Raw genomic sequence first — 121442 nt, 5'->3', positions numbered from 1 at the left:
GCTTGTAAACACACTCATTGTTAAACTGTTTAAAGTGATTTTATTTTAGTATTAATTAAATCAGCATCACATCTTATCTACTCTGTGAAGCTGGGCTATTCATCTCTTAACACACAGATCAGATCAGTATCAGCTGATACTCAGCATTAAGAGACTTAGATCAGATTGGAGGGGAGAAGAATAACCGGACTGAATTAAGGATGTATAGCTTTTTAATATTTCATACCTTCAATTTCACTACACTCTTCCCCCACACGTCCTCCCGTGACCTCTCTCACTCCTCTCTCGCTCCTCTCTTTCGCTCTTACAGTGCTCGTCTGTCAAACTCAATGAGGGAGGTGGCGGCTTGAGCTTGTAATCTCCTCCCTGCTGTACTGCGGCTGCACAGAGACACCACTGGATCTTATATATATGTGTGTGTGTGTGTGTGTGTGTGTGTGTGTGTGGTGATTTGTAGTGTCTGGCTAGTAGTGTCTAAAATCAGCCCTAGCAACACACACACTCACACATACACACACAACCCAGTGTGACAGTTCCAGTAGATATTAATAGGGGTCAAGAGACAAGGGAGAGAGACTTAGAGACAGAGAGAGAGGGAGAGAGAGAGAGAGAGAGAGAGAGAGAGAGAGAGAGAGAGAGAGGGAGAGAGAGAGAGAGAGAGAGAGAGAGAGTGTAAAACCATAATAGGATTTTTTACAGGGTAATTAGAACCAGTGTATGGGGAATACTATCTCTCTCTATCTATATCCTCTCTCTATATCATCTGCCTCTATCTATCTATCTATCTATCTATCTATCTATCTATCTATCTATCTATCTATCTATCTATCTATCTATCTAGAGATTGATAGAGATAGAGATTGATAGTATTCCCCATACGCTGGTTCTAATTACCCTGTAAAAAGTCCTATTATGGTTTTACACACAAACTCTCTCTATTTCTCTCTCTTTATCTTTCTCTTTCTTTCTCTCCTTCTCTCTGTCTGCCTCTTAAAGGGAATCTATCTATCTATCTATCTATCTATCTATCTATCTATCTATCTATCTATCTATCTATCAAATGCTTCTTGCGTGGCTCAAAATATGCAAAAGGCATGTAGTAATTGCCTTAATTAATCATTGTTGTGTTTTGGGCATAATGTAAAATAAATCAGTCAGTGTCAGCCCTTTAAGAGGCAGATCTATCTATCTATCTATCTATCTATCTATCTATCTATCTATCTATCTATCTATCTATCTATCTATCTATCTATCTATCTATCTATCTATCTATCTATCTATCTATCTATCTATCTATCTATCTATCTATCTATCTAGAGATTGATAGAGATACAGATTGATAGTATTCCCCATACACTGGTTCTAATTACCCTGTAAAAAGTCCTATTATGGTTTTACACACAAACTCTCTCTATTTCTCTCTCTTTATCCTTCTCTTTCTCTCTCTCCTTCTCTCTATCTGCCTCTTAAAGGGAATCTATCTATCTATCTATCTATCTATCTATCTATCTATCTATCTATCTATATGTGTGTGTAGTCATGTGACTTTAAACGAGATACTGTATCTAGTTAACAGTAATACTGATTTGAGGTCATATCGCCCAGCACTAATTAACTGTGATTTCTCCAACAATCAACCAATCAAATGTGTGCCTTTTTAGCCATTAGCTATTTGTACATTGCTGCAATGTCCTGCAATGAGACCTTTCTACCCATCTGCCTATATAGTCAGATATCCTTTTCCCTGCTCTTTAGACCTCTCATAAACCTCAGTATTCCATCATCGGACAAATTTGGAATTTTAATTTCGGACAAATTCGAATTTTGTTCAGGTTTTGTCCAAATATTTCATTTTGGTGCATCGCTACACTATACGTCCTGCAACGTATCTATCTACCCAACTGTCCATCGATATGTATAGCTAGCTAGCTATTCCAGGTAGTAGCTAAATGGTTGCTTTTATCTTGATTTGGTGGGTGTAGGTGGTCGCTAGGGTATCTAATAGTAATATTGATTTGAGGTCATATCGCCCACCACTAATTAACTGTGATTTCCCCAGCAATTAACCAATCAACCATTTGTATATTGCTGCAATGTCCTGCAATGAGATCTCCCTACCCATCTTCCCAGCAATTTATATAAATAGATATCTATTTCCTGTTGTTTAGACCTCTCATGAACCTCAGTATTTGGTATTTTAAAATATTTAATTTTGTTCTTGTTTTGTTTCGGCCAAACATTGCATTTTGTGTGTGTAGTCATGTGACTTTAAACAAGCTACTGTGCCCAGTTAACAGTAATACTGATTTGAGATCGCCCAGCACTAATAAACTGTGATTTTTCCAGCAATCAACCAATTAAATACGTGCCTTTTTAGCCATTTGCCATTTCTAAATTGCTGCAATGTCCTGCAGTGAGACCTTCCTACCCATCTGTCTAGTGATATTTATAGCTAGCTAGCTATCCCAGGTAGTTGATAAATGGTTGCTATGATGTTGCTGTGGTGGGTGTAGGTGGTTGCTTGGATATGCCAGGTGGTTGCTACGGTGTTGCTATTCGTAGCTATTTGCTATAAAGTTGCAAGGTGCTTACAATAGTAATGGGTCAATTGCTATGATGCTGTGATGGTCATCGGATAAATTTTTAATTTTGTTTGGGTTTGGTTTACGGCCAAACATTTTAATGTCAGTGCATTGGTGCACGGTACATCTTGCAATGTTGCCATAGCTATCTATCTATCCATCCATCTATCCATCCATCAATCCATCCAACCATCCATCCTGCTTGGTTCTATGCATCCCTACACATGTGCTTTTCTACTATCAACCAATCCATCTTTCTTGTCAGCTAATTATTTTTCCCCTATTGCTTGATTATTTTTTTGCACCTCTGTATTCGGTTGTCAGCCAAATGTTTTATTTTGTTTGGTTTATTTTTCAGCCAGAAACTTTTATTTTGGTGCATAACTACACTGTACATCCTGCAGTGTGATCTATTGCATATGCATGCATTGCAATAATGATGCTTATTTAAATTTGCTTTTAGATGCATGTCCTGTGGTGTGACTATTGCACATGCATGTATTGCGTTGATGATGCTGAAGCGATATATTGATATATATATATATATATATATATATATATATATATATATATATATATATATATATATCTCCTATCTATCTATCTATCTATCTATCTATCTATCTATCTATCTATCTATCTATCTATCTATCTATCTATCTATCTGCTGTGTGGATCTCTCTTGCAATGTCAGTTTACCTACATCTATACACACACACACACACACATGCATGCACCCCAGCCATGCACAGTGCACACACAGATGGCCGCCTCTCATAATGATCACCACAGCATCATCAGCAGCAGCACTGTAGCACAAAGCAATGGTCACTCACAACTGCATAGTGCACACACACCATACACACACTACACACTTCTTAACACACACTATATACACTCCCTCATACACACCATACACACTACCTCACACAACCTATACACACACACACACACACTTCATAGCCTCCCTTACCTTACATATATATCCCACTGCTGCTGTGCAGACGGATTCCTATGCAGTAGCCATGGTGGAGGAGCTCCAGCTCTGCCTTCAGATCCAGCACTGAACCCCACTGTCTCTCCACCGCTCTCTCTCTCTCTCCCTCTCTCTCTATCACCCTCTATCCCTCCCTCTTTCTCTACCACTCTCCTTCCTGCTCTCTCTCTCCCTCCCTCTCTCTCGCTCACACACACACACACACACACTCACTCACTCTCTGTCAGTGTCTCTTGCTCTCTCTCCCAGTCTATATACCTCTCTCTATCACTCTTTCTCTGTTTCTTTTCCTTTCTTTCTCACTCACACCCTCATTAACTCTCTCTATACCACCTCTCTCTATCACTCTTTCTTTACCTTTATTTCCTAATTATCTGTTTCTCTCTATCTATCTACCCTCTTTCACTGTCTCTCTCTCTCTCTGTGCCACCTTTCTCTCTCTCACTCACTATTTATACCTCTCTCTATCACTCTTTCTCTGTTTCTTTACCTCTACATCTCTCTATATCTTTTTACTCTCTCTCTCTCTCTCTCACACGCACATACAAACACTCACTATTTGTACCTCTCTCTATCACTCTTTCTCAGTTTCTATACCTCTCTCTCTCCTTCTCTCTCTCTCTCTCTCTCTCTCTCTCTCTCTCTCTCTCTCTCCCTCTCTCTCTCTCTCCTCCTCCTCCTCTGCTCCGCCCACTCTGTGAGGATGCTCCCTTGACAGAGAGATGCGTCGCACGAGTCCCCGTCCCTCGCTCCACGCAGAGCATCTAGCTACACGCGCAGAGCGTCCGCACGCACGCGCGCTCCCCGCTGCGCGCAGGCTCGTCCCCCGTAATGAGCCTTAGCCTCTCCAGACGGCGGCGGAGGAACTGGGAAAAGTGCCACCTCCAAATGCTGCTGCTGCAGTGTGTGTGTGTGTGTGTGTGTGTGTGAAGCTGAGGGCATGGGCGGACCTTATTTGTATTCAAAGTCAGTCAGTGTGTCTCGCTCTCAGGTAGCTTATTGTGAAAGTTTTGCAACTTTATTAAACAGCGTATGAACTAAAGTGAATATAGAAGTGTGTTTGTTGCTAAGATGTTGCTAGGTCGTTGCTAAAGTGTTGATATGGTTGCTATGGTATAGCTGTTTGTTGATAAGGTGTTGCTTCTATGCTAAATGGTTAGTCTGTAAGGTGTTGCTAGGGGGTTTCTAATGTTTTGGTAATGGTTGCTATGATGTTGCAGTGGTGGGTGTAGGTGGCTACTAGGGTGTTGCTAATTGGTTGCTAATATTTGGCTAGGAAGCTGCAATGTGTTGCTAGCCGGCTGCTACAGTGTTGCTAGATGGTAATAATGGTAATGTGTTGATTGCTATGATGTAGCTAGGTTGTTGCTAAAGTGTTGATATGGTAAATCTGTTGGTTGTTTAGGTGTTGATAGTTTGTGAAGTTAGGAAGGCTAGGAAGTTGCAAGGTGGTTACTAAGGTGTTGCTATCTGGTTGCTAAGATGTTGTTAGATGTCACAATGGTAATGAGTTGATTGCTATGGCATCCTAGATGGTTGATATGGTGTTGCTAGGTGGTTGCAAAGGTGTTACTATGTAATTGCCAGAAGTGGAAAGAGTCTTAAAATATTCTACTTATGTAACAGTATTATTACTCTAAAAATTTAAATCACAGCTTTTAAGAAGTACACACAAAATACTATTAAATTACAATAATGCAAGTAAATGTAATTTAATATTTTCTACTTCAAATGGGTAATTGGGTTGGTAGTGTCATTAGTTGTTTTGAGAGGAGACGCTAATGGTACAGATCATTTTAAACACATCTTAATGATGTTTTTTTTTTTTTTTACCACTTTTCTTTACAACAAACCTTCAAACAAGGAGATACAACTTCAGCTTATCTGAGATTACAGCTCCTCTCAGCAGAGCACTGAGGTGTTAGCTTCTTACTCAATCAGGAATGGCTCTTTTTAACACCCTGTCATCAAAAGCCTAACACACACACACACACACACACAGACAGAAGAAACCACAACCCCCCTGCAGTGAATGTGGGTTAACCATATATCAGTATTGATCTGCTGTTGGTCAGCTTTCAGCGTGCAGGGCAAGGATCAGATCAGATAACACAGAAAATGTGTGTGCGTGTGTGTGTGTGTATAAGAGAGAGAGAGTGTGTGAGGGAAAATATTGCAAATTAGCATCTCAAAACATAGAAAATATATAATTTATTGTTTTTCATTTCATACAAAAATTCCACTCTATCAAACACTTAAATTCACCTAAATACTGACCATAAGAAATTCCTCTAAAAACGGCCAATGCAAAAACCAATGTATATCAATATGCCAATCAATATTAATGGCACATTACAGCCACCCCTAAAGGGCATGTTTAAGGCCCCGCCCACACCCATCCCATTATTTTTAAAGAGATTTCCCTCATCCATTTTTTAAAAGCTTCTGTCCGAGAACTACAAGAACTACTTAAATAAGAAAGCAAGAAAAAAATATTGTAATAATTAAAGCTGCTTCTGTCTGTCCTGCTATCTCAGCAACCTCAGCCTCTGCCCCACTGGACACCTCCCTACCTCTTCTGAGTGCTACACCGGTCTCCCTCCCACAGACTGTCAGCACATCCAGTCTGCCACCCCCCACCTCCACCCTCCACCTCTCTGCAGACCAGGTCACAGGGGCGCTGAGGAGACTCCGCTCAAGGAAAGCAGCTGGACCTGACGAGGTGAGCCCAAGACTTCTCAAGGCTTGCGCCTTTGAACTTGGATTACCCCTGTCGAACATCTTCAACATGAGCCTGCAGTTGGGGAGGGTTCCAACGCTGTGGAAAACCTCATGCCTGGTCCCTGTTCCCAAGAAACCTCGCCCCAGTGAGCTCAATGACTTCAGGCCAGTAGCTTTGACCTCCCACATTATGAAGACCATGGAACGACTGCTTCTCCCACTCCTCAGACCCCAGGTACAGCATGCACTGGACCCTCTCCAGTTTGCATATCGCAAGAAGATTGGTGTTGAGGATGCCATCATCTACCTCCTCCACCGAACCTACTCTCATCTGGACAAGGGCAGTAGTGCTGTGAGAATCATGTTTTTTGATTTCTCCAGTGCTTTTAACTCCATCCAGCCTCCACTTCTCAGAGACAAGCTGGTGAAGATGCATGTGGATCCTCACCTGGTGTTCTGGATCACAGACTACCTCACCTGCAGGACACAGTATGTGAGGCTCACTGACGGCACATCAGAGACTGTGGTCAGTAGCACTGGAGCACCACAGGGGACTGTGCTCTCCCCCTTCCTCTTCACTCTCTACACATCAGACTTCCAGTACAACTCTGAGATGTGCCATCTGCAGAAATTCTCGGATGACACTGCCATCGTTGGGTGTGTGAAGGGTAGTCAGGAGGAGGAGTACAGGAGAAAGGTGGATGACTTTGTTGCTTGGTGCCGACTGAACCAACTGCAGTTAAACATATCCAAGACCAAGGAGATGGTGGTTGACTTTCGTAGGTCTGGACTACCCTTGCAGCCAGTCTCCATCGAGGGGGTTGATGTGGAGACAGTGAAGACCTACAAGTACCTTGGTCTGCAGCTGGACAACAAACTGGACTGGTCAACAAACACAGACACCCTGTACAGGAAGGGACAGAGCCGGCTCTATTTCTTGAGGAGACTGCGGTCCTTTAACATCTGTAAGAAGCTTCTGCAGATGTTCTACCAATCAATCGTGGCCAGCATTCTCTTCTACGCTGTGGTGTGCTGGGGAGGCAACATGAAGAGGAGAGATGCATCACGGCTGGACAAGCTGGTCAGGAGGGCCGGGGCAGTGGTTGGAATGGAGCTGGACTCTCTGGTTACAATAGCTGAGAGAAGGACTTTGGATAAACTGCTTTCTATCATGAACAATGATAGTCACCCACTTCACACCACCATCATGAAGCAGAGGAGTGTGTTCAGTGGCAGACTGCTGTCACAGAGCTGCACAACAGACAGACTCAGAAAATCCTTCATTCCGAGAGCCATCAGACTCTTTAACTCCTCCCATCGGGGACGGGATGCTGCTACTGACTGAGTTTAACTCAGTCACACCACATGGACTTTATTACTCCACCACTTAATTATTTACATTAACACTTCCCCAACCTCACTTACGTTCAAGTACACTTTACTCATGATTGGGTATTCACATATTCACAATCTCCTTTTAGAACTATATTTGTTACAGTTGCATATTTATATTATATTTCTATGTCACATCAGCCACTTTCATAATCAATGTCATTGCCCACTGCACTTTGCTCTGTTAATTATTTAATGAACATCAGCAACAACTGCACTGCTCTGTTTACAGATATGTATCTTACCTTGTATAGTACGTTTTTGTATAGCCTTATATATATATATATATATATTTTTTTTTCTCTCTCTCTTTTCTTCTTCTTTTTCTCTATTCTTCTGTTTTAATTTATGTTTGAATCTGTTTCTTATTGTATTGTGTTGTTGCTGCTGGATGCCTAAATTTCCTTCGGGATAAATAAAGTATCTATCTATCTATCTATCTATCTATCTATCTATCTATCTATCTATCTATCTATCTATCTATCTATCTATCTATCTATCTATCTATCTATCTATCTATCTATCTATCTATCTATCTATCTATCTATCTATCTATCTATCTATCGGTCAGTCAATCTGTCAGTCTTAACCCTGTCATTCTGCCCATTCAGGACAATTGTTTTCCTAAAGACTCCATTTCCCAGCATTCTCAGCCCATGAACTACAATGACTCAGCTGGACACGTGACACTGCAGTGTTCAGCCTCACCCACCTTCTGATTGCTCATTTCCCACACCTGTTTTCTTTTGTATGAATAGCTCTCTTTATTTTTTCCTTTATTTATTCCTCTTTCCTTTGCTCCTTGACCAGTATTATCTAGTTTTCTAGCTCTGTGATAATGATGAAACTGGCCCTCATCAGGACCGCCCCAGGAAAGAAAGGTCAAGAGCTCCCACTGTTGTACAGGATAAGTTCATTAGAGTTACCAACTTCAAAAACCATAGAAAAGATTAACAGATAAGATCACCAAAATGCTGTTCCACAGAGTATTTTTTATTTTTTGCTGAGTGTGTACTTACATCTCCCCTTATCTGCTGACTTGCCATGAACAGTAGGTATAGATCCCTCAGTCAAACAAAGTCTGCTGACTAATCCTACTATATACTGTCTGATGTTCTTACCTAAAACTCAAATTTCTTCAACTGATCTAGTGGGTGGGGCTCTGCTGGGGGTTGAAGGGTGAGGGGTGGAGCCAAGCTGGTTCTATGCAGGTCTCCTTATTGTGACATCAGAATAAGGGAGGGGCCTCCAAACGACTCATATAATAGTATGATTTCTGATACTTTCATATTTCAACTCATTCACACATAAAAAACAGATGGATGGATTTGGATTTTTTTTTCCTGCTGTAGATGATTATTATGTCTAGTATAGAAGAGAATGGACGGGTGCAAATAAATATGTTTTATGTCCCACTATAATTTCAGGTTATGATTTTCAGGAGACCCTGCAGGACGAGATGAATAAAGCAGAGAGGATAATGAAACATGTTTTATATCATCAGCTGAAGACTCTATCTTCTGGGTAACAGTGTGTTAAGGTAGCCCACTGTGGCTCTCATGCCCTCAGGGCTCTACATTGCAGAGGTGTGTGTGCTTGTATGTGTGTGTGTGTGTGTGTTATTGTATAGCTCTGCTGTACAGCAAATTACACTGCAATCCCCAGAGCCGTCCTCAGCTTCCTGTCAGCCGGCTCTCCTGACTGACAGACCATTATAAGGCAGGGTGGGGGTTGGGGTGGTGGTGATGATGGGTGATGGGGGGCATGGGTAAAGGAGCGGGGGGTAGGAAGTGAATTTGTTGAATATGTTACTACAGTAACCTTGAATCCCCTGAGGCTGATGCTTTTGATGCTACAAGGGTCATTATCTCAATACACTTTGACGTCCTCCCCACATCTCCACAGCAAAATCTAACTACACAGGATTCACAATGCGGCCAAATAGTAACAGCCCACAGCCTCTAACAAACAAACCAGCACCCCAAATCATGTGAGAAATGCTCACCGTATTCGCCGGCTTGGAGCGGGAGTCGGCGTGCTGAAGCTGTGACGTCACAAATGGCAGTCACAATCCCATCCTCGTCGCCAAATTTGTCGTTTACCGCTGTCTCTTTGCTGTGAAGATGCTTGAAGATGAGGAAGAAAACACCGCAGACATTGCCTTAAGTGTAATACAATTATTTATTACAAAGACTAAGACAATATCTTCAAGGCTTCCTAGACCAGCCTTGGAGAGAGAGGTTGCCCGATCTGATCTTGTTCTCTGTTCTCTCTCCAGTACGCTGTGTAGGAACTGCTTTTAAAGGTCTGTGGTACACATCTGGAAACACTTAAACCTACACAACCATACATAGCCATAGGCGGAGCCTACAGTACATGCATTAGAGAAAGAGTATAAAGAGAAATAAAGGAGAATATAGAGAAAATACATATGCTGAAAATATACGTCAACTTCCTTTAAAACATCTCATAACTTCAAAAAAAATATATCACTTAAAGGAGAACTCTGGTGTAAAATGGACTTTTGTTGTAGTAAAACATGATAAAAAGTTGTCATCTTTGATGAATAGCACACCTCCGCTCTCCCACAGCGTTCAGAGATCCAGAAATTTTAACAGTTTGTCCAAACACCCTTCAGACTGGGTGACACAGGACATATTTTACCCTGATAAATCGTTTTTTCCACCGTTATCCAGCTCAAAGTAGCTCCACACCTCCTTGCTAGAATCTGGAGAGCCCTGACATTTAAAACGAGACATATAATAATTAATAATAATAACTTAAAAAGTGCACAAGAAGCTTATTAAAAATCACTGTTTACATCCCATAATGCTAGCTGCATCTCTATGCACCGCCATCACTGTACTGATAATGACAGACATACACTGAAACACCTGGTTGTAGACCACAATAATTTATTGTGGTGACGGACAGTTCTGGTGGAAACAGGAGAGTTGAGGTGCACATTGAATTCTGCCGTGATTTGTTCAGCCGTGGTTTTATGTTTTTTGGATACAATCTGGGTTAGCACCCGAACATCCCTTTCAGACAGCTTCCTCTTACAGTGTCCACAGTTAATCCTGTTGGATGTGGTTGGTTCTTCTTGGTGGTATGCTGACATTACCCTGGATACCGTGGCTCTTGATGCATCACAAAGACTTGCTGTCTTGGTCACAGAGGCGCCAGCAAGACGTGCACCAACAATTTGTCCTCTTTTGAACTCTGGTATGTCACCCATAATGTTGCAATATTTTGAGCAAACTGTGCTCTTACCCTGCTAATTGAACCTTCACACTCTGCTCTTACTGGTGCAATGTGCAATTAATGAAGATTGGCCACCAGACTGCTCCAATTTAACCATGAAACCTCCCACACTAAAATGTTAGTGTTCGCTTGTGCTAAATGGCAAAACACAAATAAGTTACTTCATGCGTAAGTACAGATCCCTCCCTCAGAAGAAGTCTGCTGGCTAATCCTGCTGTGTACTGTCTGAGGTCCTCAACCATAATGACCGTCAAGCTGGTGGGGGAGGAGAATCCAAACAGATCATAGAAGCATGTGATTCCTGACACTAAACTCTTTCAGCTGAATCAGATGTTGTATGGAGTGTTTATAGTGTTTATAGAGGCAGCCGAGACCCGAGTGGAAATACAAAAGCATGCAAAAAGTGAGTTTTGCATAATATGTTCCATTTAAATTAATATCGACCCACAAATGAAATACATACTGGAAACTCACATGCAATGATGCAATGATATCAATGAGAACGTTACACACAACCCACACTCACAGACCCCCTTTCCAGCATCATCCATGGCTAATTCTGCATTTCAGTGTAATTTGTGGCAATATATTGCTCATCACAGCTCCATTTGTGTGATTCAGTGACACAGATTCATCAGCAGTAATGGCCTCTGAACACGCGCTCCCACAGTTCACTGGTCTAGACATAATCAGCCTGAAAAGCCTCTCCAGCCACGAATTAGCTGCCGACTGGCACACGGCCTCAGTGCAATTAAAAAAAAGAGTGGGATAGATATATATGTTTTAAAAGCACATTTTCTCTTTTCATTTTCATTTTAGAGACATTTAGAGACACTCTCACAACCACTCCATCTTCCAGTCCTTCATGAGAAACGGTGATCATTCTTCCTTTTTTACCTCTTCATTATCTTTCATTATGAAAATGAGGTGTGTTCAGGTACATTTCTGGCGTATTGCTATCTTGGCAACAGATCTAGACAGTCAGCAACAGTCAGATGTTCATGTAGCTGCGCCTACAAATTAACAATCCGCCAAAGTCAGTTTCTGAGGCTGGTGAACTTATTCAGTGCAACAGAGGTAACTCTAGTTCTTCCTTTCCTGGGGAGGTCCTGATAAGAGCCAGTTTCATCATAATTTTTTTAATGGTCTTTGCGACTGCACTTGAGTTCTTGAAATTTTTTGAAATGACTGAACTTCATTTTTTAAAAGTATTTTTTCCTTTTACTTAGCTGAGTAGTTATTTCTGTAATATGGATTAGAACATTGTTTAAATAGAGCTATTCACTGTATACTAACTCTAACAATGCTCTCAAACACATCAAAAGTGAAAGACATTTAAGATATTAACTCTTGACAAGACACAGCTAGAGGCAAGAGGTGCTAAGTAATTACATAGTTTGGATGACTTTAGTATAATTTACAATGCAGAACATTAAAAAATAACACTTAATTTAAGGTGTTCAAACTGATGTTTGACTGGTACTGGATACAGATGCTAAATGTAAAGGTATTAAATATGACAGCCATTGCTCTGGAACCCAGCACCAGCCAAATGCATTAAATCAGAGCTGCTCTACAGACAGACTCAGGAGATCCTTTGTCCTGAGAGCCATCACTTACCTATCCATCCATCCATCCATCCATCTATCTATGAGTTTCTTTGATTTTACCAAATTGAAAACCTCTGGAATATAATCAAGAGGAAGATGGATGATCACAAGCCATCAAATCAAACTGAACTGCTTGAATTTTTGCACCAGGAGTAAACCAGCATAAAGTTATCCAAAAGCAGTGTGTAAGACTGGTGGAGGAGAACATGATGCCAAGATGCATGAAAACTTTGGTGGTTATTCCACCAAATATTGATTTCTGATCTTTTAAAAATGTATGAATATGAAGCTGTTTTCTTTGCATTATTTGAGGTTTAAAAACTCTGCATCTTTTTTTTATTATTTCAGCCATTTCTTATTTTCTGCAAATAAATGCTTTAAGTGACATTTTTTTATTTGAAATTTGGAAGAAATGTTGTCTGTAGTTTATAGAATAAACTTTTAAAGTTAATTGTAATTGAATCAGAGAAACTGATTCAGAAACTGAAGTGATCTCTTAGTTTTTTCCAGAGCTGTATCTAAATCTAAATGCTTCAAAAATAGGTGTTCATGTGCAAATCTTTAAAAACCTCAGTAAAGAGGAAACTGCTTAGCGAACAGTATAATGCTGCTGACCTATAGCGCTCTTCTCCTAATGCAATGCAAATGGAAATGTCGAGTACACTCTTTTGTGCGCAAAACAATTTAAATTATTCAACCTCGTCTGGTTTGTTTGCGGGATCCAACCTGGCACCATGTGACCACTCCTACTCTCCGGCACGGCCCTGATCAAAGCCGCAGAGGTTGGCACGATGTGGGAGTTTGTAGCAGCAGAATAAGAGCTGGAAGAAGATCGTCTGTGATGTTCGATCAATAGAGAACGCCTCATTTAATTACAGCCCACTTGTTTTGTGTTTTTGTACAACAGGATCTTTAAGAAGCTCGTGTTCCAGTGCGAGCGCTGTGAATATATTTTTTATCTGTTCTTCAGCCCGGGGGAAATGATGCATGTTTTTCTGCACAGAACAGCAGATGGGGAACTGAGGCATAATGCACAGAGAGCTACTATTTTAATAATATGCAAATCTAGGTTTCCTGTAGTTCATTAAAATTCATGACACAGCAAGGTAGCGAGGGTCAGGCAGACAGGAAAACAGTGGGGACAGGTAACACACCTGCACAGGACGATCTACACCAGTGACTTTCTCCATCTGGGGATGTAGAGAACTTGAAGATTCAATTTAATAGGATTTTATTATTGTGATTAAAAGTCATTTTGGATCATTGTATTTGGTCCATTTATTGTATAAAGGCCATAAACGAATGTATAAAAATATTTATATGTATTGGGAATATACTAGTGCATCCAAAAAAAATTAATATTATTAGAAAGTTACTTTATTTCAGTAATTCAGTTCAAAATGTGAAACTCATATATTTTATAAATGTATTAAACACAGAGTGATCTATTTTATGCGTTTATTTCTTTTATTTTTGATGATTATGAATCACAGCCAATAAAAACCCAAAAATCAGTGTCTCAGAAAATATGAATAATAACCTATATAAGACCAATTGGTACTTTTGGCAGTGTGGGCAGTGTGCCAAGTGCTGCTGGAAAATAAAATCCCTTGCACCCACGCAGAATAGTTAGAATAGTGTCAACATTTAGGAATACACAGTGTCTATATCAATAGGTGTGGTCTGGAAGTGAGGTGTGTTCAAGTAAATATCTGGCATATTTCTATATATGCTGCAGGAAATAAAGGTGCGCCACTGATCGATTTAAACCCAAACAACAGTCAACAGTCAGCCCCCCAATCCTATCTTAGCCACATGTAGATTCCGCATAGCCTGCTTCCTGGCGTCGGCAGCTTCACTATGTGCAGTCTATGTATATATATGTTTATGTTATTATCAGTACAGTGATGGCGGCACTCGGAGCTGAGGCTAGTGTTACAGGATGTAAACAGTGTTTTTTAATAAGCTTCTTGTGCACTTTTTTTTTGTTCAAGGCTCCCCGGATTCTAGCAAGGAGGTGTGGAGCTACTTTGAGCTTGTTGGATAACAGTGGAAAAAGAGATTATCAGGGTAAATTATGCCCTGTGTCACCAAATCTGAAGGATTTTTGGACAAACTGTTAAAATTTCTGGATCTCTGAACGCTGTAGGAGAACAGAGGTGTGCTATTCAACAAAGATAAGAACTTTTTATCATGTTTTACTACAACAAAAGTCCATTTTACACCAGAGTTCTCCTATAAAGGGAGTGATAACTGGCATACTGATTGGTTAATTTAATTTCAAACCCAAAACACTCCTATGATTAATTAATTAAGACAATTAGAAAATGCATTTGTGTTTTTTGTGTTTTAAGCTGTGCAAGGCGTATTTTTTGCGGCCTCAAGATACTAAAGACACTACGATGCCCTAAGTCCAGCGGCGCAATTCCCCATTTGATTGGTGCAATATAGATCAATAAAATAGGGCCCAATGCATTTCATTCAGCATAGCTGCCATTGAAGAAAAGCTCCTGAAATGCTGTATTTATGCATGTACTTATTTTTTTTATTCTTGAATCTCATCCATTTGTCCATGTATTTTATTTTTCCCGCAATGAATTCTTTTTTTTCTTCCTAAGGAATTATCTTTAACTGGAATGTGGGACACTCCAGGATTTTGGTACATTTCAGGGGTGGTCACTTCTGAAAATTTGATCTTCAATTTGATCATTTTTAGTCATATATTTATTAAATACAGGTAATAGCCTATCAAAAAGTTTGATTCGTCAAGCTCAGGTATCAAAGCAGTTTTTTTAATTAGATTATGCAATATATTTGGTAACTTACAGTAACTTACAAATCTAGGCTAAGTTGTGGTTTACCCCAGGAACAGATGCTAACTCTAAAATTTAGCTATGTATACAAGCTCAAGGACAAACATGGTTATATAAGTATATAAAGTAAAATTTGACTCTACTCATTATTAGTCTTACAATATGAGTAACAGGGTTGTGTTCACTGAGTGACACACACAACTTGGACAAACATATTTGGAAAAATAACTTGAAAATTGTTAGAGCACTTACTCTTGGTTTTGCCATGTGGACAGAAAATGTCCTTGTGATGTCACTTCCTTTGTGCCAGTAGACAAATATTTTTAACTCTTTCTCTGCAGGTAAAATTCCTTATGGTAACAGGGTTGAGCGCATGTTGTGGGACACAACTTAATAGCATAAAAACTGTAACATGCAAAACAATGTAGACCAAAGAAGTTGTTTTCATAAGTAAAGGAGATGCAGATCAACAATATACAAGAGGAAGTCATTTATTTAGAGCTTATTTTAATTGTTAAATTTGCCAAAGGAGTTGTTCACCCAATGTGTGGGACAAGAGAAAACAGCCATTTTTTGAGGTGGTTCAAAGGTATTCAGTCTTTTGAATAATATCTAAGGAGCTTATTTTTCCACCGTATTTTACAGTTTGTCTTATAACAAGTACATTTTTCTCTAAAAATAGTCATTTTTTGGATATGTACATTTGAAATTTAAGTGGTGGGACAGGAAATGTACCAAAATCCTGGAATGTCCCATGTGTGACTGCTCAGGAGTAGAGTGACCGGGGCTTTCAACTCTGGACACTCCCCTAAATGATCCACTCCTCCCTAATCGTCCATCCCTCCCTCTGCTCCTGTGTGTGTGTGTTTTACCTAGTTTCAGTTCTGGACTGTGAGGAAAGAGGAACTTACTCTGACTGGTCACCTGAGCGGAGAGTTGAACTGGAACTGCAGGTAAGAGCGAGGTCTGAACTGAAGTCTGTGCTTTATACAGTAGTTTATTCCAGTAGCTTATCTGATTTAAACATTATAAATAAACTGTGGGTTAGTACAGTAGTTAGAATAGACTAGTTTTACTGGTGTGAGAGAAGCTTGTTGCCTGTTGCTAAATGCTGTTATTGTCCTTTTATATGTAAGACTTTTAGTTTACTTGAAAGTTTACCTAATTTGTACCCTCCTATACAGCAAAAAGTTGAATTAACTCCCACAGATTTGATTTCAGCTCTTTCCCAGGGTTTAAATAGCTCCAAACTCTTTGGAGTTAAATCAATACTTTTAAAATAGTTAAACATTTAACACCTTAGAGCCAAAGTTCCTTTATAACTTATAGCATTTGTTTAACTTCGTAAATCAGGGGTTATTCGGGTTAGCTTTGTGTGTTTTTAGCTCCCAATACAAGATAAAAAATCCTTGCTTACACTCGGCCAGTGTATTTTTTACAACACGTTGCCTAGGCAAACAACCATTGAGTAAAATGTAATGGAATACCCAATAGAAGGTAGCCCTGGTGTGCAAGACTACACACTGATGGTTAGTTAGGATTTAGGGGGGGAGCACGCCCATTATGCAAATAATGAGTTTAACTGGGCGGAGTTTAATTAAATGTCTTTGTGGAGTTGGGAAGTATTTATTGGGTTTATTTTAGTATGGGTTAACACTGAAATAGTCAACTAACTAGTTAAATAACTCCAACACTGAACACCATTTAAATCTGAAAGAGTTAAAAATACACTTTTAACTCTGTTTAACCCTTTAGTTTTGGCTGTGGAGCTTATTAATTTGTACTGTATTTAAGCTTTTTTCAGTTGGTTGCATTGAATGAGCTCATGTTACCTTTGGTGTTAAATACAGCTGCATGGTTTCAAATGGTCTAAGCAGGTCTTTGATGGTAAATGTGTGTAAAAAGCTGTTTATCCAGGCTAAAATATATTCTTTATATATTTTATAAAAAAAAAAAAAAAAATATATATATATATATATATATATATATATATATATATATATATATATATATATATATATATATATATATATATATATCATGTGTATTGCATTTGAGTTTGGTCTTGCTGGACTTCTAGATCATATTAAAAAGTAATCAGATTAATCACAATAATACTCACACCACAAGCGAACCACTCCAAAAAAATAAGACAAAAGCTGGGGTCAAACTTGGCAGCCCAAATATTAACAACCAGCCATGGGCTGATAAACGATATCATCGCAATACGATTACGATAATTTTATCTACAGACGATATTAAGTGCATTGTCGTCCATGCCATAACCGTGTGACTTCTACTGCCGTTCTGTTATTTCAGGGTCAAGAAAATGTTCTGTGAGGTAGGCGTCTATTTTTGAATGCTATTTTTTATTTTATTTAAAGCTATGGCGTGATAATCACAGTATACTAAAGTAACAAATAAAGTGTTTTACATTCCTAAACATAGTTCATTTATATTAGAGTAGAAGAAAGTCATTATAAATTATGTTTTTTTATTGGTCTAGTTGGGTTTAATGACTGTGCAGTGCATAGTCACATTTCTGGTTTTTTTTGTGTTTTTGCACTTAAACTATAAGCTCAATATAAAAAAGTTTGTTTGTTGAGAATTTATTTTGTATTCTTCAACCATATTAAATTATATTAGATTAGAGGAAAATCATTCAGACATCATTCTTGTAGCCTAATTTACCGATGTTTAAGCCTGTGAGGTCTATACTTCTTCAGTGTTGCAATGGTAATTAAGATTATTCAGATTTCGCTCATTCAAACAGCCCGAAAATGTTTTTAGCTCCGTTTTAACGCTCTACTTGCCAAAATAATGTGGGGTTTAAATTGAGCTCGGGCTCACAATGACAATTTATTTTCTGCATTATCGCGCAATTATTGTCTATTAAAAACTGCATTACACCAACATTAAGAATTATTCAAGAGAATTCAATTGCATAAAGAAAGCAGAGAGTTCTGCTGACGCTTGTAGTGCTCTGCACAGCTCCTGTTTGGCTTGGTTAAATATATCCAGCCTCAGTGATAATGAATAACAGCGCTGGTTTCGGCCGGAACGAACCCTCCAAACAAACAACCTGCTACTGAAGGCCAAAGCCCAGCATCTGAAGAACACAAGGATCATTATTAGATCCCTCTTTAATGCGCAGGTCTAGACCAAATTGCCTAATTGGACAATTTAGCATCAGATTCAGTGCCAGGCCACAAGAATTTTATTTGCTCTCTTGGCGTTGGGTTTACTGCTTCATTCCAGCACCCGCACTAAAACCCATCCCCACCCTGACTCTGTGCAGAGAGGGCACAGCTGAGTTCATCAAAACTGTCATAATATTAAACTGAGCTGTGGCCAAACAGAGCCTGAGGACTGTGCTCTCCATACAGGGCTGCCAGGCAGGTGAAATGGGGTTATTATGATGCTGCTAGGGAATTTCTGGGTGGTTCATAGGGTATGTTAACTAGTAGATTAAAGAAGGACATTTGCGAACCAACCAGCCAACCAGCTAATTAATGCTTAAACAATGCCTGAAATAATCAAAATGTTTATAGATATTGGGGTCATAATTTAATAACTGGTTGCAGTTAAAGCAGCACTAGGTAGGATTTCCTTGATTTTTGATCTTTTTAGAGAAGTAAAATTACAGCTTGAAACTCACTGCAGCGCTGCATTGAGGTGTAATAGGAGGAATAGCGGTGCTCTCGTGTCTGTGCCGGAGCTCCTCTGAGCTCAAACCAGACTCTGTAAGTTTTCCGAGGCGGCCGCGACCAACGCTCGCGAGAACTGCGACCTGCTTTCCAACCTTTAGTTCTAACAGTTCTACAAGGACAACTGGTTCATTCTTTACAAACTAACATACAGACACTCTGGCAGAAGCTGGAAAGAGATCGAATATGTCTGTGAAAGCCAGAAAACAAGAAAGAGAAACTAATCCGCTTGTAGGGGGAGCCCACAAGCACAAAATCTCAATCCTGCCTAGTGGAGCTTTAAGTAAGTTATTTTTTGTTTGGTGGTACCTGTCCTGTGGTATCTCCGCTGGTTGCAAGAGTGTCGCCATCCAAACCAAGTGGCTCCTTAAATCGAGTCCTTTTCTGTATAGAAGTGTAGAATATTGTAGAATATTGTTATTAGAATTAGTAGCATCATGTCCCATGACTTTTGCCACGTTCCATAAAAGCTAAAGCATGTTGCATTGAGCTGTGGGATATACAGGTGCATCTCCAAAAATTAGAATATCATTGAAAAGTTACTTTATTTCATTAAATCAACTCAAAATGTAGTACTGTAAAAATGTAGTGTGGGAAGTGTGCCAAGTCCTGCTGGAAAATGAAATCTGCAGGGGTGCACACTTTGGCTTTGTGACACAGCTACTGTATGACATACTATTATCAATATAGACAATGTTTTTCGTATGGTTTAAAAAAATCTATTAAAGCTAATGTCTGTAAGTTTTGAGATTTGGGGGATTTGGGGCCCTCTCTGGTGAAAATGGGTAATTACACCGAGCATGAGGAAGAATCATTTTAAACTGGGAGGGTGTGATGCTGTCTCCTTACAGAGCGATGAATCCGATTCCAGTTTATGTTCAGTCAGAGAGAGAGAAAGAGAGAGAGAGAGCGCTCAGTCAGAAACGTTACTCCTTCGTTTCTTTGGTTTTACTATGAGTGAATGGAGGAGCTACTGAGCTCTGAGTTTTCTCTTCTGAAGTCCCCATTGCTCCACCAGCCGCTCGCGTTCAGTAAAACGGAGCTGGATCCTCTTTTAGAGGCTGTACGTGTGACGTAAGTACGTAAAGACGTGTGACGTGACCAGAAGAAGAACTCCTGCGTAAAGAGACCCGACACCCCAGTTTTTAGAATGTATTAATTTTAGGCTTATATTTTATCCATATTCTTCTCCACTCAGAAATGTTTGTGCTTTCAGTTTAGAAACTGAATAATACGGACTGACACTTTTAACAAATTAACAGAAAAAATAACATTCCTCAATCCAGAGTGTCATATGTGTACCAGGAATACAATATAGAAGGTTCATATTACCACATAAAGCAGAAAACATTGCAGTATTGTAATGTATTGTAGTGACTGTGACCGGTGGTGTCTGGCTAAAATTGTCCATGCATCTAGACGAGCGATTCTTGCAAAAATCACACAGAAGAATCGCCTCAGATGCATATCCCACACACGGGACATAGCATACTAGTTCTTGTCTCATAACTTTTGGCATACTTTTAGCATGTCAGTGTATGTATGTGTGTGTGTGTGTGTGTGTGTGTAATGTGTAGGTGTCCCAGTAGTATTATGAAAGCTGGATCTGAAGCTGAATCTGATTAAATGTGCTCATTTCATGCAATCCCATCAGTTCCATTAGTGCATACAGAGCTCAACACACACACACACACACACACTACACACACACACACTACCCACACACACACACGCTACCCACGCATGCAGTGAATGTAAGGAGTCGTGCTGGCGCAGGGACAGATGTTCTCCACACTCTCTATCCGTCTTCATATCACACTCCAGTGCCCACAGCAGCGAGGGCAGCTTAGAGCTGCTAGATTGCTCTCATGAGGCTCTGAAGATTCCCTTAAAAGTCTTAAAAGACACCCCCTCGTCTGAGGTAAGCGGAGGAGTGTGAGGGAAGACGAGTGCACATTAAGGCCCGGGCGCTGAGGGTGGCCCATATGGACCAGAATCTGCTCAGATTCAGTTGAGTCATCAGAGTGCCATTTTTAAAGCTAGCAATATATATATATATATATATATATATATATATATATATATATATATATATATATATATATATATATATATATATATATATATATATATATATATATATATGTTTATATACAGGGGTTGGACAATGAAACTGAAACACCTGTCATTTTAGTGTGGGAGGTTTCATGGCTAAATTGGAGCAGCCTGGTGGCCAATCTTCATTAATTGCACATTATTGCACCAGTAAGAGCAGAGTGTGAAGGTTCAATTATCAGGGTAAGAGCACAGTTTTGCTCAAAAAAATATTGCAATGCACACAACATTATGGGAGACATACCAGAGTTCAAAAGAGGACAAATTGTTGGTGCACGTCTTTCTGGAGCATCTGTGACCAAGACAGCAAGTCTTTGTGATGCATCAAGAGCCACGGTATCCAGGGTAATGTCAGCATACCACCAAGAAGGACCAACCACATCCAACAGGATTAACTGTGGACGCTGTAAGAGGAAGCTATCTGAAAGGGATGTTCGGGTGCTAACCCGGATTGTATCCAAAAAAACATAAAACCACGGCTGATCAAATCACGGCAGAATTCAATGTGCACCTCAACTCTCCTGTTTCCACCAGAACTGTCCGTCACCACAATAAATTATTGTGGTTTAAAACCAGGTGTTTCAGTTTCATTGTCCATATATATATATATATATATATATATATATATATATATATATATATATATATATATATACCAGAGCTACAATACAAAATGTGCAGCTAAGAGAGAGAGGGCTAAAGTGGCTATAGCGAGCTCCACTAATGTTAGATGTGTTTTAGCCCTACTGCCCTACTTTTCTCAAGGCTTCCCTGTTCAGCAGCTCAAAACACCCTGGAATAACTTCACTAACCATTTACTGTGCTTCAGGATGATCCAAAGTTTCTGCATTCATTTGTTTTAATATGTGTAATGCTGAGGTGCCAGCATTAATAAGTGTTAATATTAGGTCGATGTCAGCAGAAATATCAGGCCGATATCAGTAGAAATATCAGGCCGATGTCAGTAGAAATATCAGGCTGATATCAGTAGAAATATCAGGCCGATATCAGTAGAAATATCAGGCCGATGTCAGTAGAAATATCAGGCCGATATCGAACAAGAGAGCACTTAAAAATGATGAGTTTTGATTTTACCAAATTGAAAACCTCTGGAATATAATCAAGAGAAAAATGGATAAACACAAGCTATCAAACCAACCGCTTAAATTTTTCCACCAGGAGTAAAGGCATACAGTTATCCAAAAGCAGTGTGTAAGACTGGTGGAGGAGAACATGTCGAGATGCATGAAAACTGTGATTAAAAAACAGGGTTATTCCATCAAATATTGATTTCTGAACTCTTAAAACTTTATGAATATGAACTTGTTTTCTTTACATTATTTGAGGTCTGAAAGCTCTGCATCTTTTCTGTCATATTAGCCATTTCTCATTTTCTGCAAATAAATGCTCTTAATGACAATATTTCTACTTAAAATTTGGGAGAAATGTTTTCTGTAGTTTAAAAAATAAAACAACAATGTTCATTTTACTCAAACATAAACCTATAAATAACAAAATCAGAGAAACTGATTCAGAAACTGGAGAGATCCTAGTATTTTTTTCCAGAGCTGTATATATATATTCTGTATGGTTTTAAACAGTGCTGCAGGTGGCTCAATTTCCATGAAATTACTGAACTCTTTTTCTATTAAACATAAGAGAAGTCACAGAGTTCAAGAGGTTAAGCTTTCTAAAGGTGCACACCTGCGCTCTTCTGCAAAAATCCTTTTTTTAAAAAGATAAAAAGCCACATAAAAGCTTCTTTAGAAGACCAGCATCTGCTCAGAAACCGTTTCACCACCTTTCTGTTTAAAAGCATGTGAAATAAAAGGAGAGGAGAATTAGTTCTGATTAATTCTCCAGCGTATTCTCCTGTGTGATGAGTGTGTGTGATGAGTGTGTGTGTTGGGTTGTGTGTTCTGCTGCTGCTGCTGTCAGGGAGGGCAGATCTGAGGAGATTATGTGGAAGGAGACGGTGCAGTAGAGACCCCGGGGCAGTAAGGGCTGTTATGTATACAGCATGATAGAAATCACAGGAGTCACTCGTGAGTCATCACGCCCTCGCTGGATAAACATTACATGACAGCAGCCCTGAAGTTCAGTCACAGTATGAATTAAAGCTCAAATTGGGGTCTTAAGCTGTTTTTGCTTATATTTGTGGCCAATTGCTGCACATCCTTGGACATACAGTAGAAATTAATAATCATTTTTAACCCCCATTATGCAAAAACCCATGTTTACCTGGCTCTTAAAGGGAATGGTAACAGAGATGTTGATTAATATGTTACACACAAAACACACCCATTATTAATTAACATAATTAGTACATGCGTTTTGTGTGTTTTGAGCGACACACTGTATACTTTTCCCGTCGTTACAGAAGCAAAGACTCACTGACATGCCCTAATTCAGGCTGCAGAGTTGATCGCTCATCTAAGGATCACTAATGTAGGAGTATAGGCAGAGCCTTTGTGTGTAACGTTGAGCTGGCTTGGTTTGAATGCTTTGGTTTGGTTTGGTTTGGTTGGATTGGATTGGGTTGGTTTGGCTTGGATCGTTTGGTTTGGTTTGGGTTGGAGTGGTTTGGTTTGGATTGGAGTGGTTTGGTTGGACTGGTTTGGATGGTTTGCTTTTGTTTAGTTTGGTTTGGATAGTTTAGTTTGGTTTGGTTTGGTTTGGTTGGTTTGGTTTGGATGGTTTAGTTAGGTTTGAATGGTTTGGTTTGATTTTGGTTTAGTTTGGTTTGGTTGAATCGGTTTGGTTCAGTTGGATTGGATTGGTATGGTTTGGATGATTTGGTTTGGTTTGGTTTGGTTTGATTTGGTTTGGTTAGATTGTATTGGCTTGGATTGTATTGGTTTGGTTGGTTGGTTGGATCATTTTGGTTTGGTTTGATTTGGTTTGGTTTGGTTTTAATAGTTTGGTTAAATCGGATGACTTAGTTTGGTTTGGTTGAATCAGGTTTGGTTTGCATGGATTGGTTTGGTCTGGTTTGGTTTGGTTCAGTTGGATTGGTTTGGTATTGTTTGGATGATTTGGTTTGGTTTGGTTTGGTTTTAATAGTTTGGTTAAATCGGATGACTTGGATGGTTTAGTTTGGTTTGGTCTGCTCTGTTTTGTGATCATGTTTTGTGATCCCTTTCTGTCTGACTTATAGGACCACCAAGGTTCCAAATCCTCATCATAAATATTTTAGAGATGTCTTACTGTAGATTTAGGATATGTGATTTGATACGTGTTGTATTTATTTATATACATTTATAAAATTCCATCACTGTGTCTGTATCTATTATACATAAAAAATATATCAAAGCCATCAACATAAAAAGACTGATTTAAAAGGCTAAAATCTGTAAATGACTCACTGAAAGTAGCGAGCTGATAATGTGTCGAGTCATTCATCAATCTGACAGCGTGACTCACAGTCATGTTCCTGTGAAGGGTCAGCGCGAGTGTGATTATAAACTAAACGAAATGGCCGGCACTGCCGACGTCTGAGCTGTGCTTTCAGCTGTTTGATTATTTATAGGTCTCAGCTGTAATGCACAGACCCATTACTTTCAGATGAGGGGAGTCGCTGCGAAAACAGATCACAGACTGATAGAAGATGCCCTCAATATCTTTAAATACTGTTCTGTGGAGAAAAACACTGAGGTAACTGAGCTATTTGAGTATCTCATGAAAACTAAAGGACCCTATAAGGTTAAATCAGAACCTTATCAGAACGTTCTCGCAAGGTTTGTTGGGACGCATTTTAAAGGACTTGAAATTTGTCCACTGTGAATACAGACCAAACTGAACGCAAACCTAAACCAAACCAAACTCAAACCAAGCCAAACAAATGCAATTCACACCAAACCAAACCCAAAGCCAATCCAATCAATTCAATCCAACCAAACTAAACCCAACCAAAACCAAACCAATCCAACATAATCCAAACCAAAACAGACCAAACCAAACTGAAACCAACTGAAACCAAACCAACACAATCCAAAACAAACTCAAACCAAGCCCAAACCAATTATAACCAAACCAATTCAATTCAACCAAACCAAACCCATAACAATCAAAACCAAACCAACACAATCCAAGCCAAACCAAACCAATAACAAACCAAACTCATACCAAACTAAACCTATCAAAACCAAACCAACCTAAACCAAATTGAACAAAACCCAAACCAATCAAAATCAAACCAATCAAAACCAAACCAAACTAAACCCGAACCAATACAATCCAAACCGACCTAAACCAACCAATCCAAACTAAACAAGACTGAACTAGAACAGACCAGACCAATCCAACTATACCAAACCAATCCAAACCAAACCCAATCGAAACTAAACCAACACAATCCAATCTAAACCAAACCAAATCGAAAACTAAACTAACACAATCCAAACCAATTTCAACCAAAACCAAACCAAACCAAACTGAAACCAATCAAAACAAAACCAACACAATACAAACCAAACTCAAACCAAACTAAACTAAAACCAAACCAACCCATACAAACCCCTTCCAAACCAACTCAACACAGACCAGACCAGATCAGACCAACACAAACCGGACCAAACTGATCCAAACCATGCCATGCCAAAATCAAAATACAAATACAAACCAACCCAAAGCGAACCATACAAAACCAATCCAGTCAAATCCAATCTTACCAATCGAAACCAAGCAATCCTAAATAAACCCAAACCAAACATTAACTGATTCAGACCAGAGCAAAGCAACTATAGGTGTGAAAATGACCTTAAACAACAGACTTAAAATAGTGCCAACTTTACCAAGAATCTGCTCCCCAAGGCTCACACTGAATTAGTGCCACATTCAAGAACACAAAGCTGTTGAAGGACAAAGTCCAGCTTCACATGGCCTTCAGCTGTGCTGCAGAAAGTGACCCTCTGCAGACTGACAACAGCGAGAGTGCACATTTTCACTGTCAACACTGACTAAACCTCTTTATAACAGAAACACAGAGTGATAAAAGCAGCGAGTTTCTACTGAAAACAGAAGATTAGGAGGCCTGAATTAAGGGGAGAAGAATAAGAAGGACAGAGGAAGGTTAGCGGCTAGGCTAATAACACATTAACTCATTCCCAGACGCTTGTGAAACTTCCTGGACCTTCGCTAATGTTCCTTCTCTATTGAATGTCCTGCTATGATCCAATTCAAAGGTTTTGCTTTAAGGAATTTGAAATGCGAATTTTGAATTTGAGATGCGGTTTTCATTTTCCAGCAGGACTTGGCACACTGCCCACACTGCAAAAAGTATCAATTGGTCTTATATAATATTCTAATTTTCTGAGACACTGATTTTTGGGTTTTAATTGACTGTAAGCCATAATCATCAGCAAAAAATAAAAGAAAAAAAACCTGGCTAAAATAGATAATTCAGTGTTTAAAACATAAAATATGAGTTTAACATTTTAAACTGAATTACTGAAATAAAGCATTTTTCTTAAAAGATGTTCAATTTTTTTGAGATGCACCTTGTCTATTTATTGTCACTGTGTGAAGATGTGTGATGATCTGAGGTTGTTGGTGTTAGAGTGCTGAGAGTATTTTCCTTACACTTGGCAACCCACAGCAGGCAGCATTATCAGGCTGTTATATGTTGATGATCTGTGAGCAGATAGTGGAAAAGTAAAGCAGCAGCACAATGCAAATTAATTCCTGATATAGTCAAATTACATTATCTAAAATACACAGTAATACACTGTAGAGAGAGTAGTAGCAACCTGACAGTCAGAGAATATACACAAATAAAGAGAAAAGTGTTTTAGGACAATACAAGATAAAATGGCCATTATGGACTTTTATGTGTTATTCGAATGAAATTAAAGTTATATTTATATAGTTAAATATTAGTTTGAAAAGTCTCTGCTCTTAGTATAGCGTCTAATCCATTTGATTTAGTATTTAATCTTAAATAATGGACATATTATATATTTTTTACAGTTAGAATAAATATATAGTCTGTACAAAACATGTCTATAAATTTCTTTAGACAAAAGCACTCTTACATAAAGATAAAAATCTCACCTGCTGTATTCTCTAAACCAGTTTCTCTTCTCTATGCAAATAAGCTGTGTGTGCCTCCTCCGATACATATGAAGTCAAACTCCGCCTCTTTTTGAACATTGCCGAGTAGCATCACAGCGCTAACGCTTGGAGGAAAGCGCAGCAACTAGGTTCTGATACATCAGCTCACAGACGCAGCCTTGTGCTGATCCACATCACCCTAGGAGTGATGAGGAGAGAGAAAGAGCGCCATCTACTGTACACTGTACCCACCCAGAAAGAGCAAGACCAATTGTGCTCTCTCAGGGCTCTGGTAGCTGATGGCAAGCTGCATGACCTGGAGTCGAGCCAACAATATCTTAATCAAAGTGTATTATAGTGCTTTAGACCAGAAGTGTTTATAAAAGCAGTCTAGACATATGTGGAAACACAAAAGCACACAAAGAATGAGTTATATTACATTATATAAGCTAACCTTGTATTCATTAATATTCATGTTGCTCTGACAACAAAGCACTTGAACGTGATATGCTTGTAACTCCAGCTTCATGAGGGGACATTATTGCAGTTTGCTCTAAATGTGTACTGTGTGTGCACTCATTAATCATGCATAGACTCTCCATATGGCAAAATATATGCATTAGCATACAAGAGGAACATTCTGTGCATCTTTTTGTGCGTGAGCTCCATGTTTATTATATAATATTGCGTTTATTAACAGTGCATTGCTACTATGCTGCAGTATATTAAAGTATATTAAAGGGGACATGAAACATTTCAGTTTGTACAAGTTTTCTAAGGTATTAAATATAATGGAATTTATTTGGGGGGGATTTTTTTATATAAAATGTTTACACACTAAATTATAATACATTTATTTTTGTTATGTTTGAGCTAGGGCGCCGCCATGTTGCCCGTGCAGCGCTGGTGACGTCACGAGGTTGGTTGGTTTAAGATCCCAGGCATATAGCTAGAGGAAAAGAGCTTGTTGTTTGTCGAGATTATGGATGAAGACGAAGCTGAACTAGGCTAACATGGAGCATTCACTCAGAGATCTTTCCTGTATAAACCTGAGCAGAACTTTTCAGATGCTTTTCTGAGAGCGAGACGTTTTGTGAGTGTTTATTCTCTCTCTACGTGGAGCCGTGCAGAAACCTGCAGCGCGTCCACAGCAGGTAACCTACTGCCATCCAGTTAACCAGCTATTTTATATACATTTAGCTATTTAACATGCAAAGTCCAGAGTTCATTAAGACTGAATGAAACGAACATGATTTAAGTGGATATTGAAACATCCAGGCGCTGTTTGGTTGATAAACCGTTCAGTTTAGAAGTTAGAATGCTTACTGGGTACTTAGCTTCATCTAGTTAGTGTTAGCTAGTTAGCTAGCGTTGGCTAGCTAGAATAAGATAGCTAGCTAAGTAGCTAACGCTAGCTATGTTATCTTTAAATTGTCAATTTATCTAGATTTTCGGTAACGGTACCTCTCGCTGCTCTGCTGGGTGAGCGCGTTGTTTGGGTTGTTCCGTGCGGCTCACAGCTGCTGCTCTCATAGTAACGTTACCATCAGTCGGACGGTCTGTACATTCCAGCTGATCAGAGGAAAAATAAAAAACGGAGGAAAAAAGCCTCGGACTTCAACTTATTTATCCGGCTCTAATGCTCCTGACTCAAACCCCTCTCCTTCACATAGTCCTGGTCTAGAAAGTGCTCGCCACTAACCCCTAGCATTACAGCTAACCGGAGGATTCTCACGCTTCAGCGCTGCGAGCCCCCGCTGAAGGTATGAAAGTGAAAGTAAATATTTCTCATTCCTCACCCTATTAAAATTCACTACTCCCAGTATTACTACACACAGGGACAATACAAAAGTGCCCCCCGCTCTGCATTGAGTTTTGGTTTGGATTTTATGATCTATTGAGGATCTAAATTACGGTATTCTCATAGATTATAGTAGTGAGGCGTGCGAGAACCAACCTCGTGACGTCACTTTCAGCACTGGGACAAGATGGCGCTGCCCTTACTTAAAAAAATGACATTTAGATTGCTTATTATTTTAATTCCGCTTCACTGACAACTGTTAAACTTATAAAATTTGTTAGAGTGAAAATACATCTTGTGAATTATACTAAATACTTGAAGTGTTTCATGTCCCCTTTAAGCATTATTATGCTATAGTGCACTAAAGTGTTCTTGTAGCCACTTTATTATTAATCAGTATATTTAAAGAGTGATAAAATGGAACTACAATTTTTTTTTTACTTATTATACTTTAATTACAGTATAAAAATAGTACAAAAAATGTTCTTAACTGTACTAAAATGGAACTATTTTAAATATACTTAGATAACATTTAAACATTTAAACTACTTCATGTATGTAACCCCATATTTTAAATATGCTTACAGTAAAATTATAATACATTTAATTATTATTACAACTGTATCACTATGTATTATACACCAGGTATATTACAAATGTAATATAAGAATTGATGTTAAATATATGTGATCTATTTACATTACAGTACAAATATGCTTTTCGTTCCTGTCTTTGTAAGTAGCACACTTCTAGTACTATACTTAGTTGGGTATAAAATATGTATTTAAATATACTGTACTACAATTTTTAGTGTGTTACTTTACATTTACCTCAAATAATTTTTAATTAGTTGTAGTAATTGAATTTACTTTCTAAAAAAGTTACACCATACATTGTAACAGATGTTTTTAACACACTTTAACGCAAAAATATACAAAAATATATTTGGAAATTAGTACAAGAGAAGTAGACAGAATTACATTAAACTAAAAGTGTACTTCATAGTAGCCTTAATTTTTTTTAAATACACTATATTATACTTTTTAAAAATACTTTTTTGAATGAAAGCATAATATAAATGTACTAAGAATTGATGTTAAATATATGTGATCTCTTTACATTAGAGTATAAATATGCTTCTTGTTCCTGTCTTTTATAAGTAGCACACTTCTAGTAAACTTATAGCATATATAAAAATATATTAGTATATGAGAAGTAGACAGAATTACATTAAACTAAAAGTGCACTTCATAGTAGCCTTATATATATATTTTTTTTTAAATGCACTATATTATAGTTTTTATTTAAAACAAATGTTTTGATTAAAAGGATAATATTAATGTACTTTCAATATATTTTAAGTAAGTACATAAATATGTTAGTATATTTACAGCTTACTTAGACATTTTTTTAAATATGTTTTAAGTACAATTAAGTATATTTATATATTTTTTGTGAGTTTTTCTTGACTTTAGCTGAACTGAAGCTGGTGACTAAGATCTGCTTGTCTTTTTCTGAAAACTTATATTAACTAGAGTCTTTCTGACAGTGTGTCTACCCTTCGTAGTGGATTGCATTTCTTTTTATATATGTGTGTGTGTGTTTGTGTGTTTATGTGTGTGTGTGTGTGTGTGTGTGTGTGTGTGTGTCTGCAGGACAGTGGAAAACATGGTCAATGATTAAACAGTACATCAAAGTTAGACCGTGTTCCCTTTCTACTGTATTTTAACACAGATGAACTTTACCCTTCCCTTCAAGATCTTACATTAACAACAACCACAGTCTGCAATTAAAATAGAAGAAGAAGAACCTGTTATAATGTGTCTCAAACCCAGAGGTGGAAAGTAATGAATTACATTTACTCATGTTACTGTTATTGAGTCAAAGTCAAAGTCAAAGTGGTTTTTATTGTCATTTCAGCTATATACAGAGTACACAGTGAAACGAAACAACGTTTCTCCAAGGACCATGGTGCACATAAACACAGTGTAGACAGAACAATAGTGCAACAGTACAAAAAGTGCAGACAGACAATACAACACCATACAGACAAAGAATAATAAATAACAAGACAGTGTGCAAATTTTGCAGTGTGCAAAAAGGACCAGGTGAGGTAGTAATTACTCTATTACACAGTGTGCAATAGAGTCCAGTAGATTTTATGAGTAATTTGTCATTTTTTAAGTAGTTTTTAAAATAGATAATTTTACTTTTACTCAAGTACATTTTGACACAGAAAATGTACTTTGCTACATTGGGAAACTCCCAATTACTGAGTAAAAAAAAATACTGGGGGAAAAAAAACATTTTTACATCAAATAATTAAAAGTAACTATGTAACTTTTACTCAAAGTACATTTTAAATTGAGTACTTTTTTTTACTTTTACTCGAGTAGATTTTTAGATGGGTACTTTTACTTTTACTTGAGTAGAATTTTAGCAAAGTAAAGGTATTTTTACTTAATTACAATTTTTCAGTACTTTTTCCACCTCTGTGTATTATATAGAAAATTGTGTGCCATCTGCAGTGGTGTAAAGTGAAGAAGAAGAAGCAGTGGGTGATGAGAGCTGCTGTATTATTATCTTACACTCTTCCACTGCAGTAAATCAGAGATGCATGATGCTCTCTTTCTCTTTCTCACTGCAGGAAATCCAGTCATCCTTTAGACACAGAGAGTAAAGGTGAAAATGAATAGCAGAGAGAAAGTGAGAATGAAAGGAGAGAAAGCGAGAGAAAGAGACTGCATGAGCAGATGACTGTTGGAACAGTGCCAAAGTGAAATGTTAAATGAGCTGTGATAACATTCGCTCCCTGCAAAGCTCCCCCTCACAATTATTATAATATAATTATTTAGTATCTATCATGGAAAAACAACCAGACATATATACAATAATTTCATTACTGCACAATAGAAATGCAAATGTATTCTATAGTTTTCTTCCCTTTGTGCTCAGCTTGAATGCAGTGAACTGTTGGCAGCATCCTGTAATTAACAGTGATCAGTCAGTAGCAGATGAAATAGATTTAAATACTGTATATTTCTTATAACACAAGACAGTTTTTTTATAGTTTTATGTACCTTTAAAAAATGTATTTAACCTCACTTACAAGAAAACACCTCACAACGTATACAGGTGTTTGTGTTCCCGATAATCCTAACAGTAAACTATTTTAATTTCAATTAAATGTACAGCTCTCCCCTCACTTATTTAGCTTGAGAGTGTATAAATACCCTTTTTTATTTAAAAGTATAGACAATAAGAAACTATTTTATGCAATTATTAGAAATTATTAGAATTATTTGAAAGCTAACCTAAAAAAGGTGAGTGTGTGTAAGTGTATACAGCTCTAGAAAAAAAAAAAAGAGACCACTTAATTTTCTGAATCAGTTTCTCTAATTTTGCTATTTATAGGTTTATGTTTGAGTAAAATGAACTTTGTTGTTTTATTCGATAAACTACAGACAACATTTCTCCCAAATTCCAAATAAAAATATTGTCATTTAGAGCATTTATTTGCAGAAAAAAAAAGTTAATTTTCATAAAGTTTTAAGAAATCAATATTTGGTGGAATAACACTGTTTTTTTAATCACAGTTTTGTTTTCATGCATCTTGGCATCATGTTCTCCTCCACCAGTCTTACACACTGCTTTTGGATAACTTTATGCCTTTATTCCTGGTGCAAAAATTCAAGCTGATCATCCATCTTCCTCTTGATTATATTCCAGAGGTTCTCAACATTTTTAAATGGTCTTATTTTTGCTGGAGCTGTATATATGTGTGTGTGTTTGTTTTTATTACACAGTGGGGTCGGCAACCCGTTAATACACTAACATCGTGGGGACCAAGAACATGGTGGGGTCCGTGTGCATGTGAGTGTGTGTGTGTGTGTGTGTGTGTGTGTGTTTCTCAGCATGAAATAAAAAAGAAACATGGTGCCTTGGCAGGATATGGCTTCAAGTAGGCCAAGACAGCAGGCCTAGCTTTAGCCTTCAGCTGGCATCTGGACACACACACACACACATACACAGATATATTCTACGCAGTAGTAAATTATCCCAGACTCCAGCTCTCACTCAGGTCCTCTTCGCCTGCAGGCGTATGTTTGTGTGTGCAGTGTTTGAGAAAGCGAGAGAGAGAGATAGTGATTGAAAGAGATGCCCACAGGGAGACACACATTACTGCGCCAACGCTGCCATCCCCACTCCATCATGCCAGTCATGCAGATGCCGCCGAGCTGCAGGAACGCACACATCCAGCTCACAGCGGGATTTATTTGTTGTTCTTTCCCCTGAAGTTTAAAACCATTACTCTGAGCTGTGCTTTTAGAGCCGGTATAGATGCTCTTCCTGCAGTTCAGCTGCTGCTGTAGTGTATGAGGATCGGGCCAATCCTTGCATATTTTACAGTGCTTTCAGACTTCCGACCAATCAAAAGTTTGGACACACCTTCTCATTCAATGCATTTTCTTTATTTTCATGACTATTTACATTGTAGATTCTCACTGAAGCATCAAAACTATGAATGAACACATGTGGAGTTTTATGTACTTAACAAAACAATGAGCTGAACCTCCACAGTCACCGGACCTGAACCCAATCCAGATTTGAGGTTTGGGGTGAGCTGGAGCACAGAGTGAAGAAGACAAAGAGCCAACAAGTGCTAATAAACACCTCTGGGAACTCCTTCCTTCAAGACTGTTGGAAAACTTTTCATTTCAGGTGGCCACCTCTTGAAGAAGCTCATTGAGAGAATGATGCCAAGAGTGTGCAAAGCAGTAATCAGAGCAAAGGTGGGGCTATTTTGAAGAAACTAGAATATAAAACATGTTTTTATTTATTTCACCTTTTTTGTTAAGTACATAAAACTCCACATGTGTTCATTCATAGTTTTGATGCTTCAGTGAGAATCTACCATGTAAATAGTCATGAAAATTAAGAAAACGCATTGAAGAAGAGAAGGTGTTTCCAAACGTTTGGCCTGTACTGTATGTGTTTATTTTTCTTCGAATCTACATTGTAGATTAATACTTATGTTAACTTATGATTTCTAAGGTTGGTAACTCAGATCAACTTATCCTGTGAAATAGAGGAAACCCTTGCTCTTCTTTTCATGGGGCAGTCCTGATGAGTGCCAGTTCCTTCATCATCACATGGTTTTTGATGTTTTTTTTTTGTTCAACTGCACTTGAAATGCTTTCGAAGTTTCTTTAACTTCATTTCTTAGTCATTTTTAACGTTTAATTTTTTTTCCCTACTTTTTACTACTTTACTTTAGTAGTTTACTTGCTGTACTTGCTTCTCATAATCTGGAACATTACTCAAATAGAGCTATTCACTGTATACCTGTAACTCTACCTCTTCACAACTTTACAACTGATGCTCTCAAACTAACATTAAGAGGCAAGAAATTCAAGTAATTAACTCATGACGAGGCACAGGTGACTCTACCTCATAAAGCTGAGTTAGAAAATGTCTTTTGCCAAGATGTGCAACACTGTCATGATAAACGTCCCAGTGTCCCCATTTTTTTTACAGTGTAAAACATGCATCTAAAAAATAAAAATGCAATAAAACCACTAAAAACCCTTAAAAAATAATGTCATGCACATTTTTTTCCATGCTGTATAGTCCGTATCGCAGTGTTACAATTTGGCAATATTATCCACCCTTGCATCCTTACTATGCAAGTTATCATGACCAGTCAATTCTGGCTGAATTTGTCCGTGTTTTAGATGCAGACTTGTAACATTTGGCAGGTCAGTGTAAAACATCCCCAAGCATCCAAATCCACAGCTTTCTACACACACACACACACACACACACACACACACACACACACACACACACACAGCTCGCTCTAAAATAGGCTTGCGGAGCTCTGAGCTTCAGGGTACGTTAAAGCTCAGAGAACAAACAAACGATGAGAGTGGCTGTAAAATCGGGACAGCCTGAGGTCAGAGTGGAGAGGCTGAGACGGCTACGTCTCACAGCTGAATAATGGATTACAAAACACTGAGGTCCAACACAAGAACTTCCTCCAGATTACAGGCTAAAGGTCAATTTCAGATTCATAATATGACTAAACAATAATAATAATAATAATAAACTAAAATTTATATAGCACCTTTCATACATAAAAAATGCAGCTCACAGTGCTTCACAATAAAATTTAATAAAACAGAAAAATGTAAAAGTAATATAAAACAAATAAAACAGTTAAAAAGTAACAATTTTATAAAATAGTAGGGAATAAGTAAATTAAAATAAATGTAAACAAAAATGATAAAATAAAAATAAGACCAACAAAATCAATAAAATAAAAAAATAAATAATAAAATAAATAAATAAATAAAACAATGCTTTTTAAGATGTGTAACTTTATAACAGAAGTAGCATCTGTAAGTTAATGAACAGATCTGAGATTATTGTTGTCTATTGTGTTTACTTAGTGAGAAGAGCCTATTAACCCCAGTAGTACTTACCATACACTTGTTGTCACAATTTGATTTATGACCCCTGATTGATGGCTTGATTTATGATCTTTTGATTTATGGTTTACTTTATGGCATGCTGACTGACAAGGCTAGGGACATGTCTGATTGACAGGCTGACATTTTCTCAATGGGTTTCTTGTAGATTTAGCTTTACTGCACTGGGATGGGATCACTATTTTTAGAAAGAGTAAGCTCCGCCCTTTCTAACCATGTATGGATTATGTTTATGTGTGAAGGGATTCCTGAGTAATTAAGCTGAGAACACAAGGTGCGATTTGGGATGTAAAATCCGTCTGTAGGGTTCTAAGGGTTAAACTATAGTATCTATACTTCTACCTACAGAGTAATGAATGTGTATTATTGTCCGGCTGTGGTGTGGCATACCATAGCTTTGTATAGGGTCTGCTTGACTATTACACACACACACACACACACACACAGACGTGTTGACGACTGCACAGTGAAGCATGTGCTAAATCAAAGAGACAGAGGAGAAATGCCACTTCCCCACCGTGTGAGAGTCTCTCGGTGAAAAATCACTCGCCGTCATCCATCAAGGGGGTGATGAGGCCTACCTAGACTTATCTGCCTCCCACACACCCCCCCCACACACACCCCATACACACACCCCACACACATGCATATCGACGCTGCTGTATCTCACTCACAGCTGGAGAGCCATCAGTTCAACATGAGTGAGTGCTCTATGTTCTGTGAAAACCCTTTTTATTCATATACATGCATGTGTGTGTGTGTGTGGTTTGTGTGAGTGTGTGTGTGTGAGGGGGGTATATTTCAATAGAAGGGAAGTTGGGGGTGGAGAAAGAAAGGCTGTGGCAGATAAAGAGAAAGAACAGGCAGTGGAACGCCGTTCTCCAGCTCTGAATCCATCATTTCTGGTGGAAACTAGAGTCTGATCCATTATTTTATATGGGAGTCATTATGCAGATTAGAGCTTTTTTATTTGGAAAATAGCAATCTAAAAGTTCTTAAATCTGTTCTGTATTTCCAGAGGTGAAAAGTAATGAATTACATTTACTCACATTACTGTAATTGAGTAGGTTTTATGAGTAATTTGTAATTTTTTGTAAAAGTAGTTTTTAAAATAGGTCGTTTTACTTTTACTTTTGACACAAGTAATGTACTTCGCTACATTGTAAAACTCCCCGATACTGAGTAAAAAATAAAATGCTGGGGGGGGGGGGGGGGGGGGTTCTGAATAAAAAAATAATAATAATTGGCGCGAATGTGCCGGCGCAAGGATGCTCGCGCGTCGCGCGTAGAATAACGAGGCAATGACTTCCTCATGCAATGCAAAATGTGCACCGCCGGACAGTTAAAGCATAGCAATGGTAAGTTAAAATATAATAATTACCTGTAAAACTATAAAAAAACTGTTTATAGTCACATATATGACCATAATTTTTGAAAGTAAAGAAAAACAATGGATCATCTGTCATGGTGTGCACAGAATACAGACACTCGTAGATGCAGTAAAACGGGTTGTTTATTAAAATATCAGGCAGGAAAAAGGGTAGTCGTACAAACAGAGTTAGAGCACCGAAAAACAGAAGCAACGTAGGAATAACCATACCATGAGTGAGAGACAGTCCAGAGTTCAAACACAAGCAGGCCAACATCAGAGGTAATCCAAAATCGAAAAAACGTGAAACAGTCCAGGTCATACACAAAAAATCCACAATCAGAGATAATCCAAAAATCGGCGTCGAGAAAAACAAAACAAGGTCATACACGAAGATAACAGAGACAAAAGATAGTAACGCTTAGTAATGAGGAAAATCCAACAATACCCGGCACAGAAGTGTGTGAGAGGTGTCCTTAAATAGTGCCAGACTAATATTCGGGGCTTCCTGGTTGGAGCAGGTGAGGTGACGTGTGACTAGGTGTGTGCGTGTCAGCGGGTGGTGCGTTCTGGGTAATGTAGTTGTTAGACTGAGAACCTCTGTCAGAGCTGGGTGCGTGAGAAACAGAGGAGCTAACAGCACCAGATGTGACATCATCACTTGTTCTTGAAAATGATTTATGGGGTGTTCTGAACAAATACTGCCAGAAAGCTCCAAATTATTATGTGGAATAATAGTTCATTAAAAACAATTTAATTTATGATTTGTTTTACTTTTTTACATCAAATAATTAAAAGTAACTATGTAACTTTTACTCAAAGTAAATTTTAAATTGAGAACTTTTTACTTTTACTTGAGTAGATTTTTAGATGGACACTTTTACTTTTACTTGAGTAGAATTTTAGCAAAGTAAAGGTAATTCTACTTAATTACAATGTATTTCTAATCTGTATGATCTGATTGGGATGTACAATTGATTTTACATCTGCAATTGTTTCTTTTAACACCACACACATCTTCCCACAGCTGTAAAACTACTTTAAATGTGTCAAATAAGGCATCTATCCAGATAAATCTCTCCATCCAGAGTGAATCTGATTGTGATTGGATGTAGAGAAGTATAAACATGTACCATTCTGACTCCCTATTGGTTTATACTGTGATCCATCACACCTGCACACCCCCCTCCCACACACACACACACACTCCAGCAAGAACATAGCAGACGTATGTAGTCTAGTATGAAGATGATCCGTGCAGAGACTCAAGAGAACTCCAGACAAACTCCAGTCCAACTATGGTTTAACTTTAATATATTTACATTCTTCTGTATGTTAAATACATTCATTACAATAAGCATATAGGCAGCTGAAACACTAGGGAGGAGCCTAGTGCATCTCAAATTATATTATCAGCATTAACATTTTAATAGAACATTATATGTACTTTTTGTAATCTAAAAGTTTCAAATGTAATCTAAAAGCTTTAACTTTGTCAAAGAATGCATCTATTAAAAATGTCCTTTAGTGTTTAAATAGCAAATATGTGCACTAGCTAATAAAGAACATTATAAGAACGTTTAGCATAGGTTTGAAAAGGTTCCAGGAAGGTTTGTTACAGAAACAAATTTGCAGAAACATTCTAAAAATGTGTGACCTAATAATGCTAGATGAATACTAACATTATGGAAACATTCAAAGTAGCTTTGTCAAAACTACAAATCAAAACGCTGATACCGAAATAAAAAACGTTAAAAACATTCTAGGAACATCCAAAAATCTTGGCAGACGGAACATTGAACAGAAAACATTCAGAAAACATTCTACCAACCAAAATTTGTTAGATGATTGGCTAAGGTTTTTTCAACCCTGTTATTTTTTTGTAAAACAAAAGTATAATATTAATATTTGATATTTGCATGCATTAATTCACAGAGCATGACAAACTGACCATTATATTCATTCAAAAATCTATTTTTCGTGTCTGTGATGTTCCCTTTTTGGAGATTCTTGAGGTTATATATATTTAAAATCCATCAAATATAAAAACTACATATTATGCAGAATGCTTAAGAAATATTTGCAAAAAAAAAAAATCGTATAATTGGCTGGGCTGAGCTCTGGATCTTTAGATACCCAGACAACGCCCCTGTAGTCATGCATTACTAAGTAATGCATTACTTACATCACTGATGAACTGGTATATGTTGGTCCAAATATGTCAGTAATTTTTTTTAAACTTTGTTCTTTGTTTGTGATTAAATAAAGTGTTTCTGTGTTTTTTGTTTGAATATAATCACTCAATTGAAACAAACAAAAGGCCCATAAAGACCTCAAAAGTCCTAAAAAAGATCTAAAGAGTCCCAGAGCTGTTCAAAAGTAAGGCACCAGTGCTTTTATCCTGACATCTGAAATTGTAGAAACTGTAGACGCAGGGCTGGATCTGAAGCTGAGTGAACTGAATAACTGGGTCAAACGAACAGCCTACAGCGGATTTATTCACACTCCTATAGGCCGAGGGCTGATAGGCTACAGCCCCCTCTCCCACAGCCAGCGAGGCTGATATGATGTATACTGGTCATATGGGTCCTTATGCATCAGCTCCCTCTTTAACCTGGATCGCATCGGGCAGATGGAGATCAGCTGGATCTCTGAGGAATAAGAAGTTCTCAGCAGCTCAAGCTATATTAAACAAGAACGTCCAATTCATTTCACGAGGGCTATTTTAGTCACACATTCGATCGTCACAGAGCGAGAGAGTTCTTCTTTCGCTTTTTTTAGCTTCGAGAGATAGAGAGAGAGAGAGAGACCGACGACGAGAGCGCGGAGGCCGAGAGAGAGAGAGAGAGAGAGAGAGACCAACGATGAGAGCGCAAGGCGCAAGAGAGAGAGAGAGAGAGAGAGAGAGAGAGAGAGAGACCGACGACGAGAGCGCGGAGCGCGAGGGCGAGAAAGAGAGAGAGATACAGAGGGAGAGAGAGAGACCGACGACGAGAGCGCGGAGCGCAAGGGCACGTGAGAGAGAGAGAGAGAGAGAGAGAGAGAGAGACCGACGACGAGAGCGCGAAGCGCGAGGGAGAGAGAGAGAGAGATAGAGAGACCGACGACGAGAGGGCGAGAGAGAGAGAGAGATACAGAGAGAGAGAGAGAGAGAGATACAGAGAGAGAGAGAGAGATACAGAGAGAGAGAGAATTTTTGAATTTTAAAACACCTATTTATTCACACAATTTAAAAATGTACAACTACACCAAAAACACCACCAGGTGTCCAAAACACACTTTTAAAGCCAACACAAAAAACATTAACAAAAAAATAAAATAATAATAATAATAATAATAATAATAACAATATCATAATAATATATTAATAATATATTAATAATAATAATAATAATAATAATAATAAATAATAAATAATAATAATATTTATCAATAATAAAAAAAAAAAAAGAAAAACAATTACAGGGTCAGCTGCAAATGACCTGAATCATCAACTGTGCAAAGAACTTCATTAATTCCCCATGTGCACATGAAATCTGGCAATCTACCCACGAGACTGTAATATGCAAACTCCATCCTAAGCCGTGCAGCCACCAAACCAAGGAACATGGCCACCACATCCACTGACCCCTGACCTAGCATTCGGTTCTTTCTTGTTTTCCAAATTGCTAGTTTAGCCGTACCTGACAGAAAATACAGCAAAACAAGAACATGCTTTTTCCGGACAGTATATTTCGGCCCAAAAATGAAGAGCTGAGGGGAGAAAACTACGCCAAGTAACTGAAACCATTCAGCTAACAGAGAGAACATACGACCAAGCCTAGAACACTGCAGGAACAAGTGAAACACAGACTCAGGTTCAGAACAGAAGAAACAACCTTCACTAACACTCGGATCGAGGTGCACCCGATGTCTGTTCGTAGCTATTGCTCCATGTACAATCCTCCACTGGAGGTCAGCTGTCCGTTTATCAATTGGACGCTTGTACTGGACCCGCCAGCAGCCTTTAGGGGAGGAGCCGGCACCAAAAATCTCAGACCACCTAGTAGCACGAACTCCATCCAGAAAGCGTGCCTGAGACACCTTAACACACACCAGATACAGCGCCTTCTTCCCAATCAAAGAAAAAAAGCTCAACTCCGGAGTGGTGAAGGACAGGAGACACTGCTCATCTTCAGCCCACTCCACAGCAGGACTGACATTCAGTTCAGGAAAATCATACTGGCAGCCCTCTCTCCACTGAGCAACGACAGCCTGGTCATCCAACAAACTCCGGTACTCAGCTGGCAGCTTCCGTTGCACCTCTGCTTGCAGATGTTCCAGCAAACATCCAGATCTAATCCCAGTCCGCTCGCTCAGCACTGAAAGTCCCATGGTCATCAAGTCTCCCAGCTTCGTACAACCTGCATCCATCAAGTGAGAGCGAAGAGTTGCTGAGGATAAAATATTGGAAGGTAAAAAAGAGTTAAAAAACAAAGGCTCTTCCAGCAACCACACACCAGCCGGGGTATCAGCAGTCCTAAAAACAGAGAACACTTTCCAGGCCTCCAGCATTGATCTATAAAAAGGTGTAAGACCCACCAAACCATCTTCCGGTGTAGACATAAGGAAAAGATGCTTATCGAAACCCATTCCTCCAGCCCGCTGTAAAGGGCACAGGCAGTATGAGTCCAAGCTGGTGCTCCACAAAAAAGCAGTCTCTGGGCAGTCTGAAGACGAAAAGCCATAATCCTGGACTTAATGTCTATAAGCCCTTGCCCACCTTCTTGTAATGGTAGGTATAAAACAGCTGATCGAAGCCAATGCTGGCCTGACCAAAAAAATTACACCAGCATCCTTTGTATTTCCTGTACTAGGCCAGCAGGTGGCTGCAAAACATTGAACTTGTGCCACAAGGTTGATGCAACCAAATTATTGGCTACCAACACCCTACCCCTGTTGGACAGCTGAGGGAGCAACCATTTCCACTTAGACAATTTGGTGCACACTCTCTCCACTAGACCCTCCCAATTCTTACTCTGAAAGTCTTCTGTCCCTAAGAAAACCCCCAAAACTTTCAGTCCCTCTCTGCCCCACCTCAAGGTCCCAGGCAAATTTGGCATATGTCCCACCAGGTCTTGGCCTACCCACAAGGCCTCAGTTTTGTCCCAATTGACTTTAGCTGAAGAGGCCTTCTCATACAGAGTCAGAGATTCAGATAAAATCTTAACATCTTCATCACTTTTGATGAAAACCGTGACATCATCCACGTAAGCTGATAATGCCACACCTGGCCCACTCATTCCCTGCCCAGGATGAAACGCAGACAATCCCTGTCTCAACCTCACCAGCAGGGGTTCAATCGCTAAGCTGTACAATTGACCAGACAGAGGGCAGCCTTGCCTAATTCCCCTAGTGACTGGAATTGGCCTGCTTAGCTTACCCCCCACCTTAACCATGCAAACAGCTTCGGAGTACAGCAAACGAACAAAACACATAAAACCCTCCCCAAAGCCAAAAGCCTTAAGTACATTAAAAAGGTACTGATGATCGACACGATCAAAAGCCTTCTCCTGATCGAGAGAAACCAACCCAACACTTCTGTTAGCTCCTTCACAACAGTCCAGTTCATCTCGCACAAGGAACAACTTATTGTTGGGAATACAATAAGACTGGTCCCTATGCACTATTGACGAAAGGCAAAATTTGAGCCTGTTGGATAAACACTTTGATAAGATTTTATAATCAGTAGACAAAAGAGCCACTGGCCTCCAATTCTTTAAAAGACAGAGATCCCCCTTTTTGGGCAGTAACGTTAAAACAGCACGTCGGCATGAGGTAGGTAAAAGTCCATCCCTAACACATTCACAGAACACATCATACAAATCATCCCCAATGCAGCCCCAGAAATGTTTGTAAAAGTCAGATGACAAGCCATCTATGCCTGGAGACCGCCCTGTGTTGAGCTGACCAACTGCAGCAGTAAGTTCCTGCAATGTCAGGGGAGAGTCCAAAGCCGTTTTGGAGTCAGAGTTCAGTTGAGGAAGTCCTTCAAGAATTTGTTCAGTACAATTAGAGTCACAAAGTTCTGCAGTATAAAGAGCAGAATAAAAGTCAATTGCATGTTTACGCATTTCAGCAGCATCAGTAGACACTTGTCCATCAGGAAGTTGGATGCAGACCATATGCTTATGTTGTGCTACAGAGCGTTCTAAGTTGAAGAAAAAGACACTTGGAGCATCCATGTCCGCCAGGGTAGTGAAGCGAGATCTCACCAATGCCCCCTTGACCCTCTCATTCAGATAGGTGCTGAGCTCCTTCTTCTAATGTTGTAGATTCCTCATCATTTTGGGGTCGTTGTTCTCAGTCAAGCAGAGCTCCAGAGCTTGAATCTCTCTCTCGAGGACCTGAATAGTCTCTCGCACTCTCAAGCTAGAGTTAGCAGTATACTGCTGACAAAACACTCTTATCTGTGTTTTTCCAATTTCCCACCACTGCCTCAGATTCTCAAAACTGCCTTTCCTGGTTTTCCACTGGTCCCAAAAAGAAACAAATCTTGCACAAAAATTCCCATCACTAAGCAATTTTGCATTAAAATGCCAATATGTTGGCATGCTAGAACCTTGTGACAGACTCACCACAGCCGACACCATGTGGTGATCAGAGTACCCCATAGGAGAAATAGAGACCCCAGTGATCCTGCTGCTAAGGTGTGCAGAGACATAAATACGGTCTAAACGTGCAGCACTGATTCTGTTGTCCAAAATCTTAACCCATGTATACTGCCGAACTGCAGGATTCTTTACTCTCCATATGTCTAACAACCTAAACTGCTCTAGGAGCTTTGATAAACATGCAGAAGACTGTATGTGAGGCTCTGCAGAGGTACGATCTACGGTAAAATCTACTGTACAGTTCCAGTCTCCACCAATAACAATAAAACCATCACCACACTGTCTCAAAGTGGTACAAAGTGTATTAAAAAGAGCAATTCGTTCCTGCCCCACATTCGGGGCATAAATGTTAATAAAATAGAACTGAAGCTCCTTAATCTCAGCCTTTACAACAACAAGGCGTCCTTTCACCACCTCTTCTGAATATAAAATCTTAGCTCCCAAAGAAGGACAGAGAAGAATTGCTACACCAGCTGTTAGGTTGTTACCATGAGAAAGCACCCGCTGCCCTCCCCACCACATAGCCCACTCAGCTTCATTATCAACATCAGTGTGTGTCTCTTGGAGAAAAATGACATTCAACTTTTTGTCCTGTATGCTCTGAGAAATTAATGCACGTTTATAACTAGCCCTGCCCCCATTAATGTTAAAAGAACCTATTCTTAAACTATCCATATAAATACAGGAGAGAATAACAGGAAAGAGAAGCAGTAGCATAAATAAGAAAAACACCACGTGATGCATGATATCACAAATGACAAGAAAACGTTCTCTTCACTGCTTTACCAAGTCTTCGCGCAACTGTAATATGCCTTTTCAACCGAAAACGCTTTTTCTCATTTCAAAGATCCAGACCAACAGTCTTCTGAAGCAACGCAACAGACCTGACAAACTTCTCAAAATCAGGGAAAAAATCCTTAACATCCACCTGCTTCCCAAACGTTTTATCCAAAAAACTGTTAATTTCCTCCAGACTGTATATGGGCTGATCTGCCTGTGCAGAATCCTGCGAACAAACCTGAGAACTACTACAGCTCCCAACCTGAGACACTCCAAAATCACTAGAGTTCTCCTGTGAACCATCAGCACCATAATCGGAGATAGATTCAACCAACATAGAGCTACTCTCCATTAGAACAGCACCTGAAGACACCCCACCATCCGCATTAACAGTACAGAGCTCTGACCTGTCCATCAGCAGTGTAGCACCGCTCGTACCGGGCACTGCACCGGCTACACTCTCACACTCAGACACCGCGGGCCGCTCAGCCGCAGCTTCAGCGTGCCCCCCCTCAGCAGACTCTGCGGTCTGCCCCTGATCAGCGTTTAGATCAGCAGCAACACTCACCTCAATCCCAGCATGATCCGCTTCCTCTACCTGCCTCCTGTGTGGACATGCCATCCGCTTATGACCAACATCTCCACACTCGAAGCAGCGCAGGCTGCCGGTACTGGCATAAACCATATAGCTCCGGCCGTCATGTTTCACCCGGAAAGAAACATCTAGCGTGTGATCCGGAGAGTCCAGAAACATATAAACCTGCCTTCTAAAGGACTTCACATGCTTTAGAGACTGATTTTTACAGCCCAGAGAAACCATAGTAAACGAGCTGGCCATTTTACCAAAACGCAGCAGCTCGTGCTCCAGCGCGTCATTGTTTATAAACGGCGGAACGTTTGAAATAGTGACTCTCGTAGAGGGCGCGAGCAGCGGTGTCACCTGAACAAACACGTCGCTCATAAAAATGCCACTTTCAATTAGCCAATTAACAAGCTGTGTTTCTCTGAGAAAAACCACCACTGCTTTATTCAAACCCAATTTGCTCACCTACAGCGAGCAAAACGTCCTCCACAGTAACGCCATCGCCAGGTACACACCTGAACCCGTGGCGAAGGGATAAAGGTGGAGTCTCCTCAGGAAAGCTCTACACACTATAAACTCAAACCAGCACTGAGTACTCACCAAATCATGCAGTTCAGAAGAGGAAAAAAGTGAAAAAAGTTCACTCTCACCAACAGGCCCTCACCCCACACTACTCTCAACCAAAACTCCCAGCATGCAACAGAGAGAGAGAGAGAGAGAGAGAGAGAGAGAGAGAGACCAATGACGGGAGTGAGAGAAAGCGCTGCAATTAAAAAAAAATGGCTAGTGGAAGTGATGCACGGAGACAGACACCGATTCTCCTTATGAACATTTTCATCACCTGGTAAGAAACCCACAATTGCAGTGTCATGAGCAAATGTCTACAATGAGCAGTTTCAAAGAGCGTATAGTGATTTCTAGCTTGTAGTGTGAAAAAAACTATTTATTTGAATATCTCACGAAAAAAGTCAAATGAACTGAACTTTGAACTAGTTCAGAATTAAAATCGTGAACTTTGAACGTGAACTGTTCACTTGGAGCATGTATGAACTGAACTGGCACAACACTGCTCTTCACTTTCTCTCGCTTCATTTTGGAGCCTTAGGGCAGAAACTATGGCTTCTACTGCAGGAATCTCGCTCTACTTCACCAGATGGTGGATGACAGCTCTCTGTTTGCATTGGTCCATAATGGCTGACACACTTTTATAATGATAAAAACACGAAGAACAATTACTAGGGCTGTTAAGAAGATCCAACTTCATTTTAGTAAGAATATGGCAACAATAACTTTTTCATCCCAAGTTTAAACACTGCACTGAACAGACAAAGTGCCCTGTAATACGTTCATTACGTCATTCATTCACTTTCTGTAAGATTAAGGCAAGGGCTATGACTTTGGCCATTTCAAAACATTACCTGTATTCCTTTTTTAATCGCTCTTGGGTAGAAAGGCTTGTGTGCTCAGGGTCATTGTGTTTTTGCATGGCCCATGTTCTCTTCAGACAGGTTTGATATATCTGATGAAATCTTCTATCAGAATGTGTTGGTATAATTCAGAATATTTTTTTCCCAACAATGTTCGTAAGCCATCCTTGCCATCCTTGCAGCAAAACAGGCCTAACCCATAATACTGCCACCACCATGTATTACAGACAGCTTCACCACACTCAGATTCTTGAGCTTAAAGTAGCAGTCCTCGTTTTTATTCCCTTTTAGTTAAGCGGCAGTAGTATTTCTGAGTTGGGAGGGATCAATTATTCTTAATAATGGTGTCACAGTCAACACAACTGATCCGTTTTAAGGGAAGAATGAACAGGGCCAAGTATTGTGAGATTTTAAGTCAATGAAGATTTTAAGTCAAAGTTATGTTACAAAGTATTAAATTGATTTTTTTTTCTTATTTTGTGTCTCATAGTTGTAGTGTACCTATGATGGAAAAGTTACAGACCTCCCTCATCTTTCTAAGTAGGAGAACTTGCACAATCAGTGACTGACTAAATATTTTTTTGTCCCACTGTATTTTTCCACATGCTCTGTGTAATTACACACTCTCACCAGAGAGGTCTCCAAATCCCCAAAACCTACAGACTGTCACTTTAACCTCTACAGCCTCTACAGGCTCTCAGTCCTCAGTGATTATCTGTCCTCTGTTTGTGTAGAAGTTTGCTGTGATGAGGGGATGAGGGGTGGAGGTCAGATTGAGTGAGAGGGAAGAGAGGGATTATGGGATGGACGGCAGCAGGGGATCCATCATGCTGACAGTCCCTGGTGTCCCTGGTGTTCAGCTCGTCCCTCCACTAGAAGCTATCATCTCCCCAGTAGATCCCTCACTCTGACAGTCGCCCATAATAAACGAGTGGAATTCCTTCCATCATCGACCTGACATGGCTGTCCTGTACACACACACACACACACACACACACACAGTCACAGAGACACTTGATGTGATGTGACTCGACAAAACCTCCACTTTCTCTATGAAACAGCCTGAGGTCACTCAGTGAACTTTAACGCTGAGGACAAGAACAATGTGCAAACTCACGATCTGTACGCTGCGGGAATACTGAGGGTATACTCCAACTACAGCATTGTTACCCTTAAAATATGAAAAGAAAGATAAATTATACTTTGGTCAGTAGAAATTATATTAAAAAAAACTCTTTAAAGAAGACATATTTATGCAAAACTCACATTTTGCATAATTTTGGTCTTTTTGGTTGAGAACCTCAGACAGTACACAGCAGGATTAGCCAGCAGACTTCTTCTGAGGGAGGGATCTGTACTTACTGGCCGTAGCAAGTCAGCAGATGAGGGAAATATAGTACATTCAATTAACGTTTTGTTATTTAGCACAACCTAATACTAATGTGTGGTAAATGCTCAGCATAATCATGGGGTGTGGCTTTGTGTAAAGAACTTCATGAATATGCTTTGTACAGATAGATAGATAGATAGATAGATAGATAGATAGATAGATAGATAGATAGATAGATAGATAGATAGATAGATAGATAGATAGATAGATAGATAGATAGATAGATAGATAGATATTTAAGGAAATGTAGGCATCCAGCAGCAACAACACAATAAGAAGAAGACTGAATCTGTTAAAATGAAAGTGCTGTTCTCTACAACAATCATGTTGTGAACCCAACGCCCCCCCATATCTTTCTCTTTCTTTCTCTCTTTCTTTCTTTCTTTCTTTCTTTCTTTCTTTCTTTCTTTCTTTCTTTCTTTCTTTCTTCCTCTTTGTTTAAATGGCCTCCACAGCCTCTCCAATAGCTGCTTTGTTGAGTCTCTGATTGGCTGTATTAACAGGTTTCCTCTGAAAGCTCTGAGACGCCTCACACTCACACTGTCGTGATTTCAGCGTCTCACTGCAAACGAGAATCACCATGGCAACAGCCGTCTCAATAAACCTACAAGTACAAAGCAAGAGCTCTTATCTCCCACACCAGTGTGTGTGTGTGTGTGTGTGTGTGTTTGATTGGCTCTCATGGGGATGGGTAATGTCTTTTTATCAGGGTCTATCTATCATATAACATCACTCAGGAGCACATCAGTAAAACATCAAGCCCTGTTTAGACACTCTGGGTGTTTAAGCCCACAATGCATTGTATGCACCACTTTTTGGAAATATATTTGGCTTATTCTACAATTTATGTAAGTATAAAATATATATTTGACTTATCTGATCATCAAACCTGAATTATTCAAACCTGAATTTAATCATTTATTTTAAATAATATATTGTATAAAAATAATAAAGAGAGACCATTTTTGAGATTTTTGAAATTGATGAGATTCTTTGATTTTACCAAATCAAACCAAACTGAACTGCTTGAATTTTTGCACCAGGAGTAAAGCAGCATAAAGTTATCCAAAAGCAGTGTGTAAGACTGGTGGAGGAGAACATGATGCCAAGATGCATGAAAACTGTGATAAAAAAAACAGGGTTATTCCACCAAATATTGATTTCTGAATTCTTAAAACTTAAAGAAGGCTCCCAGTGGTGTATAATGACATTGCATTTCATTTGTATTTGGTTTGTAAGCGCTGCATCGTTATTAGGTTACCTGTAAATGGCGGAGTAATACATTTAGAGTTTAGGTTACAGTGCATTATTGGTTAATAATGTCTCAGCCAATCACAGTGCAGGGTCGGAACTAACTGTGGTATAATAATAAATAACGACGCTGTCCGATGAAAAACAATACTTGTTTTTCATTGGTCAGTGACAATATATGTATACATCTGAAGGCTCTGAAGCAGGACTTGAGTGTGTGTAGAGAGAGAGAAATAGAGAAAAAGAGAGATAGAAGCGAAAGTTTGATTTAGGTTTAGATTTCTGTCTCTGTTGGAGCTTCACTAGAAAGCTGAGGAGCTGGAGGCGTATGAGTGGTTGAGGACATTTCAGCCACTCCAGAGGACACTTTATTAAGGTTGACAATGAGCCAGACTGCACAAAACATTCAATATCAACCTCATATAAACTCCACACTCTTAGACTAGATTCATTATATATAATATCATTTTTTAACAGTGAATTTTTCATTGATCTGAATATATAAAATCAGAGTTGAGTCCCTTTGTTATGCCTTCAGGGCCCTTCTCTGTCCTTGCTGACTGTAGAGACTCAATTTCCCACAATCCACCTTCCACTGAACTATTTGTGATGTATATTATTCACTTTCAACCGATTATAGACATGTTTTAAATCACCTGGCTAATAGATCTCACTTACATTGTTGTTAATCTGTGTACTAATACTGTATACTGTACAGTATATACTCCTCCAGTTTGTATAGTTCCTTGCGAAGTATTGCCAACACACCCAGACTTGCATTCATTTTTCTTGATAGTTTTGCCTGCCTTGATAGTTTTACTCTATTCAATTAGTTTGCCTGGCTTATTTTGGCTCATTTTTTCATAATATTACTTGAAACATTTACCCTGACTATATGAGAATGCGATTTTTATGATTTTAGTGGTGTGATATGATAGCACTATAATTTTTATATTTTAGAGTACTCAAACAAAATGGTCTATATACAACAAAATAGGCAGTTTACCATGACATTAATTCAAATTCTAGTATTAATACTTGAATCATGTATAATGAGTCCTTCAGTATGATTAAACTGCTTGTATTTGTTGATTGCAGGGTGGGGATGGATGAGGCAGAGAAGTATCAGCAGAGGCTACAGGCCATCGCAGTAAGTAGCACAGCAACACAATCAGTGTATCAGATCCTCTCTTATACAGTACAATAAATACAGGGGCTCGGGAAAATCCAGCGCATCCAACAAGAGCAGTATCCCCAAAGCACTGCAGCCAAGAGAAACTATACAACAATTTTACTTTGCACAGTTTAAACTATTTGGGAGCCCTAAGCACAAATGCATTGTAATGAGATCTTTAAAAATAACTTTGATTTTTATGTTTTAGAGTACTCTAAACTCTGGTTTATGTACAACCAAATAGGCAATTTGTCATTATATTTAGAAAATCATTTGTATATTATTTTGTTATTATGCAAAAAAGTTCAATGTTTTAAAATAAATACTATTGTTAATCTTTGACACAAAGCAGTAATTGATGAATAGCACTATATAGTAAACTATATAGTATTTATCATAGTCAAAATACTAAAAATGTTGTAATTTTACTCAAAAACGAGTTATATGAGCTTAGATCAATCAGGCCTACAGGAATAAAATAAGAAACAGACATTTACAAGAACTTAGGTTGATTGAAGATCTATTGCAGCATTAAATAATAATAATAATAATAATAATAATAATAATAATAATAATAATAATAATAGTGTTTTAGGCATAAGTGGGCAAAAGAATAAGTGTCTTATTTGTGAATAAATACAAACAGCAATTTTACATAAAGCAGTGTTTTTACATCACTGTGTTCCTTAAAACATTTCCTAATCTCTCCTCATCCAAGTTTAGTAGCGTTATTTATAGTTTTCATCATATCAACACCTAATTTGATAAATCAGAGCTTACTGATGTTAAATCAGGTGCGCTGCTGATGGAACTGAACAAATACACATGCTGGCTGAGAAGCATCCAGGAGAAATCTGTAAATATATTTTTTTTCAGGCAAAAACACTCATAATGCTGAGATAAATGGATTAATTTTTAAAAAGAATTTACTTAGGTGCCTATAACTTTTGCACAGTACTGTAAGTATAATTGGGAATGTGTAAACACAGTTAATGGCTTCCTGACAGGGAAGAGTGAATCTACAGTAGTTCAGTCAGCTGATTAGTTGAATCAAGTTTGTTAGAGCATTACAAACTACTAAATACACTGAACAGATTCTGTTCAGACTTGAAGCGTTTTGAACTCTGTAAGTCATTATCTCAGGACAGTACAGAAAGCAAAGTGAATGAAATACAGAAAGAGAGAAAAATGAAAGTGTGAGGGATGCTGGATCACAGCCAATCAGACACAAAGAGAAAGACTGGAGAACAAGAGAGGCTCAGATCAGACGCCCCTCCGTCATCTCCGTCACTTTAAACCCGTTTCTTAGAAAAGCCCCGCCCGCTAACGCCGCTCTTCCCTAACACAGCCTGAATCAGGTTAGAGCTGTTAATTCAATTCAGCCATGAGATTAGAGCTCCCTGTTCAGATAATCCAATAAGAGGCACGGGTGGCACAGAGGCGGGACTCCACTCAGCTATTTCCAGTTAAAAAGCTGGAGGCTGCAGTGGGCTTCTGGGTTCTTTAGAGTTATAAAGCGTTCGTGTAGAAAATGAAATAAAAAAGAAAGATATAATGTTCTCCAGAGTGTTTTATTTATTTATTTATTTCTATTTTTTATTCCATTTTCTCCCCAATTTAAAAGGCCAATAATTCAACCCACTCATTAGGGCTCCCCCTATCACTAGTGATGCCCCAACATGTGAAGTCAGACTCCGCCTCTTTTTTGACTTTACCGAGTAGCATCACAGAGCGCTCGGCGAAAAGCGCAGCAACTCGGTTCTGATACATCAGCTCACAGATGCATCCTTGTGCTGATCCACATCACCCTAGGAGTGATGAGGGGAAAAAGCGCCATCTACTGTACCCACCCAGAGAGAGCAAGACCAAGTGTGCTCTCTCAGGGCTCCGGCAGCTGATGGCAAGCTGCATGACCGGGATTCAAAACAGCAATCTCCTGATTATTGTGGCAGCTCTTTACAGTCTTACATTAATTAATTAATTATTATTGTTATTATTATTATTATTATTATTATTATTATTATTATTAACATTGTCATTTACCTTGTCTGCATGGGTGGGACTTGGGATAGGTGGGTTTCAGGTGGGATTTAGATGGGCTTGGGCTCTGAGTAGGTTTTTATGTTTGGTTATGGGGACCCAATTACAGCAAACCTAGTAAACCTAGTAGTAAAGTTAAACACTGGTCAGTGTGCTCATGACAAGGAGGCCAGAGAGAGGGAAAGAAAGCGAGAGAGAGAGAGAAGGAGAGAGAGAGAGAAAGAAAGTGCAAAAGGGATAGAGAGACAGAATGAAGGAGGCATAGATAGAGGGGGTAGAGAGAGTGAAAGAGAGTGAGATAAATTGGAAATAAATCTCTCTCTCACACTTTCTCTCTATATATCCCTTTTGTTCTCTCTATTCCCCTCTTTCTTTTTCTCACTCGATGTCTCTTTCTTGCTTTCTCTCTCTACCCCCTCTCTATATCCCTGTATCTCTCTATCCCTCTCACATTTTCTTTCTTTCTTTCTTCCTTTCTTTCTTTCTTTCTTTCTTCCTTTCTTTCTTTCTTTCTTTCTTTCTTTCTTTCTTTCTTTCTTTCTTCCTTTCTTTCTTTCTTTCTTTCTTTCTTTCTTTCTCTCTCTGTCTTTCTCTTTCTCATGCTGTATCCCTGTCTTTCTCTCTATCCCTCCCTCATTTTGTCTCTCTCTATATCCCTGTCTTTCTCTCGCTATTCCTCTCCTGCACTCTTTCTCTCTCTCTCGCTTTTTTCCTCTCTCTCTTTGTCTCTCTCCCTGTTGCTCTCTCTGTCCCTGACACTTTCTGTCTCCCTCTTGCTCTCTCTCTATTCCTCCCTGACCCCTTGTCTCTCTTGCTCTCTTTATCCATCTCTCACTTTGTCTGTCTGTCTCTCTTTCTGTCTCTCTCTTTACTCTCTTTTATTGTAGGAGAAGAGGAGAGCACAGGAGGAGGAGGACAGAGTGAGAAGAGAGACAGAAGAAGAGTGGCTGAAGATTGCACAGCGCAAGGTCAGCACCACACACACACACACACACACACACACACCAATATTCTTACACAGTTCCCATAGGTTGTGTTATAGGGGTTGTTGGAAGTGTTGATAGAGCGTGCCAGTGAGCTAGAACATCATGTGGGAGACTGGGGTTCAATTCCCAATCTATGTGACTATACTGCTCTACACCAATAAGAACCCTTGGGCAAGACTCCTAACACTACATTGGTCCACCTCTGTAATAGAAATAATCTTGTAAGTCTCTCTAGATAAGAGCATCAGATAAATGCCATAATTCTAAATGTAATGGAAATGAGGGCCTTCAGGGCAAGCTCTTCAGATGGCAGCAGACTCTCAGAAAGAGGGAAATGAACAGATTAGAGTTTGCACGACTATATGAAAAAACAAACGAGTCATAGTCACACTCAGCTTCACCCTTAGTGGCGTAGAGCCGACTCGCTGTCATCCTCACGCAGGATTTTGCTTCTGCTCATCTCGCTGTCTGTCTCTTGGTGTCTCTTTGACTCAACAACAGTCAGCAGTCCAGCAGTGCTGTGTTCTGTGGTTCCCTCAGATACCCTAACAAACAGAGATAAGAACTGGAACTAGAGCACAGTATGTTTTATGATAATAACACATATTATTAAGTAATAATACACAAGAGGTTCCTGCTATAGCGATTATGTCACAGTTCCATTATGGCTGTTTATTGAAAGATTTTGAGTTAAAAAGGACAAGAAAATAAGATCTGTTTGGTTATAAAAAGTCAGCAAGTTAAAATAGTTCCATTGCTGCTCTGTTTGTAGCTGTGCTGTTTGGCTTGTAAGCGCTGCATTGTTGCCAGGTTACCTGTATGTGGCGGAGTAATATGAAGAGCTTCGGTTACGGTGCATTACCAGCTGATAACGGCACTCACAAAATTCCTCTCAGCCAAACACATTGTAGGGTTGGAGCTAGCTGTGGTAGATTACACGTTACAGCACAAATCTTAAGTGTATTATTCGAGTGATTAAACCACAGTTCCATTATTAGTGTTTATTGAAAGAATTTGAGTTAAAAAGGACTAGAAAATAGGATCAGTTTGGTTATAAAAACCATGCAAGTTAAAATAGTTCCATCGCTGCTCTGTTTGTAGCTGTGCTGTTTGGCTTGCAAGTGCTGCATCGTTGCAAGGTTACCTGTAAGTGGCGGAGTAATACATGGAGAGCTTGGGTTACAGTGCATTACCGGCTGATAATGGCACACATAGAACGCCTCTCAGCCAATCACGTCGTAGGGTTGGAACTAACTGTGGTATAATTTACTTATAATTTCTATTTCAGTGCCTTGCGCCCATGGCGTTAAAATTGCAGACCAACTGGTACTTTTTGGCAGTGTGGGCAGTGTGCCAAGTCCTGCTGGAAAATAAAATCCACACCTGCAAAAAAGTTGTCAGTAGCAGAGGGAAGCATGAAGTGCTGTAAGATTTTGTGGGAAAAACAAAACTGCACTGACTTTAGACTTGATAATAAAACACAGTGGATCAACACCAGCAGATGACATGTCTCTCCAAACCATCACTGATCATCAGCAAATTTTACATTTCATTTAAAGTAAATTAAGGGAGCAGAGTCTGGAGGAAGAGTGGAGAGACACACAATCCAAACTGCTCGAGGTCTAGTGAGAAGTTTCCACCAATCAGTGATGGTTTGGAGAGAAGCAGAAAACAATGCTGCTATGAAGGCGGAGCCTGTGAGCAAAACCACCCTGATTGTTTTGGGTCGTTATTAAGTGCTCATTTTGTATGCAAAACAGCAGCCAGATGGCGAGTGGATAGGGAGTCCCAGACACCAGAGCAGTTCTGAACCAGTTTAATATGCACAGACGCTGCCAGACTGATAACGGGAATAAACATTAGGTAGGGTTATGTGCTTTATCTCTCTCTCTCTCTCTCTCTCTCTCTCTCTCTCTCTCTTTTTCTCTCTCTTTCTCTTTCTGTCTCTCTCTCTCTCTCTCTGATAGAGGAAGTCTCTGAGAGACCAGTGGCTAATGGAGCCAATGGCCAGCAGTGCCGAGGCTTCTGGGACTGGGACCACACCATTCCTCTCAACTCAGACTACAGAGGAGATCTCAACAGAGTGAGACAGAATCCACTCAATAATATTATTATTTAATAAATAAAAATAGTGTTAAACAAACCAGAATATGCACTGAAAAAATTATGAGTAAATTTACTTTAAAAAAAGTTTCGCAATTTCAGATAAATTTAAGAAACTTCAACTTACTTCTTTAAAAAGATCAAAAATCAAGGAAATCCTACCTAGTGCTGCTTTAAATGTTACATAGAGTAAATAAATGAACTGAACTTCAGTCAATACTTTCTTTTAGTAAACTTTACTTAATTTATTTTTGCTGAATCAATCCTTTTGTTTAGCTAAATACAGTTAATTAATTTACAATTAAATTACAATATTACGCAAATAATTTATGATAAAAAATATATTAGAATTTCTGAAATTACATATTACACTGTCTCAACACATGGATGGCATGTAATACAGTCTTTTCCTAAAAATAATGTATTACATGTCATCCATGTGCTGAGACTTAACTAAAAATATTTTAATGTATCATAAATTATTTGAGTAATATTGTATAAATAAAGTAATTGTAATTAGGTAATATTGTATGCAGAAATTAAGTAGAAAGAAAGTAAGGTTACTAAAAGAAAGGATTGACTGAAGTTCAGTTCACTTATTTACTCTGTGTAACATTTAAGTCTTGAAACCGAGTTAAAGATACTTCAATTTATCTGAAATTAAATTTACTTAAAAAAACAATTGCAGAAAGTAAATGCAAAAATAAAAAACACTGAATGAAGGCGTGTCCAAGCTTTTGACTTGTACTGTAAATACACTACATACAGTGTTATGTAAATACATTAAATCATTGCCTTAACTATATATGTACTGTATATGTGTTTCTGTATCTCTATGCCCACCTCTAAGTGCACCTGAAGAGATACAGGATGAAGGTGATAAAACAGCAGACAAGAATGATGAGAACGAAGCTTCCAGTCTTTCAGACTCAAACACAGAGAAACCCACACAGGTGAGCAGAACATTAATCCAGAGTTAATCCAGATGTTAATCAGTCACCTGGATTCTGTGTAAACCAGATATAAGACCAGTTATTTCCATTTCTCCATCCTCTAGTGGTTCACTAGAACCTCTGTGTTCACAAAGGGAACTACAGCCTGTACACTTAGTTTGAAGGGTTTCTACATAGTGGCTTCATAACACATTCATAAGCAATGAATAATGGGGGCCACTGTATAATAACCCATGTAATAACAGTGTAACTACTGGTAAATTACGCATTGTTACTGATTTATTACAGTTGTACAGGTTATGCACTTGTATGTGTGCATGCGTTTTAATGTCTATTTTGACTTGTGCATAATAGTGTGTGATTTTCACATGTAATAGTGAGATATTAATATACAATTAGATAACTGCATAACTACATTAGATAAGCTTTTTAGCTGTCCTTTCTTTAATTTTGTATTGATTAATTTGTATTACCTTTGATTTTCTTATTTAATTTACTATATATATGTACATACGGGGGGGACATGTCCCCTGCACCTTTTCAAAAGCCAGTTTTGGTCCCCTGCAGTCTTTACTATTCATAAATGGATTAAAATATTGCTTTATAAATACAGTATTCATTGCTTATAAATGTGGTATAACGTATCTATGTAGGTAACTTGCAAATAAAGTGTGTGTGAATATAAAATATACATTGCTGCACACTGTTTAGAATTTAAGAATATGATGAGATGAGGTGAAGACAAGTATAATTATAATTATCTCTATAATTTATCTCCTTCTCATTGTCTGTCTGTGTAGGTAAACGCTGCAGATGAGGATGAGAAAGGTTAGTAGTGTAATATACTGTACATTTAGATCTCTTCTTCTTTTCTCTGTAATTTTATTATCATACTGTATTTTATATTTTATTGGTGCACTTATCACAAATTTAGAAAGTGGCGAAACAGTCAACACTGAAGTCATTCTACAGAATGGACAGCGGGAAAGATCAGGTAACGAAATGCTGAATTTAATACTGTACATTTTATATATTTGTGGGAGTTTTTTAATTTTATCTAAGTTTTAAATTAGGAAACTTTTAGCTTGGGAATCTTGATATTGCTCAATATTTACAATGTATTGCCGTTAGTGTTGTAGTCAAGACTGCTAGAGCCGAGTCCAAGACCAGATTAAGAATTAAAAATTTAAATAAAAATCTTCTCTACTTATCAAAGCGATGCTTACTCTGTGTCGCTTCTAAAGTTAATTAGAAGTCATCACATACGGTCAACTGAATCAAATTCCATTGATTTTTATTAGAAAATGCAAAAACAATCACATTTTTCCCGTCAAACAAAAACTATAAAAAACACATTATGGAAAGAAATATTTTATAATATATATATATATTTATTACCAATAGCAAACAAACTTCAAAGGTACAGGAGAGATTCAAGAGAGCAAATTAACTGAGCAAGGCAAAAGAGTAAACAATAAGCAGAAACGGGTCAAACACAAAGAAGCACTAAGCAGAAAAGAAACGCGTCGTAGAAGGGCTAGGGAAACTCGATTAAATTCTCGGCAGCTGTAGCAAACGAAGAGGTATTTATACTAAAGAGTCCAGGTGGTAATCAGTAGATGGGTGAAGCGGAGCACCAAGTTTTCACGTGATCCGTTAAGTCATTGTAGTCAAGAGAGTGAGAATGCTGGGAAATGGAGTCTCTGAAAACACTAGTCCAGAGCAGTCAGACTGACAGTGTCAGGGCTGAAAAATGAACTTCACCTCAGAGAAAAAACTCGGTCTCGGCCGGTCTCGTTCACAGTTTCAAGACCCATTCCAAACAAGATCGAGTCCGAGACCACACATTTTTGGTCTCGAGACCAAGATCAGACTTGAGTGCTACAACACTAATTGCTGTCCCAAGACTTTTGCCATTATTGTAACCACATACAATAGTGTTTATGCATTATTAGCATTTGTTTAATTTGTTAAAATCAGGATTCTCTCACTCTCTTATGACTCCAGTGCTTGAAGTGATGGAGATCCAGGTAGAGAGAGACCCCAAAACTGGTGCCACCAACATTAAATCCATGGCTCCAGTAGCAGAACCAGTACCAGCAGCAGCAGCAGCAGCACTGGACGCTACTGGAGAAGCTGTGTTTGATGATGGAAGGGGGACGGTACAGCCTGTGGGAGCCACTGATGTCATTGGACAGTTGGACATGCAGACTGGACCGGATGGTGATGTGAGAATCGTCTGTGATAAAGAACTTGGAGCTCCAGAGGTTGAAACTGGAGATCCAGAGGTTGAAACCGGAGATCCAGAGGTTGAAACCGGAGATCCAGAGGTTGAAACCGGAGATCCAGAGGTTGAAACTGGAGATCCAGAGGTTGAAACCGGAGATCCAGAGGTTGAAACTGGAGATCCAGAGGTTGTTGAACATTCTACAGAAGATCTACAGAAGACCACTGACTCAACACACAATTCAATACAGCAAGTCAAGACACCAGAGAAGGAAGATGAACCAGAGGAAGTTCAAAGGAATGACATGGATGTTAGTGAGGCTAAAGTGCAGCAGAAGGAGGAGGGTGATGAAGAATGGGAGATGGTGAACTGTAGGCCAGAAGAAGGCCTGGACCCTGTGGTGCTGAGCTTTTTAGGCTTCACCCAAGTTCAGGCTGAAGATCAAGGAGCCGTTCTGAAGGTGGAACAGGTGCTTATTGGTGGAGAAGAAGTTCCAGAGATGAGTCTGTCTGAGAATCTGAGCCCTATTATGGTTGAAAACGTCAAACCTGGTAACGAAGAGTCTCTGAAAAGCACAAGAAATGAAGAGTCACAGCTTAACACAGTTGAGTCCAGTGAGTCTTGCCCAGAAGAAAGCTTTCCTGAGGAAACATCACAGGACGTTATGTTGGAGACAGGAGGAGAAGGTAAACGAACATTTTCTAAACAGTATTTGGGTGGTGGGTGAGTTTTTAAACACTGTGTTTAATCACACACTGTATTAGACTCTATTAGACACTCCTACCTTCTACAGCTAATCCACCTGTAGATAAAGTCTGATAAGTCAGAAACAGAAGCTCTGAAGATCTGTTGCTGCACAGTTTACCGTGTTGCTCAGTGCTCACTGGTCGTTGCTTGGTGAATATTTCTGATTGGTGGACTATTCCCAGTCCAGCAGTGACACTGAGGTGTTTAAAAACTCCAGCAGCACTGCTGCTGCATCTGATCCACTCACTGTACCACCAGCTCAACACACACTAACACCTCATACACCACCATACACCATGCTAATCAGTGCTAATCACTGCAGTGCTGAGAATAATCCACAGTGAAAAAGAGTAGATTAAAGTATACTAAGCATTATTATGCTATAGTGCACTAAAGTGTTCTTGTAGCACCATTATTATTAATCAGTATATTTAAAGAGTGATAAAATGGAACAACTTTTTTGTACTTATTATACTTTAATTATAGTATAAAAATAGTACAAAAGTCTTACTTAAACTGTGCTAATTGTACTTACCTGTACTAAAATGGAACTATTTTAAATATACTTAAGTAACATTTAAACATTTAAACTACTTAATGTTTGAAACCCCATATTTTAAATATGCTTACAGTACAATTATAATACATTTAATCTTACAACTGTATCACTATTATACTACAAATGTACTTTAATGAATTAATGTTAAATATATGTTATCTATACGTCTAGTATACTTTGTTGGGTATAAAAATATTTTTTTTATATATTGTTCTACAATTTTAGCGTGTTACAAATTTACTTTAAATTGTTTAAATTAGTAGTAGTAATTAAACTTACTTTCTAAAAAGTTACATGATAAATTGTACTTTAAGTGAACTACTGTAACAGTTGTTTTTAACACACTTTGCTAAAAATGCACAAAAGTATATTTGGCAATAAATATTTTAGAAGTATATTGAATTGCATTAAACTAAATGTGCTTCATAGTAGTCTATTTTATAAAATACAATATATTGTACTTTTTAAACAGTATGATCAGATATGATTACTTTCAAACATTTGAGGAAAACGTAATATTAACGTAATATGAATATATTTTAAGTAAGTACATTTAAGTTAGTATATTTACAGCATACTTTTTTTAGCATACATTTCTCAAAATGTTTTAAGTACAAATTAAGTATATATTGTTTTCACCAGGGATGACCCACCACCCAAATAATAATAATAATAATAATAATAATAATAATAATAATAATAATAATAGCTGCGCTGTGGTGATTTTCTCTCATGTGGGGTTCTGAGTATTGAAGAATAGGATGAAAGCAGGATAATAATGAAGTATACAGAGAAACGAAACAGATACAGGACTGTGGTAGATTAACATCCAGTACTTGTTTGACTTTAAAATATATATATTTTTTTAAGAATTACAGTTTTGTTTACCTAAATTAGGAGGGAAAGATGGCGATACCCTTGTTTTTTACTAGTGTCACCTAAAATGTGCCTTATAATCTGGTGTGCCTTAACAATGAAAATAGACCAGAAAATAGACATTTTTGATAGAGTGCCTTAAAATAGATTTGCTAAAAAATGTGTTTATTATGTGTTTATTTATGTATTTTTATTTATTAGTTTAATATTAGTGTAATATTGTGAGATAGACAACAAAGCTTTCTATTCTATTCTATTCTATTCTTTTCTATTCTATTTTATTTGTTCTATAGGTGAATCCGTGGGACTGCATGACCTGGACAACATCTCAGATATTATGGATTCTGAAGATGTTTCAACAGAGGACCCAACAGAAGCCCAACAATCTCTACCACACGTTTCCAACGACACACCAGACGTTCCGGAAGCTACAGAAGAAGTCCCTGAAGATTCAGCAGGATCTGCCACCACAAACATAGAGGAACAGGACAGACATCCAGCCAGAACTGAGACTGAGACACAGTCTGAGACACAAAGAGTGGAGGAGTTTCCACACGTGGAAATTATAAAGCACGGCTCAAACCCTGAAGACGAGATCTTTGAAGACGTTCCGTTAGATGGAAACAAAGAAACACCTCAGACTTTAAAACAGAGAGCAGCAGCAGCAGCGGCACACAGCTTCCAGCAGGAACCGGAGATACAGGCTCTGGTTTCTCCAGATGTATCGTCGAACAGAACGAGAGGAGGCGGAGAAATGACCAAACACAAGACCTGCCAGTGTTGCTCCGTCATGTGAGCGACCAGACACTCCTGCATTTCTCTGCCGTTGGACAAAAACCTTCACTGAAAAAAATTATAAGTATGAGTAAAATTTACTTTAAAAAAGTTTCGCAACTTTCTGCATTTGCTTTTTTTTAAGTAAATTTAATTTCAGATAAATTTAAGTAACTTCAACTCAGTTTCAAGACTTAAATGTTACATAGAGTAAATAAGTGAACTGAGCTTCAGTCAATCCTTTCTTTTAGTAAACTTTATTAATTTCTGCATACAATATTACCTAATTACAATTACTTCATTTTTGCAATATTACTCAAATAATTTATTATAAATAATATATTATAATTCCTAAAATGTAAATATTTTTAGTTAAAACACACAGATTACACTGTCTCAACACATGGATGGCATGTAATACATTCTTTATACTAGTAAACTAATTGTAATTAGGTAATATTGTATTCAGTAATTAAGTAAAGTTTACTAAAAGAAAGGATTGACTGAAGTCCAGTTCTTACTTAAATAGCAAAAGGAAATATATATGATATATATGTATGTATATTGTGTATTGCATATATACAGCTCTGGAAAAATTAAAAAATGACGAGTTTCTTTGATTTTACCAAATTGAAATCCTCTGGAATATAATCAAGAGGAAGATGGATGATCACAAGCCATCAAACCACCAAACTGAACTGCTTGAATTTTTGCACCAGGAGTAAAGCAGCATAAAGTTATCCAAAAGCAGTGTGTAAGACTGGTGGAGGAGAACATGATGCCAAGATGCATGAAAACTGTGATTAAAAACCAGGGTTATTCCACCAAATACTGATTTCTGAACTTTTAAAACTTTATGAATATGAATTTCATGAGTTGCAAAAACCTTGTATCTTTATTCTTATGTCTTCTTATCTGCTATTTCCTGAGACATTGGGCACAAGGAATTTGGGGGGCAGTAGCTTTGGGTAACTGGAGAAACCTACACAGAGTGGGAATTGAACCCACAACCCCAGGCTCCTGGAGCTGATAGAGACATTTGCACAACTTGAGTCACCATTTGCGAGCTTTGTATCTCCATTTTGTTGTTTTTTCAACCTGGTGTCCAAATTATATGATAAATGGACCAATTGAGATGATTTAAATGACTTTTTTTACACTGACAAGTTATGAAGGGTTCTTTATTTGATATTTTGGAGATTTTTTAAAAGCATTACAGTGCTGATATGAGTTTTTCGCACAGTTGGTTGTCAGGCGGATATGCAAACCATACCGTACTGTATGTGTGCCTTGTATGTGTAATCTGCAAATCATTGACGCCCCCTGCTGGGCACACTGTAGTATTGAAATAAAAAATGGAAATGACTGAAATATACTGAATATACAGATATACAGATTTACTACATTATATTGTTATATTGTTTTATCTTTTATCGCCCATTTTAATGCTGTTTTAATACATTTTCAATTTGTAATTTAACCTTTAAAATAAACAAATTGCCTTATTTTTACTATGTATCTGCTTCAAAAACGTTGTAAATAAATTTTTAAAAAGTACACTTAAAAATGTATCAGGATTCAGTCCTTTAACTGATAACAGCTAGGCTGCAACTACCCATGTTAATCACTGCAGCAGGTCAGATAAGGAAAAAAAAATCTAAAAAAGTTCTATAGTTATTTTTATTATTATTAGATGCTGAGACTGTATGTATGATTATGAGACACTCAGCTCTACCTGCGATCTTCAATCTCCAAACTACAATACCCAGAATGCATCATACACTGACATCACACCCATTCACGATCACAAGATACACTGCACACGGTGCCTCCAGGGAGTCAGTCACCTGAATATTGATTTCACCTGTTCACCACCCTAAATACTCCACCACTCCATTCAAACCTTGTAGAGTATTGATGTATTTTTCCTTGTATAAAGCGTTTTCTCATTGCCTGTGTAATCTCTCTCTATTTGATTTAGCTTGTTTTGTATTTATTAACCCTGATACTTTCCTTGCCCTCTGATACTTCCTTACAGTTTATGACCTCTGGATTGTGTTTCATCTCTGGTATGTTTAATCCCTATTGCTGCTGTTTTCCAACAAAGGTGTGACAAGAGTTTGCTGTTGACATATGGCCTTATACACCAGTGCCAACAGGTGCGCCAGGTTTGCACTGGTCACCGCTTGGAACTCTGGGATTTGGAGTTCCTTTGGGTAATAGTACATTTTAGTTGTCGCCCCCTGCTGGCAGCTGGTAGTACAGGCTGTCCCCTTACAGGCCCAGGCCACACTGCAGGCAGGAGGGAGGGAGGAGGCGGAGCCTGAGAGAGGGTAACACCGCCCTTCTCCAATCCCAGAGGAGCTGCCCTAACAGTGGCACTCATCCTCCTCTCCTCAGACAGGTAAGCCACTCAAATCTCTTTTCCACTGCTGATTCTTTCCATTTCTCAACTGCTCGTCAATGTCCGGTTCTTACTCAAATAGAAGATCAAACCAAGCTGAACTGCTTGAATTTTTGCACCAGGAGTAAAGCAGCATAAAGTTATCCAAAAGCAGTGTGTAAGACTGGTGGAGGAGAACATGATGCCAAGATGCATGAAAACTGTGATTAAAAACCAGGATTATTCCACCAAATATAGATTTCTAAACTCTTTAAAGCTTTATGAATATGAACTTGTTTTCTTTACATTATTTGAGGTCTGAAAGCTCTGCGTCTTTTTTCTTATTTCAGCCGTTTCTCATTTTCTGTAAATAAATGCTCTAAATGAGAATATTTTATTTGGAATTTGGGAGAAATGTTGTCCGTAGTTTATAGAATAAAACAACAATGTTCATTTTACTGAAACATAAACCTATAAATATCAAAATCAGAGAAAATGATTCAGAAACTGAAGTGGTCTCTTAATTCTTTTTCAGAGCTGAATTACTAGAAATGTATGGATTTCTCAAGCTTGGTATTATAAGAGGATAGAAGTGGTTTGGAATTACAGCATATTACTTCTGGTTGTTAACTAGATTTTGGAACATTGCTGTGAGAATTTGACTGAATCCCAGAGTATTGACTAAAACTATGCACCAGCATTCCAGAGAACACAGTTCTCCCACTGCTCCACGGCCCATTACTGGGAGCTTTCCAGTACTAAACTCTCCAGTAGCCCACGTCTGGCAATAAGCATGAAAATGCTGTCAATAAATTAATTTATCTTCCCTAGAGAGCCATATTCTATTGGCAGTACTTCTCTACAATGACTAAACAAGCTATATGTGTGTGTGCATTTGCACATTTGTGTAAGCAACGGGTGCAAAATGAAGTAGTTAAAAGCATCCAGAAAATGAGAAACAGATGAAATAACAAAAAAGATGCAGAGCTTTCAGACCTCAAATAATGCAAAGAAAACAAGTTCATATTTATGTTCAAGTTTCAAGAGTTCAAAAATAAATTTTGGTGGAATAACCCTGTTATAATCTCAATTTTTATGCATCTTGGCATCATGTTCTCCTCCACCAGTCTTACACACTGCTTTTGGATAACTTTATGCCTTTACTCCTGGTGCAAAAATTCAAGCCGTTCAGTTTGGTGGTTTGATGGCTTGTGATCATCCATCTTCCTCTTGATTATATTCCAGATCAATTTGGTAAAATCAAAGAAACTCATCATTTTTAAGTGGACTCTTATTTTTATTCCAGAGCTGTATGTTATAAAAACCATATGAGACTAATCTATTTATTAAATGTATACAAATATTATCCAATATTGTAAAATCACTGGATGCAGAGTTCACAGACATAACAGCACATAACAGCACATAACAGCCCACACAGTGAGAGTAAGCATAAGCTGATTATAGCTCCTCCTGCAGGTCAGCATTAAAGACAAGGTCACTCAGCAGGAGACTAACTAGGAATAAATATTTACCACTGCTGCACGCAATAAACACAAACAGCTATAATGCAATACACTTTCTTAAATATTGCCAATATATGTGCATTAATATAGCAATCTGCCATAACATTAGTGCTTATTAGTGTTTCTAATATTGAGTAGATCCCCCTGGTGCTCCCATAAAAAGATCTGACCATTTAAACCATGCATTTCACAAGACCGTTGAAGGTGTTGTGTTGGTACGTGTGGATCAGGCACAGCATTGCTGCTGGAGTTTTTAACCCTTGTGTGGTGTTCGGGTCTGTGGGACCCGTTTTCATTTTTCATCAAATGATACTAAAAAAAAATACTAATAAAAAAAGAGTAGCACTTTTTGAAAGAAATGTAACATAAGAAAGGTAAAGGGCAAATATTAACCATGTAAGCTGTTTATATTGCTTGCAATTTAGGTGAAGCAAGCATGTGTAAAGCATTTTAATGTAAAATTGCTTAATTTTGCTGAATTAAATACAAGTAACAAAGTAAACGAGTAACAAAAATATGAACACCACATAAGGGTTACACATCTCAGTCTACCAACCAGAACCATCCGGTCTCTTGGAGGAGAAAGAAGCATCAGAACCTTTTCATGTAGAAAAATGTCTCAGTTATAATTAAGTATTTTAAACACTAGTATCTATAATTCTACCTACAGAGTAATGAGTGTTAATACATTTAACACTTTATTTCTGTGAAATTTGTCATGTTAAAGCAGTAAAATACTTTTTCAAGTTGAATGAAGACCCTTTTTTATTCATTTTTTTGCAGATCTGCTACCTGCAATCGACACACAAAAACATATATCAGTACATATACAGGTACATATATACTGTACATGGCAGGAGAGACAACACATGACTCTACTCATGCAGTACAACTCATCGAATGCTCCATTACTGAATCATTACTGGATGTGGACGAGTCTTCAGAGGAGATAAAAACCTGTGAAACACCAAAGGATGAAACAATAGAGCAAGAGAACCAATCAGAAATAGATATCAATATCAACAATACAGACAACATCCTTGCTTTAAAAGAGCCTGAAGAGGTCGCCATATTGGAAGAACTTCAAAATGAGGTTGGCAACTTCAGAAATGATCCAGATAAAACAGATAAGAGACAAGATACTACAGAAACTATGAGGACTCAGGGTGAAGATGCTACATCTACAAAAGACAAAGATGCTGAGGAAGACAATGCAAGGCAAGAGGAAGAGGTTGACGGTTTCTTGAAGAATGGGAAAGTCATTGTTGCCCAAAAAGCCAAGAAAAACAATGCTATGGTCAACCAGAAGAGAAACAATGACTCCAACAGCTCTAAAGAAGATGGAACTATTGGTTTTCCAAAGGATGAAGCTGTAGATATTACTGCAGATGATGGAATCAAAGTTTTTGAAGTAGATACAAAGGAACAGAGGGATTTCTTTGATCAGATGGAAGCTTTGGAGCCTTGTGGAAACTTCTCATTACATGAAGTTGCCGAAGAGCATGATGGGAAAGATGGGGTCACTGTGGAAGACAATGCAAGGCAAGAGGAAGAGGTTGATGATTCCTCAGAGAAGGAAAAAGTCATTGTTGCCCAGAAAGCCAAGAAAAACCATGATAAGGTCAACCAGAAGAAGGACAATGGCTCCAAAAGCTTCAATGAAGGTGGAACTATTGGTATTCCAATTAATGTAGGTGTAGATGTTAAAGCAGATGATGGAATCAAAGTTTTTGAAGTAGATACAATGGATCGAATGGATTCCTTTGATCAAATTGAGACTGTTGAATCTTGTGAAAGTCCCTCATTAAATAAAACTGCCGAAGAGCATGATGGGAGAGATGGTGCCACTGTGGAAGTCAATGCAAGGCAAGAAGACATAGCTGAAAGTTCCTTGAAGAACGGGAAAGTCATTGTTGCCCAAAAAGCCAAGAAAAACAATGGTATGGTCAACCAGAAGAGGAACAATGACTCCAACAGCTTCGATGAAGAGGGAACTGTTGGTATTCCAAAGGATGTAGGTGTAGATATTACTGCAGATGATAAAATCCAGATTTTTGAAGTAGATACAAAGGAACGAAGGGATTCCTTTGATCAAATTGAGACTGTTGAAACTTGTGGAAGCGCCTCATTACATAAAACTGCCGAAGAGCATGATGGGAAAGATGGTGCCACTGTGGAAGACAATGCAAGGCAAGAGGAAGGCGTTGACGATTCCTCAGAGAAGGAAAAAATAATTGTTGCCCAAAAAGCCAAGAAAAACAATGATATGGTCAACCAGAAAAAGAACAATGACTCCAACAGCTTCGATGAAGAGGGAACTGTTGGTATTCCAAAGGATGAAGCTGTAGATATTACTGCAGTAGATGAAATTATGATTTTCTGCTCACAGAAGAAGAAAACCATCATTGCCCAAAAAGTAGAGGAGAGCAACAATTCTGAAGTCATCAATAAGTGGAACGAGAAGTCTGTAGGCCTTATTGGAGATGGATCTATAGTTATTGCAAAGGATGACGATGATATTGATATAGATAGTGCTGCAGATGATGACACCAACGTTTTTGAAGTAGATACGAAGAAAGGAAGGGATTCCTTTGATCAAATTGAAGAGAGCCTTGTAGAGCCTTGTGGAAACCCCTCATTACATGATGCAAATGGTACATTTGCCATTTCTGATCAAGATCAAGAAGCTCAAGATGTCTATTTTTCAATGGTTATCACTAACGGTGATCCCTCCAGCCCTCATGCAAAGGATGCAATTGCAGAAAACATTCAGAAGGGCGAGCTGTTGCTCTATCGCTTGCACCTCGTGCAGCAGAATCAGGAATTGCAACAGGTGTCAGACGGTCCATCAGCATCAAACACTGCTGCCATGGCGACGACTAATATTACAGTGAACAGTGTTACCTTGAGACCAGGTACCGAGGGGGAGGATGATGACTTGCCTTGTGAGGTGGACATCATACATAAGAACGAGGATCAAGAGGAAGTAGTGGGCACTACTTCAGCAGGTATTGGAGAAGATAACCAGGTCGTAATGGGTAAGGAGGTAAGTAGCAATTAATCTTCATTATAGAATCTAATAGCTTGTTACAGGTGTTTTCACTTTTCCAGGAAGTCTAGAACAGAATCCACGCCAAGGTTCATGTGTTTGATACATTTTATACTGTGCATTTATATTTTATTTATATTTTGGATTCACACTGCAGATATATTTTCTGTTGTATTGTTTAAAAACTGATGATAAGCTGCTTTGGCCTTTAAACTGTTACAAACTGAACCATTGTAATTGAACCAAAAGGCTGAACCATCTAGAAAAAAGTGCTTTCCCATTAAATAACCCTGGTGAAAAAAAATATATATACTTAATTGTTCTTAAAACATATTAAGAAAAACTGATTTATGTACTTAAATTAAAAATATATTAAATGTACATTTATATTATGCTTTCATCAATTGTTTGAAAGTAAACTTTAATCATACTTTTAAAAAAAGAGTACAATAAAGTGTATTTAATAAAATAAACTACTATGAAGTACACTTTTAGTTTATTTTTTTAGTTTAATTCAATATACTTCTAAAACACTTATTTCTAAATATACTTTTGTACGTTTTTAGCAAAGTGTGTTAAAAACAGCTGTTACAGTAGTTCACTTCAAGTACAATGTATCATGTAACTTTTTAGAAAGTTAATTGAAATACTACTAATCAAAACAATTAAAAGTTCATTTGTAACACACTAAAAATTGTAGTACAGTATAATAAAATATATTTTTATACCCAATAAAGTATATTAAAAGTGTGCTACATACAAAAGACAGGAACAAGAATATAAACATATTTAACATCAGTTTTTAGTGCATTCCTAATTTACCTGGTGTATAATAAATAGTGATACAGTTGTAATAATCATTAAATGTATTATAATTTTACTGTAAGCATATTTAAAATATGAGGTTTCATACATGAAGTAGTTTAAATGTTTAAAATGTTACTTAAGTATATTTAAAATAGTTCAATTTTAGTACAGTTAAGTACAATAAGCACAATTGAAGTAATACTTTTGTACTATTTCTATTCAATTAAAGTATAATAAGTACAAAAAAAAGTTCTATTTTATCACTCTTTAAATATACTGATTAATATTAATGTGGCTACAAGAACACTTTAGTGCACTATAGCATAATAATGCTTAGTATACTTTAATCTACTCTTTTCCACTAGGGAAGCCAGAACATGGTTCTGTAGTTTTATACTGAGACATTGTGTGCTTTAAATTTGGGCAGAACAACCTTGTTGACTGAAACTCAACATCTTTCCCAGTGTCTCTTGGTGTGGTGTGGCCTCCTGTCATCTACACTCACCTTCAGTGTGTAGTCATTTCCCCTGAGCTGCGTTCTCTTAGGTGTACATGTACAGCTCTGGAAAAAAAATAAGAGACTTAAAAATTGATGATTTTCTTTGATTTTACCAAATTGAAAAGTTCTGGAATATAATCAAGAGGAAGATGGATGATCACAAACCATCAAACCAAACTGAACTGCTTGAATTTCTGCACCAGGAGTAAAGCAGCATAAAGTTATCCAAAAGCAGTGTGTAAGACTGGTGGAGGAGACCATGATCCCAAGATGCATTAAACTGTGATTAAAAAACTTACTTTGAACTTTTTCTAAAAAATGTTGAATATGAACTTTTCTTTGAATTATTTAAGGTATTTTTTTTTTGTTATTTCAGCCATTTCTTTTATAAATGCTTTAAATTACAATATTTTTGTTTGGAATTTGGGAGAAATGTCGTCTGTAGTTTATAGAATAAAACAACAATGTTCATTTTACTCAAACATAAACCTATAAATAGCATAATCAGAGAAACTGGTTCAGAAACTGAAGTGGTCTCTTCATTTTTTCTAGAGCTGTATATCTTATGGAACAGTTGACTGTTGCCTGGCTTCAGTGTTAAAGGCTGTAAGAGCAAGTTACATTTCTTCTAACTTTGTCTGTAATTGAATACTCAAATGGAACTTTATTTATCTTCCTCTCAGAATATTTGGAGGCCTCTAGAGGAGACCCCCATACAGAGGGAGATCAGACACGGTTTAGAGCGGGAGAAGAGCTTGCGTCGGTCCAGAGGCCTCGACGACTTGGAGAACAAGTCTGAGGAACTGGTGGAAATCCCAGTGATGAGATCTCCTGAGGTCTTCGGAGACCAGTCCTCAGGTACAAACGTAGGCTTGAATGTTGAAAGACGACTCGCCAAAAGAAAAATGCTGCAGGACATCAATCAGGAGGCCATGAAGGAGCAGGGCGTGAAGAAACTGGGGAAGATTCCTGGACTGTATGAAGAGGGATATGCCCAGGAACTGAAGGAAAGGAGGATGCTGTTTGAGTCTTTTCACCAGTCCAAAAAAACGGATGTACAAGTTTCTTCCAAGGGCAGGAAACTGTTTTCGTCCTCGTTCACTGCCAAAAATGCTGACACCCCATTGGTGCAAAGCCTGGAACGTACCCGCAGTTTGGATTTCTTTACAAACCACCATTTGAAAGACTCTACATGTCCATCAGCTGGGAGAGAGTCTCACAAAAATGACACTGACAGTCACAAAGAATGTCAAATTAAATATTTAGAGGATGATGCCACTTCAGCATCCTCTAATGAAACACATTCAGTTCAGAAATCACTACGTCCCTCTATAAGCTCCAGTTCTCTAGACTGCAGTTCTTGGACGATGCTCTCAGTACAAGATAACAGAAAGGAGGATGAGGAAGGTTCGGTTCTAAAAGGAAAGAACCCATTCTTTAAGCTCCGCCCCTCTCTGTCTCTGAGACCCGACGTGGAGAAGGAGATAAAGGAGGCGATGGAGCGAGAGCAGGAACTCAGGAGGCTGAGGAGTCGACTCTACGGTGACCAGTGGAACAGATCAGGAGACCAACAGGAAGAAGGAAGTACCAAGAGTTCCTGTCCAGAGGCTGCTTCCACAGTGTCCTCAGGTAATAATTTACAATTTATGCAAAGGGTTTAAAAAAAGTATCTCCATTCATTACTCTGTAGGTAGAAGTATACAGTAGATAATAGGGTTTAGAATACTTCTGTAGAAGTATCAACTCAAGCTTTTTACTCTTAAAGTAAATGTGTTTAAAAAAAGTACTGGTTTTAAAACTACTTAGGGTATAAAAGTTAAAAAAGGTAATGTAATGAGAAAAAATAAAGCCATTAAGAACCAAAGTCCTATAGTCCTATAGTGCACTATCCCCCTCCCCAAAACTCAAAACACATTTTTCTAAAAGCCATAATGACTATAATGTTAAACTATTAAAATGTTAATGTTAATGTTAGGGAGTTTCAGTTGCATATATGCTTATTAAAAATAAATGAATGTATTTTACATACAGAACAATGTAAATATATTAAAGAAGCTTAGTTGGACTGCAGTTCCAACAGGATTAACTGTGGACGCTGTAAGAGGAAGCTGTCTGAAAGGGATGTTCGGGTGCTAACCCGGATTGTATCCAAAAAACATAAAACCACGGCTGATCAAATCACGGCAGAATTCAATGTGCACCTCAACTCTCCTGTTTCCACCAGAACTGTCCGTCACCACAATAAATTATTGTGCTCTAAAAACAGGTTTCAGTTTCATTGTCCAACCCCTGTATATCTGCTGTGTTCTTGCTGGAGTGTGGGGGGAACAAACTAACCAGGCTATTTTAAAAGTAGAGAAAGTAGTAAAGTACTAGTAGTAAAGTAGAGATACCCAATATTTCGGTTTACACCTCTGATATTTGTAAACAACTTTAATATTATCTGTTTCATCCATGCAGATCATGTGTACAGGGGCAAGTTGACGCTCATCTGGCCTCCGCCTCACTCTAAAGTAGACGAGGTAAGTCATTTTTCAACTATATTAAAATAACTCATTAATCAAAGCTTTGACTGCGTGTTTGTTAAGACCAGGATTGAAGACAGGATTGAGAAATAATAGCATAAAATATTGGCATGTAGGCTTGAACACATGTAGACCTGAGTTCTGGGGTTACGTGTTTACAGTAAGTAGTATTGTAGAATAATAGTGATATTTCATCCAGTGATCATTTTCAGTATCAGTCGTATAATAATACTGATTACTGGATCAGTTTTAAAAATGGTAACAGTGGATATTCACCAATCGAGCACAACAATTTGTAGTGAAATTATGTTGTGTTAGTGTGTGTTGTGCTGGTCTTAGTGGGTCAGACAGAGCAAGCAAGGAGAGCGTGTTAGAAAGCAGCATGTGCCGCCAACCACCAGCAGAGGGCCTGGACACTGCAGTGGAAGAGCTGGTGGATCTGGGGCAAAAAACTCCAAGTCCCAGAATCCCCAGTAGTAATTAGTGCAAATCAGGCTCAGCTGTGAACACAGCTTAAAAACCCCAGCCAAAACTCAGTTCACCTTCACACCTTTGTAGAGGGGTGACCGGTAACAGCGGCGAAAGAAAGAAAGAGAAAAAATATATATAAAGAAAAAAACTCTTAAAAGAAGCCTCAAAAAATAAAAGATCTTAAAAAAAATATATAGGCTCACAAAAAAAGAGATCTTAAAAGAAGCCACAAAAAGAGAGGAAAGATCTCTAAGTTTTGTTTAGCTAAGTTTTGGTTTTCAAGAAGCCTTTTCTAAGTTTCTTTAAGTTTCATTTCCTTTCCTTTGTTTGGGCCATGCCATGTGGCTGCAGGTCCTTTGTTTTGATTTTCCCGCCCTTTTTCTCCACTGCTATCTAAGGCCAAAGTTCAAACCCCGGTTCAACCACTCCATCCTAGATACAGCAAACCATCTACACACACACACAGGTGCACGAGTAATATCAAATATATTGATAAATAATATTAAGCAAATAAATAGATACAACAACTCTTCAATTGAGTCCACCTCCCCCACTGAACTGTAACAGAGCACTGATCAGAGAAGCAGCCAAGAGGCCCATGGTCACTCTGGAGGAGCTGCAGAGATCCACAGCTCAGTTGAATCAGGAGAATCTGTCCACAGGACAACTATAAGTCCTGCGCTCCACAAATCTAACCTTTATGTTAGATCAGCAATAAGAAAGCCATATTTAAAAGAGACATAAGAAGTGCTGTTTGCAGTTTGTAGCCACAATACATGTAGGAACACAGTAAACCACAGTAAACGTGGAAGAAGGTTCTGTGGTCAGATGAGACCGAAGTGGAACTTTTTGACCTAAATGCAACACTGCTCATCACCCTAAACACACCATCCTCACTGTGAAACATGGTGGTGGCAGCATCATGCTGTAGAGATGCTTTTCTTCAGCAGGACAGAGGAGCTGATCAGAGTTGATGGTGGGAAGATGGATAGAGTTAAATACAGGAAAATCCTGGAAGAAAACTTGTTTTAGGTTGCAAAAGACTTGAGACTGGGGAAGAAGATTCACCTTCCAGCAAGACGATGACCCTAAACACACAGCGCTACAGAGCTACAGTGGAATGGTTTAGATCAAAAATATATTCATGTGTTAGGATGATCCAGTCAAAGTCCTAAAAGACCTAAATCCCATTGAGCTTCTGTGGAGAGACATGAAAATTACAGCTGTAATTACAGCGAAATGTGGCTCTAAGTATTGATATACTTGCACATTTATGTACATCACATTTTTTAGATTTTTTTTAAATATTGTATAATTTTTGTTCTACTTCACAATTATGTGCTACTTTGTGTTGGTCGATCACTTTAAATCACAATAAAATATATTTAAATTTATTGTTGTAAGGTGACAAAATGTAAAAAAGGTTAAAAGGGTATGAATCCAAGCCACTATATGATCAGTAAAGCTGGAAAACTTAATAATGGGTGTAGAAATAATGTGTGTTCATAATGGTGTGCTTGATTTGGTGTAAGGATATTAGTAAATGCATGTTTATTCCTCTTCTTTCAGGATCCTGGACCTCCAAAGCCGATTGGACAGAGATCTACTCTTCAGCACCACTGGGAATCAGGCATGCAGTAGCACCATGGCAGCAGTTCCATAAACTCTGGACTTTTTAGACACCATTCATTCAAATGCTTCTCAGAAGAGCACACTATTGGATAAATACATCTCTGAAAAAATAAGAGAGCACTTAAAATTATGATTTTCTTTGATTTTACCAAATTGAAATCCTCTGGAATGTAATCAAGATGAAGATGGATGATCACAAGCCATCAAACCACCAAACTGAACTGCTTGAATTTTTAGCATAAAGCATAAAGTTATCCAAAAGCAGTGTGCAAGACTGGTGGAGGAGAACATGCCAATATGCACGAAAACTGATTAAAAAACCAAATACTGATTTCGGAACTCTTAAATCTTTATGAATATGAACTTGTTTTCTTTGCATTATTTGAGGTCTGAAAGATCTGCATCTTTTTTTGTTATTTCAGTCATTTCTCACTTTCTGTAAATAAATGCTCTAAATTATAATATTTTTATTTGGAATTTGGGAGAAATGTTGTCTGTAGTTTATAGAATAAAACAACAATGTTCATTCTATTCTACTCAAACAAAAACCTATAAATAGCAAAATCAGAGAAACTGATTCAGAAACTGAAGTGGTCTCTTATTTTTTTCCAGAGCTGTATATTAATATACCAAAGAGAAAAGATCTGTGAAGCTTCTACAGAAACGTAAAGATTCTCCACGGTTTATTTATTACTGACAGCAGTTTAAAGGTCAAGGTGCTGCACCACATTCTGGAATTTATACAATGAAATTGTATAGGAATTTTCTATAGAAAATACAGAAGATATTTCTCATATATGATGATAATTTTATTATCTAAAAGATTATAAACTCTTCTGAGATGAAATGAGGTAAACAATTGAACTTTTCTGACTGTAAAGAGACTTTGGCTATTTCCTTCACTTATTTTTAGGTAAACTTTTTAAAGTGACAAAATATGAGAATATGGGATGAATATGAGAAGCAAATAAACTAGGGATGCACAAAAATATTTGGCAACCAAAATGCTTCACCTGCAAATGGCTAAAAATGTGAAAAGTTATATGTGATTACCCACATAAAAAACATTATGCATGTATAACCTTACTTTATCACAGCATTAATGTATATTATCAGTTTGTTTTACAGTTTTATGTAAGTGAATGTAAAATGATATGAGGTTCAGATGCAGCTAAAGGTACCTGTTTTGAGTGTAAATGATACCCACTCATCTTCATACAGTGCAGTAACCCTAATTACCTCTTAATGCCCAGGAGAGTCTGCAGCTCCACAGATCACGGCCTGTCTGCCATATGTCCTGGTGAAGGGTTAAATATCTTTCAGACCAGGACAAGAAGTCTTGAGAGCAGCTACAATATGTTACCACTGATCATTGGTGTAGTAATCGGGGGTAGATAGGTAAATTTGTACCCCCCAAAAAGGATACTGCAGAAAAAGCAGAAACTGTTTTAAAATAAACTTTTATTTTGAAAGCATGTTTGGCAGCCATTGCAATTTGTGTGCTGTGTTTGTTCTTAGCAGCTGGCTTTGGTTGTTATGTGGTGTTTCACCAGAAGCCTGTTCAGAAATTTCCTGCAGTCAGGAGCTTCACTGACCTGAGCTTTCGCCTCATTGGGCGACGAGGATTTCACTCAGCTTTACACACGTGGTCACTGATGAGAGCAGTAAAACAAAGAAATGAAAAAATACTGCAAAGAAATGGAGTAAATGTAAGTTTACAACAGAATTGACATGCCAATACATGCTAATGTATTTAACTAATAATAAACAGAAAAAAAAATTATACTTATATTTCACAAATATTGTTCTAAATCACTATAGGGTAGGCTTAGATTCCTATAAGATAATAATAATAATCATGATAAGTATCTCCAAAACAGCATCTTAACAGGACAAAGTTAAAACCTTCTTAACTTTTAATGAAAGACAATGAAAACTGTTTATTTCAGATACTGTCATTTTGGAAAATCTCTATTGGAACATTCATCAAGAAAGTTTGACACAGTGTAAGCGAGAGTTTTTTCCATTTAAATTGTGTATTAAACTAAAAATTTAGATTTTTAGAGAACAAAAATGAAGACTTTTTTTTTTTTCATTGACCAGCGATGATAAACACTACACTATATGGACAAATGGATTGGTACATATCTCTTAAACACTTAACTGTCATGTCTGCAGTCTAGACCTTTCATCGATAGAAAACATTTGTTTCATCATTATGCAAAAACATCTGATAAAGAAGAGTCAGAGTTTTGAGGACAGATCTGCACACTCTTGGTATTTTAATCTCAGTGTCCTCATGAGGGAGAGGCACCTGGAATAGTTTTCTCAGCGTCTTGAAGGAAGGAGTTCCTGGAGGTGCTGAACAATAGTTGCTGCTTTTCCTTCACTCTGTGAAGCTCCAGGGGTCAAACATGGCAATGCAATATCAGAGTGCTGGCAATAATCAAGGTCGTTAAATACAAAAGCAAGGTTAAAATAAGTGGGAGTAACACAGGCAATAGAAAAAAATGCATTGACTCAAATGAGCAAATGATCCACTGTTATAGGGCTAAACCATGTGGCTATTACTCAGGTGATCTACTTCTTGGAAATGTCATGTGATCAGAATTGGGTGTGATGTCAGTGTGTGGTGCATCCTGGTAAATGTAGTTCGGAGGCTACAGCTTGCAGGAAGCAGAGCTGAGTGTGAAGGAGCTTTCAGCACCAGGGTTGAAAATCTCAGGCCCTGTCCACACGAATCTGGATATTTTTAAAAACTGAGGTTTTTGTCTCCATTTAAAAAAAATATTTTCATCCACACGAGCTGCGTTTTCAGAAATCTCCCCGTCCACATGGAAATGGCATTCCAGAATTCCAATGACCAGAATCTTCTCTCACCGAAAGGTTTGTACCTCCAGACAGGAGGATCAGAAAAAACTGCATGCAGCATATTTAGGTGCCTCCGCTGTGTTACTTAATGTGAGAGCAACATTAAATTAAGCTGTAAACATGTCATTAATCCGCAAATCGCAGTGATTAATCCAGGTTCTGTCCCTGTTTCAGGCTCATTCTAAACAGTCTAAGCTAGTGTAAAGAAAAAGTGCAGACTCACTGTGTGACGTCAGTGTTTTCAGAAGCTCTGTTTTCCCCGTCCACACAGATCCGCTGGAAGGTGTTTTGAAAAAGCTCCGTTTTCAGTGATCAAAAATGCTGTTTTCGTGCGGACGGAAGGCCAAAACTGAGACAAAAACCTCAGTTTTTAAAAACATATGGATTTGTGTGGACGGGGCCTCAGTTGATCAGGTTTAGATCGGGGGATTGTTGAGGACACTTTTTTGCTGTTTACTGTATAATTCAATATGTGTTCCTTAATTGCCGTTAATAATCATGAACTTGTAACTAAATAAATAAAGAACGAAAAAAATAACAAATTGTTTTTTATTGTTACCCCAAACAAACAGAAAATCTCATCTTTTTTCCTTGAAGTTCTGTATTCCTGTGTTCCACCAGTAAGAGGCACTAAGTACCTTATACATTCTGAAGAACACTTCTCCAACTGTAGCCCTTGAAAGTCACAGCAAGGGCAGGATGAATGTGAGGCGTTGTCAACCAATAATGAAGAAGGCCTGCGTTATGTAACCCTGTCAAGTGGTGGGTGAGTCATACGCGTCACATCTGGAGAGAGAGAGAGAACATTTTCATATTTGATCAGTCTCTCTCTCTCTCTCTCTCTCTCTCTCTCTTACGCACATCTAACGCTTTAAAATTAGCAGCCTTCCATCGTCAGCCCCCAGAACTGAGTCATCTCGCCGCCTGCAGCCAACTTCCCCTCATTTATCGGGTTATTGTGTGGTGACCCTAATGAGCCCAGTGCATCCTGAGCCCCTGAGCCGGAGCGTTCAGCTCCATATAATGTTACCAGCCGTTCCCCCCCCCCTCCCCTCTTCATTCTGCATGTTTTACTGGGGAATTCACTAGAATTAAATGTAGATGTGTCAAAAATGGTGATTAAAAAGGCTCTTTGAAATGCCAAGGACGAGCACGGCATGAAACTGTTGAACATCTCTTGTTAGAATGTGAAAGAGTGAAAGAACTGTGGTGTAATATGAAAAAATAGAATAAAAAAATAGATAATGTAGATATAAATTGTACCTCTGTTAAGTACGGCGTCTTTAATGAATATAAATAATCTTTTAAAAAATAATAGAGAATTTTATTGGCTTGTTATCTGTGTTGTAAACTGTAAATTGTGGAAAACGAGATGCAAAACAATCAGGCGATTAGATCAGGGGATTGTTAATTTTTTTTTGTTCACTGTTTACTATGTAATTCCATATGTGTGTTTATATATGTGTTACTTTTTACTTTTTTGACTGTGTCTGATTTTACCACAAACTGTGCTATCAACATGTGAGATCCCAAATCTGTTAAAAAAAAAAAAATAATTAAAAACTAAAAAAATGCTAAAACAAAAACTAAGAACCAACATCCATGGACCCTCGTGCGATTACACCTGTGATTTTAGTGTGGGAGGTTTCATGGTTAAATTGGAGCAGCCTGGTGGCCAATCTTCATTAATTGCACATTATTGCACCAGTAAGAGCAGAGTGTGAAGGTTCAATTAGCAGGGTAAGAGCACAGTTCTGCTCAAAATACTGCAATGCACACAACATTATGGGTGACAAAAGAGTTCAAAAGAGGACAAATTGTTGGTGCACGTCTTGCTGGAGCATCTGTGACCAAGACAGCAAGTCTTTGTGATGCATCAAGAGCCACGGTATCCAGGGTAATGTCAGCATACCACCAAGAAGGACCAACCACATCCAACAGGATTAACTGTGGACGCTGTAAGAGGAAGCTGTCTGAAAGGGATGTATGGGTGCTAACCCGGATTGTATCCAAAAAACATAAAACCACGGCTGATCAAATCACGGCAGAATTCAATGTGCACCTCAACTCTCCTGTTTCCACCAGAACTGTCCGTCACCACAATGAATTATTGTGCTCTAAAACCAGGTGTTTCAGTTTCATTGTCCAACCCCTGTGTGTATGAATTGTAAATGTTTGTATTGCATGTAAATTGCTGTATTTTTTTATATACACTTCTCTTTGTTGTGATGTTTAACTTTGTATGTAATTGAAATTCCTAATAATGTTAATTTAAAGCGTGTGGGTGGAGTGAGAAACTCTGCTGCTGCTGTTATTCTAAGCGAATTAAACAATTATAATATAGTGTGTGTGATGCAGGATTTTTCAGTAGGATAATGCTAATCCACACACACACACACACACACACACACATATATACACACACACACAGCAAGGGTTTTTCATTTTTCATGAAGTCAGATGTGAATAGAATCATGATAAAACAGCTCTTTGAAGAGCCAAGGATGAGCAGGACAAGGATCAAGCTCAAGTGACGAACAGGAAATGACAAATAATACAAGCCATTCTGACAATTAGATAAGTGTCATCCTCTGAAGCGTGTGGGTGGAATGAGAAACTCATCCCCTCACAGTTATTGTAAGTGAATTATACATTATATCACTCAGCTGATCCTGGGGCAGTGCTCATTGTTGCGTCAGCCTGCAGTGTAATTAATTATAGCAGCAGTTAAAACTGAATTCATTGTTTAGATTTCTGATCAACATCAATTATTCCTTTTATGAACATCAATTATAACGCTTTCAAAAGATGAATAAAGAGATGAAATGGAAATGAGAAAAAAATGAAAGCCTGTTTCAAGTGTTTCAACTTTTTAACATTTAATATGTAGAAGAGGAGAGATGCTGCAGTCCTCGTAATTTTTCCGAAAATCCTCAGACCACTTTATTAGATTTTATAATGCACTCTGAAAAAAAAGAAGCACTTAATGATGTTTTTTCTTGATTTTACCAAATTGAAAACCTCTGGAATATAATCAAAAGAAAGATGGATGATCACAAGCCATCAAACCAAGCTGAACTGCTTGAATTTTTGCACCAGGAGTAAAGCAGCATAAAGTTATCCAAAAGCAGTGTGTAAGACTGGTGGAGGAGAACATGATGCCAAGATGGCATCGGCTTTGTGCTCTGCAGTGCATTTGTGCACTGGGAGCACCAATAGGAATGGACTCTGATGATTGACTGTTGTCAGGGTTTTAATCAGTCAGTGGCGCACCTGTGTTTTCTGCCACCAAAATATATAGAAACACGCCAGATATTTACCTGAACACGCCTCACTTCCAGGCCACCACACCAGACCATCAGTGTAGATTTGTTCCTAAACTCTGACGCTATTTTAATGGCGCAGGTGAAAGGTGCAAATAGACTGTTGATGGGGTGTAAGATAGCAAAGAGCATCACAACGCACTTTGCGCAGGGTCTGCATCTAAGTCATGTCTCGTCTGTAGGCTGCCCTTCCTCAATTTCATTATCAATGCTGTCTCAAACAAGAAATCTGAACTTCTGTGGACTGTAACCATTTAATCTTTAGTGAATCTAGGTTTTGTTCAGTATCCAATAACAGATTAATTTATGGAGACATCACAGCGAGTGCCTCAAACTTGCCTTTGCTGTGGAGCAACACAATGACCAAATGCTGCTGTGATGATCTGGTTGGCATCGCTAACCAGATAGTCAGTTATCCCTAGTAGTGATACAAGGAACACTAACAGCTCAGCATCTTTCAGTTAGTAAATCCACCAAAGAAACACCAAAGAACCCACCCACTCACTAGGACTCACAATGCTCCTGACAGTAGGAGGGCCAGGAGAATTAAGGGCATGCCTCCTCCCATTCATGTAAAGTCAGGCCCCGCCTCTTTTCCAGCTGCCACCAATCAGTGCAGCATGGACATCCTGCAGACACATGTGTTGCTACTTCTCATGGCAGGGTTTCACTTTTATACTGCAACACTTCCATAAATGTAGGCCTGCTTGGTTGCCAGATTTTTCACCAAGCTACAATTTGCTGATTTATTAAAGTTGGGGATCCAGTGCATTCCTCTGAGTGTGCTGTGATGCTGCCTAGTGATGCTGCACTGATTAGTGGCCGCTGGAAAAGAGGCGGGGCCTGACTTCACATGAATGAGAGGAGGCATGCCCTTAATTCTCCTGGCCCTCCTACTGTCAAGAGCATTGTGAGTCCTAGTGAGAGGGTGGGTTCTTTGGTGGTTCTTTGGTGGATTTACTAACTGAAAGATTCTTTAGGGATACATAAGTGATGAGACAACATTTATCTTCAGATCTGAAAAAAGAAAAGAAAAAAAACATGTTTCTTCGTGATTTTTAGTCAGTAACTGTAATAACAGCTTTTATATTTTTATCTTTTAGCTTTCGATCTGTGTGTATTCATGTCTCAACAAGGGATGTAGTCTGAAGTAGCTCTTAGCGAGAGGGAGGGGGAGAATGAAAGAGATAAAGAGAATAAGAGCGAGAGAGAGAGAGAGAATGAGTCACTCTGTAACTTAAAGTGACCAGGCTTGTTCTCGCTACAGATCTCTTAGCTCATTCTGAACACTGTGTGTGAATGGATTTGTGTTCTACAAAAATTCCCATCCACCCACCCAGAGAGAGAGCAAGGCCAGTTGTGCTCTCTCAGGGCTTCGACAGCTGATGACAAGCTGCATGACCAGGATTCGAACCAGCAATCTTTCAATCGTAAGCAGCACTTTAGATCACTGGTTCAAATCCTGGTCATGCAGCTTGCCTTCACCTGCCAGAGCCCTGATAGAGCACAATTGGCCTTGCTCTCTCTGGGTGGGTACAGTAGATGGCGCTTTTTACCTCTCATCACTCCTAGGGTGATGTGGATCAGCACAAGGTTGCGTCTGTGAGCTGATGTATCCGAACCGAGTCCCTGTACTTTCCTCTGAGTGCACTGTGATGCTACTCAGTGTAAAAAGAGGCGGAGTTTGACCTCACGTGTTGGAGGAGGCATGTGCTGTCTTCAAAACCTTCCTGGTGTTGGGGCATCACTAATGATAGGCGAAGACCTAATAAGTGGGTCTTATCATACCAACCTGAACTGCTGATGGCATGAGGTCACCCAAAAGCAGTGTGTAAGACTGAAAACTTCTAGAATGTAATGAAGAGGAAGATTGATGATCACAAGCCATCAAACAAAGCTGAACTGCTTGAATTTTTTGCACCAGGAGTGAAAGCATATAATTATCCAAAAGCAGTGTGTAAGACTGGTGGAGGAGAACATGATGCCAAGATGCATGAAAACTGTGATTTAAAAACCAGGGTTATTCCACCAAATATATAACTCTTAAAACTTTATGAATATGAACTTGTTTTCTTTGCATTATTTGAGGTCTGAAAGCTCTGCATCTTTTTTTGTTATTTCAGCCATTTCTCATTTTTTTTTACAAACAAATGCTCTCATAATTATTTTTTAATTTGGAATTTGGGAGAAATGTTGTTTGTGGGTTATAGAATAAAACAACAATATTAATTTAACTCAAACATAAACCTATAAATAGCAAAATCAGAAAAAAACTGATTTAGAAACTGATTCTGTTTTCATTTCTGAGGGCCAAAAAGCACCATATTTTTATTATTAACTATGTAATATCTGAGTTTGTGGTATGTTGGGTTATTAAAGGGTTAAAGTACAGAGTTTAATGAGGTGTGCTGAACGTTGGGTTGGAGAACATTGACCACAGGTTTCTGATATTTTGACCGTGAAGAACAGAAGCGTGACCTAAAGGCGGTCTAACGAGTGGAACGGTGGTCACCCCACTTGGACGGCGGTCAGTTGGAGCCGACTGGGTTCCTCCAGGGCTACTGGGTGAAAGGTGATGCTGCGGTGTGTTGGGTTAAGGATAACCGCCTACTACACACACTGCACACACTCCTCTCACACTGCACACACTCCTCTCACACTGCACACACTCCTCTCACTCTGCACACACACACACACTGAGCACATCATGTACTGTACAGACAGTCCGTGTGCTGCTAACTGAGGCATTCTTGCGGTGTAAGGAGGTGATGTGTGTTATTATTGCAGGATTACTGTGGATACAGAAAGAACACGACGCTTCTCCGGTTACCTTAAATTAACTCCTGTTCAAGTCAGGCTGATTCTGGGTTGCATAATCCTGCTGCTCTCGGTTGTATAAGTGTTTTTAAAACTGGGAAAACAGAGCAAATTGCTCAATTCGATGGAGGAAGTAAATGATCTTGTCAGAACTATTATTATATTTCATTCAGTTATTTAGAGAAAGAAATAAAAAAATGATACCACTTTAAAACAAGGCTCCTTTATGAAGGAGTCTATTAATGTAATTAACCTGAAAACACTAACGTTAAAATTAGTAACACCATCACTAACGTTGGGTTTACTCTGTGTGACAAGTTTTGGAACCCTTCTTAAATTTTACAACATACCACCTCAAGGTCTTGCTATGGTATCGGTGGTGGTTCCTAGCTGGTTGCCAAGGTGTTGCTATGGTGTCTGTGGTGGGTGCTATAATGTTGCTAAGCTCTTGATAAGTGGTTGCTAAGGTCTTGCTATGGTACCTGTGGTGGTTGCTAAGGTCTTGCTAAGTGGTTGCTAAGGTGTTGCTAAGGTCTTGCTATGGTACCTGTGGTGGTTGCTAAGGTCTTGCTAAGTAGTTGCTAAGGTGTTGCTATGGTGTCTGTGGTGGATGCTAAGGTTTTGCTATTGTATCTATGCTGGGTACTATAATGTTGCTAAGTAGTTGCTAGGTGGTTGATATTGTGTCTGTGGTGGTTGCTAAAGTCTTGCTGAATGGTTGCTAAGGTGTTGCTATTGTATCTGTGGTGGGTGCTATAACGTTGCTAAGCTGTTGCTAAGTGGTTGCTATGGTGTCTGTGGTGGTTGCTAAGGTGTTGCTATGCTATCTGTGGTGGTTGCTAGCTGGTTGTTGGGCGGTTGCTAAGACATTGCTATGGTATCCATGGTGGTTACTATGGTGTTGCTAGGCAGTTGCAAGGTGGTTGCTAGGGGGTTGCTAAGGTCTTGCTAAGTGGTTGCTTAGGTGTTGCTATGGCATCAATTTGTTCCACATCATGTACCACATGTGATGCAAAAGACAATATAGTCTCCTTGAATCCTTGAGTCCTTGCTAGCTGGTTGTTGGGTGGTTGCTAAAGCATTGCTATGGTATCCATGGTGGTTGCTATGGTGTTTTACAACATATATCACATAAAATAAAATTATAAAAAGGTACCATGGATGACCCATTAAAAAAGCAGAAAAATGATTGTAAAATTTAGGTAAGCCTTAACAGGTAATGTTCTAACAAAATAAATAAAGCTGCTGGGAACTTGGGTCTTTGGTCCACCCATTGCTGGGGCATGTGAGTGCCTAATTTAAATACACTCATTCAAACACTAACATCAGGTACATTACACCCAATTAAAATATCTTACTCTCCATCACTAACGTCAGATAAAAATCACCTGAACGCATGTCTCCTGAAAAAAACAACATAGATGGAAGGAGAGAATCAACCATAACATTAATGACATCAATGAGGAGCGCCCTAAAGCTCCCCAAAGTCCCATGCAGCACCATAGTAACCATCATGGATATCATAGCAACGCTTTAGCAACCACTAACAGGCAGCTAGCAACCACCACATATACCATAGCAAAACCTTAGCAACCACTTAGCAAGACCTTAGCAACCACCACAGACACCATAGCAACCACTTACCAAATGGTGGGAGTCATTTTAGCTGTGCAACCAGCATCAGTAGTGATAGGGAAATGCACATTTCTAGCTGTCAGTGTTGTTCTTTCTATTTATGTGTTTATTAAGTGCTTTTAAAGTATTCACAACTTAATTTATAACCAATAATAAACTCCTATAAAAATATTTAGAAACCCTTTACAAAGGAGCCTTATTTTAAAGTGCTCCCAAAAAATGAAATAACTAATAAGCTTAATAGTAATAGGTGTAAAAGAGGAATAGCGGTCCTCTCTGAGCTCAAACCAGACACTGTAAGTATGTTAGGCGTTCGTGGCCAACGCTCGCCAGAACTGCGCCTCTTTCCAGAACTGCTTCCTGCTTTCGAACCTGTAGTTCTAACAGATCTACAAGGACTACAAAAAATTCTTTACAGACACTAACTGTACTGATGGGCACAGCAGCTCTTTTAAATGAACTGAATCATTAGAATCCGTTCACTTAAAATATTCGTTCATAAGATTTGTTTATTCAAGCAAATCTTTTGTGCTGTTCGTTTGTGCTGTTTTATTGTGAGGAGAGATCAGATAGTACCAGACAAAAACAGATTATGAGTAATTCAGGGGATATTTCTTGTTTGTAAGGAGCTTAACATGTTAATAAGAGAGTTAAAAGGTTATTAAAACAACCAGAGTGTAAGGTGGAAGCTAGTAGCGATTAGCATTTGTGATTAGTTTTTGCGATCGGGTTAAATGTGTAAATATATCATCTTAAGTGTAAAATATGGCTGTTTGTAAGCTTAGCTTGCAGTATATTGCCCTAAACTGAAATATACATTTTAGTCTGGGGCTTGTAAAAGCTGATTTTACTGATACTGTATTTTTGTTTTACTATAATTTCATGTTGTGCTCATTTCGTGGTGAAGGCTAACAGTGCTACTCCGTAAATACACTGTTTTATTAGTTGTAGACACAGAAAAAAATGTCTTGTTTTAGTCGTGATTACAATAAAGTAAACATTTTATGCTAAAAGAGACAAATTGATGATGCAGTTCAGATTTGTTGTAATTATTTCCGTGTGCTTTTTACTTTCTGATGAAAAAAGTAGCTTATATTCAGGTGGATTTTCCACTATTTATGTAGTACATTTTAGTAGTAATAACAGTCTACTGTATATATGTAAAAATATATGCATATGTTTATGAACAGGTCTTTATCTAACGCATTTCCATTCACAACGATCATAACTTTGTGCACATATAATCAACAATGTTATGTTGGTATTGCAGATAAAAAAAGTGCCGGGAGACGGCGGGGGGAGGTTTTACGACAGTGCTGTGTACATTTATTACACTCTGCAACTGTAGGGGGAGCCCACGAGCACAACATCTCAATCCTACCTACGAGCCCCTTCCACACGAGCAGCGTTTTCAGAAATATCTCCATCCACACGGAAACACCATACCACTCAAAAACACTGAAATGAACAGCGATTCTCTAGACACTTGGACGTTTTCTCGTCACTCCTCAGCAACAACTCATTATTTTTTTTAATTGTCCCACCGATTTTTTACCGCTCGCTGTAGGGTCTGTACCTCCGGACAGGAGGATCGGAAAAAACTGCACACAGTGCATTTTAGTAACGCTACCTCCGCTGTGTTAGGTAATGTGAGAATAACGTTAAATTAAGCTGTGAACATGTTATTAATCCACACATTGCAGAGAGACCGGAACCAATCCAGGTGCTGTCCCTGTTTCAGGACAAATCTTTACGTGGCTTAATGTACTAAACAACGAGAAACAAACACCAAACAACTTATTTTTTCACTGCATAATAAAATTTATCAGAATCTATAAACAAAATCATTATAACCCACATTACTGACCCGCTGTAAAATCAAGACAGATGGGGGAGTAAACAGGCTGGTTGAGGAGCTCCAGTAACAGTAAATGATGTATTTTGAGTTTTGCTGGTGAAGCTGGTCTGTCAGTGTATCCAGGGGGGTGTTGGATCAGTATAATTAAAGCTCATACTGATAAGAGTAGTGTGTAGAACAGCTGAACTCGCCACTATCACTGCTCTCAGCTACACTGGTAAAACGTGTTACAGCGTTTAAAGCTGGTTCTGTGTAATTCCGTGCTGTTGGGTCAGAGAGGTCAGTAAGTTCATTAGTTTGATCAGCTGGGTGTAAATATGCTTTAAACGGCCGGAGTTCGCTGTTGTTGCGCCGAAAAGAATCCCCTCCAGCTCGTAAATGAAAAGCAGACATGCGCAGACTTGCTGTGTGATGTCAGCGTTTTCAAAAACCTCAGTTTTTCCCCGTCCACACGGCTCCGCTGGAGCGGAGTTTTAAAAAATCTCCACCTTGGAAGGCGTTTTCGAAAACCTCCCTTTTTTTTAGTGACAGAAAATGCTGTTTTCGTGTGGACGGAAGGCCAAAACGGAGACAAAAACCTCTGTTTTTAAAAATACCCGGGTTCGTGTGGACGGGGCCTTAAACTCCACCTAATTCTTAAGACTTTCTTCTTAATTCTTAAGACTCTTAAACTCCACCTAAACAACACACTGCACTGTCACTTTACAAGGACAATTACTGTTTACAAACACTGTCACTTTAAACTGCACTGAGACACTTTATGCTCTTAATTCACACTCTCATGCTGCTTTAGCAAACTTGCACTCTGGACTTCATGTTGCTGCCATCTGCCTACTCTCAAAAAAATTTGTGTATTTATCTTGATGTCTATTTTGTTCTATTCTATTTTATTGTGTTCTTTTTTTATTTTATTTTATCTATATTTATCTATTTTAAAAAAATTGCTCCTGGATGTAAACTGGATCGTAAGATCACAATTTCGTTCCACCTCATGTACCATGACAATAAAATCTCCTTGAATCCTTGAGATAATTGCTTACTTTAACTTTTGCTAACTTTAATTAGAAACGCTCACCCGAGAGGGGGTGCTTTTCATGGTGGGGTTGCTGATGTCGGCGTCCGACCCATTCCCCCGGTTCCTGTGCCAATGCTTGAGCTGTATTGGTTCAGCAGGGATTCTACACTCCTACATCTGATTGATAGTTATGAAGGATTTGTCCCCGATCTGTGTGTCCTGAGTGCGTGGCCCCGTGCGAAAATGTGAATAAAAGCATCTGTGCAACGGGTTTTTGTACACATGTCATCTGAATACACAGCGTGGCTCAGTGGATCAACAACCTCCTGGGCCAAGGCACCACGTACACAGTCCTTGCCTGGCCTCTGGGCAGCGTCCTCATTACAGCCGGCTCTCTGTGGCTCGACCTCACCTCTCGCTCGCCCTCTCGCTCACTCGCCCGCCCTCTCGCTCACCCGCCGTCTCGCGGAAAACAAAACCCCGGTTTGTTTCTCCAGGCCTTTGGTTAAACACTCCACAGCTCCAGTGATGGGGCTGAGTAAAGTGGCAGCGACGTGGACGCTTTTAGACTGTTATGTAAGCGCTCTGTGTCTTGTACGAGGGGTCACAGCTGTCTTCCGCGGCTCGTCACACAGCGGGACCCGGCTACATAAGGCCACACTGTCCTCGCACACTGCCACGGCTGAGTTACCTCCTCCTCCTCCTCGCCCGGTCCAGCGAGTCTTCTCACGTCTCCGTTAAACAAACCCCCGGCTCATTATTCTGTTTTTAATACCGAGGCTGGTGTAGATTTCAATTAGGATGAATGGTCGGGGGGTGGGCGGAGGGATAGATTGATTTAGGGACCTTCATTCTGATGCAAAAGATTCTGATGAAAAACAAATTACCCATTATTTATAATTACAAAGCAATAAAACATAGTAATACAATATATTCAAATTGCCATAATCAAATTCAAAGCAGACATGTTGTACCATCTCTCACTCTCACTCCCACTCTTCCCCCACCATTACAGCAATGATTTAACTAGTATTTGTAATAACTTCATCATCAGAAGCTTTTAACCCTCCTGTTGTGTGAATTTTAGGTTACTTTGCTCTGCAGACATGCTTGGCCAGTCCATCACCTTTACATTCAGATGGGGTCATGATCGTGTTGGCAGGATGATGCCGCCGCCACCACCACCATGCTTGACTGTAAGCAAGGGATAGTAGTCTTGGGGCTGCGTCTCTTTAGCAAACAGTTTGCAGGCTTTCTTGTGCATCAGCTTCAGAAGAGGCTCGCTTCTAGCATGGACAGAGTTGATGCATTGTGTGGTCTGAGCTTTTTAGGCTGATCTCCCATTTCTTCAACCTCTGCAGCAATGCTGGCAGCACTCATGCATCTATATTTTAAAGCTAACCTCTGGATATTAAACTGAACATGTTGATTCAACTTCTTTGGTTGACTGTAGAAAAGCCTGTTCTGGAATACTGCTATATGACTTTAGCCACTATGCTGTATCTTAGTTTTAGGGTGTTATCAATCTTCTTATAGCCTAGGCTATCTTTATGTAAAGCAACCCTATTATTTTTCAAATCCACAGAGAGCTCTTTGCCATGAGGTGGCATATTCTATGTATAATTCTCAATTTTCTGCCTGATATTACACACCTAAAACTTGATGATTTCTATTTCATTCTATTCAAGCATTACATAAAATGATTTTGTTTGATACAGAATATTATTATTCCTGAAAACAAATCAAACAGTTCATGTCCTCCAATCCTGTTGTTTCGTTATGGTTGTCTAAATTGTGATGTCTATTTTCTTCAAGTGTCCTGTATTAGGGGTCTCCAAAGCCCTCAAACAATTCAGAATCCATAAAACTTTATTATAATTTTACTGAAGAGAAAAAAAAAACATGTTTTTGTATCACCAACACCTGTAGCCTGTATACAAAGAAAGCCTGTTTAGGGGTTAAATTATCCTCTTGATCCAAATAACTCCAAAAAACTCCCTTACATTATATATCTATATATATATATCTTTTTTTTTATTAATCTGCTGTTTTTATCCTTATTCAGAGGGAAATGCACGCAGTAATGCTGCTGAGGCTGGGACTGATGCTGAGGGAATATGAGACGTAATTAAAGCATAAAGGATCTGAATGCAGCATGCTGTATTATTATAGTGAGACGGTTATCTGCCGAGGCTGATAGGAGCAGAGCAGGCTGGGTAATGTGAGTCGAGGTCAGCCGCGCTGAGCAGGGAGCATTCTGGGACAGCGACTACTACGGGCCAATCAGAGCGTGCGCTGAGACTTGGCTAGAATCTCTGGCATCTGGTTGACAGACTGGATCAGACCCAGGAGTCGCTGTGGATTAAGATCTTACAGCATCCTACTGTTCTGGGACAGTTTCACTATCTGCTCATCAACAATGGACATTGTGTTACTGTGTGTGTGTATTAGTGTGTATTAGTGTGTGTGTGTGTGTAGTTTGTGCTTGGATTCTTTCATGGATGAATAGCGGGTCATAACTTATGTATTCCTCATGAGAGTTTTAGGGTAATTGCAAACGGCTGAAATAGAAACACAAACTTGCGCACAAAGAACACGACAACAATACAACAATAGATGCTGTTATGTAAATTTCTCCACTTCTTCTGTCCTCTAAAATTTTTAAATAGCGTCAAATAATCAAATAGACATAAAAAAAAAAATAATAAGTCTACGCAGATTTCTTTCCTGAAAACTCACCTGTTTATTCACAGTAAGCTTTCCAGATTTCCACTAAGGCTAGGTGCAACAGCATTAGCATTAGCTGATAACCTCTGCACTAGCGGGGTGTAAATGCCAGAACCCTGGGTGTTCCGGTAAACAGGGGAAATGTTAGCTAGCGGTTAATCTCACGTAACTTGTTTTAGCACGGTAAACACGCGGTAGACTACAGTTCAATATACTCACCTTTGAACGGCTAAGAAACTAGCGTTGCGGTTAGCTGCTAATGCTAATGCTGCTCCAGCCTCAGTGCTGGAGAATCTTCACTGAAACTCCTGTATAACTCTGTACTTCAGCAGAGTGGCTTTACTGCTACTTAATACCTGACTGGTAGAATTCAAACATAAGTAGGACTGTAGATGTTTGGGAAAATTAAATGCCTGCTTCACCTATATTTATGATGATGAAACTGGCCCTCATCAGGACCACCACAGGAACGTAAGAGCAAGAGTTTCCTCTGTTGCACAGGATAAGTTCATCAAAGGTACCAGCCTCAGAAGCAGCTTTCTAGATAAGAGCATTCAAATGCATTATATTTTACATTCTACAGTCATATGAAAAAGTTTGGGCACCTCTATTAATCTTAATCATTTTTAGTTCTAAATATTTGGCAGTTTGCAACAGCCATTTCAGTTTGATATATCTAATAACTGATGGACACAGTAATATTTCAGGATTGAAATGAGGTTTATTGTACTAACAGAAAATGTGCAATATGCATTAAAACAAAATTTGATCGGTGCAAAAGTATGGGCACCCTTATCACTTTATTGATTTGAATACTCCTAACTACTTTTTACTGACTTACTGAAGCACAAAATTGGTTTGGTAACCTCATTGAGCTTTGAACTTCATAGCCAGGTGTATCCAATCATGAGAAAAGGTATATAAGGTGGCCAATTGCAAGTTGTTCTCCTATTTAATCTCCTCTGAAGAGTGGCATCATGGGCTCATCAAAACAACTCTCAAATGATCTAAAAACAAAGATTGTTCAACATAGTTGTTCAGGGGAAGGATACAAAAAGTTGTCTCGGAGATTTAACCTGTCAGTTTCCACTGTGAGGAACATAGTAAGGAAATGGAAGAGCACAGGGACAGTTCTTGTTAAGCCCAGAAGTGGCAGGCCAAGAAAAATATCAGAAAGGCAGAGAAGAAGAATGGTGAGAACAGTCAAGGACAATCCACAGACCACCTCCAAAGAGCTGCAGCATCATCTTGCTGCAGATGGTGTCACTGTGCATCACTGTGCACAATAAACCTCATTTCAATCCTGAAATATTACTGTGTCCATCAGTTATTAGATATATCAAACTGAAATGGCTGTTGCAAACACCCAAATATTTAGAACTAATGACTGTCTGACTGTACATCATTACTCTATATCAGACGCTCATTGCTACCTTCTCCCATGCCTGCTTCACCTCGCAAATTTTTGGAGGCTTCCTGCTTTTCCTGTAATTGACCTGCTGTAGCGCCTTCACAGCGTTGCAGTTCTTTGTCTAGTTTTTGTAGTTCTACACACAGTATGACCCTTTCTGCTCAGTGTGTGTACACTTGTGGTTAATGGACGATTATTAAAGTCTTCATTTCCAGCCTGCAGTGGTTCACACACACACACACACACACACTTCTACAGGACGGTGGCACCCCACAGGCTCTTATATGGACGGTGAGAGTCGGGTACAGAGTGTCCCGGCTCTTCTGAATGGCTGGTTTTGTTCTCAGGGTGAGAAATGCCCGTCAACCCTGAACTTCCACCGGCTCACAATCCTCTCAGACAATAGAGGCAAAGACAGCGTTCACACCGCACAGAGATAGCAGCATGCTGCCACCAGTACCCAGCATGCATCACAGCACAGCAGAGGAATGTGAGGAAATTTTTCTCAGGACATTATTATTATTATTATTATTATTATTATTATTATTAATAATAAAAGAAAACTCTGACAAATATCATTTACATCATGTGGACATTATTAAGAAAGTTTTGAACTATGTTTGGTTACGACATAAATAAGTTTTTTTCTTTTATTTAAAAGATCCTTAGATTAGACAGTTTTGAACATCTCTGCTGGATTTTCTCAGTCAGTTTTATGAGGTAGAGTCACCTGGAACTCAGGCTTTCAGTTAACAGCCGCGCTGAACTACCTTCTCCCATGCTTGCTTCACCTTGCAAATCTTTGGAGGCTTCCTGCTTTTCCTGTAATTGACCTGCTGTAGCACCTTCACAGCGTGAACAAGCAGGTCAGTTTCCTCTGCTAAAGAAGCGTTGGACATGTCCACGTAGCTGCGCTGTTAAAATAGCAATCCACCAATGTCAGAGCTCACCTGGCTTTTAAAGGGAATGATGAGCAGGTGAAACACTGATTGATTTATTTGACGTTATGCCTAAAACACACCCATTATAAATTAACAGAATTAGCACATGCCTTTTGTGCGTTTTGAGCTGTGAAAGGTGTACTTTTCCTGACGTTACGATAGCAAAGACACACTGACACACCCTAAATCAACTAAATTAATGAAAATTGAATTGTTTTTTAATGATAATTGCATTAAAAACCTGTGTTTAATATATATATATATATTTTTTTTTTTACCTTTTTGTCCACAAACTATTCCTTAACTAAGTTGCTGTTTTTCCAAAGGCAATGGGTGGAGCTTGTGGTTAATATCAAAGTCAGAGCTTACCTGACTCCTAAACGGAATAACCAGCAACTGATACACTAATTTATTTATTTCACGTTACGCCTAAAACATAATAAATTAACCCTTAAAACCCGACGGGCGAATTTTCTGTCCAAAATCTCACCTTGTGTTCTCAGCTTAATTACTCAAAAATCCCTTCACATATAAACATAATCCATATATGGTTAGAAAGGGCGGAACTTACTCTGTCTAAAAATAGTGATCCCATTCCAGTGAGGTAAAGCTAAATCTACAAGAAACCCATTGAGAAAAACACCTAAAAAAGTGATGAAATCTCCTTCCCCAACTAATATTATTTACCTTTAGTGCTTCAAACATATTTATATGATGTTTCAAACCAAATAATATCAGTAAATATCAGATTTAAAAGTGTCCACAGAAAAAAAGTGTGAAACTACCTGCTTTACTCAAACTAAAGCTAGGTATGTGTGCACTACGTTTAAATTTTTGTATCTAGTTTTCTTTGTGTGTCCTGATTAAAATACTGAAAGGTATAGGCTGCTCTGAGTGTCAGGTTTTTAGTATCTACATGTATCCTAGATCCTGTGATTATTGATTATCAAGAACAATAAATCCGCCTGATGCTGTTTCTTCATGTATTTTATCAAAGTAATAATTAATAAGCCATGTAATGAACTCAAATCATCAATATTCTTATGCTTTCAACTCATAAACACTCTTGTCTAACCATTTTTGAAAATATATTTTAGGTGTGAATATATTTAAAGTCTTTACATTCAAAATAAGTAAAAAAAATAAATAAATAAAAAACAGGCGCTTGGTAAAATTTTGACCAAAACATGATCAGTTCCAGGAAAATATAACAATTCTGCTTCCTTTTACATTTTAAATGATTCTATTTTTGAGCAGCCGTATGTCTTCTGGAGTAAAAGAGATCAGGGCATGTGTCTGTCTGATATAATTACTGTGTTATAAGACCTGAAAGAGGAACTGACTAAAACTTTTGCATGTTTTGTGCCGTGGAAGGTGCACATGTAAGGTACTTTTCCCATCGTTATGATAGCAAAGACACACTGACACGCCCTAAATTAACTAACTAAATTAACAGCTCGCCTATAGATCTGTAAAATAGGGCCCTCAAAGTTCAAACCCTGCTTCCACTGACCTGAATATATTCCAAAATAGCTCACAGTCCATGTGCAGATTAGCATGCTTTTTTATTCATTTCTTTGGCTGGTATTGAGGGCAGTGAGCCAAAAAAACACGAAATCCTTTTCCTTTCTACTGTCCCACTGTTTTTCCAAAGCAATGGTTGAGCGAACAATCAAATGGATATTTCAAATAACTTAAACCCCTCTTTCTCTCTCTCTCTCTCTCTCTTTCTCTCTCTCTCTCTCTTTCTGTCATTCCTGAAAGAGAATGATTGAGATAAAATCTGCACAATGAGGCTTTAGAGGAAAGAACAGGCTGCTCTCGGCCGTTTCTCAGAACTCTGGGAACATCTACTGAATGGGGAGGGAACGAAGGAATGAACTCTAACGTCACTGTGGGTAAATATGTTTACACAGTATTACTGACACTGTGCCCACATATAAACCTCTCTCTGCTTTAGCGTATGCAATATATATATATATATATAAATATAAATACTATACACACAGATCAGTCAGAATATTTTGACCTCCTCTTTGTTTCTACACTCACTCCATTCCAGTGGTGTGCAGTAAGACCCTACTAGCCCTTCAGAAAAGAGGTAACAATATGTAATATATAATATTTCATCAGGAAATACAGGGGTTGGACAATGAAACTGAAACACCTGGTTTTAGAGCACAATAATTGATTGTGGTGACGGACAGTTCTGGTGGAAACAGGAGAGTTGAGGTGCACATTGAATTCTGCCGTGATTTGATCAGCCGTGGTTTTATGTTTTTTTGTATACAATCCGGGTTAGCACCCGAACATCCCTTTCAGACAGCTTCCTCTTACAGCGTCCACAGTTAATCCTGTTGGATGTGGTTGGTCCTTCTTGGTGGTATGCTGGCATTACCCTGGATACCGTGGCTCTTGATACATCACAAAGACTTGCTGTCTTGGTCACAGATGCTCCAGCAAGACGTGCACCAACAATTTGTCCTCTTTTGAACTCTGGTATGTCACCCATAATGTTATAGTGTGCATTGCAATATATTGAGCAGAACTGTGCTCTTACCCTGCTAATTGAACCTTCACACTCTGCTCTTACTGGTGCAATAATGTGCAATTATTGAAGATTGAACACCAGGCTGCTCCAGTTTAGCCATGAAACCTCCCACACTAAAATCACAGGTGTTTCAGTTTCATTGTCCAACCCCTGTCTGCGTTTTTCAGTTGGTATAGGACACATATCTGACTGACCAATCAAAACTGTTCTTTAACCCCCTTGTGTCTGTGTAGACCCTTCTCTTGATTTTTTCAAAGAGTGTAGTAATGAGGTTATTAGTAAAGTTGTAGGACAATCTAACCAATCAGATTCATGATTTTCACTATGGGAGCGGTGCCACCTGCTTAGCAACACCATAGAAACCACCACAGACACCATAGCAACACCTTAGCAACCAACTAGCAACTGCTTAGCAACACCATAGCAACCACCATGGATACCATAGCAACACCTTAGCAGCCACCTAGCAACCGCTTAGCAACACCACACCATACCAACGTCGTAGAAACACACTAGCAACAGCTTAGCAACTGTTTAGCAACACCATAGTAACCACCATGGTTATCATAGCAATGCCTTAGCAACCACCTAACAACACCATAGTAACACCTTAGCAACCACCTAGCAACATCATAGTAACCATCATGGATACCATAGCAACGCCTTAGCAAGCACCTAGCAACACCTTAGCAAGCACCTTGCAACCCCTTAGCAACACCTTAACCAACATTTAGCAACACCTTAGCAACCACCATGAACATAACAATAGTAACGTCTTAGCATCCACCTAGCAACTGCTGACCAACACCTTAGCAACCACAACAGACACCGTAGGAAGGACCTAGCAACCACTTAGCAATACCATAGCAACCAACATAGCCATTAGAGACTGTAATTCTGTATGTATTTCTCTGTATACTTTATTATTCATATCCTTCTTTTACCCTGTTCTTCAGTCATCAGGAACCCACAAGATAGAAAACCACCACAGATCAGATATTATCATTATATGGGTGGTGGGTCATTATTATAATCAGCACTGCAGTGATTAGCAGTGATTAGCATGGGGGTGGTGTATGAGGTGTTAGTGTGTGTTGTGCTGGTATCTCTCAGTGTTTGAAGCTACATTTCCAGTTTAAAAGTCTATAAAACTGCGAACTCTGTGAGCTGCATATTTTGACTGCTAATTTAATATAAAGCGATGCTGCTGCAGGAGCTCCTGCAGATCTAAACGCTTGCTGGTGTTGGGTGGTCATGTGGTTCCTACAGGAGATTTGTCTGATCTTATTTTCGTCTCAAAACTACAAAAAATTCTGACGTTAAACAATTAGACGTTGCTTTTCAAAACTCTTTCAAAACAGTATGAACACTGATTAAAAAATGTTGGGCACTAATATTGTAAGTGGCAGAAGAAGCAGTTACAGCTTTTGTGTGGAGCTCTGAGAGTAAACAGGGTTCAGCGTCGGGCAGATTCTGCATGCGTGCAGCTGAAATTAATCTGTTTAAAATGGCTTAGGCAATAGGGCTGCGTGACCGGCTGCATATCTGTATGTTGAGCCGAAAAGTCCTAAACCATGAGGATTACTGAACAAACAACAAATCACTCACACAGTGCTGCACATACACACACATACAGCTCTGAAAAAATTAAGACACCACTTCAGTTTCTGAATCAGTTTTTCTGATTTTGCGTTTTATAGGTTTATCTTTGAGTAAAATAAACATTGTTGTTTTATTCTATAAACTACAGACAACATTTCTCCCAAATTACAAATAAAAATATTGTCATTTAGAGCATTTATTTGCAGAAAATGGGAAATGGCTGAAATAACAAAAAAGATGCAGAGCTTTCAGACCTCAAATAATGCAAAGAAAACAAGTTCATATTCATAAAGTTTTAAGAGTTCAGAAATCAATATTTGGTGGAATAACCCTGGTTTTTTAATCACAGTTTTCATGAATCTTGGCATCATGTTCTCCTCCACCAGTCTTACTCACTACTTTTGAATAACTTTATGCTGCTTTACTCCTGGTGTAAAAATTCAAGCAGTTCAGCTTGGTTTATAATTTGGTAAAATCAAAGAAACCCATAATTTTTAAGTGATCTCTTATTTTTTTTTGCAATACTGTATTTTTTTTAAATGGAAGAATCTAAGTAAATATAAAAGTAAAAAAAAAAACTAAAGTAAACTATATATTTTTAACAGTGTACCTACTACACCTTTTTTTTTAACACAACTATTTGCATATTTGTTAAGGTAAGGTTAAAACCTCTTAACAGGCCTTGGCATGTGTACGGGCTACAAGTGTTGATTATGGATTTGGAGACTCCTACAGAACACTATGAGTAGCTGCCTCAAGTTTCAAGTTTATTTGTCATTTGCACATCATGTCAAAACATACGTGCATTGAAATGATCACTTTACATTAATAAAAACAGTGCAAATAAACAAAATACCATATAAAAAAAACACTCTTGTGTATAGACAAATTAATCCAAAAAAAGTATATATGTGTATATATATATATATATATATATATATATATATATATATATATATAATAGATATCAGTATTATTTTTTATTGTTGGAAATGGTCAAATGAAAGGTGTGGAGTTTGTTCAAAAGCCTGATGGCCTGTGGGAAGAAACTGTTCATTAGTCGGGTTGTTCTGGCCTGGATACTACGATACCTCCTGCCTGATGGCAGTATGGTGAACTGCTGCCAAACCTGATCTTTTTTTAATTTTTCTGCAGCAGCGGGAATGATAGATGTCCTGTAAGGCTAGTATTGTGTTGCTCTTTTGCTCTGTGCTCAACTTTTTTGTACTTTCAGATTAGAGGAATCAACCCAAATTCTGCATGTTAAAAAATACTATAGGCATTAAAACTAGACAATCATAATGAAACAAAAGGTTTGGAAGATGTTGATGAAGAATGTTTGATTTGTATTCATTAAAATACTGATTTTAAAACGAATGAAGTTTTTGTTAAAATGTTTAGCTGTATTCATTATCCATTAGCATTTTAGCACAATTTGTGTTCATTAAAATACTGATTTTAAAATGAAGTTTTTGAAAGCGCTAAGTTTAGGATTTTTATTTATTACATTTTGTTGGCTGTGTCCAAAATGCAAGTAATGCTGACTTGATGCCTTGCTGTCCACACTATCTCACTTGGAAGGCAGTGTAGTGATAGTTATTTTAGAATTAAAACTGAATCATACATCCTGGCATCACCTAGTGATCGACAGTTCAAAATGTTTAGCTGTATTAATTAGCCGTTAGCATTTTTGCGCAATTTGTGTTCATTAAAATACTGATTTTAAAATGAAGTTTTTGAAAGCGCTAAGTTTAGAATTTTTATTCATTATATTTTGACAGCCGCAGATCTACTTAAAATAAAAAAATATATAATTATCATTTATTTTATGTTATTTTCAGGAATATTTCTCATCAAACATAAAACCTCTTTATGTAATGCTTGAATAGAAATCCTCAAAATTTAGGCGTGTAATATTAATAGTTCGATTTTACAGTGCATAAATTTAGTTCCCATCTTTTCCGCCTCCTTCATCGCCTGATAATAAGATAATGTTCTGGAATATGAATTTAAGACGTTTCAGTCCTGAAATAGCCTTAGGCCTTTTTTTTAGAGCCAGTGTGGGTGCTGAAAAAAAAAAATCATCATCCGGTGAAGAACAGGGTGCTGCTGCTGCTGCTTCAGATTCAGCTGCATTAGAATGATGTGGAACACACGGGAAAAATGGCTGAAATAACAAAAAAGATGCAGAGCTTTCAGACTTTAAATAATGCAAAGAAAACAAGTTCATATTCATAAATTTTTAAGAGTTCAGAAATCAATATTTATTGGAATAATCCTGGTTTTTAATTACAGTTTTTAATCATGCATGTTGCAATCATGTTCTCATCCACCAGTCTTACACACTGCTTTTGGATAACTTTTCTTTTTTTGTTTAATGTTTTTGTGATCATCCATCTTCCTCTTGATTATATTTCAGAGTTTTTTTAATTTGGTAAAATCAAAGAAATCAAAGGAATATGAATTTAAGGCTTCTCAGTCCTAAAATAGCCTCAGGCCTGTTTTTTAAAGCCAGTGTGGGTGCTGAAAATAAATCATCATCCGGTGAAGAACAGGGTGCTGCTGCTGCTTCAGATTCAGCTGCATTAGAGTGATGTGGAACACACGGCCGGCTCAGGACACTGAACTGCAAACACGCACTGCAGAACTAGGCCATCTATATCCGGCCTTACCCCACTGATTATACACGGATTACACAACTCACACAGCTGGGGTTATGTAACCTTAGGCATGTACTCTCTCTCTCTTCCTATCTCTCTCTCTCTCTCTCTCTCTCTCTCTCTCTCTCTCTCTCTCTCTCTCTCACACACAGATACACTCATAGTGTCGGGGCATGTTATTCGGCTGTGTCCAAAACGCAACTAATGCTGACTTGATGCCTTGCTGACCGCACTACTTCACTTAGAAGGCGGTGTATTGATAATGACTTCTGAATAAAATAAAATAAAACAAAAAAGAAAACGTCCTGGCATCACCTAGTTATCGACAGTTAGCCGTTAGCATTTTAGCTCAATATAATGCAAGGCTAGATTCACTCAAAAGTACATATAAAGCTCTGGAAAAAATTAAGAGATCTGAATCAGTTTCACTGATTTTTTTATTTATAGGTTTATGTTTGAGTAAAATGAACATTGTTGTTTTATTCTATAAACTACAGACAACATTTCTCCCAAATTCCAAATAAAAATATTCTCATTTAGAGCATTTATTTACAGAAAATGAGAAATGTCTGAAATAAGAAAAAAGATGCAGAGCTTTCAGACCTCAAATAATGCAAAGAAAACAAGTTCATATTCATAAAGTTTTAAATACATTTCAGAAATCGATATTTGGAGGAATACTCCTGGTTTTAATCACAGTTTTCATGCATCTTGGCATCATGTTCTCCTCCACCAGTCTCACACACTGCTTTTGGATAACAATCAGTTACGGGCTACAAGACGAGTAAGTGTAATTACAATATTTTAATCTTTTTGAATAAAAGATAAACTGTATTATTACTGTGTAATTTTGTAACAGTGTATCTTTTCCATTTCCGTTTTTTTAACCCAATCAGTTTGCTTATTTTTTAAAGTAAGGTTTGGTCTGTATATGGGCTACAGATGATACAAAACCCATGATACACGATTAAAAAGCTGCCTATTCACTTTTTGCTGCACTTAATAGTTTTAGATTACTATCAGCAATCAACCAGAAATTCTGTAGTCAAGTTTATTTGTCATTTGCACATCATGTCAAAACATATGTGCATTGAAATGATCACTTTACATTAATAAAAACAGTGCAAATAAACAAAATACCATATAAAAAAACACTCTTGTGTATAGACAAATTAATCCAAAAAAAGTAGACAACTGTAAGAAACAAAAGGTTTCTTATATATAAAAATTAGTTTACTATTAGAGTCTCCTAGTGGAACTTTCACTAGAACGTATCATATTTGTTTTATGATGTATCCAAATACTAATAGAGAGAAAAACAGTTCAGAGTCAGTTCAGATATTTCACTATTAGGAAAAAAAGGAAAAACAGCACTCAGATCTCTGGTTTGAAATACTTTTAATCCTTAAATTCCAAAAGCAACCACACGTCTAAAGCAGCTTACAGCAAATTACACAAGAAATCCAAATCCTCTGTTTTCTTTCTGTTTTTTTAACTCTATTATTCTACCTAATTTAGCACAGCTGAACATGTTCTCAGCCAAACACACCCTGGTGAAAAAATATATACTTAATTATACTTAAAACATATTGAGAAAAGTCTAAGTATGCTGCAAATATACTGACGGATTTACATACTTAATTAAAATATATTAAAAGAACATAAATTGTTTAGCTATCATCAAATGTTTGAAAGTAAACTTTGATCATACTATAAAAAGTATAATATAGTGTATTTAAAAAAAGTAGACTACTATGAAGTACACTTTTAGTTTAATGTAATTTAATATACTTCTAAAATACTTTTAAAATACATTTTTAGCAAAGTGTGTTAAAGACAGCTGTTACAGTAGTGTACTTAAAGTACAATGTGTCACCTAAAGTAAAGGTGTTATAAAGTAAATTTATAACACTAAAATTGTAGTACAATATATTAAAATATATTTTTGTACCCAACGAAGTAAACTAGAAGTGTGCTACTTACAAAAGACAGGAACAAGAAGCATATTTGTACTCTAATGTAAATAAATCACATAAATTTAACATCAATTCTTAGTACATTTCTAATATACCTGGTGTATAATAAATAGTGATACAGTTGTAATACTCTAATAATTAAATGTGTTAAAATGTTACTGCAAGCATATTGAAATAAGGGGTACATGAAGTAGTATAAATGGTTTAAATGTTACTTAAGTATATTTAGAATAGTTTCATTTTAGTACAGATAAGTACACTTAGCACAATTTAATTAAGACTTTTGTACTATGTTTATACTGTAATTAAAGTATAATAAGTACAAAAACAAGTTGTTCTATTTTATTACTCTTTAAATATACTGATTAATAATAATGTGGCTACAAGAACACTTTATATACTGTATAATACTGACTCTGCTAGAGGATGGCTGAATGCAAATTATATAAAATTAAAAAATACATTGCAAGTCAAACGTTTGGACATGCCTTAAATTTGGTGTTTGTTTTTCATTATTTTAAAATGTTCTGCATTGTAGATTAATACTAAAATCATCCAAACTATGCAGAAAAAAACATATGAAATTATTTAGTTACAAAAAAAATTGTTAAACAAACCAGAATATGTTTCATAATTAAGATTATTCAAGGTAGCACCTCTTGCCTAAACAGAGACAGTTTTGCACATCTCTGCTGGATTTTCTCAGTCAGTTTTATGAGGTAGAGTCACCTGGAATTCAGGCTTTCAGTTAACAGCTGTGCTGAACTCATCAAGAGTTAATTACTTGAATTTCTTGCCTCTTAATGTAAAGGTTTGAGAGCATCAGTTAAAGTAAAGTAGTGAAGAGGTAGAGTTACAGGTATACAGTGAATAGTGAATATTTGAGTAATGTTCTAATCCAGATTATGAGAAGCAACAACTACTCAACTAAATAAAGAAAAGTAAGAAAATGAAGGTCAGTCAATCTGAAAGTCAATTTCAAGAACTTTTAAAGTATCCTCAAGTGCAGTCACTAAAAAGACCATTAAAAATGTTATTATGATGGAACTGGCACTCATCAGGACTGCTCCAGTAAAAGGAAAAGCAAGAGATACCAGCCTAAAAAAAAAGTTTAAGAGCACCTAAATGCTTCTTCACAGAGTATTTTGGTTTGTTAAACACTTTAATTTACTACATTTATTCGTCTGGACGACTTCAGTATTCATTTGCAATGTAGAAAAAAAAAGATGCGTCCACCTTTTGACTGCTGCTGTATATCAATAAAATTCAGAAGAAAAAAGAAAAGAAGAAAAAAACACATTCTTAATTTTCAATGGAAATCAATGGGAAAAAAATATTAAAACATATTTTGCAGCCTTTCTATTGGTCCATTTATCATAAAATGTGAGGGATGTCGACTGTGCTGAAATGATGATGCACTAAACTAAAAATAGACAAAAAAGAAGATCTGTTTTAGGACAGTGAGCAGATGATGCTGTTGTTTTTAGTTAGATTTAGATCTTAAAGCCGTTCCGTGTGCTCAGGTCTTTTTTCTTTAGCTGTGGGTGAGATCTTTATTTAGAAGCCCACCGCTCAGATGCATAAGTGATATTATTGATGTCCCCTCTGAGTTGTTTATGATTATTTCATAATACTCTACGCCCCCAGTTCCTAGCAACTGGCAGCGGTTGCCGCGGCAACGCGTTGACGTATGTGAGATCCAGGAATAGAAGGATGAGGAAGGAAGAGGTGTCCTAGGTCTTCTGTTCCCCACAGCTGCAAACGCTCCTCTTTCTTAATGACTCCTGAGGGGGCTTCGCTAATCAAGACCCCTTCCTACCTACAGGGCTGAGGACACGGCCCTTGGCCTGCGTTTCACTGCATACTTTATTATTATCCTCCCTCTTTCACTCTGTTCTTTAATGCTCAGGAGCGAGTGAATCTGATGCAGCAGTGCTGCTGGAGTTTTTAAACACTGTGTTTAATCATTTACTGTATTAGAAACTCTGTAGAACAGGGGTGTCCAAACTTTTTTTGTTGGGGGCCAGAAGGAGATATATATTTGAAGTCACGGGCCACAGACTCTGTAATAAAACAAATAATGAAATATACCACTTTAAATAATACTTTTTTCCTGATTACTTTTATTTACACACCATTTTACTTGACTTACTATCTTTATCTTTGACAGTGTTGTGTAAACTAAGATTTTTCAAATTGATGTTTAATTTCATGATGTCTCTTAATATTAAACTCCTTAATTACAGAAACTTTTACACTCTTTGCCCCATTTTTTTCTGCGCTAGAAATGCGCACGCTCTCCACTTTTAGACTCTTTGCCCCATTTTTTTCTGCGCTAGAAATGCGCACGCTCTCCACTTTTAGACTCTTTGGCCCGTTTTTTTTCTGCGCTAGAAATGCGCACCCTCTCCTCTTTTAGACTCTTTGGCTCGTTTCTGACACCTAGCGTTCAAACTTCGAATCTCACATTATAAAAACAGCGGGCCAACTTTCATTCTATTCCTAAAAAAAGGAAACGGGCCGCAAATGGCCCGCGGGCCGTAGTTTGGACACCCCTGCTGTAGATAAAGTAAAGTCTGAGACAAAAGCTCTGAATCTTTGAACTATAATGAACGATAATGAAAAAAAAATGCTTCTCTGGTGAGCTTTTCTTTACATTCCTCACTGTTCTTGATTTTCCGCCTGTTCTCGGGCTACCTATCTCCTAATAAGGCTGTTTTTTTCCCAGCCGTGTCTCAATTCACTAGTTTTGAAGAATAGGGTGAAAGAAGGATAATAATAAAAAGTATGCCAGTTCACCCTGTGCAAGGCGCATTGCAATGCTCATTGTTATCTTACACCCCGCCAACACTGTATATTCACGCCTTCCACCTGCATAGAAATGGAATGTAGAATAGAATAGAATATCTTTATTTGTCATTGTACCAAGTATAACAAAATTAGACGTGCAATCCTCTCCAGGAAACAATAAAACAATAACACACAAACAAACCACAACTCAAATGTTGACAAATTGCACACAGCCCTGTTGAAAAAAAAGTATATATATGCAAATATTACAAATATTTCACAGTCCCATGTTGTAGTACAATTCCTAAATTGTGCTATTTAGTGCTCAAACTGTACTTATATATATATATAGATATATATATATACTGATTGGGCATAGTGGTTTGGAAATGAGGTGTGTGTTTGGATACATTTCTGGCATAATTATTTTGGCAGCAGTAAAAAACACAGGTACACCACAGACTGATTAAAACCCTGATAGTATTCAACAGTGAGGTGTTCATTGCTATCTTGGCGTACCGCGGGAATGCCGTACATTTCCAGCGCCCATATCATTACACCCCCCCCCCCCCCCCCCCCCCCCACCGGCCTCTCATTTTATGCACATGGATGCACAGCAGTCCACAAACCCTAAAACTTTCACCTCAACAATAAACAGAATACAGAATAAAATACCATTGCTGTTCCAGTAAATGAGCTGTTTGTCACACTCCACAGAGTGTGAAAGCGTCAGGGTCACTTTCCTCTGTTGAAAAAAGCAGAAGTGTTGCGCCATTAAAATAGCAATCTGCCAAAGTTAGAGCACACCTGGCTGTTTATAACCTCTTGATCCAAAATGCAAATGTTGATGTTAAATATGAAACTAATGCAGTTATGAGAGCAAACAACTGCTGTGTGGGCTTACACACACAGATGGATGGATGGATGGATGGATTGACAGACAGACAGACAAATAGATAGAATTAATAAATAGATAGACGTTACAATCAAAACATACCCATGATTGATTAAGAAAATGAGTAGTTGCCTTTAATGCATTTCGAGCCATGCAAAGTGTGCTTTTCCCGTCATTATGATAGCAAAGACACACTGACACTGCCTAAATCAAGTTGCACGGTTCAAGGTTGAAGGCTCACTTATCAATCACAGAAAAACACAGACTTTTTTTTTATATGAAGAGGTTAAATAAATATGCTGCAGCTGTCAAACAATGTTGGTCGTCTCATAAGAAAAAAAAAGTTTTGTTAAGTGTGAATTGTGCTAATATCTCTTTGTCTAGGTACAAATTAACAGTCTGAAAAAAGAAGCCGTACAGGTACATTTTGTTCTCACAAAGTAAATGTGCCCATAAAAGTACACCAACGCCCTGAAGGCAGAGAAACAGATTCAGGACTACAGTCTGTAATTATAGAACTACAAAGTGTGAGCTGATAAAATGTGGAAATACACAAGAAACGGAGAAAGAGGCGGTCATAATATTCTGACTAATCTGTGCATATACAGCTCTGGAAAAAATAAATTAAAATAAGAGACCACTTCAGTTTCTGAATCAGTTTCTCTGATTTTGCTATTTATAGGTTTATGTTTGATTAAAATGAACATTGTTATTTTATTCTACAAACTACAGACAACATTTCTCTCAAATAACAAATAAAAATATTGTCATTAAGAGCAATTTTTTTATTAATTTGCAGAAAATGAGAAATGGCTTTTCTCAGACATCAAATAATGCAAAGTTTTAAGAGTTCAGAAATCAATATTTGGTGGAATAACCCTGGTTTTTAATCTTTAACAGTTTTCATGCATCTTGGTATCATGTTCTCCTCCACCAGTCTTACACACTGCTTTTGGATAACTTTATGCTGCTTTACTCCTGGTGCAAAAATTAATTTAAGCAGTTCAGTTTGGTTTGATGGCTTGTGATCATCCATCTTCCTCTTGATTTTATTCCAGAGCTTTTTTAATTGGTAAAAGCAAAGAAATTATATATATATATTTTTTTTTTCCAGAGCTGTATATTATACTGAACACATTATTGCAGAGAAGTATGTGTGTGTAGGTGTGTGTGTGTGTATCTGTGAGAGCTAACAGCTTTGAAATGGGTCTGAAGCTGTTTCCGTGGGCAGTTGAAAAGTAAGTATGCATGTGTATCTGTGTGTGTGTGTGTGTCTGGAAATATATTTATATATATATATATATATATATATATATATATATATATATATATATATATATATATATATATATATATATATATATATATATATGTGTGTGTGTGTGTGTGTGTGTGTGTCTGGAAATATATATATATATATATATATATATATATATATATATATATATATATATATATATATATATATATATATATATATATATATATAACTGTGTGTGTGTGTGTCTGGAAATATATTTATATATATATATATATATATGTGTGTGTGTGTGTGTGTGTGTGTCTGGAAATATATATATATATATATATATATATATATATATATATATATATATATATATATATATAACTGTGTGTGTGTGTGTCTGGAAATATATTTATATATATATATATATATATATATATATATATATATATATATATATATATATATATATATATATATATATATATGTGTGTGTGTGTGTGTGTGTGTGTGTGTGTCTTCATGCTCCGAGGCACAAAAAGCACCAGAACAGTGTTCTAATGTCCCCTGTGATGCAAAACAGTGGAGGATGCTGTTATGCAAGCTGAGCGTAAGTTACCCGAAGTGAGTCATGCTCTATTTATAGGCAGAGATATACGTCTCTAATCCCACGGAGAACGCTCATAAATATAAAAGCATAAACACTGACAGACCCCTATAAATACATCCAGCACAGCTGCGCAGACATGCTGCATTCATTTAACTTTTATAAAACTGCAGCAAGCAATAAATCAACAAATAAATATAACATTAGACTAAAAAAACTCAAATGATTTAAGTCTGTTTTACATAAAATTGGATTTTTCTAAACATTGAACATTTGAGGGCACATATAAACATTTAAACTGAGATCTTTGAGTTGAACCAACTTATTATAATAACTGAGTTTAGTCTGTTTTGCCAATAACAGCTTCTTTTCTATTGGCTTTTAATAATAATAATAATAATAATAATAATAATAATAATAATAATAATAAACTTTATTTATATAGCACCTTTCATACATTAAAATGCAGCTCAAAGTGCTGTACATAGAAAAAGGCAATCAAAACACTAATAAAAAAGGAAAAATGGAAAAGGAAAAAACTGTATAATTAAAGATAAAAAGGAACATTTAAATAAGATGTAATAGAAAACAAAATAATATTTTTGGTCACAATCTATTTGCATACTGGGTGTGTCCAAAAGTTTCTGACTGACTAACACTGACACTAACACTGATCATAGTGATTCCAGCTCTGGGCTACCTTAGAAATAAATCAACTTCCCCTTTAGTTGTAATATCTTGATGTTTTAATTTATGATAACTCAAGTTTTTATTTCACATTACTTTGAATTAAGCAAAAAAAAACGGCAGCCTTAAAAAAGTTAAGTAAACTCAATTTATCTGGTCTTAAAGTGCAAAAAAAAAAAATTAAATTAAATCAACTTCCCCTTTAGTTGTAATAACCTGATGTTCTAAGTTATGCTAACTTAAATGTTCATTACCTAATAGTTAACTTTTTAAGGCAACCGGATTCCTCAAAGTGTTTAACCCTTGTGTGGCGTTCATATTTTTGTTACTCGTTTACTTTCTTACTTGTATTTAATTCAGCAAAATTACATTTACATTAAAATGCTTTACACATGCTCGCTTCACCTACATTGCAAGCAATATAAACAGCTTACATGGTTAATATTTGCCCTTTACCTTTCTTATGTTACATTTCTTTCAAAATGTGCTACTCTTTTTTTTATTAGTTTTTTAATAAAATGTAAAAGAAAATGAATTAAACTCAAGATATAAGTAGAAAATTTGTTTAGTTTCAAATTTACAAATGAAGCAATGTTTATTAGCCCTTGGCCAAACACACTGTATGTAATATAAATGTGTAGGGGGGGGGGGGTGTGTTTTGATATATGTTTTTCACAAAAAAATGAGCCAATGCCAATGAGTTTGAGTTACAAAAAATATTTTTTTAGTATCATTTGATGAAAAATGAAAACGGGTCCCACAGACCCGAACACCACACAAGGGTTAAGTAAATTCAACTTATCCGGGCTTACAATGTTGTACACTGTCATACAAGTTTGGTATGTCGTTGTGACTGCACTTAAAGGAGAACTCCAAGTGTCAAAGTGACTTTTTATGTGTATTAAAACATGATAAAAAGTTCTTATCTTTGTTTAATAGCACACATCCCCTCTCCTACAGCTTTCTGAGATCCACTGTTTTGTGCACTTTGCCCAAACAAGCTTTTAGAAAGAGTGAGACGGGGGAGAAACATCACTTTTTCAACTGTTATTCAGGCTCAAAGTAGCTCCACACTTCATTGCTAGAATCTGAAGAGCCCTGAAATTTAAAACGAGGCATTAATAACTTAAAATGTGCACAAGAAGCTTATTATAAGCCACTGTTTACATCAAATGACATAGGTAAATCTCCGGTGCCGCCATCTTTAAATTTAAATCACAATCAATACAATGAATTTTTATACAATAAATCATTTAGAGCATTTATTTACAGAAAATGAGAAATGGCTGAAATAACAAAAAAGATGCAGAGCTTTCAGACCTCAAATAATGTAAAGAAAACAAGTTCATATTCATAAATTTTTAAGAGTTCAGAAATTAGTATTTGGTGGAATAATCCTGGTTTTATAAAATGTATAACCCCTGCATTTATAAAACCTGCACAATTGTACACAAGTGCACATGGCCTCAAAGTACACTAATCTTTATACTAATATAAGTTAAAACAGAATAATTCAAGCACAATATGGGGAAATGTTTATGGACAATCCAGACTGTTCTCATACAGAGTTCCACAATGGTGAAACAAACTCCCTTCCACTACCAGATCAGGAGAATCTCTCGCTATCTTTAATAAACTCCTGAAGACAGAGCTCTTCAAAGAGCACTTACTCTCTTAACACCTCTAACTAACTACCTTCTACTACCAGATCAGGAGAATCTCTCACTATCTTTAATAAACTCCTGAAGACAGAGCTCTTCAAAGAGCACTTACTCTCTTAACACCTCTAACTAACTAACTTCTAACCTCATTTCCACTTCCATTTCCTCTATTGTTAATGTAAATCATTATTTGAACGTCGCTTTAGATAATAATAGCATCCACTAAATGTAATGTAATGTAGAATAATCCATAAATAATTATACAATAAAGGTTTTGTGCAGGCTGGGGGGAGGTAGGAGAGAGAGAGGGAGTGGGAGGACTTATGAGGATTATCTGTGTTCCTCACGTGACCTGCTAAACACATCTTAGAGGGCAGACGGGGACAGACTCTGTTCTAAACGCATTAACAGAGAAGAAGGGAAGACAACAACACACAAACACAAAAACACACACTCTTTTACCTGTTTAAAAATAAAACAATCAAACAAGGACAATTAACATTGCTTTACACCAGGGGTGTCCAAACTTTTTTTGTTGCGGGCCAGAAGGAGATATATATTTGAAGTCATGGGCCACAGACTCTGTAATAAAACAAATAATGAAATATACCACTTTAAATAATACATTTTCCTGATTACTTTCATTTACACACCATTGTACTTGACTTACTATCTTTATCTATCTTTGACAGTGTTGTGTAAACTAAGATTTTTCTAATTGATGTTTCATTTCATGATGTTTCTTAATATTAAACTCCTTAATTACGGCAACTTTTAGACTCTTTGGCCCGTTTTTCTGCACTACAACTTAGCACTCTCTCCGCTTTTAGACTCTTTGGCCTGTTTTTCTGCGCTACAACTGAGCACTCTCTCCGCTTTTAGACTCTTTGGCCAGTTTTTTCTGCGCTAAAACTTCACCCTCTCTGCTTTTAGACTCTTTGGCCCATTTTTCTGCACTACAACTGAGCACTCTCTCCGCTTTTATACTCTTTGGCCCGTTTTTCGGCGCTATAACTGAGCACTCTCTCCGCTTTTAGACTCTTTGGCCCATTTTTCTGCACTACAACTGAGCACTCTCTCCGCTTTTAGACTCTTTGGCCTGTTTTTCTGCGCTACAACTGAGCACTCTCTCCGCTTTTATACTCTTTGGCCATTTTTTTCTGCGCTAAAACTTCACCCTCTCTGCTTTTAGACTCTTTGGCCCATTTTTCTGCACTACAACTGAGCACTCTCTCCGCTTTTATACTCTTTGGCCCGTTTTTCGGCGCTATAACTGAGCACTCTCTCCGCTTTTAGACTCTTTGGTCCATTTTTCTGCACTACAACTGAGCACTCTCTCCGCTTTTAGACTCTTTGGCCCGTTTTTTCTGCGCTGAAACTGCGCACCCTCTCCGCTTTTAGACTCTTTGGCCCGTTTTTCTGCGCTACAACTTCACTCTCTCCGCTTTTAGACTCTTTGGCCCGTTTTTCTGCACTACAACTGAGCAGCCTCTCCGCATTTAGCCTCTTTGGCCCAATTTTCTGCGCTAAAACTGAGCACTCTCTCCGCTTTTAGACTCTTTGGCCCATTTTTTTCTGCACTAAAACTGTGCACTCTCTCCGCTTTTAGACTCTTTGGCCCGTTTTTCTGCGCTTCAACTTCACTCTCTCCGCTTTTAGACTCTCTGGCCCATTTCTGACAGCTAGCGTTCAAACTTTGAATCTCACATTATAAAAACCTGCTTACCAGCGGGCCAACTTTCATTCTATTTCTATCCTCGCGGGCTGCTCCAAAAAAGGAAACAGGCCGCAAATGGCCCGCGGGCCGTAGTTTGGACACCCCTGCTTTACACAAAGTCAACAGAAAATGCCACTTTTACTGAATATTCACAGCATATTCCAGTGATCAGTGTCCTATAATTGACCAATATGCATTATTTTTGGGTTTCAGTGCTGTAACCATCTTCAAATTCCACAAAAGATTTTCTATAGTGCTCAAGTCAGGACTTTTCCTGCAACCAACCGTTGGCTGACTCCAAGTTATGCTTGATGCTTGGGATCACTGTCTAATTAGGAGGTCCAATGTAAAGTGCAATATAAAAATATGCTGAAAATCATTAGCTATAGCAAATGATTGAGGTATTTTCTAATTAACATGCTATTAATGTGTTATTACCTGTTACCATTTTTTTATTTCCTTTGCTTGAATTGTCTTTTGACAAGTTTATTAAATGTAATCAGTATTTGGTCCTTTTTTTAAACCCATTAAATAATATAGTAAAAACTGTGGGAGATACAATACCAATTGGACACACCTTTTCTTTTAATGTTTTTCTTTATTTCTTTATTTAATTCATTTTCTACATTGTAGATTAATATTAAAGACATGAAAATAATTAAGAAACAGTGTCAGCTAAGGACTTACGGAAATCTGCTAACATGCTAACATTTTTGTTGACAAACCTACAATAAGGAAAACATTTAACAAGAATGGAGATCATGGGAGGAGGACACCACGGAGGAAGCCACTGCTGTCCAAAAAAAAAAAAAAAAAAAATTGCTATACTTTTAAAGTTTACAAATATGCACCTGGATGTTCCACTACTTCACTGCTGGCTAAATATACTGTGGACAGATAAAACCAAAATGGAGTTGTTTGGAAGGAAAACACAATGCTACGTGTGGAGAAAAAGAGAAAAAGGCACAGCACACCATCATCAAAACCTCATCCCTACTGTGAAACATGGTGGAGGGGGCATCATGGCTTGAGGCTGCTTTGCTGCCTCAGGGTCTGAACAGATTGCTGTCATCAACGGAAAAATGAATTCCCAAGTTTATCAAGACATTTTGCAGGAAAACTTAAAATAATCTGTCCGCCAACTGAAGCTCAACAGAGGATGGATGATGCAACAGGACAACGACCCAAAACATAGAAGTAAATCAACAACCGAACGACTTCAACAGAAGAAAATAAATAAATACTGGGCCTTCTGAAGAGTCCTGACCTCCTGAACCCAATTGAGATGCTGTTGTGGCATCATGACCTCAAGAGAGCGATCAATTCACAACAGATATCCCAAGAATATTATAGCTAAACTGAAACAGTTTAGTGAAGAGAAATGATTCCTTAAGAGAAATTGCTCCTGACCGTTCTGCAGGTCTGATCTGCAACTACAGGAAACGATTGGTTGAGGTTTTTGCTGCCAACGGAGCATCAACCTGGTATTAAATCTAAAGGTTCACATGAGAATGTTAACATGTTGTGTTCAATAAAACCATGCAAACCCCTAATTTTTTGTGTGGTATTAGTTTAAACAGACTGTGTTTGTCTATTGTTGTGACTTAGATGAAGATCAGAACAAATTTAATGGCCAATTTATGCAGAAATCCAAGTATTACCAACTGTATCCACCTGATTTCCATTGTATGTAACATGCAATGACAGTAAATGGAATCTAAATGGAATAATTTACAACAGTTCTAAAACAATGCGTTGGGCACCTGCTTGGTCAGTATTTAGTAACACCACCTTTGGCAAATGGATTTGTGGATTTGGCTTGGATTGTAATCGCGTTTTGTAGCAGTTTAGAGTCTTTCAAATCTTGTTTGGGAGATTTTCGCAAATTCTTTGTTGAAAACGTTTCTAAATCTGTATTTGGATGGAATTTGTTTTACAAGTGGAGGAGGTGTGGAGTACTTTTACTACAGGAATTCCACAAAACGGGATAAAATTCCTGTTGAGCACTGCTGTAATCTCCAACACAACTACAACAACCTTCAACAGCATCCTGTATCCAACAATAAATGAGAATTTCAGGATGATAGGCAATCTTACTCATCTTATCTTTTAAGCAATCTTTTAACTGACATGCCAAAACTCATGGGATTGTAACTAGTATCTATAAAAGATACAGAACACTGCAAAGAGCTGTGGAATATGTGTATGGGATCTTATTGGATGGATTTGTGTTCTCATGGACAATTCGAACCAGATGCTGCTGGTCAGAATCATTATAACCAACTAGATCTTCCAGATTTTAGCCTGTTTTTTTTTTCATTATGTTAAAATGTTCTATATTGTAGATTAATACGAAAGTCATCCAAACTACGAAGAAAAACGCAATGAATTAAGCACCTCTTGCTAAGATAGAGACAGTTTTGCACATCTCTCCTGGATTTTCTCAGTCAGCTTTATGAGGTAGAGTCACCTGGAATTCAGGCTTTCAGTTAACAGCTGTGCTGAACTCATCAAGAGTTAATTACTTTAATTTCTTGTCTCTTAATAAAGTGTTTGAGAGCATCAGTTGTAAAGTAGTGAAGAGGTAGAGTTACAGGTATACAGTGAATAATGAATATTTGAGTAATGTCCTAATCCAGATTATGAGAAGAAAGAACTACTCAACTAAGTAAAACACATAAATAAATACTTTTGCAATAAAGGTCAATCAAGTGCAAAAATGTAAAGTAATGGTGAAACTGGATCTTATCAGGACCACGCTTAGGAAAGCAAGAGCAAGAGTTTCCTCTTTTGTACAGGATAAATTCATCATCAAGAGTTACCAGCCTTAGAAATGCTACATAACATCCACTTAGGTGCTTAACAGAGCTTTAAAAACAGCTCTGGAAAAAGCTAAATAAAAGAGCACTTAAAAATGATGAGTTTCTCTGGAATATAATCAGGAGGAAGATGGATGATCACAAGCCATCAAACCAAACTGAACTGCTTGAATTTTTGCACCAGGAGTAAAGCAGCATAAAGTTATCCAAAAGCAGTGTGTAAGACTGGTGGAGGAGAACATGATGCCAAGATGCATTAAACTGTGATAAAAAAGGGTTATTTCACCAAATATTGATTTCTGAACTCCTAAAACTTTAAAAATTAATATGATCTTGTTTTCTTTGGTCTGAAAGCTCTGCATGTTTTTTGTTATTTCAGCCATTTCTCATTTTCTGTAAATAAATGCTCTAAATGACAATATTTTTATTTGGAATTTGGGAGAAATGTGGTCTGTAGTTTATAGAATAAAACAACAATGTTCATTTTACTCAAACATATACCTATTGGTTCAAAAGGAACTGGTGTTTAATTGTGGGCTGTGGTATTTAAAGTGCATGTGGGCTTCCAGAACTTTACAGCAGTTGGACAATGAAACTGAAACACCTGGTTTTAGAGCACAATAATTTATTGTGGTGACGGACAGTTCTGGTGGAAACAGGAGAGTTGAGGTGCACATTGAATTCTGCCGTGATTTGATCAGCCGTGGTTTTATGTTTTTTGGATACAATCCAGGTTAGCACCCAAACATCCCTTTCAGACAGCTTCCTCTTACAGCGTCCACAGTTAATCCTGTTGGATGTGGTTGGTGCTTCTTGGTGGTATGCTGACATTACCCTGGATACCGTGGCTCTTGATGCATCACAAAGACTTGCTGTCTTGGTCACAGATATGGCAGCAAGACGTGCACCAACAATTTGTCCTCTTTTGAACTCTGGTATGTCACCCATAATGTTGTGAGCATTGCAATATATTGAGCAAAACTGTGCTCTTACCCTGCTAATTGAACCTTCACACTCTGCTCTTAATGGTGCAATTTAGCCATGAAACCTCCCACACTAAAATGACAGGTGTTTCAGTTTCATTGTCTAACCCCTGTAGCTAGAACTAGCGTAGGGTAAAATAAGTGTGTGTGTGTAAAAAAAGAAATCCATAAAAGAATGCAGTAAAGGTTGTGGGGGTGCTGAGAGAGCTGGGAGAGAGGGAGTGGGAGGGCTTATGAGGATTATCTGTTTCCTCGCATGAACTGGTAAACACTTGTTAGAGGGCAGACGGGGACAGACTCTGTTCTAACTGCATTACCAGAGCAGCAGAGCAGGCCAGCAACACACACTAATACACACACACACTAATACACACACACATACTAACACACACACAGTGAAGAGTGTTGTTTTTAGTACATGGTTATTTTTTGTACATACTGAGCTTAACATTACATAAGCCTCAGAGGCACAGATGATCACTGTTGTGGTCTAATTCCTCACTTTGCAATTATATTTAAGGACAAAATCTCTACAGCTCTGAAAAAAATAAGATGATGGAAAAAAAATTGCTATTTATAGGTATATGTTTGAGTAAAATGAACATTGTTGTGTCATTTAGAGCATTTATTTGCAGAAAATGAGAAATGTCTGAAATAACAAACAACAAAAAGACGCAGAGCTTTCAGACCTCAAATAATGCAAAAAAAAAAATGTATATTTGTCAATTTTATTTCTAAAGCACATTTTAAACAACAAATGTTGACCAAAGTGCTGTACGGTAATACACAAGCAAGGTATCAATTAAAACAATTTAAACAATCAAACCATCAACCATCAATTACAATTCAACTACAATTGAATGTTGTGAGATTGAAGCACAAAAATGGCTTAACCATAGTTAAAAACCTCAGCTGAAAAAAAAGGATTTAAAAGCAGAGTTTATCTGTTTATCTAACTTAAAATCATAGTCCATTATTATGCCAAGATATTATGCCAAGATTTCTCATATTTTGCTATTTATAGGTTTATGTTTGAGTAAAATGAACATTGTTTTTTTATTCTATAAACTACAGACAACATTTCTCCCAAAGTTTAAATAAAAAATATTGTCATTTAGAGCATTTATTTACAGAAAATGAGAAGTGGCTGAAATAACAAATAACAAAAAGATGCAGAGCTTTCAGACCTCAAATAATGCAAAGAATACACATTTTAAACAACAGATGTTAAACAAAGTGCTGTACAGTAATAAATAAGCAATGTATCAATTAAAAAAAACAATTAAACAATCAACCATCAATTAAAATTCAACTACAATTAAAAGCCAACTAATAAAAATGAGATTGAAGCACAAAAAACGGCTTAAACTTAGTTAAAAGATTTGATAACAGAGTTTATCTGTTTATCTAACTTAAAATCACAGTCCATTATTATAGCCAAGATTGTTGGCATAAGGTCTTAAATAGGTGTCTAGAACATAGGTCCATGTAGGGGGCATCAATGACACTGCTGGGTTAAAAATCAGCACTTCATATTCAACAAGTTCATATTCATAAAGTTTTAAGAGTTCAGAAATCAATATTTTGGTGGAATAACCCTGGTTTTAATCACAGTTTTCATGCGTCTTTGGCATCATGTTCTCCTCCACCAGTCTTACACACTGCTTTTGGGTAACTTTATGCTGCTTTACTCCTGGTGCAATTCAAGCAGTTCAGTTTGGTGGTTTGATGGCTTGTGATCATCCATCTTCCTCTTGATTATATTTTAGAGGTTTTCAATTTGGTAAAATCAAAGAAACTCATCAGTTTTAGGTGCTCTCTTATTTTCTTTCCAGAGCTGTGCATCACCCACTGCTCTGCACTGTTCACTGTGGGTGTAATTCAGCTTTCTATGATGAACATATTCCCTGTACACAAAGAAACACTAAGGATGAAGCAATGTTAAATACTGTACCTGCGCAACTTCAGAAATGGAATGTCCCATCCATCTGGATACACACCCACTGTCACGCCTCGCCATAACACAACGCCTCACAAGACAACACCTAACAATGTATACAGGTGCGGCCATTCCCAAGCCATCCCCTAAAATAAAAAAAATAAAAAACACTTAATACACTCTAAGGGCCCTATCTTACAATCTGCAAAAACATGTTGCGATGCTCATTGCTATCTTACACCCCACTAACACTCTACTTTCTTGTCTTGCTCCTGCTATCTATGCTGATGGGCGTGATGGTCTGGAAATGAGGTGTTCTCAGGTAAATTTCTGGTATATTGTTATCTTGGCAACGGAAAACACAGGTGCGCCACTGATTGATTTAAACCCTGACAATGCAGTGCAATGCAGTGCACAAACCCAACTTTTACATTAACAATGAACAGAATACAAAGTAAAATAAGAAATGGTTGTTCCTGCTGCACAAGGGGTACTTTTCCAGTCGTTACGATAGCAAAGACACAGTGACATGCCCTAAATCATGCAACACGCTGCACAGTTGATGACTCGCCTATAGTTTGCCTAAATAGGGCCCCATGCTCTCCATGCATTTTAGTAGTACTGTAGATGCTTTTGCGAGTTTTGAGCCACACACTGTGTACTTTTCCCATCGTTACGATAGCAAAGACACACTGACACCCTAACCCTAACCCTAAATCAAGCTGCACAGTGTACAGTTGACAGTTTGCGCTATAGATTGCTAAAATAGAGCCCTAGGTATCGTCTACAACGTAAGATACTGGCACTTTTCTACTTTTCTACGCCAAAAAAACACTAATATTTCATATTACAGCATTCTTTCTAAAGTGTATTGATGCTGATTTATAACCTTTCGATCGTTTTAAAGGTGCAAAACACTTTAAGACCTTTATTTCGAAACATACTTCACACCATATTCTGTATTTATCTGTGGTTTTTTTGTAGGTACATTGACTCGGGACACTATGGCCTTCCCCCAGGGCTGTTTTATTGGATGAGCTATGTTCTTTCCTTAGCGATAAATGAACGACCTGTACCTTTAGCATTTGTTTAACGAGCACAATTAGACCTTCAGGGCATTGGTGTGCTTTTGTGGACAGATTTACGTTTGTGAGAACAAAACGTACCTGTACGTCACCTTTTTTTTTTTTTTTTTTGGACCGCAAATTTCAGTGTAAATTAATGTCCAGTGCTCGTTTGTATTTTTTTTTAATTACAGTTTTCTTCCCCTTAGCTTCCACATTAGAAGGGAAACAATGGCGACACCCTTACTCACTTCCATGTAGGCATCCTTACTAGTGTCGCTTAATACGCCTTATAAACCGGTGCGCCTTATAGTAAGAAAAATAGAGTACTTCTAAAGTCATGCAAAATGTTAGTGAACAAAAAGGTGTTAAACAAACCAGAATATGTTTTATATTTTATATACTTCAAACTAGCACCTCTTGCTTAGATAGAGACAGTTTTGGACATCTTGGCTTTTCTTGGATTTTCTCAGTCAGTTTTATGAGGTAGAGTCACCTGGAATTCAGGCGTTCAGTTAACAGCTGTGCTGAACTCATCAAGAGTTAATTACAATTCCTTGTCTCATCTCTTGTCTCCACCCTAACTCCCATCCAGCCATTAGTGTTCTCACCTGTCTTGTTAGTTACCCTGACTCCTTGTTTCCTTCCCCAGGTGTTTCCTGTTTCCCAGTTTCTATATATTTATACTCCTTTGTTCTCTGTTATGCTTTTTGTTTGACCCTTTCCTTTTATAAACTATGATTTTTCATTTGAGACAAAGTCATACCATCTTTGTAAGCTTCTGGTTTGTTTCCTTTGGTTTGTTTGTCTCTTTGTTTGTATATTTTGTTTATTTGTTTGTTAGTCTTTGTTAGGCTTTTGTTTCGCTTTGTTTCATTTTCTCAGTTTTTGTTCTTTTTTTTTAAAAAAAAAAGGAAAATAAATCTGACTTGCATTTGCATCCAGTCTTGAAAGGATGATAATAAAGTATCCAAAGAAACAGACCCTGGTGAAAAAAAATATATGCTTAATTGTACTTAAAACATATTGGAAAATGTCTAAGTATGCTGAAAATATACAAGTACATTAAAATTATGATTTCACCAAATGTCAAAGTAAACTAGTACAATATAGTGTTTTTAAATAAATAGGCTACTATGAAGTACACTTTTAGTTCAATGTAATTCAATATACTGCTGTATTATACTTATTTCCAAATATACTTTTGTACATTTTTAGCAAAGTGTGTTAAAAACCACTGTTACAGTAGTTCACTTAAAGTACAATGTAACATGTAACTTTTTTTAGATAGTAAATTAAATTACTACATATGGTTAAATGTTTTAAAAATATTTTTAGGTATTACAGTAATAAAACAGTTAAAATGTATGTGAATGCTAATTATAATGTGATAATAATTAGGAAAATATAAATATAAGTCAATTATAGGATACAGTGTTAAATAACACATTTAAATGTCAAATAAAAAGTTTAAAGCAAATTTGTAACACGCTAAAAATTGTAGTACGGTATATTAAAATATATTTTTAAGACAGGAACAAGAAGCATATTTGTGCTCTAATGTAAATAGATCACATATATTTAACATCAATTCTTAATACATTTCTAATACACCTGATGTATAATAAATAGTGATACAGATTTAATACTTATTAAATGTATTACAATTTTACTGTAAGCATATATTTAAAATATGGGGGTACATACTGTAAATGAAGTAGTATGTTTAAAGCTCACCTTCCGTCGTTTTTTCTTTCATTTTAAAATGTCTAGTTGTGGTCTCTAGTATGAATGAATGACATGTGAGCCGTTTTTGTAAAAAAAAAAGTGCTCAGGTGTCTCTGTATAGCTCTTTTTTTAATGGACTGTTTTAGGGGTGTGTCCAAAATGACCGGATTCCAGCTTTGCTCATGAATATTCATACATGCAAACAGCATGCAAATATCTCTCCTCTGATTGGCTAGGAGCACTGCGACGCCCCTCCGCCGCTCTGCCGCTCACTGCCTCCCACCTCCTAACTGATGAGCGGTGATGTTGCGTCGCTTCAGCTCCGCCTCTGGGAGTTTCTCGAGCCAAGGTGGGCTGGTCTGTGAGTTTCTGCCTACGTAGGCAGAAAGATAATTCAAAATTCACCCGTTTTTCGGAGGGGGGGAGGGGGGATTTCTTTGCTTAGCTCCTGCAGACTGGGGGCTGCAAAACAGTTTAATGTGCAGGTGTATACATTCAACTCGGAGAGACCTACTGTATTCCACAAAAAAAACAAGAAAAATCAGATTTTCGCGGAAGGTGAGCTTTAAATTAATGTTACTTAAGTATATTTAAAATAGTTCCAGTTTAGTACAGTTAAGTACACTTAGCACAATTTAAGTAAGACTTTTGTACTATTTTTTATAGCCTACAATTAAAGTATAATAAGTACAAAAAAAGTTGTTGAGCTTTATAACTCTTTAAATATACTGATTAATAATAATGGGACTACAAAAACACTTTAATGCACTATAGCATAATAATGCTTAATCTGTAATTATAAATAACAAAATGAATATATTATCCCTTTATAAGTGGGTGCATTCTTGTGTTTATGCTTTTTAATAGTTTCACAATAATTTACAGCACTTACTTAATGATAATCTGCAGCACTAACAGCAGTAATCCCACTGTTTACACAGTTAATATCGACCTACTTTATTATTCATTATTCATCTGTGAATGAGATTAGATAGATCCAGTGGGTGCATGACTGCTGCTGATGACGCTCGGCTCTTAACGCTCCACGCTGTTGGGTTTTCTGACTGAGGTTAAGCGGCTAAGTGTGTCAATGTGTTAAACAGAGAGGGAGCCAGGCTAGGCTGGATTAGCACAGTTTACACACACACACACATTAACATAAACACACACACACACATGTATACACAAGTACACACACATTTAGAAAATGCTCCAAGATCAAGATGAGAAGAGGCACAAAGAGACACTACAGGATAAACAGGACAGCAGAAGGAAGGACAGAGTTGGACCAAGATGAGCAGATGAAGGTCCTAAAAAGACAAGGCGTGACCTGAAGTGGCATTCCCAAAGCCTATTAGAGTAAAACCACCGGCCAGAGAGTTTAAGAAATTTGATCTGGACTCGTACGCTAAGAGTCTGCAGCCAGATGCTAATCATTATAACAATACACCTGCTGCTCAGAACACTTCTTAGCATGGGCTCACAGTTCCTGGAAAAAGCTCTTAACCTTCTACAACCCCAAACCATTAAACATTAGCACAATACCAACCCAAGATATGAAGCATTCACCACTACATACAGTGGTGAAAAA

The 121442-nt window shown here is 37.8% G+C and overlaps 2 protein-coding genes across 5 annotated transcripts; both read left to right on the top strand.

The window, feature by feature from the left end:
* Positions 1–16256: 16256 nt before the first annotated feature.
* Positions 16257–61858, top strand: LOC103026684 (paralemmin-2). Of its 4 annotated transcripts, none has more exons than XM_049467634.1 (10): positions 16257–16332; positions 50096–50147; positions 53099–53179; positions 55165–55280; positions 56151–56253; positions 57054–57081; positions 57188–57247; positions 58261–58520; positions 58584–59166; positions 60956–61858. In XM_049467634.1, the coding sequence occupies exons 2-10, from the start codon at positions 50103–50105 to the stop codon at positions 61456–61458; spliced, it is 1779 nt and encodes a 592-aa protein (XP_049323591.1). In that variant the 5' UTR covers positions 16257–16332; positions 50096–50102; the 3' UTR covers positions 61459–61858. The 4 variants fall into 4 exon arrangements, with proteins under 4 accessions (XP_049323591.1, XP_049323592.1, XP_049323590.1 ...); XM_049467635.1 differs by having other exon boundaries at positions 58261–58583; positions 58647–59166; XM_049467633.1 differs by having other exon boundaries at positions 58261–58625; positions 58668–59166.
* A 1685-nt stretch (positions 61859–63543) lies between these two features.
* LOC103029673 (uncharacterized) lies at positions 63544–75803 on the top strand. The gene is made up of 5 exons (XM_022665088.2): positions 63544–63840; positions 66129–68391; positions 70384–71329; positions 72161–72222; positions 74266–75803. The coding sequence occupies exons 2-5, from the start codon at positions 66196–66198 to the stop codon at positions 74335–74337; spliced, it is 3276 nt and encodes a 1091-aa protein (XP_022520809.2). The 5' UTR covers positions 63544–63840; positions 66129–66195; the 3' UTR covers positions 74338–75803.
* Positions 75804–121442: the final 45639 nt, after the last annotated feature.

The sequence above is a fragment of the Astyanax mexicanus genome, chromosome 19 (genome assembly GCF_023375975.1).
Source record: "Astyanax mexicanus isolate ESR-SI-001 chromosome 19, AstMex3_surface, whole genome shotgun sequence".
Taxonomy (NCBI): Eukaryota; Metazoa; Chordata; class Actinopteri; order Characiformes; family Acestrorhamphidae; genus Astyanax; species Astyanax mexicanus.
Note: the sequence above shows the minus strand (reverse complement) of the source record. Positions and strands in the feature narration are given on the sequence as shown.

Bases quoted from the DNA above. Each gene is read 5' to 3' on its own strand.
- LOC103026684 (XM_022665068.2), top strand. From the start codon at position 50,103: ATGGATGAGGCAGAGAAGTATCAGCAGAGGCTACAGGCCATCGCA. The intron at 57,082-57,187 runs GTTAGTAGTGTA...TCACAAATTTAG, and splicing joins TGCAGATGAGGATGAGAAAG to AAAGTGGCGAAACAGTCAAC. The intron at 59,167-60,955 runs GTAAACGAACAT...TTTGTTCTATAG, and splicing joins GTTGGAGACAGGAGGAGAAG to GTGAATCCGTGGGACTGCAT.
- LOC103029673 (XM_022665088.2), top strand. From the start codon at position 66,196: ATGGCAGGAGAGACAACACATGACTCTACTCATGCAGTACAACTCATC. The intron at 68,392-70,383 runs GTAAGTAGCAAT...TCTTCCTCTCAG, and splicing joins AGGTCGTAATGGGTAAGGAG to AATATTTGGAGGCCTCTAGA. The intron at 71,330-72,160 runs GTAATAATTTAC...TCATCCATGCAG, and splicing joins TGCTTCCACAGTGTCCTCAG to ATCATGTGTACAGGGGCAAG.